This window comes from Leptopilina heterotoma, unplaced genomic scaffold (assembly GCF_015476425.1).
Source record: "Leptopilina heterotoma isolate Lh14 unplaced genomic scaffold, ASM1547642v1 Lhet_197, whole genome shotgun sequence".
Lineage (NCBI taxonomy): Eukaryota > Metazoa > Arthropoda > Insecta > Hymenoptera > Figitidae > Leptopilina > Leptopilina heterotoma.
This window is the reverse complement of record NW_025110913.1, coordinates 80,250-181,439: the sequence shown is the minus strand read 5'-3', so window position 1 is coordinate 181,439 and position 101,190 is coordinate 80,250. Positions and strand designations below refer to the sequence as shown.

The following is a 101,190-nucleotide window of genomic DNA, read 5'->3' as shown; positions in this document are numbered from 1 at the left end:
AAAAATTAACTGACCATGAATAATTTTTTCTTTCATTTCATCTAATTAATCCATTTCCTTTCGCGGTTGAAAGAAAATAAATTTTTTTTAAATTTAGAATAAAAATTCAATTGAGGGCAAATTTAGAGGAATTTTTGTACATTAGAAATGCAAATATTTGCTCTGTGGATGAGTAGGAATAGAAAAAAAGAAGAAAGAAAAGGATAAACAACTCGCGAAAATATAGCTGAGGAAAACAATGCATCATGATGATGATAATAATACAAAAGAATTGTGTCGAGATTGTGTTTTATTAGTTTGTCGAACAGCCATAGATAATTGAGTTTGATGCCGATAACATTTCGCTCTTTTCGCTTCTTATATATATGTATAGCTAAAATACAAATCGCAATTTGTAATCGTTTCCATCATTTTCACGAAGCCTCATATAGAAAGTCATGATTACATTTACATTCTTGATTCATTTCACTTTCATTTCACACGAAATAATATGTGCATCAACTTTTGACAAAATGATTTTTTCCCTTTTTGTAACTAATAATAAAAGTTAACTATTTACACTACTATGAATAAAAAATTGATTTGATTCAAAATAAGCAATTAATTGTCTATTATCAAAAAAATATTTACTTGAATCGAACAATTTTTTTTAAGGGGAGCCTGCGACTATATTTTCAACTATATCAAGAAAATGATTTAAATCTTCCATAAAATTATTTTTATAGTTATTTTTAGAGAGGAAATCAATGGTCAGAATATAAAATCGATTAGAAGAGATTCTAACCCTTTTTGAATTTTTATTTTTCTTAAAAATTGATAGATTTTAAAGTCCATTAGTAATTTTCTAGAAAATATGTTTCTCTATTCACAAAAAAATTCACGAATAAAAAATTGATTTTTATTATTTTTGAAACTTTTTTTGAAAAAAACATAGTTTTTAGGTTGAAAATACTAAAAAAATCATTGTTATTCAAAAAAATTTTTGACTCGAAAAAATGTTTTAAGTTAAATCAATATTTATTTGAATAAAACAATTTTATTAAATTTTTACTTATTTTATTTATTTTATTTTAACTCTGTACTTGACAAATTTTTTAAATTAAATAATATTGTAAAATTCAATTGTTTTCAAACAAGTTTTTAACACTTTTTAACATTTTCTTTTCAAAAGCTACGATTACTTTTAAAAATTGTAATCAAATTTTTTTTAAAAACAAAATTTATTAAATTGATAAAAATTAAACTATTTTTAAAAATTGTAATAAATTAACTGTTGATTAATTATTATAATTTGTAATTTCCCTAAAATTCAATTATTTTCTACAATTCTAAAATTCTTCTCTGAATCAATTATTTTTTATAATTTTGAGAAAGTTTATCGAGAATTTAATTATTTAAATTAAATATAAAAACTCAATTTTTTATAAGAACTGTAACTGTAACTTTTCACGGTAATTTTTAAAGTCATTTCGTTAATTATGGAAAATATATAAGCGAAAATATTTCTAATAATTTGTTTTTAAAAAACTAAAATAAAAAGTTCTTAAAATTGCATAGTATTTTTAACTTTTTTAAAAACAATTTTTGAAATATAAATTCAATTCAATTTCATTTATTATCTGTTTGAATTATTTTTTCTTCTTTTTTAGAACTGTATTTTTTTATTTAAATTTATATAGTTAATAACATTTTTGTAAAAATATTTTCCAATTTATTTATTCTATACTGGACTTTTAAAAATTTTATACTCGACAAATTTTAAAATCAAATAAAGATTTACTTGTATCAAATAATTTTCATTTCAATTTTAATTAAAAATTTTTAAAAATTTTTGACTCAAAAAAATGCTTTAAATTAAATAAATATTTATTTAAATAAAACAATATCTTTAATTTTTTACTTATTTTATTTATTTTAATTCTGTACTCGATTAATTTCAAAATTACCTAAATAAATATTTACTTGGACCAAACAATTTTTATTTAAATTTTATTTTGGTTCTTTTTAATTTTATTCTCGACAAATTTTCAAAAATTAAATTAAATAAAAGCCTATTCAGTATTGGCACAAAAATCCCACTTTCTATTTCCCTTATTTCCAAAATATTTGATATATCTCTTTTTAACTTCAACTGTAATTTTTTATAAAATTAAAAAAAAATAAAATTAAAAAATTAAAAATTAAAAAAATTAAAATTAAAATTAAATTAAATTAAAAAATTTTAATATAAAATAAAAAATTTTATAAAATTAATTTTCTTTTCAAAAGACACGATTAATTTTAAAAATTGTAATTAATTTCTTTTAAAAACTAAATTTATTTCATTGATAGAAATTATATTACTTCCAAAAATTGTAATAAACTTTTTTAAAAACAATTTTTTAAAGTTAAATTCAATACAATTTTATTCATTATGTGTTTGCATTCTTTTATTTCATTTTTTGAAATTATGTTTTTATTTAAATTTACAGTTAAAAACATTTTTGTAACAATATTTCCCAATTAACAAATCAAAGAATAAAAATTTGTAAATCAAAAATATTTTTGTTTGCGGAAACAATATTTTTTTCCTGCAATCGATGGATTACAAACGTTATATAAATTTCACCAACGTTGCTTTTTTTTGTCACGTTTTTTGTTATGGAAAAAATTAATCAAAAAATGGAGTATAATAATCTTTTTTAACGCTTTTTTGATATATCTCATATTTTAGCATTGATTGCGAAACTATAAAAAATAAAATAATTATAAAATAAATTTCAAACCTAATTTGATTTGCTACAAATGCGGAAAATGACGATTGTTAAATATAAATAAGGATAGAGAATCAAAATTAGAACAGTTTTGTTGAAAAAAATAAAAATTCCAGGAGTACATCGAACTGAGAAGTGTACAAAGTAGAAGATGAAGAAAAAAAATTATATCTATAATAGTAATGTGTACGTTCATCAGGCATCCGTGACGGGCCTGTCTCTTTACGCGTTCGTTGTACGGCGTTTTATAGAACCGTAATGATGATTCGGTCGTGCTCTATTGATCGCGTAATCGATTCCCAGTGAACAATCGTGTCATTGATCATTGCTGCATCCGGAAGTATAAGCACAATTTACAAGCGACATCCTATCGCGATATTCATATATATATAGACCCACTACTCTGTTCCTTATATTTCTACATCTTGAAGATGTGGTTTCCTCAATTTTTATACAATGTTGTTTCACGACTTACTTTTGACCATTATAACAATTTATAAAGATCGTTTCTTGTTATATTTCCTTTTATGTTATATAGTGTTTTCAAATAATTGGTGTTCAAAAATAATTTACAGTTCAATGGTTATAAAGTGGATGATGAAAATTTTTTTCCAGGAATTCTTTTTATTATAGTTATTCGAGATAAAACGTTTACTATTAATTATTTTTATATTTATTAATAAATAAATTTAATTAAATTATATTTTTTGTTATTTTAATAAATAGGGTTCCGTTGGTACACCTACGGATGTACGGAACCCTAAAAATAACATTAAAATATTTTTTAGAAAAATAATATCAGGGTTGACACGTTTTTGCTCTTTTCAAATTCCCTGACTTTTCCAGGTTTTCCAGGTTTTTAAAACGAAAATTATTAGAAAACATCAATATAACTCGATTTTTAAATAAATCATTTTTTTATAGAAATTAAGATATTAAAAAATTGGAAATTCAATAACATAAGAATATTATTATAAAACATGAAGATATCGATCACTCCGAGTCTTCGACTCGGACTTCTTCAAAAATAATTTCCATCATTAATGATTATTCGTTTCTAGAATTTTCAACTAAAATTCTTCTTCAAGTCAATTTTTTAAAAATATATTTTGAAAAAGTTCTTTGTAAATTTTCAAATTCTTTTGTTTACAATTTAATTTCACGAAATTTCGATTATTCTGCGACATTCTTCAATTAAATATATATTAAAAATTAAAAACATCAAATAATTAACAAAAAATTCTATTCAACTAATTGAGAAAAATTAATTCTATAGAATTCTTAATTGAAAGTATGAAAAGTTCTAATTTTCAAAGATTTTAATTTGAAATTCATTTTTAAATCAATATTTATTAGAAAACTCTACGAGAATTCAATTATTTAACTATAAAAAAAATATTTTATTAAACAATTGCATGTTTCTTAAAATTGAATTTTCATAAAGAATTTTATCAACAAATTGTTAATTAATTGAATACTCTTGACAAATTTTAATAAAATCTTTAAGAATAATTGCATTTTTCGAGAAATTTGATGAAAATTGTATTAAAAATAATAATTGAAATTCTGTCAAGAATTTTACTAAAAGTTTTGAAAATAATTGAATTACGGAGAAAAATTTTATTATTTATAAAGATAATTGAAATCTTCACAAAAATTATTGTAAATTTTTAAACATAATTGTATTTCTGCGAAGAATTTTATTAAAATTATTTTGAAAAAAATTGAATTGTTACACAAAGAATTTCATTAAAATTTTGAAAATAATTTTATTCTTTAAAGAAATTTAATAAAAAAGAAATTAAAAATAATACTTAAATCCTAATAAATAAATTGTAGCAAAGGTTATTATAATAATAGAATTTCTTTGATAAATTTTAATAAAATTTTTGAGAATAATAACTTTTTTCGAGGAATTTCATTAAAATTGTATTGAAAATAATTGAAATTCAGCATTGAGCTTTATTATGTATGAAAATAATTGAATCCCTGTAAAAAATGTTATTACTAATGAAAATAATAAATTGAATAATATATGAAAATAATTTGTAAATAATTGAATTCCTGTGAAATTTGTATTATTTATGAAAATAATTAATAATGTTTGGGTAGAATTTTATTAAAATTTTTTTTAACTAATTGAATTCTTTTTATGGAAGTAGTAGATATTAAAAATCATTGAATTGAGGAAAGTTTTTGAAAATAATTAAAATTTTGCCAAGAATTTTATTATTTGAAAATAATTGAATTTCTGAGAAGAATTTTACTACTTTTGAAAATAATTGAATTTCTGCAATCATTTATAATTGCTTCAAAATTGAATTTGTTTTAGTGTTTTTAACTAAAATTCTTATATAAATCCATTATTTTTAATAATCAAGTATATTTAAAATTTTAAGTAATTTCAGAAGAGTTTTAGTTTTAAAAATTATTTTTAAATCTAAGTTTTTTTATATTTGTAATTAAATTCATTTAAAATTGAAATTTTACAAACTTTTAAATCAAAATCTTTTGAAGTTCATCTACTTTTGAAAATTGTAAACGCAATTCTTTTAAAATTGAATTTTAGAATTATTATTAAAATTTTTTAAGAAATCCATCATTTTCAAAAAAAAAAAAAAATGTTTAAATAAATTTCTTTAAAGAGATTAAATAGATTTTTATAAGTTATCCAAAAATTCTTTCATCATATTTTTTTAAAATTCAATTATTAACAATATTTTCAATTTCATATATAATTTTTTGAAAAATCTGATTTTTTATAATTATTATTAAAATTTTTAAGAAATCAATCATTAGAATTTTGAATTAAAATTCTTAAAAAAAATTGATTAGATTTTAAAATTGTTTAAAAATTCGATTGTCATAATTTTTTTAAATTCAATTATCTTCAAGAAAAGTTAATTAAAATTTTTTAAAAATGTACTATTAAAATTTTTGGAGAACTCCTCTATATTAATATTTATAATTAAAATTATTCAAAGACTTGATTATTTTTATACTGATTTCCAAAAATTATTTTAAAAAATTCTATTATTTTTTAAAAAAATTTTTTACTCAATTATTTGGAAATTTTCCAATTCTATATATAATTAAAAAATCTATTGCTTCAAAAATTATTTTTAACGTCTTGAATGTCCGAAACATTTGAAAAACTAAAAAAATCGAATCTCCAATTCGTAGAATATCGGTTTCTATTAAAATTTTTCCTAATTTCCGAAAAATGACGCATGGGAAATTTTTATATAAAAAAAAGGATGCAGTAGCCTATTACACGTCGAGGTAACCAGGTTGAACCTTGTAAATCACTTTCCCGCGACTCACTATTAGTGAAAAAAAAAAGGAAAAAAAAACTTAATTCGCTCGGGTGTGTATAGCGTTAATTAGAAGTCTAATACGTGCTTCATGCCATAGAAAAAAAAACACACTCCTCTATTTAGAGGATGGCCCACATTTTTTAATGAGTTCATTCATACGCAATAAAAATATCTACAAAATACCGTTAAATGAAATTAATATACTCTCTTAAGGAAGTCCTTCTAAATAGACACCCCTCCTAAAAGAGAATTTATATTCCAAAACTCCCAATAAAACTAAAATAGAAAAAATTAAAATAACAATAAATTCTAAATATTAACGTACAAACATATTTTGTTCCTTTAAATTGATAATAACTTTTCTAGGAATGAATATTATTAAAATTTTTATCCCCTTTTTTTCTTGTACGGAAGTGTACCATATTTTTGTGTATTAAAATAATAATACTTTTTCATCATGTGAATCATATATACATATATATGCAGTGTAAAATTCTTTGAAGCGAAAAAAAATAGTGAAAGAATAATCAACAATTTATATTATAAGTATGTTCATAAAGAAAATATAAATTCTCCCCTCTAATCTTTATATACTAAATCGCATACCGTGGCCTTCAAAAGAAAATCATTTTCAGAGATTAAAATACCGTTAAAATGCATTGAAATATGCAGATATTATGTATAAATATTGCTTTTTATAATTAAGCGTAACACGGTAAGTGTTGTTGAAAAGGCATTCCATGAAATTAGTTTTCATTTAACGTCAGACACACACACACACAATGCTTTATAACATATATTAAATTAATGTTTAATAATTATTTTAAATTGCAACATGGTCATTTTTTAATATACATATCCATCTTCTTACTGAGGATTGTTCTCGAAAATTATTTTCAATTTTTCCATTTTCTTTACTGCTTCGCTTTTAGAGTCAAAATTATGTATAATAACAAACATTTTAAAATAAAGATAAATAAATGTAAGTTAATAAAGAAAATGAGTAAATAAAAATAAGTAAATAAAAAATAAAAATAGTAAATAAAAAATAAGTAAATAAAAATAAAAATAGTAAATAAAAAATAAGTAAATAAAAATAAGTAAGAATAAATAACGATAAATAAAATAATGTAATAACTGGAAGATGCGTTAAAAAACAATTTTAGTGCGGAATTTTCTTATATATTTAAATTCTATTACAAATTATATTCGATAAGTTATCTACTTTTTGAATGGAAGTACCTATAATAAAATTATGAATAAATGTGCAAATTTGCAGCGATGCTTATAAGTTTACGTCATTAACCACACCGGACGAATCAAAATAATTAACTGTGCATAGAATAATTTTCTCTTATTATGTGCCTTGATGAAGACACATCTTCTTTATATCCCAAGTTCAAGCGAAAAAAGAAAATCTCAAAATTTCTCAATGAAAAAGAAAATGATATGCATTTTTTAAAAACAGTATTTTTTATCAATATTTTTTTAACACTATTTTTCTAAATCTCAATCAGCTAAAACTTGTCTACTAATTTAAATTAGTTTTAAAAATTTCCACTATTTCGCAGCAATTATCCGAACCCTAAAACTTTAGTGGAGAAAATTTAAAAATACGAAATAATGTTGTCAAATTTTATTATTTAATAGTTTCTTTTGTTTTTCAAAATAAAATTTTACAACTTGAGTTCGTATTTTTAATTCTTAATTACTAATTTTTTTTACTAATTAAGAACTAATTGTTTTTACTTAGAAGCATTAGAAGTTGTTCGTAATTTTTATACGAGAAGGATGAATTTTTACAAAAATCAAATAACTTTTTGTTGAATTAAATAAATTTTTTTTTAATAGAAGAAACCTTAATTTTCAATCGAAGAAACGAGTCAAAACGCAAATAATTTCTTTGAATAAATGAAAACTTTTTTCTGGATCTAATTAATTAAAATCCACTTATTATTTTTACTTCTAAAAATTAGATGTTCTTATTCATTTTAGTCAGCGAATGAATGTTTTTAATTCTCTGGAGAGACCTGAGAAAAATTAATCCCTTTTTTCAGGGAAAAAAGATTCGTTTAATATTATTTTCAAAATTGCGAATTTTCCACAAATAAATAAACTGAAAATTATTTCATTTCATTGAGAAAATTAAGGAGAATATAAAGTAGGCTACATCGCTTATAAATATTTGTAAAGAAATTTTGCACAACGAATATATATTTTCCTTGATACTTAATTATATTTTACTTATGATATAATATTATTGTATATATTTCAATAAATATTTACTTACGAAATAAACTCGAGAGGAAAAATATTGTTTAACTCACCTGAAAGAAAAAGAAAATACTTCATATTAGAATTATTTTAATAAAAATAAAAACTGAAAACAAAAAGTAATTTCTATAAATGAATTCTATTAAATTACTTTTGTTTTAAAATTTCCTCAATTTTACCATAATATTTGAATTAAATTTCAGTAAAAATTAGTAAAATTTACCACCATGTTTTATATCAAGAAAATGATTTAACTCTTATGTAAAATTGTTTTTATAGTAATTTTTAAAGAGGAAATCAATGGTCAGAAAATAAAATTGTTCATAAAATATTTTGAACCTTTTGGGATTTTCATTTTTCTGAAAAATTGATAGATTTTAAAATCTATCCGTAATTTTGTAGAAAATATTATGTTTTTGTATTCAGAAAAAAATTGTCGAAAGAAAAAAATGATTTTTAATATTTTTTGAAGCACTTTTTTGAAAAAAAATATTGTTTTTAATTTTTTTATGTTGTAATTCACGTAATTAATTTTCTAACTAATTTCAAATCATAATTTTTATAAATAAAAAGTATAAATAATACAAAAAATCGATGATAAAATTAAGTTTTGAAATTATTTAGAAAAATAAACAAGTGAATCGGCATCTTTTTCTGAATACAGAAACATATTTTCTACAAAAAATGGTCAGAATATTTTCTGCCCGATTTTATTTTCTGACCATTTATTTCCTTTGTAAAAATGTAAATGTTAATAAACTTTTTAAGGCGTTTTTCGAAACATTCGATTAAAATTGTATTAAAAATAATTGAAATTTTGCGATGAGTTTTATTATTTTTGAACATAATTAAATTTCGGCGAAGGATTTTATTAATTTAAAAACTTAAAATGTTATATTAATAATATAAATGACAATTTTGATCTTCTGCTAGTCGGCAGCTGTGTGGTTACTTTTTTTTAAAAGCGCTTAAAAAAACAAAAAATTTTCTATCGTCCAGGATGTTGTTCAGCAACATCCCAGCAACAATCTAGGTTGTTAGGTTGTTAGCAGTTTTAGATGCTTTAGAGGATTTTATTAATTTAAAAGCATAAAAAAGGGGAAAGGAAAAAAAAAACCAAATTATGTAAATAAGGGAATTATTACCTTTATTTACCTAATTCACTGTGTTTCCTTACAGAAGTAAAAAAAAGAAAAGTTTTTCAGAAAAGAAAGTGCAGTGCGTTTATAGCATGAAAGTGTGGATTCAACCCCGAGAATGTTTAAAGAGTCAAAGGAATGATATTATATTGAGGATTCATGACTCAAGTGGAAGAAGCACATTATGAATATACATGCATGTATAATGTATAGGAAGGAAGGAAGGAGTAAAAGTTAAAGGGGTGGGGAAATGTTCGCGAATGTGGCTGACGAATGTAGAGTAGAATTTCATTAGTTGAGTATATGGCTGAGTAACGGAGTGATGGTAGAGTAGAGTGGATCGTGTTAAAATTGTGTACCTGTATTGTACGTACACGTGGTACGAAAACTTCAGTCGCATGCTGACCATCCGACGCTTCGGATGCGCTTTCTAAATCACATCGTCAAGGGACACAATTCATTTCCAATATGATCGTATCAATCACCTGACAATTTCCAATTTTCATCTCATTCAAAAAATTCTCATTAAAAAATTTTTCCAAAAAAAAATATAACTATTAGAGAATATTAAAAAAACAAGTAGAATAAAAAACGTTTTCGGAAAAATTAAAAACAATTTAAAAAATTAAAAACAAAAAAAATTAAAAAAATTTTTTTTAAATGCAAAAAAAATTACAATTAAAAAAGAGAAAAAAACAATTAAACAATGAGAAGTAAAATCTATTAATAATTTCAATCAGTCTACTTATTTTACACTTCCAAAATTTTTGTCTGAAGTGACAAAAAAAATAAGTTTCCCCAAAAACAAAAAGGAAGAAAATCGAGACAATTCAAGTGAACGGAAGTCGGAACAATACGGAGGGGATAACCGAGAAAATCAGTGCAAGAAGAAACGAAAGGTGGAAAAATTGCCAGAAAGTAAGGAACAATGTTGAGGGAAGAAAAATTCCTCTACAAGGAAGCAAATCCAATTAATGACAAGCAGCTGAGAGGGAAAACATTTTCCTCGACACGAAAGTGAGAGAGAATAAAAAATTTCGAGTTACAAGGTGGAAAAATATTGCAAAAAGTGGAAGAAGATATAAAAAGGGAGGAAGAAGAGGAAAATAGAGGAAGAAAATAAAAAAGAGGAAAATAGAAAAAGAAAAGTAAAATAGAGAAAAAAAGAGAAAGAAAGTAAAGACGAAGAAAATATAAAACAACAAAATACCAAGAAGAGAAAGAAAAGGAAAAGAAAGACGAGAAAAATTAAGACGAAGAAAATATAAAGCCAAGAAAATACAGAGCAAAGAAAATACAAAGCAGAGAAAATAATAAACAGAAAATACAAAATAGAGAAAATATAAAGCAGAAAAAATAAAGAGCAAAGAAAATAAAAAAGGAGAAAATACAAAGTAGAGAAAATAAAGAGCAAAGAAAATAAAAAAAAAACAGAGAAAATACAAAAAGAAAGAAAATTATAGCCACAAATTATTCAAAGTATTAAGACATAGAATACAAATTGCAAAAAAGCAAAACCAACCTCAAAAAAATGTCATTCTATAAAAGAAAGTAATTTTCTGCAATTAGAATTAGCAAAACTAGAAAAAGAAGCAGCAAAAAAAGTTACTTAATGGCATGAAGTTGCAAAGGATACGGAGAAGGTATATAATTTTTCTCAGGAAGTTATGAGACGTATGTGAGTTTTTTTTCCTTCCTTTTTTTCATCATAATCATCATTATGCAGCGATGACACCAAACATGAAACGAGAGACAAAAAACGAATTGCGATGGGACAATAAACCCAGAATGATAGTGCGTGTTACACGAAACATAAACAATTATCAAAAGTAAATAATCAAGGGGGACTTGGAAATTTTTTCTTCCTCTTTTTCTTCTATAAAACAATATTGATGGAAAATAATCTTCTTGTTCATCGTGTCTGTGGGACGTTATTATCTATTAAAGATCGGGATTCAACTTGTTGAACAATATTTGTTGTTTGTCGTGTTATTTTCTTTTATGGGACGCGATTTAATCGTTACAAGAAAATCAGTTTGGTGGTTTGGTGAACGTTAGGAAAACAAAAACTAAATTAGCGGAAAAATGATTGTTAAAAATAATGGTCTTTGGATGAGGCAGAGGCGACTTGGTATACCGAAAAGGTTTGTTGTGTTTTAAATTATAAATTATAATTAGAAATTAGAAAATAATTTTAATTAACTGTAGAATAATTTCAACCCCCAGAAAAAGGTGTATTTTACTCAGAGCCAACTATACTTTTTACTGGTTTCAATAAAGGTTTTATTTAAACCAAAAAATATTTAAATAAATAAATAAAAATAATGTAGTTGGTTCTGAGACAAATGTATTTTTATTTAAAAAGAGGAAAAGATTTACTTGACTCAAATAAACAATAATTTTTATTTATTTGCCAATTTAATATTTTCGTTTTAAATGCAGAAATTATTGGTTCAAATTGTACAATTTGATTTGATTTAATTTCTTTGCCACAAATAAAAATTCTTTGATTCAAGCAAACATTTATTTGACAAGTATTATTATTATTATTTACTAGACAATTTAATTTGCTTTGAAATTATGCTCTAAATTAGCCAAAGCATATTAAATATTTACTAAAATCTAAAAAAATTATCGCATTTTTTTCTAAAACAATGATAATCCCTCAATTTATAGGAAGTTAGTAATTTAATAGTAAAATTTTCCCTGAACAATTATTTTTAAAAATATGATAAAATCCCAGAATTTACAAAATGTTATAAATTTCAAAAAATTCTCGAAAACGATTTTCTATTGCTAACGGTGATGATCTTTAAATTTTTAATAACAATTAGCTTTAAACAGTTAATTTTATAAAGTAAAATTATTATTTTTTATAATGTTTTCCTGAACAGTACTGAAAATTTACAGTATTAAATAATTCAAATAATTTCCAAAAACGACTAGCAATCGTAAAGAATATTAAGCAGTAAAAATAAAAACACACTAATTTCATAGTAAAATCATTATTATGCAATAATTTTTTCCTGAACTCTTATAAAATTTTTGAAATACAGAAAATTTCGGCAAATTTACAAAGAGTTAAAAATGTGAAAATGTGCCTAAAACGATTTCTTATCGTTGACGATTAAAATAATTGAATCTGTAATAATAACAAACTACTAAATTCATAATAAAATTTTTATCTGCAATTTTTCCCGAACCGATGCGCAAATTTACAATAATGTTAAAATTTTTACTAATTCCCAAAAACGACTGAATCATTAAATGATTAATAATAAGAAGCCACTAATTTTATATAGTGAAACCGTTCTCATGTAATATTTTTTACTGAACAATTCAAAAAAATTTACAAAGACTTAAAAACGTCTAATATTTTTTTTTGTAAACGATTACTTATCGTTATTCGATAATCAAATTACAATCTGATAAAAATAGAAAATCATTAAATCTGTAATAATATAAAGCTACTGCTTTCATAACGAAATTGTTGTTTGCAAATTTTTCCCGAACAGTTCTGTAAATTTACAATATGTTAAATTTTTTATTAATTTCCGAAAACGATTGTCTATATCGTTAACAATAATAAAAGTGTTAAAGACTTAATTTCACAATAAAATTATTATCATGCAATAATTTTTTCCTGAACAATTTATCAAATTTAAAAAAATAATCTAAAATGTAAAATATTTTCCGAAAATGATTTCTCATCGATATTTGAATCGAAATCAAAGAAAAATAAAAAATCATTCAATCTGTAATAATATAAAGCTACTACTTTCGTAATGAAATTTTTATCTTGTTTCCCAAACAGTTTCACTTTACAAAGATTAAAAAATGTCAAATATATTCCAAAAACAATTGCCTATCGTTAATGTCGATAATTTCTTTAAATCTGCAATAATAAAAAGCAACTAAACAATAAAGAGTATTAAACAAGTATTAAAATTTTTAACCAATTTCCGAAAACAATTTCTTATCCTCAACATTATATTCACACTAAAACTTTTCCTTTCGACAATTCCCCATTACCACTGCAATAAATATTCACCCAAGAAGATTTTCTCGTATAATTACCAATAAAATCGATACCAATAAACAACATTACTATGAAATTACTATCGAGAGTTTGTTTTATTTGAAAAAGAGGAATAGGGACTAGGAATAGGAATTGCAAAAAAAGGATGATTATTAGTAAATGGAACAAGGTGTTGAGATGATATAGTGTTATGAGTCAGGGAAAATACATAGTTGATTACAATTCAAGATTTACGATTAGGGTGCTCGTTAATTCGAGCGATAGTTATGTATATGATGGTTATATACACATAGCGAATGAAAGTGGTTAGGGAAAAATTTTACCATAAAACAAACCGCAAACAGATATAGAAGTTTTTGAATTTTTATATTATAATATAAAAGAGGCGCGCAAACTAGGATATATGTGTGGTGGCTGGCAAAACGCCTACAACTATACAGAAAAACCCCTTCAAGACTAAATCCTACATATGTATAGCAAGTTTTATCCCTCGGCTTGTATCACTCAAAGCAATAATCAAGGTGCAGTGGTACTTTGACTTCCATTACTAGAATCACCACATGTCGTAAACACTTCAACGAGCTTCCACCGCTCGGTACTTCTTCCTGTATTCCATATAAGTGTCCCCCCATCCCCCCTCTCTCTCTATCTAAGAACGTCCTTCCTATACATCTTTCAGATGCCGCGGGTCCATCTGTTTTTACTTGTTCATCCGCTTCATCTCTTATTATGTATTTTTCTTTTTCTAAAAAAACACATATAATAAGAGATCAGTGACATTGAATACATTCTTGCTCTCTTGATTATATCTCTCACACATCTCGTTAGAAAACAATGAAAATGTTCGAAAGTACATAAAGGAGCCAGAGAATTTCTCCTATATGTTTGAAACACATTGTTTACACTTTTGTCACAAGAGATAATTATTCGTTTAAAAAAATTTTCTTCTACTTAAAATGTGTATCACAAAAAAAATGTTAGTATCAAGATTTCCGTTTAATGAAATTCTCAATCGACTTTTAATTAAAAATCAAAGACACACCTTCTATGTGTATATATTCTCAATATGGAAATGAGTTGGTGAATTAAAGATGAGGACCTATTATGTCCCAGGGAATGAAAGCGGATCTTAACAATGATAATTCTCTTGGCAAAATACGTATAGTTTCGCGAGTATTATTATAGGAAAGTGAAAAATCTATTTCACGGTCAGTACTTCTTTTTCTATTTTCAAACAAGGCTTTATGAATAGTTTTTAGAGACATAATCTCTCGCACGATCTCTAACAATGCATGCAATCGTTTTAGAGAATGTGACCTGTTGCTTATAAAGACTCTCTACTATGCTTGGGACATGTAGCAGAAGAGAAAAAGGCAAAAGGAAAAAAGGGAAAAAGAAAAAAGTGAAAAAGGGGAAAATAGAAGAAAGGAAAAAAAGAAAAAGGAAAAAATATAAGAAAGGAAAAAGAGAAAAAGAGAAAAAGGGAAAAGAGAGAAAAAGTGAAAGAGAAAAGGAGCAAAAGAGAAAAAATAAGGAAGAAAAAAAAGAGAAGACGAGAGAAAGAGAAAAGAAGCAAACGAGAAGAAGAGAAAAAGAGAAAGGGAACAAACAAGAAGAAGATAAAAACAGAAGAAGAAAAAATATGTACGAGCAAAAGAGAAAGGGAACAAACGAGAAGAAAAGAAAAACAAAAAGGGAAAAAAAGAGAAGAAGAGAAAATATGTATACGAGCAAAAAAGAAGTGAAAAAGAACGAAGAAGAGAGATAGAGAAGAGAAAAATACAAATAGGGACCAAAAGAAAAAAAAAGAGAACAATAGAGAAAGAAAAAGGAAGCAAAATAGAAGAAGAGGAAAGGAATATAGGAGAAGAGAGAAAGAAAAAAAGCAATAGCAGAAAGGAGCAAAAGAAAATAAGAGAAAAGGAGCAAAAAAAAGAAGAGAGAAAAAAGAAGCAAAAAGAGAAAAGGAGCAAAAAGGAGAGAAAGAGGACAGAAATAAAACAAAGAAAAAATGAAGAACAGAAGAAGAGAAAAAGAAAAATGGAACAAAAGAGAAGAAGAGAAAAAAACAAAAGAAGACAAGGAGATAAAAAGTGGAAACGGGAAGAAGAGAAAAGAGTAAAATTTGAAATATAGAAAAAAAGGAAAATAGAAAAAGAAAAAAAATGTTAAACGAGCAAAATATAAGAGAGAAAGAGAAATGGAGCAAAAGGGAACAAGAGAAAAATTGAAGATGAGAAAAAGAGAAAAGAAACAAAAAAGAAGAAAGAAAGAGAAAAAACAGAAGAAGAGAAAGAAAAAAGTAAGTAGCAGAGAAAGAGAACAAAAGAGAAAAAAAGAATAAGAAAAACAAATGAAACGAGAATGGGAAAAGATGTAAAGAGAAAAACAGGAAAATAAATAAACAATTAAAAAGAAGAATATTAGTAAACGAAAATTAGGGAACAATAGAAGATAAGAAGAGAAAAACAAAACAAGAGGAGAAGAGAAAGAAAAAATAGTAAATGAATAGAAGAAAAAAGAGCCAAGAGAAGTAGAGAGAATGCGAAAAGCATAAGAGAGAAAAGGAAAGAAACAAAGGAGAAAAACAGAAAAAGGTAAGAATAGAGAAAAGAGAAGTTAAAAATTAAAAAGGGAAACAGTAGAAAAGAAAGGGAGAAAAATATAAAAAAAGAGAAAGTGACAAGCAAAAGAAGAAAAAATAAAAATTGTCAAAAGAGAAGAAAAAACAGAAAAAGAAAAAAAGAAGCAAAAGAGAAGAGAACAAGAGAGATTAAAAAAAGGAAAAAGAAACAAAAAATAAGAAAAAAGGAGCAAGAAGAAGAGAAAAAGGGAAATGGGAAAAAGAGAAGAAGAGAAAAATATTAAAGAAGCAAAACTGCAAAAGAGAAGAAGAGAGAAAAGAAGAGAAAAATAGAAAAAGTGAAGAAGAGACACAAAAAAATAAAATAAGAGGATAATAGAGAAAGAAAAAAGGTAAGAAATAGACACAGAGATAAGATGACAAACAGAAAAAATATAAGAAGAAGAATAAAAATATAAGAAGAAGTAATAAAAAAAAAGAAGAGTAATGGGGCAAAAAGAAGAGCAAAAAACAGAAAATACAAAGAGATAAAACGTGGAAACGAGAAAAGGAGAAAGATGTGAAAGAAAAATTTATTTAAAGAAAATTACAAAAAGAGTAAAACAGAAGATGAGTAAAAGTTAAAACGAGCAAAATATAAGAGAGAAAAGAAAATGGACAAAAAAGAAGAATAGAGAATGAGAAAATTAAAAAAACGAGAATAAGAGAAAGGGAAAAAGGCTCAAGAAAAGAAGAGAATAATAGAAATAAAGGAGAATAGATGTAGAGAAAAGATATAATAAAGAAGGGAAAAACCAAAGAAGAGAAAAACCGAAAAGGAGAAAAAGAAAAGAAAGGAAAAGAAAGAAAGAGAAAAGAACAAGAGAAAGACAAAAATCTGAAGAGTAGAAGAGAAAATGAGCAAATAGAAGAAGAAAGAAGGAGCAAAAGAGAAGAAGAGAGAATGGAAAAAAAACAAAAGGAAAGGAGAGAAAAACTGAAGAAGAGAAAAAACAGAAAAAAGGAAAAAAAGAAGAATAGAAAAACTCTAGTAGAAAAAAGCAAAAAGAGCAAGAATAGTGAAAGAGAAAAAGTGAAAAAAAGAAGGAGAAAACAGAAGAATAGAAAAACCAAAGAAGTTGAAAACCGAAAAGGAGAAGAATATAGAAAGAGAAAAGGAGTAAAAATGAAGGAAGAACCAAAGAAGAAAAAAGGAGCAAAAGATAAGAAGAGAGAAAGAGAAAATCAAAAGCAGAGAACAAGAGAGAAAGAAAAAACACAGTTTTTCTGCAAATATCAAATTGAGCCGAAAAACGAATCAAAAGTGTTGCGAAGCAACATTTCGATTCATTTTTCGTCTCAATTTGCTATCCTTAGAAAAACTGCAAAGATGCAAAAAAGGGAAAAGAGAAAAATCAAAAAAAGAAAAGAAGACGAATGGAGCAAATGAAAAGATAAACAGAAAAAGGTACAAAAGTGAAGAGCAAGAGAGAGACAGAGAGAGGGAAACAAGAAGAGAGAAAGAGAAAAGGAGCAAAAGAGAAGAAAACAAAAAGATAAAAACTGAAAAAGAGAGATAATATCACAGGACAATAGAATATCTGCGAATCGAACATGCGACAAACTTCCGGTCTCCCATACGATAGTTTACAATCCACCCCGCATGACCATACGCGATTCCTTTCGTAAGATTCCTCGCGCAAGAAAATGCATTCGCGAGGTCAAAAATGATGTATTCATTATAATGAGAAACGAACCATAAATAACAAGATTTTTATCTACAACTACATTTCTTATACAACAAAAAAATAAAATAAAAAAAAAACAAAACCAATCTGATTAATTAACAAGCATATATAATATAGTAATTCGCGAAAATTATTATTAGCTTCCCATTTCCCATCAGGTGGGCCCAATAGTGATAAATTAAATCTAAATTGGCAATTTTCCACTGCTAATTACTTTTACGTTATAGTTAAACAATCAGAGAATGAAAAACTACCTTCACGATAAATGAATGATTACACATGTCAATCATTTTTCAAACAGAATTAATATGTTGATGTTGATATTTTTTTCCGGTAATAAATTGATTGATCGGTGAAAATTGTTGTTAAATTCTAAACTTCTACAAGCTTTAAATCTTTTATCATTTATTAAAATTTATAATCGCTGCACTAGAAAAATTTTCCGCTGTTCCAAAAGTGAAATTTTCTTTCCATGTGTTATTATAACAATATATTTGTTTAAGCAACAAAAAATTTTGTAATAATAATCGAAATTTGTTAGTTCTTCATTAACAATTCTGTTTCTCTGATAAAAAAAATAATTAAATTTTAATTGTTGCTATTAAAATTATTATATTGTTATTATTATTTGTACTATTATTATTATTATTATTATTACCATTATAATTACACTGAAAAAAATTTATTTGATTCAAATAACCAATTAATTGTCTATTATCAAATAAATATTTACTTGAATCAAATAATTTTTAGTTAAATCAATCAAATTTGAATCAATAATTATTTGTACAATTTTGGTATTAGAAGCAAATACAATTTAATTGATTAAAATAAAAATTGTTTGGTTCAAGTAAATATTTATTAGATAATAGTTAAGTAATCGGCTATTCGAATCAAATAAATTTTTTTTCAGTGTATTATTATTATTATTATTATTATTATTATTATTATTATTATTATTATTATTATTATTATTATTATTATTATTGTTATTATTATTATTACACAATAATAATATTACTAATGTTATTAACACTTTTATAAAGTTAAAAATTTTCAAAGCATTATTGCAATTGTTGTTATTGTCCTTAAACCCAAATCTAATTGAAAATTATGGATTGCAATCTTGACCGTATTTCAACTGTTCAGGTGCAAATTTAATTGAAACTATAATTGCGTTTATTACTTTGGTGAAAAATTGAGTTTTCAAGATAAGGATATGATTAAAATAAACTGCGAAATGATATAGTGGATTTCACGTTCTAATTGGAATGTGTAATAAATAATAAGATGAATCGTATAAATGATGAATGGAAAAAATTTTATGATTCATTTTTATAATGTATGTTGAATTCGAAAATTAATAATTTTAATTATAAATTCTACGCACTTAATAAACAACTAAAGTGCAAACAAATATTTAAATGAAGCAAATAATTTTTATTGAAATCAAATAAATTTTACTCCAACTTAAATTAAATTAAATTATTTATAGTATTTTCAGTATATTTGAAGCAAATACTATTTAATTGATTTACAAAAAAATTATTTGATGCACACGAATAAATTAATTAAAGATTAAAATCAATATTGTTTCATTGTTTTTTCCAACACAAAAAAGTAACATTTCTATTATTTGTTACTTTAAAGGGTTTATTTTCAATGAATTTACTTTAAATAAATTACTTTCAAAATATGAATTTTTTCGAATTTTTTTTACAAAAGTTTACTTAAAAAATTTATTTTTAAAGTAATTTCCATGTAAAAAATCATTTTGAGAAAAATTACTCTTAATAAAAAATAGTTAATAATTAAAATGGTGGTTTAACCTCTCCACTTGAGAACGTCAAGGTCGCCACTAGGTGGCAAGGAATCTCATTTTATAAACTGAAAGCCATCTAGCGGTGACCTTGACGTTCTCAGGTGGAGAGTAGCATCTCCATATTGAATCTCCAGTTATTCGTAATTCTACAATTATTTATAATCAAATTTAGCGAGTTTGTCAATTAATATAAAAGGATTTCAATTTTTATAATTTTCCTTATCGATATTTTTATCGTTTTCAATTTTTTAATTGAATTAATTTTAAATGTAATTAATTTTTCCAGTAAATAACTTGATTTCTTAAAATTTCGGTTTAATAATTCGGTTCAATGCAAATATTATTTCGCAAAATGGATTAAAATCAACAGAATTTGAATTCCTGTAGACATTTAGGAAAAAAACTCGAATAATCCATAAACCACCGGAATAATAAAATATTTATCTTTCGTTCGAAAATTTTTGTGAAAGATATATCAATTACATAAAAGAAAGTATTGTAACTTAAATGTTTATAGAGCAACCTCATTTTCAGTGTATAAAACTTTTTCACAGCAATAGTCACGCATTGTGTAGCAATTAATCTCGCTTTTCTTTCCACATCAAATGAATTACAGCAGAATCCTTTTATTCACTATGATGGTTTTGTGCGCCAATGTTTTTTTCCTTCCATCTTCCTCTTAATATATCGCAATGATTCATCTAAAATACCGTTCAATAGATATGAAATCTTTTTATAAGCTTGTCCTTATTTCATCCCTGAATGCTATCGCGCTTTGATATTCATGAAACGAATTTAACATCACACTGTATATAGTGTACAATTTACATTTACACGCAGGAATCAGAATTTGCTATTTATAATAAATTTTTACACACCCATAGAGATTTCGAGTGAGAAAACTTATCAAATAATCGCAAATTTCAATCACTTCACGAGAAATAAATTTTCAATTTATAAATTTTCGAAAAATGATAATATTCTTTCTTGATAGGTATTTATGATTTATATATTCATTATTTACTTGTTTATTTATTTATTACTATTTTATTGCTTATTTATTCATTCATTTTTTGTTTTATTTTTTCTATTATTTATTTGTTATAGAACAAAAAATGGTACAGAAAAATATAGAACAATAATTTGCAATGCAAAAATTAGCAATTTGAAAATCTGCAATTTCAAACAGTTATTTAAAAATTTACAATTTAAAAATTTACGATTTAAAAATGACCAATTAAAAAATAAACAATTGTAAAAATTCGCAAATCTCGCAAATAGAAAGAATATTCAAAATTTTCTGCCTGAAAAAATATTTCAAGTTAAAAGAACAATATGTTTTCGCGCACAATGATGAAAATTATTGAAACAAAAAACCATAAAAATTTAAATCATATGGACTAAATTGTTTGTGTTTTTTTTCTCTATCTTTCGTCTAATTTTGATGTGTCGTTTGTTGCTTAAGTCATTATTTTATGAATCAGGGCATGCCAAGATAATAAACATATTCCTCAACGATGACCCATTTAATTTCTTCTTTAACTACAACCACTTCGACTTCTAATTATATTGTACTGATTAGATGCGGAGGCAGAGAAAAATGAAAACTTATTATATGCCTTTCATCTCTCAGTACGTAATCCCTTCATACTTCTTACATGATCTGAAACTTTCGTTCTTCAACATTTAATGGTCTAATTAGCACTAAAAGAATATTTGCCTTTGAATATATGCCTACATACAACTCGGAGGAGTGTTTACAATATAACTTATTATAAATTATTATAAATTTATCCACTCTATATGCATTTTGTAATAATGAAATTAAACAATACTTAATTACAAACTGTAATCTATTTGCAAGATTTATTACTAACAATTTACTCCACTATTTATTTTGTTTAACTATCAGAGTCATTATTTATTGGGAAATTAAGTTTAAAATAAGTAATTACTTAATATTTAATAATTATTACAACAGGCTTCGCACTCGCTAATTTATAAAATTAATTAATTTAAATTTATTATTTCTGTGAATTTAACTATCTTCAAAAAATTTTAATTCCATTTTTTCAAAAAACTCAGTTTTCAGAATTTCTAAATTAAATTATCCGAAACTTCAATAATTTTTAATAATAAATATTTAAATACTGTCATTTTTTACAGTAATTTAAGTAATTTACCCTCCTCCTTTTTTCATTCAACCAAAAAAATTCCTCCAATTAAATTTTAATCATAACAGGTAAAGGTATAGTCAATATAGAAAAAAATTTCAATCTCCACCAATCCTACAATAAACAATTAAATAACTTTCTACAAAATAATACAGAATCAGGTTTTGATTCAAGATCCATTAAAATTATTTCTTTGTGTGTTAAAGAATTCAATCTTCTCTCTCCGATCGTCTGACAAAATCATGTCAGTATCCCACTTTTAATACATTCCACGTATTCTTATTTTCTTCAAGTGCACGATAAAACGGTAAAAAAAAATCATTCAATCGTCGGTGTAATCGTTATTTTTTTTCGTAAATTGCCTTTGTATATTGACCCAATTTGTAAGAGAGAAATTAATTTCAAATTTTTTTTTCCCAAAAAAAAAAGGAAGAGAAGAAAAAAAAAGAAATTGAATGTAAAAAGTTAATACGCGTATATGCTGAGGGACAGGAATCATGAGCGCGTGTCCGTGGAGTAGTTACATAAGTTACTCTTTAGAAAATTAGGGTTGCTCTGAATAGCATGGAAAGAAGACAGTATCATTTAGAAAACAGTAAGGTTCATATCCTTTTGTAATGCCAACGACACAAAGTAAAAGAAACGGTATATTTCACATGCGGAATAACGTGTGTATTATACCGTAACACGCACAGGCGACAGACCTCGTATATATATGTAATTCGCGTGGATATACATATATATGTGATACTCTTTTGGTGTATTATATACAGATATATAATGGGAAAGAATAATCGTGAAACCCCATGCGTACCGAGCATTCTGTGAACCCACAATATGTACTCCGCGTATCGGTATTCCATGTTCTTGGAGATATCGTCTTTAAAAGCGACATTCAATTTAAATATTTATGTTGACCCGCACACCGACAAACAATTTATGCGGACAATCCTTTAACACTTTTGGAATTGTTCTCTGAAATTAATTATTCATGATTTGATTGAGATTACCGAGGGGGTGATGATCTTCTTAGTCTACATCTGGTTCATGTGCTCAGAAGTTGGAGCAACTGATAACACTTGAAACTAACATGAATTTAGAATACCACACTGTGAATTTTTCTTTTAGTAACTATTTAGAAAATTAGATACAGATTATAGTTTATATTAATAATATTATTAATACTAATAAATATCATTAATCATGGTTGCCACAGAGACTGGAAATCCTGGAAAAGGTATGGAATTTAGAAAAAGGTATGGAAAACCTGGAAATAGTATAGAATTTAAATAAATTTCTGGAAATTTGCCTGTTTTTAAAGATTTTTGAGAAAATTTTGTTCTAGTAATAGTTTAGAACCAGTAAAAAATTTGTTGACTAAAAATTGTTAGTAAACAGAAGATTAAAATCGCTCAAAAAATAATTTTTCATCTTCTGCTGATTATCGGCTGTGGTTACTTTTTATGAATTGTGAATTAAATTAATTTTGATGCACCAGATATTAATTGAAATTTTTCTAGTAATAGTTTAGAACCAGTAAAAAATTTGTTGACTAAAAATTGTTAGTAAACAGAAGATTAAAATCGCTTAAAAAATAATTTTTCATCTTCTGCTGATTATCGGCTGTGGTTACTTTTTATGAATTGTGAATTAAATTAATTTTAATGGCTCAAATAATTATTAGAATTGTTCTAGTAATAGTTCAGGACCAGAAAAAAATTGTATATCTAACAATTGCTAGTAAATATCATTAAACATACAGAAAATGATTAATAATACTACTACTGCTTAAAAATATCATTTAGAGAACTATCATTGCTTGCATATACCATTAATAGTAATATTTAATTAATACTAATAATTCTAAATACCATCAAAAAAGCAGAAAATGCATAATAATTCTGCTAAAAATACCATTTAAGTTGATACCAATGTTTGTAAATACCATATCATAAGCATAATGTAATCAACGATGTTAATAATGCTGAAAAATATTATTTAAGGGGTATCACCACTCTATAGTCAGAAAAAGTTGCTACTACTGAGTATAAAAGAAGCAGAAAACGATTAATAATGCTTTTACTTCTAAAAAAACCATTTAAATAAGTATTATTGCTTGGAAATATCATTAAAAAAAGCTACCAAACTTGTAAATACTATCGAAGAAGCTTGCAATGTGCAACAATGTTTCTAAAGCTGAGGAAAACAATTTCACTTGATACCACTCATTACAAAAACCATTAAAGAACTTACCACTGTTTGAAAATGCTACTAATGATGATAATAATCTTTGGAAATATTCTGAAAGAAGCTACTAATGCTTTAAGATACAATTAAAGATACAAAGAAATACCATTAGTTGAATCTACATTTCTTGAAACTACAATTCCTGCACAGTAGCCGATAATTGATTACAATTTCTAATTAAAAGTAGTCAACTTTTACTATTTTCAAAATGAATTTTGCTCCGCTCGATGTAATTTTCAGAAAAATGTACTTTGATCCAAGCAACTTTTACACCAAAATTAGTAAAAATTGCTAAAAAGTTGTTACTTTATTCGTTTTTTTCGTGTAGTATAGTGCAAAATAGGATTAAAAAAATAGAATCTAAAACTACAATGTGGAAATAGGATGTAAAAATACAAAATCAGAATGTATATAGGCCATAAGAAATGAGATCAAAAAAAATTCCACTCCTTAAGCACATGTTAATCGAAAAGTATGTTTTTCTATTACCTTAACAATATTGATGCTTATCAATTAATAACTCCACGATTGTTTTTTTAAAGGACCAGTGAGCTTGTGGCATTAGTGGCCTTGTCAACAACTTTATTTCTCTTTCTACACACAAGAGATCTTCATTCTCGACTTCGAGAAATGGAAGTACGTCTTCAGCCGGGAGAAGATGATTCACTATCAGCCAATCAAGTCTCAGCTGGTGAGTGTTTACTTTTCATTTTAATAATAATAATAGTAATAATAATTTTAATTAATTTAATTACATCAGTTATGAATTTACATAAAAACGACCACTCATTCTTACTGAAAGTAAAATCACGAGAATATTACCAATCATCAGAGGATTTGACTTCGCATATATATAAAGATATAATTGCAATATTACATTTGTATAAAATTGATTTCAAATCGTCTCCTTATGCTTTCACTTATAGTTTCAATATTCTTTTTTTTAAGCGGATAATCACCACAATACTTCCTTAATTGATCATTATCCCTATTATAATTGCAAAATGACAATAAATATCAATGACTGTCTGTACTTTGTTAGAAGACAATTAGAAAGCAACAGATGCATTGTAATTTTATAAATTGGGTAATAGGTACATTTTCATTATTATCAATTTTGTAAGTGATGAATATAATCTGAATCCTAAACTACTTTGTCTCTATTTATTTCCTAAACATACAGTTTTTGTTTCTACAAAAACTGTATGTTTAGGAAATAAAAAAAGACAAAATAGTTTCAGTTATAATTGCTAATAACGAATAACAAAAACTGTACGGAAAGTTCAATGAAAGAAAAAATGTGCAAAAAGTTCAATGAAACAACATTAAGGAACGGAGAAAAGGCTAACGACCTGATAAATAATTGAGACATCTTATATATCTAAACCGGTTTTAAATTGGAAGGTTTCTGGCTCGAAGTGTCAAAATTTGACAAGTCAATCCTCGAGGGAATATCGTGATTACGAAATAAATTTTATATTCTCTCTGACAAGTGACGTAAATACAGCATCTTTTGAATATGGTTCACGATTAAAGGTTCAAAGTGATGAAGAGGGTTCAGGGTTGAAACAGGTCAAGGTGCGAGACTCGGTAAACCTTATGCACGATCGTAAAGCGCGCGCGCGATTTTCAGAATTATGCGTTACAACCGAGCACGATTGCTTTCTCCTAAAAACCTATTCCTTCAAGCAAACGTCAAAGAAAATAATTCAAGGACGCTGCCTTTTAACACTCTTCTTTAATACACTCTTTTCTTTATTTTTGCATTAAAATTTTTCTCTTTCTTTTTGCTAAAAAGTAAATTTTGACATTACGTTTAGTAATCTATAAACTAAACATTACGTTTAATGACTTTTAGTTTCAATAGAGGATTGAATATTTGTAAATACTTTGTATTTAATTCCCTTTAATTTTATACTCCTCAAAAACAAAACAAATTCAAGTCATTAGAAATTTTCCTATCCGAAACTTTCATCAGGAAACACGTGCGTGCAAAAAAGAGACTCTAATAAATTATTTAGAACTTATCTCGAGAAAATGTGGTAAAAAGAAAAAATCATCACAAGTATGAAAAATCATTTAATTGCGTGGGATGAACATAGCAAAAAAAAAAAAAAATACTCACAACAAATATACATTACAACGCCTATGAAAAGAAGATAATATTATAAATGTAAAAATTTGTAATCATCAGAATTAAAGTTTCTTGGCATGAATTCAAGAAATCTGAGGAGAAAGATATTTGCAAACGTGCACAAAATAAGAAACGGGTCATCGTGTTGATTTATCTGTTTCTCATTTTGGAAGCAAAACTACTTGACTAGTTGTCATAAAAAAAAGGAAGAATTATGCAAAAGTACATGCTCTTATCGTGCCAGGGGCATAGTAAATAGCATCATCTGAAGAAACGTGTAAAGAATGTGTAGAGCATCTCGAGAATCCGTAACGGTATAAATGCCATAGCCTCATTTGCGTAAAATCACGGGCGTCGCCAATTAACAACTTGGCTTTCAACAGCTTTCTGCAGCCTTTTATTATTTTTTTGAGCGCAATTTCGTTTTATTAATCCAACAACACTGACCTACTATTGTACGTATCGAGAGTATATTAATTCGATACAATTGCTAACATAAAACATAAATGGAGAACAAGTATATTATCGTGTATAATAATTAATGTATAAATAATACCAGATAATATTAATAATAATACTAGGAAAAAAAATATTTATCTCGAATAACTACAAAATTAATTATATTAGCGAAATTAGTTTTTTCAAATTATTAGCTTTTTCAGTTAAGACTTTGGCTATGGAAACTTATCGCTGTACCAGGTGAAGCTTTTTTGGGACAAGATTAATTCTTAACCTTCTGTTAATACACTAGATCATTTTTGATTCAGATTAAAAATTGATTCAATGAATTCAAGATTTAATTTATTCATGTTTTCGAATTAAAGTTTTTTGATTACAGAAATCACAGTAATTTTTGTTCATGGAATATTAGCTAAAAAGGGGGATTTTAACTTTAAAAAGCAGATTCATTTGAAGAAAAGCGGATTTTTCAAATTAAATAAAAAAAAAAAATTGTACTATAATCTATTCAGTCAGGAATTATGAAAAAAAAAATTTTAATATAAATTACTACATCGCTTATAAATGTATGAAAAGTAATTTTGCAAAACCAATATCCAGATTTAATCAATTTAATTATCAATTTCATAAAAATCATTATTTTTCGTTAAATAAACGAATCAGAATTTTCAGATTATTCCTGACACTGATTATTTGATACTTAATTATATTTTACTTATAAATATAAAATTGTATATATTTCAATAAATATTTACTTACAAAATAAACTCGACGGGAAATATGTTATTTAACTCACCTGCAACAAAAAGAAAGGAAAATACTTTATATTAGAATTATTATTAACAAAATAATAATTTCTTTTAAATAAGTCCATTTGTATTAAAATTCCATGAATTTTACTATCGGTAGATAATTTGAAAATTCTTATTTCTAGAGTAACATTCTCTATTTTTGAAGAAAATTTCTTTATAAAAATTGAAAAAATTTACTTTAGAAATAATAAAATTTATTCAGCTAATAATAATAATAAATAAAATTTTGCAACCAAAAGTGCTTCTTTAACTTAAAAAAATACAAATCTCATTAAAAAATAAGTAAATAAATCATAAAAATAGTAAAAAAAATAAATCATATAAAAATTTTTTTGCAACTAAAAATGGTTTTTTAATTTAAAAATTAATAATAAAATTTTCATACAAAAAAATACAAACCTCATTAAAAAGTAAATAAATAAATCAAAAAAATAGTACAAAAATAAATCATATAAAAATTTTTTTGCATCTAAAAATGGTTCTTTAATTTAAAAATTAATAATAAAATTTTCATACAAAAAAAAAATCAAAATAATTTATTCAAAGCAGCCTCAAAAATTTGATTTTCTATTTCCTGGTTTTCAGACATAATTTTGACTTTTTTCCTGACCTCTATAGAAAAATTCAGGGGAATTCAATTATGAAAAAAAGATTTCAATAAAATTCTTTTTAAATTATTTAAATTATTTTTTTCAACTATTTTTAATAGAATTTTAGAAAATTTCAATTATTTCAAAAATTATCAATTATATTTGATTATAAAAATTCAATTCTCTTTAAAACATAGAATTGAAATATTTCAAGGACGTAATTTTTCAGAACTTTAAATAAAAGCTTTTGAAAACTTTAATTTTTTAACAACATTTTAAATTTTAGTTTTTTAAAATTAATAATAATTAACAATTTTAATTGTAATTCTTTCGAAATTTAATGATGTTAGATGCAATTTAAACTCTTTCATTCTGTTTTTTAAACTATATAAAGATATGAATACAATATTTACTAATTATTAAATTAAAATTCTTTGTAAATTCGATTTTTTTAAAAAATAATTAAATTTTTTGCCAAATTTAATTATTTTTAGTTCGATTTCACAAAATTTCAATTAATTTGATAATTTATTATTAAAAATTTAAGTATCTTTAAAAAATACAATTAAAATTTTTCAGAAATTAATTTTTTTTAGAATTCTTAATGAAAGTATTTAAAACTTCAATAATATTTTAAAGAAGTATTTATTTTTTATTCTTTCACTTCAGTTGAAATTTTCCAAAATTTAAGTTCAAAACCTTAGAAAATTTACTTATTTCTGAAAATTCCTACTGATTTTAAATTTAATCTTTTCTAACTTGATCATAAGTAATAACTTTAAAAAAATTATTCTCAACTTTAATTATTATTTACAGAGCTTAATATCTAAAATTTTCAAGTTAAGTACAATCAACAACATTACGAAGGTTATTCCAGAATTTAATCATTTTCAGAAATAAGAAATAAAGTAAAAAAAAATTCAAGGATTATTCAAAAATATTTTTGAACACAAAAACTAGAAGTTTTGTATAGTAATTCTAGAAGTTTGTCATTTTTTCCAGTTCTTTTAATTTTTATTTTTTAATTTTAATTTTCCTGATTTCCCTACAAAATTTAATTGTCCCTGATGACGTTTCTCTGATTTTTCTTGTTCTGCGTGGCAATTCTGCTAAAGAAATTTTTCTCCTCCAAAGCACTAATAAAATTATTAAATAAAAATTCCCCCTTTTTTTATTAATAAAAAACAAACCTTCCGAGAAATTTTCAATCATCAGAAACTATCTTTCAGCAAAAGGTGGACGATTGTAAAATATCTAAGATCAATTACAGGGATTCGCTTACAAAATGAGTTCCGCAAGAATATTAGGTGTAATTACACGCCATTGAGGAATAGAATTTACGAAAGTTCCTTTTTGAATTCTGCACATAATTACAACTTATGAAAAATCATTTTCAGATTCCAATGAGAGTTGTTGGCAAAAATTTGGCTCAAGGAAACAAGTATTTAATATTTTTTTATGCAAGAATTATTCGACACTGAAAAAAAACTGTTCATTTAATTATTTAATTTAATTAGTTCAATTAATTCATTTCGTTTTTTGTCTCAATTTGATATCTTTAGAAAAATATTGTTCGCCAAAAATTTGAATTTTGAGCGAAAAAGAATTAAGAAATTAGAGAATTTTTTTTTTTTTTTGAATTAATAGAATTATATCTTTTCGAACAAAATTTTTTGATGGAGAACCGAAAGCTTCGAGAAAGAAATGTTTAGTTTAGCCATAAAAATGATGAAGAGGAAAGTTTACAAATTTCCAACAAAAAAAACAGCAATCAATAACTGTCATGTGTAAACTTGTAATGTTCCATAATGTTCTCACCCGTCAGTTTATTATTGATCGGTTTTCGCATAGATAGATTATTATAAATATGCAAAAAAGGAGAAATTCGATTTTCAGGCAGAAGGGAAGAGAGAAGAGTAACCTAGAGAGACTGTATATCTTGGTGAATCTCAAAGTCGTTGGTTACGCCCTTTGTGCTATAGGAACTATATAATATGCGCAGGAATATGTATTCAGTAATAGCAGGCCTCAGATCTTGTTGGTCCAGTTTGGAAAATTCAACCGACAGGCAATTTCTCCGCAAACCTCTAATCAACTATAGTATGGAAATTATCCAATCAAGAATCATTTCTCTTTTTTTTTTATTATTATTATATTATTATTTAATAGATAATTCCGCCAAGGGTGGAATCATTTACATCCCAATATTTATCTTTACATCTGTATTTAAATTACGATACAAGATAATTAACCGCACTTATGTTACCTCCCAGTTATGTAATTACTGTATAAGTAAATATTTTGTTCGGGGACAAAAAAAATTCGACCTGAAGAATTCGATAAGTGAAAAAGTTATTTACTTCCTCCTTCTCCTTTTTGCGCAACATCATCATTAATTTATTAATTAAAAGTAAAATTCAATTTGATAGACTAAAAAATAAATTTTAAAATCAGAGTTGCCACAAAAATTTAATGTTACTTTTCGCTGACTTTTCCCTAATTTTCAGTCAAAATTTAAACTTTTTGCCTGACCCTATAAAGAATATTCTAATTCACTCTAAAAATTATTAGATAAACAAAAAAATGGTCTCAATAAATTTCTTTATCCTTAATAATAAAATTATTCAAAAACATCCATAGATTTATTTAAAAATTAAATATTTAATTATTTATCCACAGGAATTAAGATATTAAAAAATTTTAAACTCAAACCTTTTGGAATTCTATAACTTACAAGAATATTTCTAGTTATTTTGTTACTATTATTATTATTTGTTATTAATATTCCTTTAATATTTTTATCATTTTCAATTACATTCAATTATTATTTTCTAGAATTTTTAACTAAAATTCTTCTTTAAATCGATTATTTTTCATAATTTTCCAAAAAGTTCTTTGACAATTTTCAAGTCTATATATTTACAAAATTCAATTTTACGCAATTTCAATTATTTGTAAATTCTTCAATTAAATATACACTAGAAAATAAAAACTTGAAATAATATTAAAAAAATTTAAACTTTTTCAAAAATATTAATTTTAAAATTAAATTATTTCTTAAAATTCACGCTACATTGCTTTTAATATTCAATTGTTATCTAAAATTTTAACTGAAATTAATTTTTAAATCAATTTTTATTAGAAAATTCTACGAGAATTCAATTATTTAAATACAAAAATAAATAATTTATTAAATAATTAAATGTTTCTTAAAATTCAATTCCCATAAGAAATTTTATCAACAAATTTTTAAATAATTGAATTCTTTTGACGAATTTTAATAAAATTTTTAAGAATAATTACATTCTTCGAGAAATTGGATTAAAATTGTATTAAAAATAATTGAAATTCTGCAATAAGTTTTATTATTTATGAAAATAATTGAATTATTGCAAAGAAATTTATAAAAAAGTTTCAAACAATTGATTTTTTTCGAAAAAATTTATGCAAATTCTATTTTTAATAATTGAATTCCTATCAAATTTTCATTATTTTAGAAAATAATTGAATATTCATGTAGAACTTTGTCAACAATTTTAAAATAATTGAAATTTTGACGAGGATTTTATCTAAACTTTTTTTAAATAATTAAATTCATACGAAGAATTTTATTGAAAATTTTTAAAATAATTGAATTCTTGCAACGGAATTTATTAAAATTTTGAAAAAATAATTAAATTTTTACGAAGAACTGTATTAATATTTTTTTAATAATTGAATTTTGGCAAATAATTTTATAAAAATCATTTTAAGCAATTAATTTTTTCGAAAAATTTTACGAAAATTGTGATTGAAAAAAATTTAATTCTTGTGAAAATTTTATTATTTATGAAAATAATTGAATTTCTAAAATAATAAAAATTATTTACAAAAAAAATTGAATCCCTATAAAAATTTTATATTATTTATGAAAAAATGGAATTATTGAGAAGAAATTTATAAAAAAATTGGTAAATAATTGATTTTTTTCGAAAAAATGTATGCAAATTCTATTTTTAATAATTGAATTTCTATTATGAAATTTTAATTTTTTTTAAAAAATAATTGAATATTCATGTAGAACTTTGTCAACATTTTTTTTTAATTGGAATTGAATTCTTTTGTGAAATTTTATTAAAATAACAGATTTATACAAATTATTGTATTAAGAAACATTTTTCGAAAATAATTGAAACTTTGCTATGAATTTTATTGAAATTTTTGAAAATAATTGAATTTTATTACTTTTTAAAATAATTGAAATCTTGTGACGAATACTATTATTTATGAAAATATTTGAATTTTGAAATGAATTTTATTAAAATTTCTTGAAATAATTGAATGTTTCTATTCATTTATAAAGATAATTGAAATATTAACGAAAATTTTTTTTTAGATTTTTTGAAAGTCATTGAATTACGGCGAAGAATTTTATTAATTTTGAAAATAATTGAATTCTTAAAAATAATTTTATCATTTATAAAAAAAGAAAATTTTTGCGTAGAATTTTATTAAATTTTTTACCATATTTGAATTTTTTTGGAAAAGATTTTTTAAAATAGTAAATAATTGAAAATCATTGAATTGAGGATAATTTAAAAATAATAATTGAAATTTTGCCGAGAATTTTATCGAAACTTTTTTTAAATAATTGAATTGATACGAAGAATTTTATTAAATTTTTTTAATTTAATTGAATTCTTGCAACGGATTTTATTAAAATTTTCAAAAACAATTAAATTCTTACAAAGAACTGTATTATCTAATTTTTTTTAATAATTGAATTTTAGCGAAGAATTTTATTAAAATCATTTTAAATAATTAATGTTTTTCGAAAAATTTTATGAAAATTGCGATTGAACAAATTAAATTCCTGTGAAAATTTTATTATTTATAAAAATAATTGATTTCCAAAAATAATAAAAATTATTTACAAAAATAATTGAATCTCTATAAAAATTTTATATTATTTATGAAAATAATTGAATTATTGCGAAGAAATTTATAAAAAAAATTTGTACATAATTGAATTTTTGTAAAATTTTTATTATTTTATGACAATAATTAAATGTTTGCGTAGAATTTCATTAAAATGTATTTTAAATAATTGATTACTTTTGGAAGATTTTTTAAAATAATAGATATTGAAAATCATTGAATTGAGAAAAATTTTTGAAAATACTTGAAATTTTGTCAAAAATTTTATTTAAATTTTTGAAAATACTTGACATTTTGCCAAAAATTTTATTAAAATTTTTGAAAATAATTGAATTTCGGAGAAGAATTAAGATAATTGAAATTTTGGACGAGAATTAAAAAAAATTTTTGAACATAATTGAATTTCTGCGAAGAATTTTACTACTTTTGAAAATAATTGAATTTCTGCAATCAATTGTAATTTCTCTAAAAAATTTAAATCAAAGAATCATTTTTGGAGGCAAATTTTATCCATAAAGTGTTTATAATTTTCAAAATTTAAAACAACCGTGAATGTTTAAAAGTCGTAAACATAATTTAATTTCCCTTTTCTCAATTATGTTTCTATGTGATCAAGTTATTTGTTAACATTCACGATTGAAAATCCATGAAGAAAAATTGCATTGGGTGAATTCCGGTGAATTTTTTCAAAACATAAAAAAACAACGTTTGATGAACTTTCCTTTCGCTTTCGCATCATTAGTAATTGCGATTTGATCTAACAACAAGTTTTATGAAGTTAGCCTCAATGAGTAGACATAAATAAATGAGAAAATAATTAAATCCATCTAAGCGAACATTGATGTTACACTAATCTTCTGATGGAAGGACATACGGTTTCACTTTTCCTGGTTGATTTTCAATTTGGGTCAACGACTCTAGAAACCCATATATTACATTCAAGTACCTCGTTAATCTTCTCTTTTTATTTTTTTCATTCTTCTTTTTTTTCATTTACTCTTCTGGATCACCGCTCTGCTATTGTATTATATCTCCTTTCACCTTTCGGTATGTTTTCAAGTTGGACGGTCACTTTTGTCGTTAGACTCATTCGTCTCGGTCCTTAACTCTTTCAACTTCCCTTTCTTTATTTGTTTCCAAAAAAAAAATAAATTGATATCTTCAAAAACTTTTTATAGGCGTGGTTCTCTCTTTTCGAACAAAAATTGAAAACAATCCAATTTAACTTCGTTCCTTTTGAATTTTGTTTGTTAATTATTTTTCTTTAATTGCTTATTGCCAGAGAGGAGAAAAAAGAATTTTTTTTTTTAATTTTCAAATAAAAAAAATAAATTAAAAATTTATAGTGAGAAAAGTGCAATTCAGAATGAAGTTGGAATGTTTTCATACTTTTTTTTGCAATTAAAAACTTTCTTCGTGGAAGTCAATTTTAATTTGATTTGAAATATTTCATTGCCGATGAAAGTGTTTATCAAATTCTTTCAAGTGTTGCGGTATGGAATATAATACACAGCATCAGGAGGAAAATAAAATTAATTGAAGAATACAAAATTTGAATAGCAATTTTACAACCGTTGTGTATTTTTTTTCTCTTTCTCTCCAAGTGTAGAGAAGTCATTGGTGGGAAAAATTGTAATCTCTGGAAGTTATAAGATCGATTTATACTGTGATTGCGATAAGGTAGAAAAAGATGGTGAAATATTGCTTCTGGATAGAGATTCTCGAATCTTATCAATTATTCTTCTCAACTCGTTTTGGTTCGTAATAACGCCATTGTGAATGCTGTAGGTTTCATCTATCTTATAAATGTGGGTGTAACTATACCTCTCGGATATATTGAATTTTGCCGTCAAACAATTTAATTTTAAATTTGATCATTTAATTTTTAAATTAATAATTTTAAATTTAATAAATTAAATTTGCTATTTTAGTACCTACAAATTGCAGGGTTGCCACAGGTCAGAAAAAGTCAGAAAATTTTATTAAAAATTTAATCTTTAGAATTCATAAGAAAATATTGAATTTTGTTTTTTTTTTTTTGCCTCATAAACTATGAAATTACCATAAAATCTAATACAAAACCTTAATTTTTTTCCATTTCTGACAATAATTTTTTTAAAATAATTTCATTAATTAAGAACTATTATAAAATTATTTCTTACAAATTATTTTATGAATAATTTTACTTGAAAGTTTCAAAAATAATTGAATTTTATAAGTTGCGTTTACAATTTTCCTAAATAAATAAATTTCAAAAGATTTTAATTTGAAATTTATAAAATTTCAATTTTGAATAAATTTAATTTGCAATTTTATAAAATTTCAATTATGAATGAATTTAATTAGAAATTTAATTATTTTTAATAAAATTTCTCGAAAGGATTCAATAATTCCTAAAATTTTTGATAAATTTCTTAACAGAATTTCAATTGTTTTCAATAAAATTTCTGAAAAAATTCAATTATATTCTCAAAATTTTTAATTCTTGTTAAAATTTCAATTATTTTAGAATTCTTTGTAAGAATTAAATTATTTTTAATGAAGTTTTAATAAAATATCTGCATTCAATAAAATCTTAAAAATGTTGATAAATTTCTTTGCAGAATTTCAATTATTTTTAATTTTTCGCATGAACTCAATTATTTTCAATAAAATTTCTCAAAAGAATTAAATGAATTCAAAATACTTTGCAATAATTCAATTATTCTCAATAAAATTTTAATAAATTACCAGAATTCAATAATTCTTAAAATTTTAGATTTTCTTAGCAGAAATTCAATTGTTTTCAATCAAGTTTCTCAAAAAAATTCAATTATTCTTAAAATTTTTTTTAAATTTCTTGTCAAAGTTTCAATTATTTTTAAATTCTTTTCAAGAATTCAATTATTTCCAATACAATTTTAATAAATTATCTAAATTTAATTATTCTTAAAAATGGTGATAAATTTCTTTTTGCAAGAATTCAATTATTCTCAATACAATTTAAATTTAATTAAATTAATTAAAAATTAAATTAATTTAATTAGATTAAATTTTAATAAATTATCAGAAATAAATAAATTATTAAAATTTTTAATAATTTTCTGGGCAGAATTTCAATTAGTTTCAAAAAAATTTCTCAAAATAATTCAATTATTCTTAAAAATTTGTATTTTCTTGTCAAAATTTCAAGTATTTTAAAATTCTTTGCAAGAATTCAATTATTCGTAAAATTTTTTATGTATTTCTTGTCAAAATTTCAGTTATTTTAAAATCTTGGCAAAAATTCAATTCTTTTCAATAAAATTTCTCAAAAAAATTCAATTATTCTTAAAATTTTTTATAAATTTCTTGTCAATGTTTCAATTATTTTAAAATCTTTGCAAGAATTCAATTATTCTCAATACAATTTTAATAAGTTATCAGAAATTAATAATTATTATAATTTTTAATAATTTTCTGGGCAGAATTTCAATTAGTTTCAGTAAAATTTCTTAAAATAATTCAATTATTCTTAACATTTTTTATTTTCTTGTCAAAATTTCAAGTATTTTAAAATTCTTTGCAAAAATTCAATTATTTTCTATATGATTTCTCAAAAGAATTCAATTATTCTTAAAATATTTTTTTTAATTTCTTGTCAAAATTTCAGTTATTTTAGAATCTTTGCAAGAATTCAATTATTTTCAATACAATTTTAATAAAATTTTCAATTATTCTTAAAAATTATACTTTTCAGAGTTTTTATTATTTTTAATTTAGAAAATTTTAAAGAAATAAGAAAAAAAATCAAAGAATTGTTGTAATTGTTTTGTAATTCAAAATTGTGATTCAAAAGTTTTTAAGGAAGAATCCGTCAGACAAACGAAGCAAAAATTTTTTTTTTTAGTCTAATGTCATAATTTTTGTATTTTAAAAGAAGTCAAATAATTAAATTTTAAATTCGTTTTGGAAGAAGAGAAGCGCAAAAAAATTTAATTTTCAATAGTTTAAACAATTTAATGTTGCATTTGAATAAAAATTAGTTTTCTGTAAATAACACAAATTTTAGGTACTGTAATATAAAAAAATTTACAAATATTTCTTACATTTCTTATTCACATAAAATTGTAATTTCTATTGAAATGTAACTTTTAATTGATTAAAATGTTGAAAATAAAAATCTTTACTTTTTCATCAAGAAGAATTTAAAATTAGTTTGCCTTTTCATAACTAAAAATTTCGCTAATAAAATAAAATTTAAAGAAATTCAAGGCAAAGATTTTTTGTCCTTGTGGCACATAATAAAAAGAAATTTTGTCAAACAAACAAAAAACGAAATTAAAGAAAATTTAATTTCTACAGAGTATGAAATTCCCCACAATAAATTTAAATTATGAGCCTATTTAATTTCGCATATAAGCTCATATTATAATATATCAATTCAATTTTTGGGTTTCACAAAAACGAAAAACAAAAAATGAAACTGCAAATATTCATTTAACGAAGATTCCTCTAAAATGCTTATCTTTTTGTGAAGCTGTCTCCTTGGAACAACTTGTATACAGAAATTACTAGCATCAGGGAAGTGAAAGAAAGAATAAAGAGATAAGAATCGCGCAGGAGGGTTGAAACGGCTTAATGAGATACCTACGATCTTGAAATACGTTCGCACCTCCAGGGCATGCTTCGGTGATGTTATCACACTGCACATAGCTCATAATGCAGTTGGTTGCACGAACTGTTCAATGAATTCTTTTCCACGGTCAACTTCTCAGCCGCGCGATATAAATATATAAATAAAATAGTCACACTTTGTTTACCGTTCATTCTCAAAATTAAATCCTATTATTGAAAAATCAAATTCAGAAAAAACAATAAAAAAGTATCAATTTTTTTGATCCGAGTCTTCGACTCGGAGCAATCTCGCTGTCTTCATGTTTTATAAATAATTTTTTAACAATTAACAATTTTCTCATATTTTTTATAAATAAAAAGGATAATTTAGATCAGTCAAACGGAATCAATTAAACTGATAGAAGAATTTCATATCCACTTGAAATAAAAATTATTTTGAGCTTTTAATCTATTTTTAGGAATCAATTAAAATTTTTGTTTAAGCTGAAAACTACGGAATAAATTTCAACAATTCGTGTGAAGTTTTTTTTTAAACAGTGTTACCGTTATGTCACACAATTCAAAATGAAGAGAAAAATCATCGTGTGGTGACAATGACCGATGATATTCTCGGTCCAGTTCTTAGACTGGTCACGATTCTAATTAATGTTAATTAATTAAGGCCACGCTCTTGCCTATTTACGATGGCGAGGGTGGCAGAGCAGGAAGCAAAATGACCGACTAGAATATCATTGAAGAGCAATCGCAAAACCGTGCCTCACTTATTGGCCCACGAGAATAGATTTCGCTCAAAGATAATAAGCACATTCTCTGAAAGTAAACTCCCTGCACGTGCAGGAGAGGCAATTTTTTTTTTCCTACCACGTTTTAGCAAAACAAAATAAAATAATTCACCCAAAGAGTGAAATTAGTTGCAAACAAAATTTACTAATTTCACATCTTAACTTGAAAAGTTTACACTTTTAACAATAAAACTAAGAATTTTAATTAAAAAATGTAAAAACGATTTAAAATACTAATAATAAAACGAATATTAATACCAATAAAAAAATAATCCTAGTTTCATGAAATATATATATTTGCTCTAAATAGACAAATTCTTTCTTTCTCCTTCTTCTTTTTTTGTTTATTAAACTACTTAAATTACCGTTTCATAAAAAATGAAATAAAGTATAAATGAATAAAAGGCTTATCACATGTATGATGCAAACGGATAAATTCATAATAACTGACTATAAATAAATTCAATATACAAAAGCGGTTTCATAAATGAGAGGAATAAACTATATTTCCGCACTGATAAACGTTTGCATCCTTCAAGTCAACTTTTGCCAGCTTTCCAAGTTGTGTGTATCGAGTTACGTTGATTTACCTATATACTCATAGAGAATATAGTCTCACACTCACACACACACATACACATTGATAAAACTTGTTTTTGCACGATGAAAAACCCGTTAAATAAAAAAGAATAACAAATTAACAATGACAACAAAAATTATCTGTATCAAATTGAAGAAAATTAATACATCAAAAGAAACTGGTTGTTCAAATTAATAAAGAATGTGTCAACAATTAATAGCTGCTTATTTTTATGACGAATCAAAAATTCTAAAATGGGAATTAATTAAAACAGATTTTTTTCCCTTCATGACAATAATATTAATTAAAAATTGTAGTATTTAATGTTATTTAATTATAATAATAATAATAATAATTAATAATTAATACTCTTTAAAATCAGTAAAATTTGACTGATTAATTAACTATAATAATATTTAGTGTTAATTAACTATTATAATATTTAATATTTGATATTTAATATTTGATATTTAATATTTAATATTTAATATTTAATATTTAATATTTAATATTTAATATTTAATATTTAATATTTAATATTTAATATTTAATATTTAATAATAATTAAAAATTATAACATTTAATAATTAAAGATCTTATGTATTACGTATCATAAATATTAATTACTGTTTATCAAAATAAATGTCTTAGTCATGAAGGGACATTTATCAAAATAAATGTCCCATTCCTGAAGGGACGTTAATCAAATTAAACGCCCCATTTATGGGGGGACAAATTTAGATGTTGATTTACAATTTCTGAACGTTTAAGAGAACTGCTTTTAATTACGGATTACTAATAATATACCTATAAGACTTGAAGAACTTTTTAACAGAAAATAGTTTAATTAAATGTTACAACTTTCAGATCGATAAACTTAACATAAGTTAATAGGAAGTAATATTAAAAAATATTAATTATTATTATAATTATAAATTATAATTATTACTATACAATCATAATAATTATATTAGTAAATATGATCGTACGTTTCAATAATTTCTTAATAATAATAATAATTATTATTAGTTATAAATACTATACTCATTATGATCATAATAATTATTAATATTAATAGTTGAAAAATATTTTTAAAAGTAATGAAAGTTAATTTAACAATTACAGGGATTATAGTTGAGGGTTGCCACAGGTCAGGGAAATCAGGAAAAAGTCAGAAATTTTTATTATTTCAAAATAATAAAAAATTTTTTTTTAAATTCTCGTCACAATATCTCAATTATCTTTATAAATAGCAAAATTCTTCGCCGAAATTCAATTATTGTCATGAATTTTGATAAAATTTATTGAAAAATTTAATTATTTTCAAAATTAAGAATATTTATCACAAGAATTCAATTATTTTTAAAAGTAATAAAATTCTTCGCAGAAATTCAATTATTTTCAAAAAATCTAAAAAAAAGTCAACATTTCAATTATTTTTATAAATAATTAGTCAAATTCTTCTGACAAAATTCAATTATTTTCAGGAATTTTAATAAAATTCATTGCAAAATTCAATTATTTTCAAAAGTACCTAATAAAATTCAATTATTTTGAAAAATTTTTCTTAATTCAATGATTTTCAATATTTCTCAATAAAATAATCTATTTTAATAGAATTTCCCAAAAGAATTCAATTATTAAATAAGAATTTTGATAAAATTCTACACAAACATTCAATTATTTTCCAAAAAAAATATGAATTTCACAGGAATTCAATTATTATAAATAGAATTTGCATAAATTTTTTCGAATAAAGTCAATTATTCGAAACTTTTTTTTACGAAATTCTTCACAATAATTCAATTATTTTCATAAATAATAAAATTCATTGCAGAATTTCAATAATTTTTAATACAATTTTAATCGAATTCCTCAAAAAATGTAATTATTCTTAAAATTTTTATTAAAATTCGTCGAAGGAATTTAATTTCAAGAAACATTCCATTATTCAATAAATTATCTATATGTTTGTATTCAAATAATTAAATTCTTGTAGAATTTTCTAATAAAAATTTATTTAAAAATTAATTTCAGTTAAAGTTTTAGATAATAATTGAATTTTGTGGAAGTAAAAATTCTTCGCCAACATTCAATTATATTCAATAATTTTTATAAAATTCATTGTAAAATTCAATTATTTTCATAAATAATAAAACTAATTGCAGAGTTTCAATTATTTTTAATAAAATTTTAATCGAATTCCTCGAAAAATGTAATTATTTTTAAAAATGTTATTAAAATGCGTCGAAAGAATTCAATTATTTAAAACTTTGTTGATAAAATTGTGTATAAGAATTCAATTTTAAGAAACATTCAATTATTGAATAACTTATCCATGTTTGTATTTAAATAATTGAATTCTTGTAAAATTTTCTAATAAAAATTGATTTAAAAATTAATTTCAGTTAAAGTTTTGAATAATAATTGAATATTGGAAAAGTTATTAATAATTGCAATTTTTTCAAAAAGCTTAATCGAAATTTTTTAAAATTATTTCAGTTTTTATTTTATTTTTTATTTCCGAATAATCGAAATTTCGTAAAATTGAATTTTAAACAAATAAATTTGAAAATTCTCAAAAGAACTTTATCAAAAATTATTAAAAATATTTTATATAAAAATGAATTTGAGTTAAAAATTCTAGAAAATAATAATTGAATATTAGAAATATATTAATATTAATAGAAAATAAAAATAAAAAATAAAATAAAATATTAATAGAAAAATATTAGTGATTAAATATTTATTTGAAAATGAAGTTATTGATGTTTTTGAAATAATTTTACAATTCAGGAAATTCGTAAATAAATGTAATACAACATTTTTTGAGTATCTAATCATTTTTAGAGTTAATCAGAATATTTTTTAGGGTCAGAGAAAAAGTTAAAATTTTGTCTAGAAATCAGGGAAAAGTCAGGGAAAAACTCTGTATTTACTTTTTCTATAAATATACAATTTTCTACAGAATGTTTTTTATACAAAAAATGGTACAAGATTTAAAAAAGAATATATTCGAAAATTCTACACTTTGTTCAAATTTAGAAAAGTTGAAGATGTTCAAAAGTTCAGCTTCAGTGAGCTGAAGTTCAGCCGAAAAATATCAAGTGAATAAATTATCTCATCAAAAATTCAAGTACAACAATAAGAAAATTTCAATTTCTGTTCGGAATTTTTAGAATGCAAAAGAAAAAAAATTATTTACGCCTCTTTTAAAATGCGATCATTATTACTGAATAATTCGCACTTTCATAACTGGATAATTTCACAGATGTAAATACAGTGGAAATAAATATAGAAGAAAAAAGTGGTCAATATATATATATATATATATATAAATGGAGGAACGTGATTGATAATTTGGTTTATAAGGATAACAGTAAATGATGTACCGGAAAATACGACATCCATAAATAATGAAAGCGTCTCGTGATCTAATCTTCGCCCCATGTGCCGACGGAATACATAGATATAAAAGAAGGCTTCTTTCGCGATAATCAAAGACTTATAGTAAACGCTTCAAGTCTTTGATGACTTTGGATCACATACATTATCATCCCCATAAACCTACGGCTATTTTACACTATATTATTTCCCTCATTTCATTATTAGTCGCAGCTACTTATTTCATTGTGCATTATAATAAACATCTATCATTTATTATGTGCTAAATTTATAGTCAACATTTGTCAATTTCCAACATCTGATTCCTGTTAATCGAACCACTTTTCAGTAAAGCTTTTTTAATCCTTTTTTACAGAAAAGTTTTTTCCTGAATTTTTTTTCTTATCAAATCTAAATTTATTTGATTTTGAACATAAATAAATCTACAAATGGCTTCTAAAATTTTTATTAGAGTTTTTATGAATAATTAAATTCTTTTGACGAGTTTCTTTAAATTTTTTAAAAATAATGTTTTTTTTAATAATTTTAATTCAAAATTTGGAAAATAATTGAATTAAACAAATAATTTTTTCAAATTTTTTAAAATAATCTTATCTGTTCATAATTATAATTGAAAATTTGATTAATTCAATTTTATTAAAATGTACTGATACTAATTGAATTTCTGCGAATAATTTTATAGAAATTTATAAAAATAATTGAATTTTTGTGAAGATATTGAAAAGAACTAATACTAATATTGAAAAGAATTTAGTAAATCTGAAGAATTTTGCTATTTATGGAAATAATTGAATTCTTTCGAGGAATTCGATTAAAATTGTATTAAAAATAATTGAAATTCTCCAATGAGTTTAATTATTTATGAAAATAATTGAATATATTGCGAAGAAATTTTTAAAAATAAAATTATAATTACGGTAACAAACTTCCCTTGATTATTTTCGAAAAATTTAAATAAAATTCTTTAAAAGAATTAAATTATTTTTAATAAAATGTAAGGAAATTTCAATTATTTCAAAAATTTTCAATTATTTTGTTTGTAGAAATTCAACTTTCTTGAAACAATAGAATTGATCAATAATTGTAATAAAATTAATTGCAAAAAGTCAATTTATAAATAATTCTTCGTAAAAAAATTCAATTATTTTTATATAATAAAATTCTTATCAGAATTTCACTTATTTTCAATTCTATTTTTAATTGATTTCTTCAAAAATTCCAATTATTTTTAAACAAATCTTGTAAAAATTCTCCGAGAAAATTCTATTATTTAAAAAAAAATAATTGAATTTTTCACAAGAGTTCAATTATTTCAAAAACTTTTAATTAAATTAAATTCAAGAATTCAATTATTTTAAATACAATTTTACTTGAATTCTAGGAAAATTAAATTATTTTTAAATTCTTCGTAAGAATTCAATTATATCAATAAATAGTGAATTTTTCCCAAGGAATTCAATTATTTTAATTACAATTTTATACATTAGAATGTGACTCTTTATAAAATTTAATTATTTATCAATTATTAAATTCAAATACTGACAGAAACTTATGCGCATTTTTGTCAATTTTTACTATTTTTGGAGTAAAAGTTGCTACGATCGAAGTAAATTTTTGTAAAAATTAGTCAAATTAAAATTATTAATTAAAATTATTATTATTAATATTAAAATAAAATAGTAAAATGCAAAATACTCTTTGAAATTATATTAAAAGTTGACAGAAATGCGCTGAAGTTCCAGCGACAGTTTTGATTTTACTTATTGTAAATAGTAAAAGTTACTCTATATTTTTCTCCTTCAGATTATATCTTAATTCCAATTGCAATTTATAAAAGTCGAACTCTTGAGATTATTTTATTGTTTAAAATAAATAATTTGTCGTTTAAAACATTTTATTTAATATTTTAATTTTTCAATGCAACACTTAACTTTTTTCAATTTCTTGTCAATTCAATTATTAAAGAATATTAAAAATTAATTCATGACATTCAATTCCTATCATCTTCTTTTAAAATTTTTATCTCTACATTTTTGCCTTCCGTTAATTTAAAGAAAAAAATTAGTTAATTTCGCATAATTTGAAAAATAATAATTTAAAACAAAGAAACGTTCGGGAAGATTTTACTTAAAAGACTTGAAGCAGGAAATCCATCATTATAAATGGAGAGGAAGCTATTCTTCTTTGAATATTGGATATAAAAATAATAGACGTTTCTTTATTTTTGTTTCATTCTTTTTTTTTGTTTTTGAAAGTTGAGAGTCTATTAGGAGAGAATCTGACAAGAGTTCCGATCGTCTACAACCGGTGTTTCACAGGATCTGCTGTTTCACTATATATAAGCCGAACAGAAATCACAACGCCCGTTGTCCGACATAGATTCGCGAAGAAAGTGCAATGAAACTTGAAACCTGTGCTTTTATGACTTTCCGAAAAAAATCTCTTCTTTCCTTTTGTCTTCAAAACGGGAATTCTACCTTGTAATTCAAGATATTTTTTGTTCATTTCTTTTAAATTATTATATTTTTTATTTATATAAATTTAATATTTTATTTGCCCGCTATTTTTTAATAAAAAAAAACATTCTAGACGTTTACATTAAAAAAAAAAGTCGAGATGCCTAAAAAAGATTTACACGAATAATATGAAATATTTATTTACCAATAATATGAATTATTGTATTATAAATGGAGAATCTACTCAAGGAAGTAGATAATCTCAGAAAACGCATTTCCTGTAATCTGCTAAGTCTGACTAAGCTCGGGAACTATCACTTAAAGAATCGTCATTAAGGGATAACGAATGTAAAAATATACAAACATTTTTTTTTTCTTTTCGAACTTTAATTTTTCCCTTGTGCGTGACTCGCGTAACGAACTCTATTAGTTCGCATGCAACACTGAACCATCGCAGCAGCAGAGGCAGCGTTACTCTAATCGCGTGGAAATAATAAGATTTTGTATATATAATTTCATAAAGAGATCTAAAACACGTTATGCTGTCGATACCAATTAATTTTTAAATCAAAATTACCTTAATTTAAACACGGAATAAAATTATTTATGCTAAATATTTATATTTCAAAAGAAAATAAATGTTATACAAAACTCGATTGGTGAAAATAATTATACTGCTCTCTATATCCTGACTTTTTCTGATTTTCAGACAAAATTTTGATTTTTTCCCTGATGCTAAAGAATATTCTGATTCACTCTAAAAATTATTAAATACATATAATATATAAAAATTGTTCTATTACATTCATTTATGAATTTCTTATTAATTATAAAATTATTCGTAGGAATTAAGATTTTCAAAAATATTAAATTTCCAATCTTTAGAAATTTAATAACTTATAAGAATATTATTATAAAACATGACCGAGTGATAAAATCATTATTTTACATTGTAACGATATTGTTACTAAAATATTATTTTAGTAACATTTTAGCAATTTTAGTTTAAAATTATTTTTATCATTTCAAATCAATTATTATTTTCTAGAATTTTCAACTAACATTCTTCCATAAATCAATTATTTTTAATAAAATTCTACGAGAATTTAATTATTTAAATAGAAAAATAAAGAATTTATTAAATAATTGAATATCTCTGAAAATTAAATTCTCATAATCGTAAAGAATTTTATCAACAAATTCTTAAGAATAATTACATTTTTCGAGGAATTCGATTAAAATAATTGTATGAAAAATATTTGAATTTATGCAAAGAGCTTTATTATATTTATGAAAATAATTGAAATACTGCGAAGAAATTTATAAAAAAATTTTTTAATCAATTTTTATTTTTATAATAAAATTCTACGAGAATTTAATTATTTAAATAATACGAAAATAAATAATTTATTGAATAATTGAATGTTTCTCAAAATTTAATTCTCATAAAGAATTTTATCAACAAATTTTTAAATAATTAAATTATTTCCGAAGAATTTTAATAATATTTTTGAGAATAATTACATTTTTCGAGGAATTCAATTAAAATTGTATAAAAAATAATTGAAATTCTGTAATGAGTTTTATTATATTTATGAAAATAATTGAATTTCTAGAAAGAATTTTATTATTTATGAAAATAATTGAACCCCTATAAAAATGTTATTATTTATTAAAATAAATGAATTATTGCGAAGAAATACATAAAAAATTTGTAAATAATTGAATTCCTTTGAAATTTTTATTACTTTTGAAAATAATTAAATGTTTTCGTAGAATTTAATTTAAATCTTATTTAAATAATTGAATTCTTTTGGAAAAACTTATAATATTTAAATAGTACGTATTGAAAATTATTGAATTAAGACAACTTTTGGAAAATAATTGAAATTTTGCTAAGAATTTCATTAAAATTTTTTAACATAATTGAATTTCAATGTAGAATTTTATTATACTTTTGAAAATAATTGAATTTCTAAAATCATTTATAACTTCTCTAAAATTCAATTTTTTTTAGTGTTTTTAAGTAAATTCTTTTAAAAATTCATAATTTTTAATAATTAATTAAATATATATTAAAAAATTTAACTAATTTCTGCAATTCTGAAATGCAAATAACTAAATTCTGAAATTCTGCAATGAGTTTTATTATTTCTAAAAATAATTGAATTGTTGCTAAGAAATATAAAAAAAAAATTTGTAAATAATTGAATTCCTGAGAAATTTGTATTATTTTTGAAAATAATTAAATGTTTCCGTAGAATTTTATTTAAATATTTTTTAAATAATTGAATTCTTTTGTAAAAATTATATTATTTAAATAGTAGGTATTGAAAATCATTGAATTGAGAAAACTTTTTGAAAATAATTGAAATTTGGCTAAGAATTTTATTAAAATTTTTGAACATAATTGAATTTCTCCGAAAAATTTTTTTATACTTTTGAAAATAATTGAATTTCTGAAATCATTTGTAACGTCTCCAAAATTCAATTTTATTTAGTATTTTTAAGTAAATTCTTTTATAAATCCATTATTTTTGATAATTAATTAAATATATATTAGAAAATTTAACTAATTTCTAAAGAGTTTGAATTATTAAAATTTTTCAAAAATCTAAGTGCTTTAAATCTTCTAATTAAATTCATTCAAAATTGAAACTTTATAAAATTTCAAATTGGAACTTTTTGAAGATCATCTATTTATGAAAATTGTTAACGCAACTCTTTTAAAATTCAATTAAGTTTGAAATATTGAAGTAAAACTATTCATTAAATAATTTATAAGTAATAATTTTAGGATAGTTCTTCAAGAATTAAATTATTTGAAAAGAAATTATTGTCAGAAATAGAAAAAATTAAAGGTTTTGTATTAAAATTTGTGGTTATTTCATAATTTATGAGGCAAACAAAAAAGACACAAAAATTCAGAATTTTATATTATGAATTCGAAAAATTTAATTTTTTCCAATACTTTTAGTAAAAATCCCTGACTTTTCCGGTTTCCCTGATTTCCCTGACCTGTGGCAACCCTGATTAAATATATTCATACTTTTTGAATCCGTTCATAGAATAAATAAAAAAATAATGTCACATTAAATCCGAAAGGCATGAAGTGTGTATAATAATATTAAAAAAACAATATTAATAATAATAGTAATAATAATAAATAATATATTATAAATACTATTAATAAATAATAAGTGAAAATATAAAATTGCCAGTTTTCGCGACTGAAATTCATCCTTCACGTTTAAATTGAATGCCTCGTAATTTATTGCATGAATTTATTTAATTTACATCAATTATATAATTTATTTACATTAAATTACTTTATTTTCTTTCGTGAAAATAAATAAAAGAATATTTTATAATATTACGGTTTATAAAACACACCGACTAATCGTATTAGACTAATTGTAATGTACATTTGGGAACTGAATATAAAAGGCGTCTATTATTCATATTGTGACTTGCATTTGATTATAGACATTAACTTCCTAGGTCTAACGAGTTCAGAATAATTGCAGTACATTACACCATGGTAAACCATAATCAAACTGAATTTAAAAAAAAAAATTATGCGAGCTATTATTACAACACATATCGATATTACACTCTTGGAATTTGCACATTTAATTTTCATCACCCTACACCACTTCCCATGTAATGCTTCATCGCTACTATATAATTGATGACAACTAACAATCAATTTAAAAAAAAAGAAAATTCGCAAGAAATGGAAAATTAATTCAAAATATTCGAAAAAAACTTCTCGATATTATTTAATTGAAAGATTTTCTTCATTGAAAATATTTTTTTAATGGATGAATTTTTTTGGTTGAAAATATTCTTTTGAAAACATTTGTCAAATTGCAAAAACTAAAATTTCAATCTTAAATTTAGCGCATAAAAATCGATGCGCTGAGAAAAAATAAAAAAATAAATTCAAGTAAAAATCGCCTTCTGAAACATGTTTCGAGGGCAAAAAAATGGACAAAAAAGAAGAAAATGTCATCAGTATGAATTATTTTTTCATAACGCGAGGAGAAAGCATAATGTGAAGTAGAAATCGAAGCAGAGGAGGGAAATTTTTCATTATTATTTACTGTATATAATCGATAATGATATCCTAAAGCGATAATAATTTTTATACCATAAAATAAATTAATGCTCTTATTACACAGACTCATATATATACAACGTATATATAATTTCAAAGTAGATGGAGAATGGATCTTTATAAAGAGAGGAGAATTGGATCACTGAAGATGATTTGTTACACAAACACAAATACATATCAACTGACTGACATATTTCTATTTATTCTCATTTTATTATTGCTCTTTATTCTATGAAAATTCTATTATCTACTACTATGGTTACAATCATAGTCCATACTCGAGGCCATTTGAACATCTTATAGAGGAACCACTGAAGTGTGAATAATCCATAACAACACCATAATAAGCACTCATATACTTTTCCTTCAATTCATTCTAATATAATGCATATGCATTTTTTTTGTCTCAAAAAAAAAAAAAAAAAAATTGTTGCTACAAGTAGTCTTTTGAAACTAGACTTCTGGAGATTATCAACTTTCTAGACGCATTTTTAAAAATAAAAGCTACATTCACCATAAGTGTGCAAAACTGATTGAAGTTGCTTCAATTTCAAAAATTATTAGAAATCCTAACGGAACATTCGCAGAATTTTTTTCTTTCTTTTGGTAACAAATATTATCTCTTATTAATTCAATTTACACTGTTACTTTATCCCATTTTTTAAAATTTTGACACCTATTTTACCTATTTATTCACCAATCGAAGAAAATAATAAAAATAAGTTAAATACAATACTGTATTCCGCATTGTTATATTTATCTTTTTTAAATAAATATTTAATCATTATAATTTTTCCATGTGAATTAAGATTTTCAAAAATTCTGAATTCAAACCTTTTTGAAATTAAACAACTTATGAAAAATTTTTATAAAACATGAAGATATCGATCACTCCGAGTCTTCGACTCGGAGCAATCGATATCTTCATGTTTTATAATAATTAAAAATGACCGATTGATAAAATCTATTTTACATATTATAAGAATATTGTTACTGTAACTTATTCAAAATTACTTTCATCACTTCAATTCAATTACTGTTTTCCAGAATTTTTAACTAAAAAATATTCCAAAATTATAATTCGAAACCTTTTCAAAATTTAATTATTTCTAAAAATTCACGCTATAATATTTTCTCTATAAATTTGAATCAGTAAAAAGCTAAAAATGTTTATTCAAATTAGAAAACATTTTTATTAATTCAAATATTTAGAGAGTATCATATTCAATTATTATTCAATTATTCAATTATTTAAATATACAAAAATAAATAATTTCTTAAATATTTTAATGTTTCTTAAAATTGAATTCTCATAAAGAATTTTATGAACAAATTTTAAAATAATTGAATTATTTCGAAGAATTTTAATAATATGTTTGAGAATAATTACACTATTTGTGGAATTCAATTAAAATTGTATTCAAAATAATTGAAATAATATTGCAATAATTGAAATTCTGCAATGAGTTTTATTATTTATTAAAAATTGAATTTTTAGAATTTTAAAAAGAATTTCTAGAAAGAATTTTAATATTTATGAAAATAATTGAATACGTGTACAACATTTTATTATTTATTAAAATAATTCAATTATTGTGAAGAAATTTATAAAAATTTGTAAATAAATGAATTCCTGTGAAATTTTTATTATTTTTGAAAATAATTAAATGTTTTCGTAGAATTTTATTAAAAAAATGTTTAAATAATTGAATTCTTTTGGAAAATTTTATTAAAATAATAGGTATTGAAAATTATTAAATTGAAGAATACTTTGAAAATAATTGAAATTTTGCTAAGAATTTTATAAAAATTTTTGAAAATAATTGAATTTTAGAGAAAAATTTTATTATTTATGAAGATAATTGAAATTTTGAAGAGAATTTTTAAACATTTTTGACCATAAGAAGAATTTTATTACTTTTGAAAATAATTGAATTCTTATTGAGACAAATTTTAATATTTCTTTTTAAATAATTGAATTCTTTTGTGAAATTTTATTGAAATATTAGATATTGAAAATAATTGAATTTTAATAAATTATTGAAACTAATTAAATTTCTACGAAAAATTTTATTAAAATTATTTTGAAAAAAAATTAAATTGATAAGAAGAATTTCATTAAAATTTTCGAAAATAATTGAAATCTTTCGAGAAAATTAATTAAAAATGTATTGACAATAATACTCAAATTCTAATAAATAAATTATAGGAACGTTTTTTAAAATAATTGAATTTCTTTGATGAATTTTAATAAAAAATTTTAAGAATAATTACATTTTTTAAAAAATTCCATAAAAATTGTATTAAAAATAATTGAAATTCTGCGATGAGTTTTATTATTTATGAAAATAATTGAATCTTTGTAAAAAATTTCATTATTTATGAAAATATTTGAATTATTACGAATTTTATAAAGAATTTATAAATAATGGAATTCCTGTGAAATTTTTATTTTTTAATTAATTCATTCAAAATAGAAATTTAACAAAATTTCAAATTACAATATTTTGAAGTTTATCTATTTATGAAATTTGTAAACGCAACTCTTTAAAAATTGAATTAATTTTGAAATATTTAAGAAGAAGCACAATAACTTTCGAAAATTAATAATTTTCCAGGATTCTAATAAAAGTTCCCTGATTTTTCCAGGTTTTTTCAAGGTTTATAAAATTCCCTGACATTTCCAGGTTTTACAGGTTGCGTGTCAAAAAAATTGAGTAGATTAGTTATAATAACTATATTTTATTTAATTTTTTTTTGCACTATCTTCTAACTTATACTTAGAAAATAAATCACCTTTTCAGCTATTTCATTAAAAAAAATATGATATCTGAAATCTTTTATTAGAAAAATTTCTTAAATTCCACTAAAATATTCTATCTACTCGAAATCTTTTGGAACATACTTTCAACATCTACCAGCACAAAAGAGGATTTTATTGAAAAGAAAATAAACAAACAGAAAGGAAAGTCAATGATCCAGAAACATTTTTGTTTTTTCAAAACAAATTAGTTCAATTACAGTATAAAAATATTTTAAAAACATTTTTTTACTTTCTAAAACTAAATTATTTGAAAGTAATTAGCTTTATTCAACATATTGTTAAATATATAGTACGTTATATTTAAGAGCAACAATAAAATACACTTCAAATGTATTTGTAACGATTAAAAAGCAATTTCTAACTAAAAGTTGTTGTTGTTTTTTTTTTCGTTTGCTTCAATATACACACATAAATATTTAATGTATAACAGAAACTGTTAAGGATGTTACATTATTATCTTTTTTAAATCTAAATTGTGTGAGAAGACAACCAATTTGAAAGTCGGCATTCTATGTAAATTTATTTTACAAATTATACATAGTTCAAGAAGATATATCGCCGAATTTATTGCATTAGTGTTCATAAAACGTCAGAGCTTTTAGAGCAGACTATCGTGAAAAGAAAATGAAAGTCGACGAACCCATTCAAATACCGAACACTCTACCATGATTCTCAAGAGATTCAACTCCAAACGGGAAATATTATTTTAAAAGCGATGTTCTCACTTTATTGTCTAATAAAATATTTGCGAAAGTTTACATACAGAATCGTGAAGAGTAGACGATATATATTTTTTTCTATCTTTTATTCTACAATAGGAGTTTAACGGGCATTTTGGAATTTAAACTACTTAATGGCCACGAATGATGAACCAATTGTCTGAATTTTTAATCAACGATACAAAATCTATTTACTTATTTTTAGTATCCTATTATTATTATTTCTTTCTAAGTAAATAAAATAAAAGTAAATAAATAAAATCCACAGTGAAATCTACCGGAATGCAACTCGATTTTTTAAATTTTAATACAAAAACATTTTTAAAATAGAGTTTCACTCCGACAGGTTCGATTTTATTGACAATTTAATAGATAAACAACCATTGAATTAAAAAAATTTAATTAGCAATCAAAGTAATTTAATCAGTATACTAAATTAATTAAATTTGTAAACTAAGTTAATTTGCAAACTAAATTTTTAAAAAACTGCATTGGAAACTAAATTGATTTAATTGCAAACTAATTAATTTAAATTGTAATCCAAATTAATTTAATTCGTAAACTGAATTGATTTAATTAACAAACTAATTTAAGTAAAAATCCGATTTGTAACCAAATTGATTTAATTTATAAGCTGATTAATTTAGTTCGTGATCCAAATTTATTTAATTAGTAACCTAAACAAATTCAATTTATAAAACTAAATTAATTTAAAAGTATAATTTGTAAAATAAAATAAAAAAAACAAATGAAAATAAAATAAATAAATTAAGACAAATGAAGTATTTCAGAAAACTAATTTTTAACAAATTAGAAAAATTAATTAATTAACGTAATTAAATTTCGGAACTAATTAATTATAATTATTGATTAATATTATTTTTAAAAATAGAAAACAAATCGAAAAAAATAATAATAATTTGGTGTTTAATTCAATAAAAATAAATAAATTGAAAATTCAGTTGATGGAAAGCTTCATTCTATGTAATATGTATATAAAGTTAATTCGATAATTTATTTTATAATATTATCTCAGTAAAGTTTGCGTAATGTCACATTATGTTAACACATATGTCCTTTCAAGGAGATTACACCTTTAGTATCCACTAATTACACTCATCCATTCTAAAAAAAACGTCAAACTCATCTCTTCATTCACTCCTGCATTAGGAGTGAAAGTTGCTGGACTTAAAACAATCGCAGCCAATTTCATTGACAATTTCTCGAATTTTATCAAGTTTAAACATCAATTAGAGGAATTAATTAAAACTTTCACGAGCAATTTAATATATCGTGTCTTTGATTTTCTTCAAAATATTTTCCACTCTCTTTTACTCCATTTCTTTTCTTTCTTCTCTTTTTCTTTTCTCAATATTTTTTCCCCTATTTTTTTTCTTCACTTTTTTATTTTTTTCTTCTCTATTTCTTTATTTCTTCACTCTTTTCTTTCTTTCTCTATTTCTTTTCTTTCTTTTCTTAATGTCTTTCTCTTCACTATTTTTTTTCTTCTCCGTTTCTTTAATTCTTCACTATTTTCTTTTTTTCTTCTCTTTTTCTATATTTCTCCACTTTTCTTTCTTTCTTCCTCTATTTCTTTTCTTTCTTTAGTAATGTCTTTCTCTTCACTATTTTCATTTTTCTTCTGTTTCTTTTATTTTTCACTTTTTTCTTTCTTTCTTCACTATTTTCTTTTTTTCTTCTCTTTTTCTTTAATTGTTTACTCTTTTCTTTCTTTTTTCTCTATTTTCTTCTCTGTTTCTTTATTTCTTCACTCTTTTCTTTCTCTCTTCACTTTTAACTTTTTTCTTCTATTTTCTTCCTTTAACTTTTTTTCCTTCATTCTTTTCTTCCTTTCTTCAGTATTTTCTTTTCTTCTTCTGTTTCTTTAATTCTTCACTCTTTTCTTTCTTTTTTCTCTATTTTCTTCTCTATTCCTTTATTTCTTCACTCTTTTCTTTCTTTCTTCACTATTAACTTTTTTCTTCTATTTTCTTCCCTTAATTTTTTTTCTTCACTCTTTTCTTCCTTTCTTCACTATTTTCTTTTCTTCTTCTATTTCTTTCTTCACTATTTTATTTTTTCTTGTTTCTTTCTTCACTCTTTTCTTTTTTTTCTTTTCTCTTTCTTTCTTCATTCCTTATTTTTTCACTCTTGTTTGTCTTTTCCTAACAATTTTTTGCACATTTAAAAAAAAATCATCTGAATTATTTCTATTAATAATTTTATTTACTATTTTAATTCTCCATTATTTTCCATTTCTTTATTTTATCCATCAATTTTGTACTTTTCTCTTTTCTATAACTTCTTTCGAATCACAGAAAAGAAAAACAACAGCGTTTATTCTTCCAGCCATTTTCCTTTCATAAAAATAGAAGAATTGTCTTTTTTCCCCTTTTCTTAAAGTATATTTTTCAACTTGTAGTTTGAATTATGAGAGAGTTGATTTCGATCTTTTTGAAGTGTATAAATAATAAAGTGTCAGGAAGTCGTTCTTATGGCAAGTATACTTTGAATGTGGACGGTTTTCCGGGAGGAACTTGCGAACCGTCTTTTGAACGCTGAGAAAGATGAAAGTTTTCTCCACGTTCCAAGCAATTAGACTGCAAGATCGACACTCGACGAGGAAGATCGACTTCTGCAATGTAATAGCCTTGTTCCTTCGACCAGTTCCTCCTGGCCGCTTTCTTAAGTTCTGGGTCAACAGGTCTTGCAATCCGGTATATCAAAAGAAAAGAAAAAAGCAGCAAAAAGAAAAAAAAAATTCAACGTAAATCCATTCTCGTGGTACAATCCAGCTTTTGATCCCAAAGTCATTGATCCCAAAAATTGTTGAGAGACTTTTTCTTATCCCATAATGAATAATGTACATCTTTTTTTTTCATGTCGTAATCATTACGGTAACATATGTCAACAGCATCAACATACGCAATTCGATATTTGCTAACACTGATCGTATTAAAAAAAATTGATGTAAATCTTGTTCATCTTTTTTATTTCTGATGATGAACGGGGAAAATTTTAAAGTAACTTTTACTATTTACGAATAAGCAAAAAAAAAAAAACTTGAACCGTCTAAAAATATACAAATATCTAATCGGTTATTTGAATCAAATAAAATTTCTCAGTATAATAAATTAATTAAAAATTTACTCCCAGTTAGTAAAATTAGATTACTTTTTCTAATAACACATTTTATTAACAAAAAATTGATTTCATTTTAATAATTAAATACTCTATAACAGTAGAGAACTTGATGAAAAATTAATAAATATCCGCGGTATAATTTATTCTTTCCACAGGCAATTATCTCTCATCTGGTTCAAAGTGCTTCCCCTCCGGTTAATTTTTCGAACTAATTTTCCATAGCTCTCGAGAGAGGCATTGTTACATTGATGCTCTTATATCCACAAGCAAAATTTTACACACGCTCTCGTATCCTCATTTTCTTATGGTATTTCTTCTTCAGAAAGAGTTCATAAATTTCCTTCTATATTTGGTAAATTTTTATTGTTCCCTCACCGAGCGGTCATCCTTTTTCCGGACATTACAGAAAAGGAAATCGTAAAAAATGATAATCGTCAAGTTCCAAGGATAGAAACTGAGAAAGAGAGAGAGAGGTCATTTTTTATTTCCCACGAACTTTTATAACCATCCGCTATATAGTTTAACAGTGTGAAGAAGTTTTCTTTTATTCCTTTCAACCAACGATTGGTGTGCGGTCAATTTTTTTTTTTCTTTTTTACGGTAAAATAAAATCATATATAAACGCAAGATTTGTCTTTAACTCGCGGCAAAACTTTCATTCAACTGGAAAAGTTGCAGTTAATTTCGCTCCATTGATTTTATAAATAAAGTCCTTTTAAAAACAAACATTTTTTTATTCTTTTATTTCTGTTCTGCAATTCTTGGTTTTCTTTTAATTACGATTTTTTCTTCTTTGGTCAGTAATTAAAAAAGTACGATTTTTTTTCTTCTTCGGTATAATTAAAATAGTACGATTTTTTTTTCTTTGATAATTGAAGCAGTACGATTTGTTTTCTTCTTTGATAACAAAAAACAAACAGTTCAATAAACCTATTAAGTATTTATGAATGGAAAAGTAATATAGATATAAAAATATCGTTTTTAATTAGACCATGAAAAATAAATGATGCATTCTGGTGGTGGTTTGCAGTGGTCAATTGACTCGACTCATGATTATCTCTATTAAAGTTTTGCCTCGAGGTTGGTAAGCAGTTTATCGACACGTTATCAGTTTATATTACTTTTAAGCCTCTGTGTGTTTTATCTATTAATCGACAAGGAGAGTTGTTCCATCATAATTCTATCACAATATACATGGCTTTTTACAAGCAAACATTTAAATAATCTGATAAGATCGCCAACATATCAGACAATTAGCCCTTATAAATAATATAAAAATACTGTTACAGTTCCAACAAGGGGGTCCATTTCAGAATTAATTCTCAATTTACAGCATGAAGCAACTCACCTAATATATGATTAGAAAAGCTAACAACAAAAGACCTCAATGACAAATTGAAAATTACTCGACACTATTTGCCAATTTAATCTGAATTAAATTCAACTAGTCGATTAAATTTTAATTAAATCTAAAACTGAATCTAAACGACCAAATTAATTCTAATTTGTCAACTATTTATTTTCCAATAAAGACAATGTCAATAGACAAATAAATAAATGTAAAGCCTTTTCCAAAGGCAAAGAATTGAAAAAATAAAATTGAAAAGAAGACGTACTATACAAAAGGATTGCATTGACAATAATTGTAGAAAGGAAGACAAAATGTTTAAATGATCGATAATTGGAGCAAACAATGACGAGTTCGCGTGCGAATCTCGGCCAAGATCAACGATCTTTCAGGTGGGAACGATCTCTGGTCAAGTAGAAAGTTGGCGCGCGATCCCCACGCACGCCATAAAAGTCTTTCAGTTTAAAAATAAAAAAGTCAGAAAAGAAGGAAGAAAACACGGAATTATACGATTCCAAGGCACTTCTGGTCATAATAATGCAATATATATATATGAAACTTCAACTGATTTTAGAGCGCACATATTATTTTCCCTTACATATGTGACAGATACGATATATATTTATAACCGGAAGACAAATTTGTTAACATAACTTTCACATTAATTGAATTGATCACAATATATATGTGCTATTGATATTAAACGATTAATTGTTTAATTCTTCAAATATATGTAAGAACTTTCAAATATGTCTAAATAATATATATATATAAGTGCATGCCGTTCACTAAAAGATCGATCATTATTTTCCTTTTGCATCGTGGGAACTTCAATTTGAATAAATTAATAAGATATAATAAGTAATTTACCAGTTTGATCTAGAGATTTCTTCAATTTCAAATATGTATTTATTTTTTCTTTTTTATTTTTCTAGGTCATTTAATTGAATATATCCTGCTACTAATTTGTCGGCAATCAATTCTGATTAAATATATGTACATGACTTATTTAGCAAAGAATCAGAAGCTCAATAAATGTGTAATTTATAATTTATAAAATTTTATAAAGTTTAATGTAAAATAATTTGAGTAAAAATTAAAAATCGTATCTATATTTCGTCTTCGAACTCGTTAATTAATTGGAAAATAGCAAGAAAAAGCAGCTTTCAGACTGTATCAAAGATTAATTCTAAACGGTTTCTGAGTACCGACAGGTTTCGGTAAAAAGCTCTTTTTTATAAAAAAAAACCTTCGCTTTAATTAAAAATGACCTAATTTCATAATTCACTATAGACAAAATCGTAAAAAAGTGCCAAGACCAGAGTCTTTTTCAAGATACAAATTTTTTATGAATCAAAAATGAATTCTAATCAGTGTATGATTACAGCGTCTTTTCGGAAAAACGCTCGTTTTAAAAAAAAAGTTTTCACTAATTAAAAAGCCCTAATTTGATAACTGACTCAAAAAATCGTATTTAAAAATTTCAAGACTAGAGTCCCTTTTTTTATAAAATTTTCTGAATCAAAGATTAATTGTAAACAGTTTATAAGTACCGCCACGTTTCGGAAAAAAGTCCTTTTTATACAAAAAACTCTTAATCATTTAAAAAAAGCCCTAATTTATTGATAATTGACTCCAAAAATTGTAGAAAAAATATTTTTTGAAAAAGTTCTTTGTAAATTTTCAAATTCTTTTGTTTACAATTTATTTTTAAGTAATTTCGATTATTCTGACATTTTTCAATTAAATATTATTAGAAATTAAAAACTTCAAATAATTAAAAAAAACATTCTATTAAACTTATTGAGAAAAATCAATTCTATAGAATTCTTAATTAAACGTATAAAAAGTTCAAATATTCAGAGATTTTAATTTGAAATTCATTTTTAAATCAATATTTATTAGAAAATTTTATCAAAAAATTTTTAAATAATTGAATTCTCTTGAAAATTTTAATAAAATTTGTAAGATTAATTGCATTTTTCGAAGAATTTCATTAAAATTGTATTAAAAATAATTGAAATTCAGCATTGAGTTTTATTATTTATGAAAATAATTAAATCCCTGTAAAAAATGTTATTATTTATAAAAATAATTGAATAATATATGAAAATACTTTGTAAATAATTGAATTCCTGTGAATTTTCATTATTTATGAAAATAATTAAATGTTGCGTAGAATTATATTAAAAATTTTTTAACTAATTGAATTAAAACAATTTTTTATTCACAAAAATTTTAATTTTTGTATAAATTTTTAGAAATTTCCCTGACCTTCAATGAAATTGTCTGACATTTTCTTCCATCCCTGACCGTTAGACACCCTGTTAATTAGTCTCCACCCTTTAATAAAAAATCTAAAATTCTCAAAATTTTTCAAAAATTCGAAAAACCAAATTTCTTAAAATACAATATTTTTTCTTCTCTTTTATGGCATTTAGCTTCAATATTTTTGTGCTCTTCAAAAACACTTTACTTATTTAATAGTCTCCACCCTTTGGTAAAAAATCTAAAATTATGGAAAATTAGCAAAAATTCAAAAAACCAAATTTCTTAAAATTCAACATTTTTTCTTCTCTTTTATGGCATTTAGCTTCATTATTTTTGTGCTCTTCAAAAACACTTTACTTATTAATTAGTCTCTGCCCTTTGGTAAAAAATTGAAAATTATCAAAATTTTTCAAAAATTCGAAAAACCGAATTTCTTAAAATTCAAACATTTTTTCTTCTTTTTTATGGCGTTTAGCTTCATTATTTTTGGGTTCTTCAAAAACACTTTACTTATTTAATAGTCTCCATCCTTTGGTTAAAAATTTAAAATTATTAAAAATTCGAAAAACCCTTTTTTATTTAAAAAAAGCCCTAATTTAATTGTTGACTCCAAAAGAGTAGCAAATTGTAAATATAAGTAGTAAATAATATAATTCAGCAGATAGTACGAAGCCTGCGTTATAATAATCTTAATTACTGAACAACGAATAGTCAGTAATTGTAGAATTTAATATTTGTTTTTCTTAATTTTTGATTATTTTGCTATTAAATAAATTACTAATTAAACAATATTTTTAAGTGACCTATCAGTAGCTGTACGTTCTAGTGTTTTTTTCCCTAATTTTTTATTATTTCACTAATAGCTAAATTATTAATTAAACAATTAATACTAACTGATAAAGTAGTTATACAATTTAATTTTTCTTCTACATAAAACGAAATTAACTTTGAATGGTCCCAAAGTTTTGAACATTCAAATAAATGAAATTTACTTATTTCCAGCTCAAATTAAATTTTTATTACAATAATTTTGCATCACTAAAAATAAAATTCAATTTTTTAAGTTTATAAGTGAAATTTAAATTTTTTTACTTTTATTGCAACCAGTAATTTATGAAAATATTTTTAATAAAAAATATTTCATTCATTTGAACGTTCAAAACTTGTGTATCATAACTTTGAACAAAAACGACAAAAGCGCAAATTACTCCAAAAGATCTATTCAATTAGTGAAAGTTTTTTCAAAATTTACATCTTCGGAGAAAATAAATAAAATTTTATATTACGCCTAACAAACTTTCATCACAAAATTCTCTTTTCTTCTTTTTCATTACTTACTCAATTTTCCGCGGTTTAATAGCAAAAACATTCTTTTTCCCTAATAAATAAAGTTATATAGAAATTCAAAACAAAACATAAATGCAGTGGAGAATATTATTTAAATATATATATTGTTTTGCATATATGTTGCAGTTTTTATTGAAAAACACGCACTTAGTTTGACCGCAGTAAATACCGTAAGATATTTACAAGATAGAGAAACGTCACCGCAAAACTTTGTGTCTGCCAGCTATTCACTATATATATAAGAACAATCATATAGAACGCTATAAAAATGTCAAGAACAGAACAAAAGGAAAATGTGTTGAATTTATCGCTCGTCTAAATGAAATGGAAGTACAAGAGAAAATTTCTCATCAAAATCCAGAAACCAATTACATTTCAAGTTCTAATTAACAAAACCGTTTATATTGTCCAAATCGAAATTGTTAATTCTGATCTCTCTATCCCTCTTTCTAAATGTAAGCGGATCAAGGGAAAATTTCACTTATTCAAATTTAATGCTAAAACTAAATCGAGATTTTACATAATAACTACTTTACAATATTGAATATTTTACAGCAATTCGAAATTAAAATACATTCAAATTAATAATGGCAGGAATATTAATTTTCGATTTTGAATGAGCTTGATTATGAAGATAACAGAAGCAATGAACTCACAAAGAATAATTTATATTTTACATATTTTTTATATTTCATTTTTTAAATTTTATATATACTTTTTAATATTTAATATTTTTAAATATCAATTTTACTGAATACAATTTTTTATTTTGCAGAAGGAGTTCAACTTGGCTCAGAACCAAGTGGAATCGTTCATTACACGAACGTGCAGCAAGCGAGCACAGAAGTGGTAAGAAAAAAATCTCAAATTGCCTACTCTTTATCACAATCATGATTTATATAGAAATTGTTTTACCATATTCGGGCATTATTTCAATGCGCATTTTCCGCACGCAATCTGATGAAATCTTAACAACTCAATTTGGACCAAAAATTTTACATTTATATATGTATCAAAAACCAATCTAAATATCTAATCTTATTGAAGATATATTATTTATATATTTTTAAATTATAATTCCTTTTCCTCATCCTTACATCGTCCCATTAAATCCAGTTTGTCGAGCACTTTTCTCATGTACCTGATCCTTGAGATTATCCTACTTTTGCATCATGCGAATTGATCTCTTTACGAAGATAAGAATTCCGAGTTTTAACCCTTTCACTCAAAGTGTCATATACAGTAAGAAATGCATCACATCAGTTACCGAATTACAAAAAAAACGGAATTTTGCACACATCAAATATGCAATGCGTGAGAGAAAATTTTTTTATTTTCTAAATAAAAAAAATAAAATGCTTGTTAATTTCAGGGCTCGAACCAGTGAAAGTATTTAAAATTACGGAGTTTATGGACCAAAAATGAAAAATTATGAACCAATTACTGACAAACATATAACCAGGCCAAGACAAAATGTTTTTTAAAATTATTTTCATCATTTCAATAATAATAATTGTATTATTTTCTAGAATTTTTAACTAACATTCTTCTTTAAATCAATTATTTTTAATAATTTTCGAAAGAATTCTTTGAGAATTTTCAAATACATTTGTTTACAATTCAATTTTACGAAATTTTGATTATTCGGAAATTCTTTAATTAAATATATAGTAGAAAATACAAAATGCGAATTTAAAAAAAAATTCAATTAAACTTTTTCTAAAACTTCATGCTTTAATTCTTTTAATACTCAATTATTAATTCTACGAGAATTAAATTATTTAAATACAAATATTAATAATTTATTGAATAACTGAATGTTTCTTTAAATTGAATTCTCATAAAGAATTTTATCAACAAATTTTTAAATAATTCAATTCTTTTGACGAATTTTAATAAAATTTTTAAGAAAAATAATAATTTTCGAGGAATTTGATTAAAATTGTATAAAAAATAATTGAAATTCTGCAATGAGTTTTATTATTTATGAAAATAATTGAATTCCTAAAAATAATTTTATTATTCATAAAAAGAATTGAATCTTTGTAAAAAATTTTATTATTTATAAAAATAAAGAAATTATTGCGAAGAAAATTATGAAAAATTTGTAAACAATTAAATTCTTGTGAAATTTGTTCCAATTTTCGTTTTTCTGATACGGGCGGGTGGGGACGCTGGCTATCCAAAATTGTTTAAAAAAACTCTTATTGGTCCAATAGAAAAAAGCATTAATCCCTCTTTAATTTGCGACCAAGAAACAAAAAATTGGTCAAAAATTATTCAAGTTATTAATTTTTGTTGAACTTTTTTTTCAATTTTCGTTTTTCTGATACGGGCGGGTGGGGACGCTGGCTATCTAAAATTGTTTAAAAAAACTCTTATTGGTCCAATAGAAAGAAGCATTAATCCCTCTTTAATTTGCGACCAAGAAACAAAAAATTGGTCAAAAATTATTCAAGTTATGAATTTTTGTTGAACTTTTTTCCAATTTTCGTTTTTCTGATACGGGCGGGTGGGGACGCTGGCTATCTAAAATTGTTTAAAAAAACTCTTATTGGTCCAATAGAAAGAAGCATTAATCCCTCTTTAATTTGCGACCAAGAAACAAAAAATTGGTCAAAAATTATTCAAGTTATGAATTTTTGTTGAACTTTTTTTCCAATTTTCGTTTTTCTGATACGGGCGGGTGAGGAAGCTGGCTTTCAAAAATTGACTTTTACAGACTTTAAACAAATTTACGGACTTTTACAGCATTTACGGACTGTTCGAACCCTTATTTCATTATTTTGATAAATAATAAAATATTTACAAAGATTCAATTATTTTCATAAATAATAAATTAATTTTAGTATAAAATAAATGTTAGTAATCGTTTCCAGTGTTTCATTAGTCTGATTTTTCGAGAAAAAGAAAAAAAATACAGGAAAACTGGTAGAATTTAAGTGAAATTAGGACTAAAAGGATGTTAGCCGCAGTCGTTAAGGCACTGCCCAAGTCAGTCGTGTTCGAATCCTCCTAGCGATGGAATTTTTTTCTGCAGTATACTTATAGCAGTTTTACTTAATACAAATTGAGACTATTAAAAAGAAAAAATGTATCTAAATAAAAGTACACACAAGATAAATACCTAATTTAGAAAAATAAAAAATCGTGAAGAAAAGTTTCGAGTAAACAAATTGCTAACCCTGATTTGCATATGGCGTGCCAAGCATATATATACACACAGAAAGAAGGAGAATTCTCTTTAATGAATACGAAAAAGAAAAGGAAGACGCGATGAAATCAACAAGAAACCTTTGTAAATGTAATTCTTTATATTAATTATGTAATCGTCACATAAATAATTCCGTGTTCTTGATGTGCATAACACCGAATGCGTGAGTACTTAACGGTAAGGTATTCCGCTAGGTCCCTTTAAAGCTCTCGATGGACTCCCCTTTGAGTATGTTTCCTACTTTTAAAAGACTCAACTGAAATTCATCACTTTACAGAGACATTGCAAGATTATTCATTACACGATGAGCAAGAAATAAAACAATTTTCTCACAAAGATGGGAAACTACTCTTTTGCAGGAAATAAAGATAACGATATGTATGTAGGCCTCTCTTCCCATGAACTACATTAATCACATCCTAATTAAGTAATTTCAGTTTCTTATAAGCCACTTCAGAAATTCAATGATAACAACAACGATTCTATTTAATAAATATTCACATCGTAAAGGGGGCAAAACAACCTTGAAGTTTATTGTACTTTACCGACTACTATTAATATAAGGAAATTAAACGCGTGCGATATTAATCAAATTCTTAAATTCACTTTTACTTTTTTCCCATTAAAAAAAAATATTTCTATTTCAATCCTCGGATCGACTTTAAGCAAAAAAAGAGTCCTTTTGATCGATTCAAACTATAAAACAAGTTATTTATTTAATTCCGAATTGTGACAAATTTTTTTTGTATTTTCCTGTCTTTTCTCTGATTTCTAGAAAAAATTTTAATTTCTTCTCTTACTTCAATAACATCAATTCTAAGTTTTTGTTAATAAATTACATTACTTTAAAATTACTTTTGGTATTTTTAAATACTTTTCTTCAAAAAAACACGAATACTATTCAAAGTTATACAATTTCTTAAATAAAATTAAACATTATTCAATTTATTTTAATAGCAAATAAAAATAACATTGAATAATTTCTTAAAATTACAACTGTAATTGTTCTACAATTCAAGTATAGAATTCAAGTCTAGAATTTTTAACCAAATTTATTCAAAACTCAAAAGTTTAATAAATGTTCAAAATAAGTACATATTTAAATGTTATGTAAAAATTTTTAATTTGTAACCTTCTGAAATTCAGTAAAACACTAAAGTTAATTTCAATGTTTTGCAATTATGACGACTGAATGATGTATATTATTCTTCTCTAAATAAATTTTTCTAATAATTCTGAGAAAGTTCTTTCTTTTAATTAATTAAGTTTAATTATTTCAAAAAAAAATTTCACTTGAAATTAAATAGGTAATAAATAATAAATAAATAATAAAATAATTAATAATAAATAATAAAAATTCAACTAATTTCAACTAAAATTTAAAAAAAATGAAATTCTTTAGAATATTTAATAAAAGTTACTCAAAATTTAGATTTTTGAAAATTTTAATTTAAAACCTTTTGATATTTAATTGTTTCTAAAAATTTTTACTTAAAAATTCTTCTTTAAATTAATTCTTCTTAATTATTGTGAGAAAATTCTTCAAAGTATTTAAATAGTTATTTAAAAAAAAAGTTCAATTAAAATTCGTCTAAAATTCAATTGTTTTCAAATCAATATTACGAAATTTCGATTATTCAAATTTTAATTAAATTATATAATCAATAATTTAAGTAATTCAAATAAAATTAAATCAAAATTTAAAAAAAAACTAAGTTCTTTGATTTTTACCTACATTTCACGTAATTTGTAAATTTTTCAAATATTTTTAGTCAAAAATTTAGTTTCTAAATATTGTTTTAATAAATCTTTATTTTAGTTTGGTTTTAATGATCCAAAAAGTTTTTAAAATTCAAATGAACATAATATTTTTCTTTCAAAATATTTTCATAAATTACTCATTCTAATAAAAATTTCAAACCAAAATTAAACACTTAGAAACTTTACAATTAATTTTTTTTCAATGTGACTAAAAATTATTTAAACAAAATTTTTATTTTAAAGAAAAAATAAATTTTTTATGAACATTGTTTTTAATCTTTACTTTTATTTGCTCTTAAGGGCATTTGAACCTTGATGACGTTTCAGTTTGTGCAAAGCATGTGTGACGTCATCAAGTTTCAAATGCCCTTAATCTCAATTTTAATTCATTAAAACTTTCATCGATTAAAATCTTTGCTGACTGTGAATTTAATTCGTCAAAATTTTTAATATTTGGAAATTCAAACAATCTTATTTCTAATTAAGTTAAAATTTAATTTATCTAAATTTCAATTTCTCCAAATTTTAAACAATATAAAATTGAAATTTGATAATTTTAACCAATCTCACATTCAATTATTTCAAACTTCTCTGTCATTCAATTTGTGTATTTTTCTTTATTTATATTTTAGGAACAATTTAGCAAAAGTTTTGTAAATTACTGTATGTTTAATATTGTAACACAATATTTATTTAAATTCAAATTAATATTTGAATTATTAGTATAATAATTTTTTTTAATAAAATTTGAATTTGAAAAAGAAATAAATAAATTCGTTAATTTAAATTTTAAAAACTTTTAACTTGCTTCATATTTCAAAGAGTCTAAATTTAAATTAATCGAAATTTAATTTCTAATTATTATTGAAAATTATTTCTAATTTTTATTGATAGAAAATTATCAGTTTAATAATTTTCAGAAAGTTATTCGAGAATTCAATTATTTAAATACTTTGTTACAATTTATTTTTAAAAGTATCAATAAATTAATAATCAGCAATAATTTAATACTCAGCAATAAATTAATAATCAGCAATCAACAAATGTCAATAAATCAACAAATATCAACAAAGTATCAATAAAAATTAATTTAAAAAAGTATGAAGAAAAATACATAAATCAAAAAATATCCATTTTCCATCTAAATTTCACAAAATTCTGCTACATTTTTATTAATTAAGCACGCGATATAAATTAATAAACTTTCGATAAAAATTGAATGCATCAATAAAACATAAATTATTAACGTGAAGATCGCTATAAACGCATTTTCTATATTGTGAGTAATGTTTCCAGTAAATCACATATTATAAAGAAAAAAACCTCAAAGGAAAGCGCAATTAAAATCTATTTTTTTTGCACACATATACCTATATGAAACTTTCGAAATACTTTCAATCTTCAAACCACACATAATAAATAGAACAGATGCTAATACATTTCAAAGAAAACTCTTATGTAATTTTTTTTTTTAATGCTCACATAGAATTTATATAACGAGAGATAAATTAATTGTGTCTTCCTTAAACGCAATGTTTACAATTTAAATGAAGAAATTTTTCATTTATCTTACACATATATCCTTAATCAGGATGAAGTAACAATTTTCGAATTCATTATTAGTCAATAAATTTCCATAATTGACCTTTTAACACGTTTTCTGTAAATCACACTTTATAACCCTAAAAATAGAAATAAGATAGGTGATTTTAACCCGTTAAGTTGAATGAATATATATTTTAGCATAAAATGTATATATGTATATATTTTCACTCACTGATGCGCAGAGTAAACTACATTTTGCCGCATGAGTTTAATGTTACATTTAATGTTACAATTCCAGTTATATTCATTGGCTGTTTAAAACATTTAAATGATCCGTTTGGAATGTTGAAAACAGTTTATTCAAATAAGATAAGAGAATATAATTCACGTGAGAATAGAAGAAGTGTTGACGAATAAAAATTTTTTGATTCGACCCAATTCGCATGCCTGCGAAAGACTAGTGTATAAAATAATCATTTTCACTAATTTACAAGATAATTCGAATTTATTCAAATCTATAATGAGAGTAGTTGATGTGAACATTGCACATTTTATACATATTTATTTATGTAAATGGATTTATATACTTTTTTTATAAAGTTTATTATGTGGTTTACATAAGTAAATTCTAATACTTGAATTTATAAATAAATTACTATTTTCTAGGAAGAGAATAACGTCCCAATTGCACCTAATATTGTATATAAATAGCAATATTTTCAATATTTTTTTTGCCTCAAAGTTGCCCAAGTGAAAAATTTTTTTGGTTTAAATAATGTGATTATTTTGGTTTACTAGATTCAACTTTACTATTATTTATTTTTACAACTATTTTTATTTGAACTGAAAAAAAATTTATTTGATTTCCTGATTTTTTTCCTGATTTCCAGACATAATTTTGACTTTTTCCATGACCCTAGAGAATATTCTGATTCAGTCTAAATATGATTAGATACTCAAAAAAAGTTCCATTTCATTCATCTACGAATTTCTTTAATTGTAAAATTATTAAAAAACATCAATAATTTTATTTCAAATCAATATTTATAACCATTATTATTTTGAAATAATCAAATTAATTATTATCCATAAAATCTTAACTGAAATTCATTTTTAAATCAATTCTTAATAGAAAATTTTATAAGAATTCAATTATTTAAATATACAAAAATAAATAATTTATCGAATAATTGAATGTTTCTAAAAATTAAATTCTAAAAAAATTGTACTTAAAATAATTGAATTTCTAAAAAGAGTTTTATTATTTATGAAAATCCCTGTACAAATTTTTACTATTTATTTAAATAATTGAATTATTGGGAAGAAATTTATAAAAAAAAATTGTAAATAATTGAATTCTTGTGAAATTTTTATTATTTATGAAAATAGTTAAATGCTTGCAATGAATTTTATTAATTTTTTGTTTAATAATTGAATTCTTTTGAAAAATTTTATTAAAATCTAGATATTGAAAATCATTTAACTGAGGAGAATTTTAAAAAATAATTGAAATTTTTCCAAGAATTTTATGAAAATTTTGAAAAAAATTGAAATTTTGTCAAGAATTTTATGAAAATTTTGGAAAATAATCGAAATTTTGCCAAGAATTTCATGAAAATTTTGGAAAATATACAATCTTGGAGAATTTTATTATTTTTAAAAATAATTGAATTTCTAAACGGAATTTTATTATTTATGAAAATAATTGAATTTTATTATTTATAAAAATAATTGAATTTCTAAAAAGAATTTTATTATTTATGAAAATAATTGAATTTCTAAAAAGAATTTTATTATTTATGAAAATCCCTGTAAAAATTTTCACTATTTATTTAAATAATTGAATTATGGCAAAGAAATTTATAAAAAAAAATTGTAAATAATTGAATTCCTGTGAAATTCTTATTATTTATGAAAATAGTTAAATAGTTGTAATAAATTTTCTTAAATTTTTTTTTTAAATAATTGAATTCTTTTGGAAAATTTTATTAAAATAGTAGATATTGAAAATCATTTAACTGAGGAAAATTTTGGAAAATATAGAATTTCGGAGAAGAATTTTATTATTTATAAAGATAATTAAAATTTTATCGAAAATTAAAAAAAAAAATTTTACATAATTTAATTTTTGCGAAGAATTTTATTACTTTTGAAAATAATTGAATTTTTGCAATTATTTTTCTTTTATTCAAAATTCAATTTTGTTTAGTATTTTTAATTAAAATTCTTTTTTAAATCTATTATTTTTAATAATTATTTAAATATATTAGAAAATTTAACTAATTTTTGAAGAATTTGAATTATTAAAATTTTTCAAAAATCCAAGTTCTTTAAAATACAATTTATTTGATTCAAGTAAATTTGAATTTATACTAAAATTTATTTGATAATAATAGACAAATAAATGGTAATTTGAATCAAATAAATTTTCTTCCAGTGTAAAATAAAAAAAATGAATTTTATTTTTAGTAAAAAATAAGAAAAAAATAAATTTGTTTGATAATGAATTCAATAAAGTTGTATTAAAAAAATTCTCAAAAAGAAAAATTCCTATCAATTGTATGCTAAACTGCACTTGAATAAAAATGATGTGTTGCAAATTTATGAAACGTCAAAATGCACTCTCAAGAAGAATTAAAGAATCCTATTACATGTATATAATGAAATAGAATACTCCTTTTTATTGTGTGTATATATATTTGGTACCGAAGTGTATTTATATACATAAATTTTCTATGCAAATATTACTGGTCAATATTGAATTGAACTTGTACGTATAATTTCACCTGATATCTGTATCTTTGTGAAGAGTCTTTGAATTCAACAAGCAATACATTGTACTCCATCCCTCTTGTATTAAGATGAAGATAATTTTGTACATTTTCCAAAGCGTAGGCGAGATTTCAACCTGAACTTTTGCTCAAGGGTCATTGCAATACCATCAACATTTTCTATACAATTATTTATTTTCTTTGGTCTATAATTGACACCCAACATTATTCGACTCAGTCAAATTTCACCAATGGAATTTCTTTATCTGTGAAATTTTTTCCATTTATTTATTCTCTCACTATAAATTTTATAACTACTTTATTTCACAGTGAACTATTACTAACTAACTATTTTATTGATTTTTATTGAATTGAATTTTATTTTACTGAATTAAGTTAATTGAACCATTAATTTATTAATTATATCAAAAAAATTTATTTAGACGTAAAAAAAATTGTTTTTTGTTGCATTTTTTATTGTTTAAAGAACAATTGTAATCGTAATGAATTTAAATTGTCAGGATAATAAATTTAGATTAGTATTAAAAGTCGTATTGCTAAAGTAACAATCCCTTTCCCCGCGAATAAAATTGATAAATAAATAATTTATAGAATAAACAGAAACATTAAGTTGTTTAATTTAAAAAAATAAATTCAATACAAAAAAAATTTAATTTTACTGCTTGATAATAAAATTATCCGACTATAAAACAGATACAAATTTCGAGCAAAAAAAAAAGTGAGCGAAAGAATAAAAAGAAGAAGTGATAAAAAGTATTTTTTACGATTCACAATTTTCAACACTTTAGAATGAGTAGAAGAAGAAAGGAAAAAGTGTAACAAAAGGAATTATTGTTGAAATTGTTTTCTCATACTTGAAACACTCATTGCGCAAAATGACAAAAAAAAAAGAAAAATCCAAGAAAAGTAGTTAATTTAACCCTTTAGAAGAATTCCAAAGGGATTTTACACTCGCGTTTCTATACACAATTCTGTTCAATTGAAAACAATGTCTTATTCATTCATATAAAACAATTCAACGTCTTAAAGTAATTGGCCATATTGAAGAGATAACTGACGTTTGAGATAATCTTTACTGTGAAGCGCGCGCTTTTACTCTCTGAAAACTAAAGGCAAAACTAATGCATCAAACTCCCATAAAGGTACCTACAAGTATCACTTTACTGAGCAAATGTTTTCTTTGAAACAAATGAAGAATGTTGAAGAAGGACGTAAATCACGACTCTCAAAGACTACTAGAAGAGGAATATTGGTCTATGGCACGCACGCATCGACGAATGTCGAAGAGTACGTTGACCGATCTCAAGTCAGGTGCCTCAAGCTCTTCAGGAAGTTCATCTTCCACGGTAACAAGCGCCGGCCAACAATGTCAGAATCACCCTCCATCTTCCTGAGAACTAGTCGGTTCGTGCTCAAACACGCGGTTATCTAGATTCCCTTCATCCACCATTTTTTTCATATAATTCTGAAAAAAAAATTGCACCCGAAGATGTTTTTTTTAATTTTACTAAAAACTAAAGGACACCAAAAGATCAAAAGACCGAAAGATTAAAAGATCAAAAACCCAAAAAAGCAAACGACAGAAAATTCAAAAGTCCAAAAGAGCAAAAAGGGCAAAAAACCAAAAAGAAAGAATACCTACTAAATAGGAATTTTTGAAAAAGTGCAGGCCTCGTACTCACCTACTAAAACCTACTATTTTCTATACTATTACTACTTTTTTTTTTTATTTGTTACACTAAAAGCTACTTTTTTCCATGTTTGAGAATTTACACTACTTTAAATTTGTTAACAGTTTAAAATGTTTAAATAAAAAAATTATTTAAAAAAATTTTAATCAAATTCTTAAAAACAAATCAAACTTTAAGGGGCGCATGATTATTCCCCAAATGTCATTTTTGCGAAATGTCATTTTTGCGAACTGCACTTTTGCGAAAAGTCATTTTTCCGAAATGTCATTTTTGCGAAATGTCATTTTTGCGAAAAGTCATTTTTACGAAAAGTCATTTTTACGAATTGTCATTTTTGCGAAAAGCCATTCTTGCGAAATGTCATTTTTGCGAAAAGTCATTTTTACGAAAAGTCATTTTTACGAATTGTCATTTTTGCGAAAAGCCATTCTTGCGAAATGTCATTTTTGCGAAAAGCCGTTTTTGCGAAATGTCATTTTTGCGAAATGTCATTTTTACGAAAAGTCATATCAGCGAAAAGCAAATTTTGCGAAATGTCATTTTTACGAATTGTCATTTTTGCGAAATGTCACTTTTGCGAATCGCCATTTTTACGAATTGTCACTTTTGCGAATCGACATTTTTACGAAATGTCATTTTTACGAATTGTAATTTTTTCGAAATATCATTTTTGCGAAAAGTAATTTTTGCGAAATGTCATTTTTACGAAAAGTTATTTTTGCGACAAGTCATTTTTGCGAAATGGCATTTTTACGAATTGTCATTGTTGCGAAAAGCCGTTTTTGCGAAATGTCATTTTTGCGAAATGTCATTTTTACGAAAAGCTATTTTTGCGAAATGTCATTTTTGCGAAATGTCATTTTTACGAATTGTCATTTTTGCGAAAAGTCATTTTTACGAAATGTCATTTTTGCGAAAAGTCAATTTTGCCAAATGTCATTTTTACGAATTGTCATTTTTGCGAAAAATACAATAGTGAATCTATATATACTACTAGTTTACTATTGTATTTTTCGCAAAAATGACATTTCGCAAAAGTGACAATTCGTAAAAATGACATTTCGCAAAATTGACTTTTCGCAAAAATGACATTTCGTAAAAATGACTTTTCGCAAAAATGACAATTCGTAAAAATGACATTTCGCAAAATTGACTTTTCGCTAAAATGACTTTTCGTAAAAATGGCTTTTCGCAAAAATGACATTTCGCAAAAACGGCTTTTCGCAACAATGACAATTCGTAAAAATGCCATTTCGCAAAAATGACTTTTCGCATAAATAACTTTTCGTAAAAATGACATTTCGCAAAAATGACTTTTCGCAAAAATGATATTTCGCAAAAATTACAATTCGTAAAAATGACATTTCGTAAGAATGTCGATTCGCAAAAGTGACAATTCGTAAAAATGGCGATTCGTAAAAGTGACATTTCGCAAAAATGACAATTCGTAAAAATGACATTTCGCAAAATTTGCTTTTCGCAAAAATGACTTTTCGTAAAAATGACTTTTCGCAAAAATGACAATTCGTAAAAATGACATTTCGCAAAATTGACTTTTTGCTGATATGACTTTTCGTAAAAATGACATTTCGCAAAAACGGCTTTTCGCAAAAATGACATTTCGCAAGAATGGCTTTTCGCAAAAATGACAATTCGTAAAAGTGACTTTTCGTAAAAATGACTTTTCGCAAAAATGACATTTCGCAAAAATGACATTTCGGAAAAATGACATTTCGCAAAAGTGCAGTTCGCAAAAATGACATTTCGCAAAATTGACATTTGGGGAATAATCATGCGCCCCAACTTTAATACAATTCTTTCAAACTACTATTGAATTATTAATTATTATTTATAATTATTTATCAAAAGTTTTTCAAAATTCAATTATTTTCAATATATACTATTTTAATAACAAACAACCTCAAAGAATTTAATTATTTAAAAAAATTTGTATAAAATTGTTTGCAAACATTCAATTATTTTCATAAAAAAAAATTTTTCACAGAAATTCAATTATTTAAAACAGAATTTTCCTAATATTTTTTGAAAAAAATCAATTATTTAAATAGATTTTAATAAAATTCTTCGCAAGAATTCAATTATTTTAAAAATTTTTAATGAAATTCTTTATAATAATTGAATTGTTTTCAATATAATTTAAATCAAATTTCTTGAAAGAAATCAATTATTTTCATTATAAAATAATATACAATTTTAAAAAAAATTCAATTTCTTAAAACACAATTTTCATAAAATTTTTTGAAAAAAATAAATTATTTAAATAGATTTTTATAAAATTCTTCGCAAGAATTCAATTATTTTTATAAATATTAAAATTCATAGTAGGATTTCAATTATTTTTAATACAGTTTTAAAAGAATTCCGCGAAAACAAAGAAATTATTGAATTTTGAAAGAATTATTTTTGTAATTTTTAGATATTATATTTCAAAAATGTTTTACATTGAAATCATTTGAAATATTTTAATTCCTATAAAAAAATAAATAAGTATATTTAACTATTGATTAAAAAAAATTATATATTTGAATGTAATATAGAAATTATGAAATAATCTAGTAGTCAAGTTTAATTTTTTGATAGCTACTTTTTTACTACTTTTTTTTAGTCTTTAAGCTATTTTTTGCTATACCTTTTTAAAATTAATTATCGAGTACGAAGCCTGAAAAGTGACAAAGAATTCTAGTCACAAAAGCAAAAGAGCAATCAACTAAGAAGAAAGAATACTAAATTAATTATTTTTGAAAAAACAACGAAGAATTCTAGTCGCCAGAGCAAGAAAAGGAAAATATCAAAAACAAAAAATACTAAATAGGAATTTTTGAGAGAATAACAAAGAATTCTAGTTACTAGAGCAAAAGAGCAAAGAAAAAAAAATTAAAGAATACTAAATTAGGAATTTTTTGAGAGAAATAACACAGAATTCTAGTCACTAAAAGTGAAATTTCCGCAGACAATATGCACCATAAAATCTCGTGTGCGAGGTATGTTTATCTTTTATATGTGTATATTATTTGCCAGTTTAGGCTCCTCTGCACGCATCAAAGAATATAAAACCTATTACCGCAGTGTAATCACATTTTAAAACCATTATCGTTACTTCCTCTCAACGTAATTTGCAAAATTGAAAACATTATTTAGATTTTATTCTATTTGAGAGAAGAATCGTGCCGAAGACTTTATGTATTGCTCGCGAGGAATTACATCTTCCAGAGGAATGATACATCCACAATATAAATGAACTGCTGTTATTATTTTTCTAAATAAAAATGGAAAAATAAACAATAATAAATAAACAAGTGTGGCTCATATTTAACAAAAGTTCAAAACATTATTCAAACCAAACGAATTGAGATGGATAAACTCTCCTCAAAGTAAAACTAAAATATTACTATTTGAATCAGTGACTGACTTCTTACTATAAAATTTTACAGTTTATTATTTGCATTTATTTATTATTTGTAATAATATTATTAGTAATTAGTAATATTCGTAATATTACCCAATATTTATTGTATCAGATAATCTTTATTTAAATTAATTAAATTGTAATTTGAACCAATAATTTCAGTATTTGAAGCAAAAATCATTTAATTAATTGAAAATCTAATTAATTATTAAGTAATTACATACCATTTTTCTATTTATATTAAAAACAATTATTATTTTATTAGGAAAAGAAATTATTTTATTTTAAAAAAATTTTCTACTGTTTAGCTAATCAAAATTGTAAAACACAGAATACTATCTTTAAAAATCAATAAAAAAAAAAGTATAAAAGAACGATAATGTTGTGAACATAACAATAAAAAGATTTAAATACGATTTCATAAATTTACAATACAGTAACAAAAGTAAATACATTGTCATCATTCCCAGAACGAATTTTAAACATATTTTGTGAAAGTAAATATAAAGCAGAACTTGATCGAAATTTATTAGTGGTATCTTCTTGATAAAAGGTTGAAACAAAACTATTCTGTGAATTTACATTCTCATTATTTGTATTTTTTTTCTCTTTTCTAAACTATTTGAAAATCAATTGTAGAAAAAAATTCCGGTGGAATTTAGGACAGAATTATTTCGAGTTAAAACTCAAGTGATTGAAAATAGGTAACTAAAAAGAAATTAAGTTTAAATAATTAAGAAACTAACTAATTAACCAACTAATTAACTAACTGCTTAAAGAAATAACTTATTAAGGAATTAAAAATAACGAATTAACTAAAATTAATTAATTAAGTAACTGGAAATCCACTGAAAAAATTTATTTTATTTGAATACTGAATTTATTGGTTCAAATACAATTTATTTGATTTAAATAAAAATTATTTGATTAATCGGTTATTTGAATCAAATAATTTTTTTCAATGTAACTAATTAAGTAAATAAAAATAACTTATTTTAAAAATTAAATTATAACTAATTTACTAACAAAAAATACGTAAATAAAAAAAAATTTAATTGACTTTATTTTTTTATTTTTTAATAATTATTTTATTATTGTTCAAAAATAAATAAATTAAATAAATTTAACTGAACAAAAATTATGTAAATTAAAATTTAACGACCGAATTGTCTGAAAGTGAATAAATTTACTCCACAAATCAGAAATTTGTTTAAAACTAAGAAAAAAATAAAATTTGTAAACCGTTTAAAATACTAACAATAATAAATTTTTCTAGGACTGAAGAATAAGACAAAATGAACTGCATATATTTTGGACTTTTTGTCCACTTTTTGGTTTCAATAAGAGAAATAAACAGTGTGATAATGAATGAGAGAAACTTATTAATTAGAAGTTTGTATTTTAATTTTTGCCCATCGTCAACAACAATTACCGAAAATGAAGAGATTTCAAAAGAAATTACAAGACCAATTATTGAAATAAATCAGGGAATCACACCGGAAACAAAATGTCTAACCATAAAAAATAAGCAAATCAAAAAAATTACAAATTCCGCCTTCAGTAATCTTCCAAAACTAATTTTATTAAATCTTGAAAATAATGAATTAATAGAAAAAAATATAAACTTCGTATCAGAATTACGAGAATTAAAAATATTATTACTGGAAAACGCCTACAAAAAAGAAGAAAAAGAAATTAATTTTACCGCCGAAATTTTTTCTCCAAAACTCGAAACATTATTTTTAGGAAACAACAGTCTGGATAAATTCACCATCATCAATGCCGATAAATTGATATTTCTTAATTTAAACAACAACAATTTAATTGAAATTCCAAAAATGGAAAACGAATCAAATTTAACAGTACTCGTGATGAATTATAATAAAATTGAAAATTTGAAAAGGGAAAATTTTCAAAATTTGTTCAATCTAAGAACATTGAGTCTAGCTTTTAATAATATTCGCAGTTTGGAATTCCAATGTTTCAGTAATATTGGCAATTTAAAAAATCTCGATCTTCAAGGAAATTATTTAAAAACAATAATTTACGCTTCATTTCATCCTCTATCGAATCTTGAAGATTTAAATTTATCGAATAATGAAATAACACAATTCGATGGAACCGTTATTGAATCAAATCAAAATCTAAAAAAATTGAATCTCAATAATAATAAATTAGAAGCAATTCCTCAATTGAAAAATTTGACTAATTTGGAAAGTTTGAAATTAATGGGCAATAATATTAAATTATTGAGGCAAAACGATTTTCAATTATTTTCGAAATTAAAAAATTTATATTTACAATGTAATAATATTACAACTGTGACGAATAATTCATTTTCTCATTTCGCCAATTTACGACTTTATTATTTAAATGTTAATGAAAAATTCTGTCAAAATAAACATTAAACTATTTACCTACAATAAAAATTTTAATAAAAATACAAATTTTGTATTCAATATTTCTTTTTCCAATCAATGAATAATTTAGAAAATATTGCTGAATTTATTAAAAATTTATTTAATGTAATTTCTAATTTTAATATTTTTAATTTGAAATTCTAATCCATTATTTGCTTAACGATTGAATATTTAATTTTGAAAAAATTGTTTTTACATGTATATTTGTACAACTGAAATAGATTAATAGTTGAAAATAATAAAGAATTTGATATCTCAACTTGTTAAATATTTGTTTAATCAGATATTAAAGAAATTCATAGAATTCTGTGCCAAATTACAACGAGAAAAATTAAAATTCGTTTTTATTTAGTAAATTATTTTAAATTAAAATTCTAATAACGTTCTGCGTCCATGAACTCTGGGTAAACATGTCACTTGAAGATTCTTATCATGCATCCTTACATGGTGCACTGTGTCACGTTCAAAGTGGCCAAACCACTCTTTTACAACTTTTTAAACAAAAACCGTTGTATTTTCATATTTACGTTAATCATGTCATGGTTCAAAATTTTAAAAAGGTTACACTTTTATCCGAGACAAAGAGATTGTATCATTTTATAAACATTTTTCAAGATTAAGAGAAGATAAAAATAATATACATATACACACGTAAACAATTTGCATATTTCTTGAAATCTTCTTTAGAAAAAGAAATTTTTAAATAATTTGTAACAATTTTTTTTAAATAATTGTAATTTTGTAATAATTAAAAATAATTTATGTTTTAAAGTATTTCATTGTAATTTTTAAAAATAAAATTTTGAAAAATTTTAATTACGAATTGTCAAAATAATAGAATTCTCCAAAAATAACTGCAAACAATAATTACATTATTTTTCTTTAAATATTAAATTTTTTTGAATTATTATTAAAATTTTTTAGGAAACGATAATCTTTAATAATAATATATTCTTTAACGTCCGAGTGGTTTAAACAATAATTATTAAATAATAATTATTATTGATAATCTTCAAAATTTTTAATTAAAATTCTTAAACAATTAATTACACTTAAAAAAAATTATTTGAATCAAATAAACAATTACTTGTCTAAATAAATATTTTTTGGAATCAAATAAATTGCATTTATAATTAAATAAAAATTATTTGATTCAAGTAAATATTTATTTGATATAAACAAGTAATCGGTTCTTAATCAAATAAATTTTTTTCCAAAGTATATAATTCCTTTAATTAATGTAATAATTAGTTAATAAAAATTTGTTCTATTCAAAAATTCAAAATTTGATAAAAAAAGGTTTCTTTCTTTTTACAGATCAGAAGAAATGAATACTTGGATATTAGTGCATTAAACAACACAAAGAGAGCAAAGAAGAATGTACTATTTTTTAATCGTGTGCCAAAAGTTGGTTCCCAAACATTTATGGAACTTATGAGAAGACTATCATTGAGAAATGGATTTTCTTTCAATAAAGACAGAATTCAAAGGGTCGAAACGATACGTCTTGCTCCAATCGAGCAGGTAATTATGGTATTCACTAAACGTATCTTCTTTTCTATTTTACTATTCTGCCATTTTTTGATTAAATATCACATTTGTAATCCATATAAGTATACAACATTGAAAAGTAAGTCAACCGTTATAAGTTTTATATAAAATTCTAAAAGCGATGTTTTTTCATCAATTTAAATGCAAATTTCTATCTTTTTCAATAATAAAAAAAATATCTACAAAAGTAGAGTTTTTTTTAAGTTTTCTTAAAAAAAAATACGAAACCATTATAAATTTGTTTTCGAAATGTTATTACGATAAGAGAAAAGAAGTTAAAAATAATAATAAATTATTATTGCTTCTATTTTTATTATTATTATTTTTCTTATATTATTATTCTTATTATTATTTTTATTTCTACTATTATTATTCCTTTTTGCATTATTAATTATTACTAATTATTTTCCAATAATAATTACTAATAAAAAAGTAGACTATAATAAAAATGTTAAATCATATTTATGTCGTGCTAGAGGAAATTTAATTGATATTTTTAAAACATTAAAAGAGAGAGAAAAAAACCGGTATTATGACAAAATTATTATGAAGGCTGTAAAATCAGGATGACATTAACGGTTTGACACTTTAGAAAATTACAGTTTTACATTCGATATGATATATTCCTGCTCGTAAATCAAACATTGCCACTTGTACGGATTTAATTTATATTAGTATCACGAAATAAATTTTGCAAAAAATTCTTCCAATACTTAGCTGCATTTTTTTCGAAATGAGCGAAAAAAAATTCTCTATCAACTAAATCAAATTTAATTGAAACGGGAAATTCGCTCAATTTAATAGTTATATTTTTTATTGTTAAGTTAATTAATTTTTTATTTATATTTATATTATACTCGCAGAGAAATAAAATTTTCTTTGAATCGAATATAATTTATTTGAGTTAAATAAAAGTTAAGTAAATAATAAAATTGTAATAAATAATAATAATAAATCAGTAAAAATTGATTAAAACTGAAATGTAAAATTCGATAAATAATTCTTTTGTCTTTTATAGTTGCAACTTGCAAGAATGATCAGCAATTTTTTGGAACCATCCGTATATGTAAAACACGTGTGTTTTACAAATTTCACCGAGTAAGTTATTTTTTCTACAATTTTTAACCTTGAAAAAAATTTATTTAATTTAAATGATCAATTTTTGTTTAAAATAATTCATAATAATAAATAAATGAAATGTATCTAATAAATAAATAAATAAATAAATAATTAAACGTTCCCTAATTTGTGCAGTAAAGATTTCTTCCAATTTTTTTTTTTGTAAATTTTAACTAAAATTTTATCAAGAAAATTATTTAATTCGTAAGGAATAATTTATTAGCAAATTAATAATTATACTTGAATCAATCAATTTTTATTTAAATTCACTTTTTAATTCTAAAGCAGTAAAAAGTAGTTCACTAATTTTTATACTAAAAATTTCTTCCAATTGTTTGTAATTTTTCACTAAAAATTTAGTAAATAAAATGAAATAAACGAAATATTTAATATTAAATAATAATTTATTTAATATTTCAAATAAAAATAATAATTTATTTAATATTTCGTTCATTTCATTTTTTTCTTACAAAAATTTTTGTTCACAATTATAATAAAAATTGATAGAATTTTTCAGTATAAAAATTAATGAAACACTTTTCTCTTCTTTAGAAATAGATAATTAATCTAAATAAAATAGTGAAATTCCACTATAACAATTTTAATTACTGGCCAAATTTTCTCTAATCTCTCAATTTATTTTTTCAAGTCAAATAAAATTTGACTAAAATAAAAATTTGATACTAAAAAATATTTATTTGATGTATTTAATCCAATTAACAAATTAATTCTCAGAAGTAAATAAATTTTGTTCAGTAGTCTGAAAATATAATTTTGTATTTTAATTTATCCCCTAAAATTTTTGTTCTTTTTTTAAAATTCAAAATCTAAGATGGAAAAATATGATTTTACAGATTTAATCTACCTGAACCGATTTATGTGAATATGGTACGAGATCCGGTGGAACGAGTGATATCATGGTACTATTACGTGAGAGCACCCTGGTACTATGTCGAGAGAAAGCAATTCTTTCCGGATATTCCTCTACCCGATCCGGCATGGCTAAGAAAGGATTTTGAATCCTGTGTATTAAATGACGATCGCGAGTGTAAATATCTCGAAGGCGAGATTCACGAGGGAATCGGCGATCACCGAAGGCAATCACTTTTCTTTTGCGGCCACAGCGATAAGTGCATGTGAGTTAATTTTTTTATAAAGTAACTATTTTTCTCTTTATACTAATTATTTATTTTATTAAATTAATTACATTTATTAATTAAATTATTTAATTAAATTTACTGCAATTATTATTAATTCAATTATTTAATAAAAAATAATAATCCATTAATTCTATTTAATCAGTCAAAAAACAAAAAATTTGTGCCCGAGCAGAGTAAATTTTCCGTTAGCATAAAAATTATTCTAAAAAAAAAAGAAAAAAATACGTTTTTATCTATAAAAAAAAATAATTCTCCATGAATATAATTATTTATGTATTTTTAAAGGCCATTTAACACTGTGGGAGCACTTGAAAGAGCAAAAACCTCTCTGGAAAAACAGTACGCAGTAGTTGGAGTTCTGGAGGATTTAAATACCACATTGGCAGTTTTAGAAAATTATATTCCATTATTCTTCGAAGGTGCTACCGAAGTTTATAGAGGTAAATAAATTACAAAACAATTTTTTTTTAAATTAATTAAAAAATTTTAAAAAGTATTAAAAAACCAGTAATATTAATATCTATGACAATTTAATATCGAGAAATAATTAAACTCAGAAAGATAATTTTTCACAAAGATTTTTACACAGAAATATTATGGAAAATTGATTATCATAAGGAATTGATTTCAGATCAAATAAATTCCTTTACAAGAATCAACAGAAATTCATTTAAGCCACCAGTGAGCGAAGAAGTCAAGGAATTAGTAAGAAGAAATTTTACTCGTGAAATCGAATTTTACCAATTTTGCAAACAACGTCTTCATAAACAATATAGAGCTCTTAAATTAGCGAATAAATTAACTTCTGATGGACGAAAAACAATGAATGACAAATCAGTATTTTAAATATCTGATGATCGCCAGTATTAGAAGAGGAAAGAAAACAACATGAAAAATTTATCTTGCCTAACCAAATACACGGAACAATTTCTCAGATTTTTCTTAATAAAAGAAAAAACTAGAATCTAATTTCCTGAATTATTCTGATAAAATTTAAAAACCAGTATGACGACAAATAAATAATCGAATTTTTCTTTAAAAAAAAGCCTCTGAATGTAGATTAAAATGTAGATAAAAAAAAAGAAGAATTCTGTATTCTAATTTAATATTCGTTTCTAAGTATATTCCTAATGTTTAAAAACAATTAATTATGTGTGATTTAGTTTTTAGGCTTATATAAGATATTATAATAAAAATAGAGGCATTAATATAAAAAACAATGCTTTTTGAAATTTATATATGCATATAGTGTAAAAAAAATTAGAAATTAAGCATAGTTAATAAATGGGATGTATTTTTTTAATAAAAAAAAAAAAAATTGTTGACGCCTGAGAAGACTCATTGTCACGACTGAATCTAATGTTACAAACTTTTCTTCGAATTATATGAAAATATTCTATATAAATATGAATAATTGTTGAACAAAGAGCTTTTTGTTTCTAATAATACTAAGATCGATATTTTTTTTTATCAGTGATAACGTTTAAAAAATAAAAAAAAATGTATTTAAATCATAAATTATTAAAGTTAATTTTCTAAATATAGTTGACGTTTTCTTAATGATAAACATTTTGAATATGAAAAATGTAAAAATTATGTAAACCATATTTGTGTTAAATAAACCAATCTTGTTATAAAGAATGCTTTTTTTGTAAAGTCCAATATTGTCAAAACTATTAAAGCGAAATTTAGATTTATTTTAAGTTTTAAAATTAATTTAAGAATTAATTTTAATTAATAATTATATTAATTAATTAATATAATTATTTAATTAAGAGGAAATTAATTTTTTTTTTAATGGAAGCAGGAGGGACTCACCGGTCGAAGATCCTGTTTTTACTGTTCCGGAATGTTGACATCATCTTTTGATTGTTAAATTTCCTCTTGATCACTTTTCCAACTCCTTTTTGTTCGAAAAATTTTATCTTTGTTCACTATTATCCTTTTTTGAAAACGGGGCAAATTGCAAATCAAATTTACCATAAATGCAAAATTTTTTCGTCGAAGTATAAGATTTCACTGTAACCACTGTTTTTTCCATTTGCAAGTATCCGTCAAGGAAAAAATACCTGTAAAATTATAAAATATAAATGACTTGACAAAAATATTGTTTAAATAAATATCTATACGACGCTATTTTGAAAATATACAATGTTGCAAATACATTAACTCCACAATAATGTGTACAAACAGCATGCGACAATTTTTCCAAAAAACATAACCTAAAATCTTAGGTAAATGCCATAAATGTTAGTAAAATGTTAGGCATGTTAGATAAGAGAAGATTGGACCATAAATTCAATTGATTATTTGCAAAATCTTCAGATAATTAACAAAATAACAAAGTTTTAGGAGTAAATACTCCCCGTTGACATTCTTTGTTAGCAAACCGTAACTTTGTCACCTTTTGTCAAAATTTAAAAGTTCCATGACAATATTTTCATAAAAAATGATTACCCACTACTAGAGTATCAATTAAAATAACAAATTTTGATAAAAATAAGACTAATTAATCAATTTTGAAGAAAAAATTCACTACATTTTAACGGTCTTGGCACTTGTAGAAATGTTTTTCAACAACAACAAAAGGGAATGAACGGAACAACAAGGATCGGAGCGGAATATTATTCCTGCGTTCTGATTGGTCGTACATATGTGTGGGAAAACCGTTAATTTGCAAATATTTTGTAAAACTTTACTTTTCTTTCTACCAAATTACTAAAATTATGCTTAAATTATGTATACATATTTTATTTATATGGAATTAAATTAATATTCCATGCTTTTAATAAACATTTATACTCATTTCGTGTTCTTTGGGAAATGACGTCAGAACAAAAATTTTATGTTTTACTTCCGTTCTGCGATTTGAAATTTTGAGGTTAAGTTGAAACACAAAATTAAATGAGTAAGAAATAAAACTATTATTACATTGCAAATCTTACCTTTATGTTATTCACCTTGAGAAACTTCTATATTTTTATATTCGATACTTAATTTGCTTCAGATTTTTTAGATTAAAAAGTTCCACTAAGATTAATTCAACACTATTAATTACTGACACTCTCGGCTACAATTCCGATTCCACTGTGTTCCGCGAGCACAAGTTCAAACATATGGAAAATTCGGGAATTTCTATTGGTCGCTCCTGACGCATGCGCCTTAATGTCGATAGTCGCGAACCCTCGCGGCAAATTCAAGTACTCAAAGTGTATACAAATTAACCTAAAAAGTATTTTGTTTGACTATATTAGAAAATGTCTCAGTTTTAGTCAATTTTTTACCGTTTATTTTACTAATTACCAAATAATACTAAATCTGTGAAATTACTATTTTTTTATACACACTCGAAACTATTTTTAAGATAAATTTCATAACTCGGTTAATTTATTAATCTTAAAATATGACGAATGAAACAAGTGAGCAACATGTACAGGGAAAATTCGTTTCAGAAAAAATTTCTAAAATTAGGTGGCAAAATGAACCTTTTGCGGATACGAAAACATTTTTAACTGGCAGTTGGGATAATCCTGTAAGTTAATAAAAATTCCTTCTTCTTTATATTATAAAAAAGTGCTGTAAACAATTACATCAGTCTTTAATAATAACTAATATAATAGACTTGAATATACAATTGTTTCAACAATTATTTTGCAGGTAAATAAAATAACATTATGGACTCTACAAACTAATGAAGATGAGGAATCAGATCCAGTAGTTGTAACGTCTGATCCGTGTTATGGAGATGTTACAGAAATAAAGGTAAATAAGTTAGATCGTAAAATGGAAATAGCAATTAATCTCAAATTAATTATTTTCAGTTTATAAATAAAGACTTTTTTGTTGTATCGTCGTCTGATGGATCAGTAAAAGTCCTCCAGGTTCTAGAAAATCCGTATTCCAAATTTAAGGAGCATATTACGTGGAAAAATATTCACTACTATATGTGAGTCTTGATTTCATTTAATTCAATAATTTAGCAGAAATTGAGTAATTTTAAATTAGTTGTTGATTGTTTTTTTTTCTTTTTAAATCTTTGGAAATTTTAAAATTAATGTATTGAAAATCATTTAATTTTTGCGAATTATTTATCAACAAAATTTAATTCCTTTGAAGGATTTTATCAAAATTTTTAAAAATAATTTAATTCTTTGGAGAAATGTTATTAAAATTGTATTGAAAATAATTGATTTCTCGCAAAGAATTTTATTATTTATGGAAATCGAATAGTTGAATTCTTGCGACAAATTTTTGAAAATGAACAGTAAATATATAAATTTTAAAATAGAAGTTAATTTTTTAGGACTGGCGAAAATGCCTGCTGCACTGGTTTTTCTACCTTTGAACAAGATATTGTTTCCGTGGGAGAGGACGGAAGAATAAATTTACTTACAGCTCATCAGAAAGAAATTGTGCGATCAATTGGTGAGTTTAAAAAAACAATCCTATTTTTCTTTTTTTTAAACATTATTAAAATTACGATTTTCTTTTTTGAAGATACTGCTGAAAGTTGTTCAATATGCTGCATTGATTTTTTGAAACACAACGAAATTCTAACAGGAAATATTCGGGGTCATATGAAAATTTGGGATCTAAGAAACTATCAAGACAGACCCGTTCCATTTATGCTTTCCGATCAAGTTACGGTATGAATATTAATTCGAAACACGCAGAATAAAATAATAATTTTTATAATGTAGAAAAAATTGCAAAAATGAAACTGAAATTAAAATTTCGCCAAATTTATTTTCAGACCGAAGTCACTAGTGTCGCTCATCATCCAACACAAAGACACATTGTTGTTGCTGGCGGAGGTGATGGAAGTTTAACTGTCTGGGATCTTCGACGAAACACTTATCCAGTTTCCCAATTAAATGCACACGCAAAAGCTGTTACTGAAATTTTATTCCATCCAGATAGACCAGATAATCTTTTCACATGCTCCACAAGTGGAGAACTTTGGCACTGGAATAATGCTAGTCAATCGAAAATCAAATTTGGTATTCTTTTTTTTCAAAATAGATTAAATTTTTAATTTTTACTACTTTCAATAATATTAATTTGTTCAAATAATATTTAAAATTATTTTTACAGATAATAATGCAGACGCTCATTGGTTGAATTCTTTCGGCGGTAAAGGAAAAGTTACAGTCTGCGCTAGTGTTCACAAACCTATAAACAGCATTGACATTAATAAATCAACATTATTGTTTGGTTCCGATAATGAAGCTATTTATACAATTAGAAATGTAAATATATAAACAAATTTTTTTTCCCTACGAAAACGAATCTATTTCTCTCCATTTAAGACAATAAATGCATTTGTACATTTTCATTTCAAGAGTATTTTTTATAACGAAAATTTCTATGAATCTTTATTTACTTTTATTAAATGTATTTTTGTTGTTAACCAGAATTATTTGTAGTGAAAATAATGTAGAACAGTGTTTGTTTTTTTATTTATTTTTAATTTAAAAAATATAATTTTCATCATAATTCTTAAAAAATACAATAAAAAAATCCAAGTGCTTTGTAATTAGTTTATTGGAATGAATTAAGACAATACACATTCACAATGTTCAAGATATTTGTTCAAATTACATTTTTGTTTTTTTTTGTTTTTATTATCAATACCCCTTACAAATATATACAAAATTGAAATTCTATCCAAAAATTCTTCACGAATTTATAATTATAAAGCAGGCATTAACAAGATTTTTTCCATAAAAAAAAATTGGTTCCCTCTCCTCGTTTTTAAAAATTGAGACACATTTTTTTTTTGATCAATTTGCGAAATTTGTTTATGAACAGAATGCATGTCATTTAAAAAAGAATTAAGTGTGAAAAAAATTGTACTATTATGACATTGAGAAATCGTTAAATTTTCTCTTTTCAAATAACCATTGATTATTGAAAGCTTACTTGAATTATTTTAAACAAAAAAGCAGTACAGAAAAACTACAATGTTGATTAGTCACAAAAACGCCTTAAAAGTATACATCTTTTTTTTTAATCAATATTTTTTGACATGTCAGTAACTATTTAATGCGCAGTACAAAATGATCCTATTACATCTATGGTGCTAATTTGAATTTCAACTACTATTCAAGGCATTCTAACTTAGATGATAAAAAGATTATTATTCAGTTCTCACTTTTTTTTATACTCGCATATTTTTTTTTTAGTAAAAAAAAAACGTTTTTTTATAAATAAAGTACAAATAGAATGTGTTCAACTGCAAAATAATAGCAATGCATCTTTCTTTAGTGAGATTTACTTGAATAATTCTCAATCAAATGTTTAATTAATGTTAAAAACTAATTTTAAATTACTATTCACGATATTCAGCAATTGATGAACTGTATTTTTTTACGTATTTAAATGACTTCTTTTCTTCTTTAAAATAAAGGAATTTTTCTGTTGCATGGTCATTTTTTTCTTTCTTTTTCTTTTGTCACAAATGAAGACTCACTAATAAAAGTGTGCTGAACTATTATAATTTTTGAAATAATGTTAAGTATTTAGAAGGTACTTAAACCAATTTTTCAAAAGACTTTTATACTGATCTATCAATTGTAAGGGTTAGAAGCCTTCTTGAAATTGTTTCGATTCAATTCTACTTTGAATTACTTCCAATTGTCTCTTTGCTTCACATTGAGGGAAATTTTGTAAATCATAATACTGTGGTGCAATCTTCAACAGCCAATCAGCTAAAAATTAAAGGAAAAATTATTTTCTTTATAAAATATTTTTTTTTGTTATTAAAATAAGTGATAGATTCTTACGTTTGATGTCAGTGACTGTTCGGATGTAATTTTTTGTAGTTAAAACAAATTCATTATAAATAACCCACTCTGGTTTGTGGTCCAGACAACTGCTTGGATGTAGTTGTACAACTTGATTATCTTTTATTGTGAGATAGTGTCCATTTCTTTCTAAATGTGCCACCTGTTTGAAGAAATTTCTATTATTGTTAAATTGATTATCAAATTAAATATTAAATTAAAATTGAATATTAGAATTAGAGAATTTATTTTTCCAGCAAAAAATTAAAAATCGACTGAATGTAGAATTATGGAGGAGAAAATTAGTGTAGAAACATACCTGCATGAAGAAACCATTGACCAATGCTTTCCTGATATTAATGTAATAATCTTTGGAGGTAAAGTCAGTAGATGTTCGTTTCAATTGAAATCTGTCCATAATTCTGCTCAATTGTTGTCTCACATTATCGCCGCTTTTCAATGATCGGTAATTGACGAAATTATCATAACACCATTGGGGATCTTCCATATCTATAAAAAGAAAAATGGTTTTTATTTACAAAATGTAGTAATAAAAATAAAATAAATTATTCCTGAAAAAATTAGAAGTTTAATTAATTTAATTTTAAATAAATTTAAATAATAATTTAATTTTCATTTTAATTCCTTAAAAAGTGTTATAAAAAAATTTGTTTTTTTAATAAAATAAACTTACTTTGTTTAAAAGCGTGGTAAACATTCAGAAGTGTAAGATGATCACCATCAATGTGTGCGAAACGCATTTTAGCTTCATCGGCAAGTTTCTTAGCCTCATTTGGTCTCACAAAGCACTGCGGGACTAATAGCATATCAATCATCAATAAATCACCAAGTTACCTTACACTTGAAGTTACTTAATAAAACTAATACATTTCCTTAATAATAATTAAAAAAATAATTCGAAATATTAATTCGCTTGGATAAAATTAACCAAAAAATTGTTGATAAAAAATGACGAGGATCACAATACTTTTTTTGATTAAATAGGTGAATTAAATTCACAGTTAACTAAGATTTTAATCAATGAAAGTTTTAACAAATTAAAATTAAAAATCATTAAAGTTAAGATTTGTTAAAGTATAAATTAATTAAAAATTTCTAGAAACTAAATTTTTGATTAAAAGTATTTGAAAAATTTACAAAAAAGGTGATAAAATTTTAAAAAAGAAGGTGAAAAGGTGATAGTCTGTGATCCCTGCAGTAAAGCGATTTATTCGCTAATAAATTAAATTATCAGTGTTCACTATTTTCGTTAAAAATAGATTTTATATTAAAATTATTAATAAAATTTCCATACCTGAATTAATCATTATTAAAAATTTTACCTGATAACATAGCCGTTATGCTGAGAATTTCATTACTACAGTTGTGATTACAAGAAGCAATTAACATTTTTGCGAGTTGAGGATCCAATGGAAATTCGGCCATAACTGCTCCTAAATCTGTCAAATTTCCATCGTCGTCAAGAGCAGCTAGATAATTTAATAATTCTAAGGCTCTCATTAAAGTTTCCGGTGCCGGGGGATCCATGAAATCAAAATGTACCTAAAAATTAGCATTTATTTATTAGCATGTCTTCTAAGCATAATTATCTTTGTTTTAACTTTATTAATTATAAAGAAGTTAATTTAACTATTTTCTTATTCTTTTTCTTAGTCATAAAATTAAAAAATACGAGAAATTAAATGTTACTTACTAAATCATCAATTCCGAGCTTCTTTAATTGCAACACAACGCTACCAAGATTCGAGCGTAAAATTTCCGGGTAAGTATTATCTTGCATTTCATTTTTATATGCCTTCTCGGTGTAAAGTCGGAAGCATTTTCCAGGACGAGTTCGCCCGGCACGTCCAGCTCGTTGTTGTGCTGAGGCTTTACTTATCGGTGAAACCAACAACGATTCAACTCTTATTCTAGGATTGTATACCTTTTGTTTCGCAAAACCAGGATCAATGACAAAAACAACACCGTCAATGGTCAAAGACGTCTCGGCAATATTTGTCGATACAACAACTTTACGACCAATTGCACCATTTGGCTTTGTCGGTGGGGCCGGTTCGAAAATTCTCTGCTGTAAATTCGGTGGCAATGTCGAATACAATGGTATACATTTAAGTTCACCAACTTCCGGTCCTAAATTATCCATTTCCCGTTTAATTCTCTTGCAAGCCTCTTCAATTTCCTCTTGGCCAGTTAAAAATAAAAGTAAATCGCCCGCAACCTCTTCGCACATGTGAATTTGAATTACTGTTCTTATAGCGGCTTCCAAATAATCTCTTTCCGGCTCGGGTGTATAAAATATCTCGACAGGATGAGTTCGTCCAGGAACGTTCATTAATGGTGCATTATCGAAATATTGTTGAAATTTACCAGCGTCTAATGTTGCACTCATAATAACTAATTTAAGATCTTTTCTTTGCTTGATAACTTCTTTTAAAACACCCATCAATAAATCGGTGGCCAATGTTCTTTCGTGAGCTTCGTCAAGTAAAATCACTTGATAAGCGTCGAGCATTGGATCCGACATACCCTCACGCAAAAGCATACCGTCTGTCATGTATTTTAATATTGTTTTCGCTGAACTGCAATCCTCGAAACGAATACTGTAACCCACTTCCTGTCCTAGAGCAACATCCATTTCTTCCGAAACTCTTTGCGCCACACTCATAGCAGCTACTCGACGAGGTTGAGTACAAGCGACACCCTTGCTTCCTATACTTTTCGAATATTCTACACACCATTGTGGAATTTGTGTCGTTTTTCCAGAGCCAGTTTCACCTACGAGAACAATACATTGATCTTGTGCCAAGAGTCGCATAAAATCCGTTCGATATTCAAATACAGGTAGAGTAATTCGTTTCTTGTAGAATTCATGATAACGGGGTGTGTAAGGCAATCCAGTGTATGGATTGAGTTGTATTTGCGATTTCGCAGGTGTTGCAATTGCAGGTGAAGTACTTGCGAATGATCCATCACTAAAAAGAAATTAAATTTTAGCGAAAAATCAAAAAATAAACAATAAAAACACAGCTAAAAAAATGTATAAATAAATAATAAAATATTAAATATACTAATCAAAATGGAAAAATCAATTTTTTAAATCGTTTGCTATTTCATTTCCTATAGAAGTCTCACGCACAAAAAACCGCGTGGTCTTTTTTAAGGTTAGGTTTATCAAAACGTATTTACATTTACCTATTTACAAATATAGATTTATCATTTCTTTATAAATTTACAATTTTCAGAATATAAATAAAAAGAAATAAAATCAAATTATTTTCCACAATTAATAATAAAATTAATATCAATATTTGCAAAAATAAAAAATTAACGGTTCTAAATCCACAAAATCATTTTCCGGTTAATCTAGATAGAATCTACTACACAGTTTAATATCAGAATAACAAAAAGACGTACAATCGACCACCAAAATTAATATATAAACAATAAAGCATAAAAATTCAAACATCCTTTAACCTACATATAGGACGAAAGATCTATAACCCTGTTCTTTAAGGTCAACGAGATCAAAATTATTTTTTAAATAATAAATTAGATTCAAAAGAGAAATGAGTGTTTGAAGGAAATTATTTTCTTAGTTGTTTGTCTGAGAAACAAAACTAAAATACTCACGGTTTTCGCTTGACGTATGGATCCACAACTTCAATTCTTCGTTTAGGAGGTTTCGACATAGCTGAGGTACAGCTTTAATTCTAATTAAAAACCTAATTTGTTTACAAAAACTTATCTCAGTGTCGTCACAAAATAAATGAAGCAGTCACAATCAGAAATCGCAGGAAATAATTGAACACGATGAACGACAATGCAATTTCTTTTTTTTCTTCTTTTTTTTTATACACAACAAAAGAGAGAGAAAGCTCTATAACCCCTTGAATATAAAGTTTCTTTCACATTTCATTTGTTGCTGAAATGGATGAAATGGACAAAAAACAAACTCTATTTTATGAATCACAAATTAGAACACTACTAAATTTTTTTATAGAATAAAAGACAATTTTCTATATTAAGAATACTTTAATTATTCTATTTCTCTTAATGTTTAAAATAAAAACGTGGAGAATTTTCTTTGTTTTTAAATTTAATAGGTTAATTTATTGATTTTTTAATAATCGATTCCTTTGTTTCGATATATCGATGTTGTCGATAGTGGCTAAGTTCATGGTCGATAGGGGCGCTGTTCACAGTATAGTTTCTGACGTCACGGAAGGTTGGTCTGTGAATTACCGCTTGGATTCTTGCACTTGCAAATCCGTATTATTAATTCGTGTGTAAATAAATTTCGGTAATTTAGAAATTGCGTTAATTGTTCCGTGGTTAGAAATAAGCGTAGACATCACGATTGCAATGCAATTAATGGCGTAGTAATTTTTCATTTCACTTTGCCATTGCAACAAAGGGGAAGAAAACCAAGATGGCTACCAACTATCTTCAACAATTTCGCGATTTTCAGTCATTGTTAACAGTGTTTCTAAACGAGATGAATAATATTTATTTACTAATTATCGTAATTCTAGAGCTTCCTCACTAAATGTCGTATAATTTCAGTAGTAGAAATCTCATTTGGGAAAAAATTTCGTATCATTGTTACCGTTAGACAAAGTGCTCCAAAAGTTGGCAATCGTGTATTTAGTTTTGTAACAAATTAGCTAGTTTAACGGTCTGGTCAATTCTTTTCAATCGCGTAGTGTTTTTTTTATTCGTGTAATGTTTTTTATCGGAATCCGTTTGCTTGTATTTGTGTTGACAAAAAAAGTGTGTTTTATCGAAGAAGACGTTGGTCATCGCAAAGCAGGAGATTTTCTACCGGTCCGATCAATTGTTTTCAATCGCGTAGTGTTTTTTTTTTATTCGTGTAATGTTTTTTATCGGAATCTGTTTGCTTGTATTTGTGTTGACTAAAAAAGTGTGTTTTATCGAAGAAGACGTTGGTCATCGCAAAGCAGGAGATTTTCTACATGATAAAAGAATGGATATTTTGACCGAAAAAGGAGGAGAGAGTTTGTATGGCACAAAGGAGTTAAATGTAAGTTTATTAATATGACTTTTAGAAAAATAATTCTGAACATGTGAGTTAATTATTTAAAAATTATTATTAATTATAATAATACATGAGTACGAAATTTTGCACAGTGGCGGATCCAGAATTTACTCCAGGGGGGTCTCTACAAATGCGGCGAGTGACGACCATAATTAGCTGACTTTTTTTTATGTAAATTTTTCGCCTCAGGGGGGGGTTCATGACCCCCCCCCTGGATCCGCCACTGATTTTGCAACAATTAGCAAAAAAAATTCTACAATTCTAAAGAAAAATTGAACTTTGTTCCCAAAAGTTTTTTTTATAAATAAATTTGAAACAAATTTTTTTCAAAATATTTGTAAACAATTTTTTTCAATAATTTTTTTTTGACCTGGCGCGTAAATTTTACGACCCTGGCGGTCATTCTCGGAAACAGCGTCTGCTTCACAGCTCGCGTCAACTCTACAACAAGAGTTGTTTGTTTTGAAAATTGCGTTTCGTTCCTGGGTTCCTGGAAATAAGCCATAATAAAAATATGGCGTATGGTAAAATTCGAGGTATCGTTTCGTAAACTTTGCAAACTTCAGACTTTTAAAAAATAGACACGTAGTCCTCCGTAAATGAAAGAAATCACAGTGCAATGAAGGAGCAAAACAATTTTCAAGGCTGAAAAAGAATTGAAGTAATTAGAAAGGAAAGAGTCTTCTGTGCTTGAGTTATCTTAATTATTTTTTATCTCAGTGACAATCAGTGTTTTGTGACAAATACATTGCGGTATCAGACGGGACGCAATTTGACGCCATGATGGTAGGTGGAACCTGTTATCATTATTTGACAGCCGGTTATTTTTGCTTATTAAAATAATTATAGATAATCTATAATTGAAAAAAAGGAAAAATCTTCAAAGTACAATAAATTTATATTTAGTTGAAATCGTTTAATAAAAATTGACAATAATGTTACAGGAGGGTATTTGTGAAACTAATGATATTCTAAACAATGGGCCTACTAAGAAGGTAATTAATATATTGTTTTTCTGTGAATAATTAAATGTTATCTGATGAATCTTTTATGAGTAAAAATAGTTGATATATTTTTCAGAGAATTTTGTGATAAACTTGATATTTCATGTAAATTTTGCTTATGATGTAAAGTATACTGTATAGAAATTTGTAGATTTAGATAAAGAAAATAATTAATTTGTCAATGATTTTTATTTAGGCAAATACGTCAGATCCAGTTGACTTGTCTGATAAATCATTGCAAGTTGATATATCAGATGCCCTTAGTGAGAAAGATAAAGTAAAATTTACAGTACATACGAAAACAACTTTACCCGAATTTCAAAAGGAAGAATTTTTAGTTGTTAGACAACATGAGGAATTTGTTTGGCTTCATGACCGATTTGAGGAAAACGAGGAATATGCAGGATACATTGTACGTAATTGAATTTTATTTCGAATTTTTAACTGAAGTTAAAATAAGTTTTTTGTGAATTCTTTTTCTACATTTCTTTTCTAGTCTACTAATTAAAGTATCTATGTTTTTCTAACTAAAAAAAATAAATCAATTATTAATAATTTTTATAATAAATGACGAAATTTTTATAGATTCCTCCATGTCCGCCTAGACCGGATTTTGATGCTTCCCGTGAAAAATTACAAAAACTTGGCGAGGGCGAAGGAAGTATGACAAAGGAAGAATTCTCTAAAATGAAACAAGAATTAGAGGCGTAAGTCTACTTGAAATAATTTTTTTATTCTTCTTTCTGTAAAATTATCCTTTTTTATAATTTATAATATTATTCGAAATTGTTCAGAGAATATTTAGCGACATTCAAGAAAACAGTAGCGATGCACGAAATGTTTTTAACAAGACTGGCACACCATCCCGTTTTCCGAAACGATCACAATTTAAGAGTATTTTTAGAGTATGATCAAGATCTTTGCGTCAGAGGTGAAAATTTAATAGATTTTTTTCCAAAAGAAAAACATTTTTAATAAGACTTTGTTAAATTACTGTTTGGAATTTAGTAATTTCATTTCCAATCGTGAAATTACATTAAATTAAAATCTTGAATCTTGAATCCTGAAACTTGAATTTTGAATATTAAATCTTGAATCACTGAATTGAAAAACAGATCATTTAACTTGAATAAAATATTTAATTTCTAAGGAAAATGTATAATTAAAACAAAAAAATGGAAATAAATTACTTGCAAACAAATAATAATTTAACAAGGTTCCGCTAATGGGAAAATTCGGAAAAAATTGCAATAATTATTTCTATTTTAGGTAAAAATAAAATGGAAATGTTTGGAGGTTTAGTGAAATCTCTTTCGAAAACAACGGACGAGTATTATTTGTCAGCAACTGTTAAGGACGTGAATGATTTTTTTGATCAGGAAATGACGTTTCTTCATCAGTATAATAATAATTTAAAAGAAGCAACGAGTCGCGCTGATCGACAAACAATAAAGCACAAAGATGTTGCAGATTCTTATATAAAAATTTCAACAAATCTTCTTCAGTTGGCCACATCAGACTCGGGAAAACTCGAGAGGTTTTTAACTAAAGTCGCCGAAACTTTCGAGAAAATACGAGTAAGAATAATTTCCAATTCGTTAATATTAATTATCCTAAAGTTAAAACCTTCAAATGAAGGGAATTTATTTATTTCTTCTTCAAATTAAAATTTTATTACAATAATTTTGCGTCACACTTCAAAAAAGTTAGTTATAAAGTTTCTAAATGTTTAATTTAGGTTTTTAATTTTTTACTACAATCAGAAATGAATTAAAATGTTTTTAATAAAGTTCTTAAAATTTCAAACGTTCAAATAAACGACGATATTTTTTTACTTCTTTTAATTTATATTTTTTACAAAAAAATTAGTTTTTATATTAAAAAAATGAATTCTTAACTAAGTAAATATTTAAATTTAATTATTTTTCTTTCTTTGGGAAGTAATTTTTATAAGTATTCAAGCAGAAAAAAAATTTCGCCAATTTGAACGTTTAAAACTTGTGGATGATTAATATTATTTTTATTTAATCAAAACTAATCTTTATTAAGAATAGAATTTCATATTATAAAAATATTTATTATTGTTATTGTTACTATTATTAATAATTTTGTTATTGGTGATTTAATTCTTCAATATGGAGACAATTTTTAAAATTAAATATAATGACTAATTGTAAATTTTCGTTTTATTAGAAAGTCGATGGTCGAGTTGCTTCCGATGAAGATTTGAAATTATCTGATACTTTACGTTATTACATGAGAGATTCAGCTGCTGCGAAAAGACTATTGTTTCGACGATTGAAAGCTTTACATGCCTATGAAACTGCAAATAGAGCTTTGGAAAAAGCTCGCGCTAAAAATAAAGACGTTCATGCCGTAAGTCTGTTATATTTTTTTAATTAATAAAATCAAGTGCTTATTTTTAATACTAAATAATTAACGAAATTAAGTTAACATCTTATTAAACTTTAAATTCTGTTTAATAATTTTTAAATATTATTAATATAATAATTATTAATTTTATTTAATAATCTCTTAATCTAATCTCTAATCTATATAAATTGAAATTATAATTAATTTTTGTCTTAAACAAATTTGAAGAAATTAAAATAAAAAGATAAAGAGCACATAAATTCACGTAGATTGTGTTCAACTTACTAATTAATTACATGTACGTTACACAATCTTCTAATGGGTGCTTAAATTCTTTTTTGCTCCTCAAGGCACTGGAGGTTGCAGAGGTGTGTGTTCATTTCCCTTATGTGTAATGTCTATATTGTAAAAATTAAATTTCTAACAATTTCTTCATGTCTTTTCTTAATGTCTAGCAGGATACATATTTTGAGAATGTTGGTGTTGGAAATTGCATGATTTATTTGACTTTTAGTTGAAACAAGCAAAATATTAAAATCTTTTCCTTGACTGGGGCATAGTTTTTCTAAAATTCATTTTCTAAAACTTTTCTTTCTAATGAAGTCGAATTTCTTAAATTTCTTTTTCTGATGAAGTTCATTTTTTAAAATTTCCTTTTCTAACAATATTCAATTTCTGCTGATAAATTACTTGTAAAAATAATTAAAAAGTAATTATAAATAAAATAATAAAAATAATTATAAATAATTAAGTTAGAAAAATTTTAGAGTTTTACAAATTTCAAAAAAGTAAAATTTGCCAGAAGTAGTAAAATAAATTTTAGAAAACAAAACTAGATAGAAATTTTTGTTTTAGAAATCAGAACTTGTTAGAAAAACATTTTTTAGAAAACTGATTTCATTAGAAATCGATTTTTTTTAAAACAAAAGGATCAGAAAATATTTTTTAGAAAAAGTGACCATCTATTTCTTCTCTATCTCTTTATTACTAAAAAAAATACCTGCTTTATATATATACTATTGTCTGAATGTCGATAACTTTGTAATTAGTTATTAAAAATATGTGACGCTCCACGAGAAAAGGGACCTTATTTACTCTTTTCATAAGGTCCCTTTTCTCGTGGAGCGTCACATATCTGTATTATTGTAAAGTAAAAATAATTTGTGTTTATTTCGTTAAAATTACTTTTGCTTGACTTACTTTTTTTCTTTCTATTTAGGCCGAAACAACACAAACTGAAGCCTGTGAAAAGTTCGAGCAAATGTCTGAAAAGGGAAAAGAAGGTAATGTGAGAATATTATCGAAAAAATTCGTTCAGTTTTATAAATTGCCTTTGTTCTTATAGAGTTAACGGACTTTAAAACAAGAAGAGTTGCTGCCTTTAAAAAGAGTCTTATAGAACTTACAGAATTAGAAATTAAGCATGCGAAGGTGAGTTTTCGAAATTTAACTTTAAAAGAAAAAATAATTTCTATTTCTCATTCATTGTAATTGTATTTTTTTTGCAGGCACATGCTGAATTGCTCAAAAAATGTCTCTCTAATCTTAGGGAAGAATGATTCTTAATCATTTTTGGCACATTATAAAACGCGCAGAGCGTATTTTTTAATGAAATGCGATGTATTTAGCGTATATTGAACAAAAATTCCTTTTTTTGTATATTACTATATTATAATATATTATATTATATATTTTTTGTTATTAATAGCAATAGTCTTTTTAAGTGAGAAATATTGATAGCATTTATTGAATCGAATAATTTCACAAGATTATAATTATTATTATTATTATGTAAGTGAGAAAACTTGTCTTGATAAATTGTCGATAACCTATTCATTTGAAATGAATATGTTAATGACCTTCTGAATCTGATTGAATTTAATCTTTATCTGCAAAGAGGTTAATATAGTTATTTACTCGAATTATAAGAAATTTTTTCTTTTTTTTCCTCTTTCTTCAAATTGTAATATTATAGTATATGTATAATGTAATTTCTCTTGTATAAAAGATAATGTTATCATTAATAAAATTTTATAGTTATTTCTCACCTCTTCGCATTCTTTTTTTGTAATATTTTTACAAATAAGATAATAATTAGTGGAAACATTTTTTTAAATCTTTAGTGTTATAAATTAAATCTACAAGTTTTAAACGTTCAAATGAACGAAATATTTTTTATGAATAATATTTCAATAAATTACTGATAGTAATGAAAATTAAAAACTTAAATTTTTACATTTCGATATTTTTAAATTAATTGTTTTGATAGTGCCGAAAAATTGTTGCAGCAAACGACTAAACTTTGTAGGATTGTTTATTAATTAACGTTGGACAAGAAAAAAAATTATAAACGATGTCAATAATTTAATTATTTTCACGAATAATATAATTTTTCACTGGAATTTAATTATTTAAAAATATTTTTATAAAATTCTTCCCGAACAATCAATTATTTTCACAAAAATAATAAAATTCATTGAAAAATTTCAATTATTTAAAAACAATTTCAATTCTTTTATAGATTTCAATTAAAATATGAATTCCTACGAAAAAGTTTTACCAAAACTTTGGAAGATATTTGAATTTCTACGAAGATTTTTATTATTTAATAAAAATATTTAAATTCGAATTTGATATTTTGAAAAATCTCAATTATCCTATCGAAAAATAATAATGATTAAATATTCATTTAAAAAAAAAGTTATTGATGTTTTCTAATAATTTTACAATTAAAGAAATTAGTAAATAATTGTGAAAGCACATTTTTTGAGTATATAATAATTTTTAGAATGAATCAGAATATTCTTTAAAGTCAGGGAAAAAGTCCAAATTTTGTCTGGAAATCACGAAAAAGATATGATGATTTTAAAAAAATTTTTTAGGAGGCGGTTTTATTCTCTAAATAAGTCTAGAAAAAAAAATTGTTTTTCATAGATTTTTATTGAATTGAATCATCGTGTCTATAATACATGATTGTAGACATATATTGAGAAATTTTTAAGTCGCAAATACCTCTTTAATTCTTTTAGAATTAATTCAAGATTCCATTGTGTTATATATACATATAATATGTATATATATTTATATATACTCTTTTTCATTTATCTTTTTTTTTTTAATTTTATTAGTATTAACAGATCCTACGTAGTCTATATGGACCGTATATGCAATAGACTGAGAGTTCGATTAGTCTAGTGCATATATATTTCATTTATAATATATCTTAATTAGATCAATAATTACATCGTAGTTTGTTTTCTTTTTATAATCATATTAGTAATAAAACAGCAAGTATACGCAATAGAAAATTTCTCGTAAAAATGATACGATTTGGTTCTTGGTAAAAAAAAAGTAATTAAAATTGAAATTATTTCATCATTTATTTTTTCTTTCGCTTTTTGCGTGACATATATTTTGATATTTGCTTGCATGTATGAGTTAATTTTTATAATATTGTTTATAATAATGTACAATGTACCTTTTTTTCATCGTTGTATCTGCGAATTTGTTAAAATTTTGCATAATTTAATTATTTCTTTTGGTCCTTTATTGTCTGTTTTAATAAGTATTTTGAGGATTAACAAAATTGATTAATTTATGATATTTTTTTAAAGAACGAAATTTATAAAATGATTAACTAAAATCTCTAAAAATATGAAAAATTAACTAATATAAATTTATAAATCATTGACTATATAATGATAGAAAATATTGTAAAATGTATAAATAAATTTTAATTATGTTAATTATAATTTACAGCAGACTTGTAATTTTTGGTACTTAATTGCAATTCATTTCCTTTGGTTGAGAACTTGATTTGTGAGAAGGATTTTAAATTATGTAAAATTTCAGCGAATTGAAAATACAGAGAATATGACAGTGAAAAGTTGTGTTAATTATGAAAATTATCTCTCATCACTCGGTACGCTTTAATTTACAAGCTTCCTTTTTCTAAATAAATTTTATGATGGAAGTTTTGTGATTAAAATAGGTAGGAATTTTTTGTTCGCAATGCAAGCAAATATAGTGTTTTTTTTATTGAAATTGACTTCACGCATTTTATTGATATTTTTATTTTCTAATTATATTTACGAATTCATGTCTCGTAGGTCATAAAATTCATTATACTTACAATTTATTTAATCACGCGATAAATCAATCCTTGGAAATCCTCAAGTACTCAGGTTTCAATTGCAAGTAATGCTGAATATATTTTTCTTCAACAAAAAATTTTTTTTTAAAAATTCATTTATTTTTAATTTTTTTTTTTTGAGTCTTTTGAAAACACGTACAATTTTATTTAATCATTTTCTGGAATTTCGTGACTTTACTGTTTAAATAAATGAAAAAAAATTATTTTACAAGAAGAAAAGTTTTTAAAAATTTTTGTTAGAATATTCCAGTGTAGATTGAATTTATTGAAAGAGATAAAAAAAAATATTGCAAAAAAAAGTTATAAATACGCGAAGAAACTTGAGAATTTGAGGAATTTCATTTTGCGTTTTTTTTTTAGTTGAAAAATTTGTTTATAAATTATAATAAGATTTTTTCGGATTGATTGGCAAAAAGGAATACCATACAGACGTTCTAATTAGTACTTATCACACTCTTTCAAACTAGTGTTTATTTACAACAATAATCAATTGATTATTAAACGATGTTTTTTCTTTTTTTTTTAATGAGAGACGTAA

The 101,190-nt window shown here is 24.0% G+C and overlaps 4 protein-coding genes across 6 annotated transcripts; 3 read left to right on the top strand and 1 right to left on the bottom strand.

The window, feature by feature from the left end:
* Positions 1-10,836: 10,836 nt before the first annotated feature.
* On the top strand, positions 10,837-82,744 carry LOC122501000 (heparan sulfate 2-O-sulfotransferase pipe). Its single transcript, XM_043610201.1, has 8 exons — positions 10,837-11,627; positions 24,619-24,767; positions 61,356-61,429; positions 78,748-78,954; positions 80,000-80,079; positions 80,955-81,236; positions 81,546-81,700; positions 81,892-82,744. Exons 1-8 carry the CDS (start codon positions 11,569-11,571, stop codon positions 82,104-82,106), a joined length of 1,221 nt encoding a protein of 406 aa, XP_043466136.1. The 5' UTR covers positions 10,837-11,568; the 3' UTR covers positions 82,107-82,744.
* Positions 82,745-84,497: 1,753 nt separating this feature from the next.
* Positions 84,498-86,595, top strand: LOC122500999 (nucleoporin Nup43). Its single transcript, XM_043610199.1, has 7 exons — positions 84,498-84,792; positions 84,918-85,022; positions 85,082-85,206; positions 85,564-85,685; positions 85,758-85,906; positions 86,014-86,260; positions 86,355-86,595. Exons 1-7 carry the CDS (start codon positions 84,664-84,666, stop codon positions 86,519-86,521), a joined length of 1,044 nt encoding a protein of 347 aa, XP_043466134.1. The 5' UTR covers positions 84,498-84,663; the 3' UTR covers positions 86,522-86,595.
* A 191-nt stretch (positions 86,596-86,786) lies between these two features.
* Positions 86,787-91,950, bottom strand: LOC122500998 (putative pre-mRNA-splicing factor ATP-dependent RNA helicase PRP1). Its single transcript, XM_043610198.1, has 7 exons — positions 91,697-91,950; positions 89,760-91,038; positions 89,389-89,608; positions 88,740-88,862; positions 88,365-88,555; positions 88,046-88,208; positions 86,787-87,970 (listed from the first exon to the last, which is right to left on the bottom strand). The coding sequence occupies exons 1-7, from the start codon at positions 91,753-91,755 to the stop codon at positions 87,843-87,845; spliced, it is 2,163 nt and encodes a 720-aa protein (XP_043466133.1). The 5' UTR covers positions 91,756-91,950; the 3' UTR covers positions 86,787-87,842.
* A 1,685-nt stretch (positions 91,951-93,635) lies between these two features.
* LOC122501011 (sorting nexin-6) lies at positions 93,636-98,546 on the top strand. 3 transcript variants are annotated; one of them, XM_043610216.1, is made up of 11 exons: positions 93,636-93,908; positions 94,067-94,117; positions 94,323-94,538; positions 94,712-94,833; positions 94,921-95,057; positions 95,396-95,703; positions 96,320-96,502; positions 96,850-96,867; positions 97,719-97,782; positions 97,845-97,930; positions 98,008-98,546. In XM_043610216.1, the coding sequence occupies exons 1-11, from the start codon at positions 93,903-93,905 to the stop codon at positions 98,056-98,058; spliced, it is 1,242 nt and encodes a 413-aa protein (XP_043466151.1). In that variant the 5' UTR covers positions 93,636-93,902; the 3' UTR covers positions 98,059-98,546. The 3 variants fall into 3 exon arrangements, with proteins under 3 accessions (XP_043466151.1, XP_043466150.1, XP_043466152.1); XM_043610215.1 differs by lacking the exon at positions 93,636-93,908 and having other exon boundaries at positions 94,058-94,117; XM_043610217.1 differs by lacking the exons at positions 93,636-93,908; positions 96,850-96,867 and having other exon boundaries at positions 94,058-94,117.
* The last annotated feature ends 2,644 nt before the right edge of the window (positions 98,547-101,190 follow it).

Excerpts from the sequence above, each read along its gene's own strand:
- LOC122501000 (XM_043610201.1), top strand. The coding sequence starts at position 11,569 with ATGATTGTTAAAAATAATGGTCTTTGGATGAGGCAGAGGCGACTTGGT. Across the intron at positions 78,955-79,999 it reads GTCTTGCTCCAATCGAGCAG|TTGCAACTTGCAAGAATGAT; the intron begins GTAATTATGGTA and ends TGTCTTTTATAG. Across the intron at positions 81,701-81,891 it reads TGCTACCGAAGTTTATAGAG|ATCAAATAAATTCCTTTACA; the intron begins GTAAATAAATTA and ends AATTGATTTCAG.
- LOC122500999 (XM_043610199.1), top strand. The coding sequence starts at position 84,664 with ATGACGAATGAAACAAGTGAGCAACATGTACAGGGAAAATTCGTTTCA. Across the intron at positions 85,023-85,081 it reads GAGATGTTACAGAAATAAAG|TTTATAAATAAAGACTTTTT; the intron begins GTAAATAAGTTA and ends AATTATTTTCAG. Across the intron at positions 85,207-85,563 it reads AAAAATATTCACTACTATAT|GACTGGCGAAAATGCCTGCT; the intron begins GTGAGTCTTGAT and ends TTAATTTTTTAG.
- LOC122500998 (XM_043610198.1), bottom strand. The coding sequence starts at position 91,755 with ATGTCGAAACCTCCTAAACGAAGAATTGAAGTTGTGGATCCATACGTC. Across the intron at positions 89,609-89,759 it reads AGCTCGGAATTGATGATTTA|GTACATTTTGATTTCATGGA; the intron begins GTAAGTAACATT and ends GCTAATTTTTAG. Across the intron at positions 88,863-89,388 it reads CATAACGGCTATGTTATCAG|TCCCGCAGTGCTTTGTGAGA; the intron begins GTAAAATTTTTA and ends ATATGCTATTAG.
- LOC122501011 (XM_043610215.1), top strand. The coding sequence starts at position 94,058 with ATGTTACAGGAGGGTATTTGTGAAACTAATGATATTCTAAACAATGGG. Across the intron at positions 94,118-94,322 it reads ACAATGGGCCTACTAAGAAG|GCAAATACGTCAGATCCAGT; the intron begins GTAATTAATATA and ends ATTTTTATTTAG. Across the intron at positions 97,783-97,844 it reads GTCTGAAAAGGGAAAAGAAG|AGTTAACGGACTTTAAAACA; the intron begins GTAATGTGAGAA and ends TTGTTCTTATAG.